Source organism: Electrophorus electricus, chromosome 11 (genome assembly GCF_013358815.1).
Source record: "Electrophorus electricus isolate fEleEle1 chromosome 11, fEleEle1.pri, whole genome shotgun sequence".
Classification (NCBI taxonomy): domain Eukaryota; kingdom Metazoa; phylum Chordata; class Actinopteri; order Gymnotiformes; family Gymnotidae; genus Electrophorus; species Electrophorus electricus.
In genome coordinates this window covers 13,419,241-13,563,419 of record NC_049545.1, presented here as the reverse complement: position 1 = coordinate 13,563,419, position 144,179 = coordinate 13,419,241, and the positions used below count along the sequence as shown (strand labels likewise).

The 144,179-nt window shown below is 45.3% G+C and overlaps 4 protein-coding genes and 1 long non-coding RNA gene across 9 annotated transcripts in view; 2 read left to right on the top strand and 3 right to left on the bottom strand.

The window, feature by feature from the left end:
- meis1b (Meis homeobox 1 b) overlaps positions 1-596 on the bottom strand; it is a 57,620-nt gene extending 57,024 nt beyond the window's left edge. For both annotated transcript variants that reach the window (XM_027002568.2, XM_027002566.2), the window contains exon 1: positions 1-596. This exon is cut by the window's left edge and continues 13 nt beyond it. The gene's annotated coding sequence lies outside the window, so the exon portion shown is untranslated.
- Positions 597-88,721: 88,125 nt separating this feature from the next.
- On the top strand, positions 88,722-91,660 carry LOC113572770. The gene is made up of 3 exons (XR_003410153.2): positions 88,722-89,030; positions 91,203-91,354; positions 91,498-91,660. It is a non-coding gene; the product is annotated as an uncharacterized LOC113572770 (long non-coding RNA).
- A 3,300-nt stretch (positions 91,661-94,960) lies between these two features.
- spred2b (sprouty related EVH1 domain containing 2b) lies at positions 94,961-118,945 on the bottom strand. 2 transcript variants are annotated; one of them, XM_035531892.1, is made up of 7 exons: positions 118,535-118,945; positions 110,450-110,631; positions 102,782-102,959; positions 102,521-102,689; positions 101,768-101,832; positions 96,287-96,442; positions 94,961-95,835 (listed from the first exon to the last, which is right to left on the bottom strand). In XM_035531892.1, exons 2-7 carry the CDS (start codon positions 110,464-110,466, stop codon positions 95,164-95,166), a joined length of 1,257 nt encoding a protein of 418 aa, XP_035387785.1. In that variant the 5' UTR covers positions 110,467-110,631; positions 118,535-118,945; the 3' UTR covers positions 94,961-95,163. The 2 variants fall into 2 exon arrangements, with proteins under 2 accessions (XP_035387785.1, XP_035387784.1); XM_035531891.1 differs by lacking the exon at positions 110,450-110,631.
- Positions 118,946-120,453: 1,508 nt separating this feature from the next.
- actr2b (actin related protein 2b) lies at positions 120,454-131,168 on the bottom strand. Of its 2 annotated transcripts, XM_035531287.1 has the most exons (10): positions 131,041-131,168; positions 129,206-129,316; positions 128,740-128,754; positions 126,657-126,872; positions 124,965-125,037; positions 124,472-124,608; positions 124,072-124,221; positions 122,963-123,108; positions 122,356-122,488; positions 120,454-121,687 (listed from the first exon to the last, which is right to left on the bottom strand). In XM_035531287.1, the coding sequence occupies exons 1-10, from the start codon at positions 131,086-131,088 to the stop codon at positions 121,517-121,519; spliced, it is 1,200 nt and encodes a 399-aa protein (XP_035387180.1). In that variant the 5' UTR covers positions 131,089-131,168; the 3' UTR covers positions 120,454-121,516. The 2 variants fall into 2 exon arrangements, with proteins under 2 accessions (XP_035387180.1, XP_035387181.1); XM_035531288.1 differs by lacking the exon at positions 128,740-128,754.
- A 3,484-nt stretch (positions 131,169-134,652) lies between these two features.
- Positions 134,653-143,063, top strand: phf10 (PHD finger protein 10). Of its 2 annotated transcripts, none has more exons than XM_027002586.2 (12): positions 134,653-134,748; positions 135,178-135,284; positions 135,398-135,528; positions 135,748-135,831; positions 136,078-136,220; positions 137,655-137,804; positions 137,897-138,006; positions 138,331-138,484; positions 138,599-138,742; positions 141,597-141,705; positions 142,400-142,588; positions 142,734-143,063. In XM_027002586.2, exons 1-12 carry the CDS (start codon positions 134,680-134,682, stop codon positions 142,817-142,819), a joined length of 1,476 nt encoding a protein of 491 aa, XP_026858387.1. In that variant the 5' UTR covers positions 134,653-134,679; the 3' UTR covers positions 142,820-143,063. The 2 variants fall into 2 exon arrangements, with proteins under 2 accessions (XP_026858387.1, XP_026858389.1); XM_027002588.2 differs by lacking the exon at positions 134,653-134,748 and adding an exon at positions 134,975-135,032.
- The last annotated feature ends 1,116 nt before the right edge of the window (positions 143,064-144,179 follow it).

The window sequence follows — 144,179 nt, the reverse complement described above, 5'->3', positions numbered from 1 at the left end:
GCCCTCCACACTCCCTCGTATTCGTTCAATGCAAAATATATTCCCTATGAGGCCAGGATGATGAAGAAACAGGCACGCAAATTCCAAAGCGAGGAGGTTCCCCCCCCCCCAAAAAAATCCAAATGCTTCTTTCAATCGATGAAGCCAGTCCTTCACCTCAAGTTTAGCCAAACACGGCAAATAGGTCCTCCGCTTTCCCCCGGACAGCGACAAGGACCGAACAAATCTTCTCTCCCAAACCAGTATGAAAACACCCTTCAAACAAAACTAGCTAGTCCCATGGCTTTTCGCCACTCCGGCTGTCAATCAAAGGCGAGGTTGTCAAAGTGCTGAATGAATGATGGTCCTCGTCGCGCTTCCCCCGGTTAGCACACCTAACGATAACGCACAAATGAGCACGAAAATGAAGCTCTCCCGTCTCTTTGATCACTCGCAGCTCCTGGGTTGATTTTTTATGCAAAAGCTTCTAAATGAGATCAAGAGGAGGTGGGGTGATAATTCTGGCTTAGTTTTTCTTAAAGGAGCCACGATCGATCCTGCGAGCTGCCGTTCCCCGTTTGTGTACACCGAGTGTGTGTGTTGAGCGCGGCGGAGCCCTGAATCTGGACCAGACTGCTGAAACCCGGAAGCAGTGGTGGCCATAACGGGTCGCGGCTTGCACAACGCGGTGGGCTGCATCAAGTCGCGCACAGAGAAGGGGGGGGTGACGGACGCGGGACGAGCCGAAGTACGGTTTACTGCTTGGGTTCTGCGTTAAACAGGAGAGAGATTACATGCGACACGGGTTTATTTGGGACCACGCTATGACTCATTCACATGTGCTTAACCGTCAGCGTCTTTACGGTTCACTGCGATGCAGCAAATAAGAGTATAACATCGGGCGCGCCCTTGTCCATTTGCACTAATATTAGTTCACTGGTTAAAAGCCAAAACAGACAAACGGAGACTAAATAATGACCTCGTCGGTGGCATCATTAGGAGTAAGACTCAACAAGGGCCCTATCGATTAAACGTCACCACTTTAAATCTAAATGTTATGCTAATGCATTGATATTTTTAAACAAATCCATTATGAACCGTCTGTAGCATCTGACATATCTGCGCTTATGACAGTATTTCAGGAGTCCCAATATAAGCACGTAGTCTGCTGACATGTTTATAGCCTCTTACAACACATTACTTCTGTGGATCTGCAGCGCGGTTGTGTGCGACACCGATTTACAATGCTCTCGGAATATAACTCACATAACGTTAAAATGTGAAATACGTAGCATTTAACACAACACCATGCAGCTGTCTTGCCTTAACACACACGCTGCACAGTATTGCCGTGGAATTCTGTGCGCTCTACTCTAGAACACCCCCGCGGTTTGTGAATGGGCTGACCCAGTCATTGCGGAATCTCAGAGTTTGGTAGGGTGTCCAATGAAAGTGAGGTATCGTGATACAAGTCACCTATTGGTCCAAAAAATGATCTATCATTAATTGATCTGTCTATTTGATGGCAAATATAAGAGAAGCAAAAATTGAATGAGAATATAATATTCAGAGAAACACACTCTGTAAAAACATTCTCTCTGCCTCTTTCTCTGACTCTCTCTCTCTCTCTCTCTCTCTCTCTCTCTCTCTCTCTCTCTCTCTCACACACACACACACACACATACGCGCGCGTGCGCGCGTAATCCTACTTTTACAGATCACCACTAACTATGTAAATGTAACAAACATGTCTCGTGCCTTGGATAAAAAGAGGTTTAGAAATTTGAAGGGTAACAAATGCTATTTGAGATATTGGATTGTTTTGTCGCTTAACAACTTTTTACAAAGGTTTTTGCAAATTGCTAAATAAACTATGTATTCTAATGACGTTTCTTTAAAGATAACTGATTGCAGTCAACGTTAAAACAGGATACAAAAGACCGAAAGTCTCCTGAAAAGGCAGAGATTTACAGCATGCTGGTATAACAGCCATGTCTTCACAGTTGCTGCAATCCCAGGGTCGTCTTTTAACTGCGGATGTAGCCAACATGTTTGGATTTCTGCATGTGCGATAATGCACAATTAATGCCATTAACCCGTTTAAAACTTTGGAAAACATATTTCTGGAGAATACTAAATGTTTGAATCTAAAATTGTAGTTCCCAGGCGTTTATGTGGGAAAGGCGACGCAATGACTGGTGACAAGGTGTATGAAGATCGTCTGAGCAGCTGTCATCGATCAGCAACGCTTTGTACCAGGAACAGGTATTCTGAGTTTTCCCAAAGAGATCCCTATGTTGGTCTGGCAAGAACGGAAGCGCAGTCCGTCGTTGAAATTTACAGGCATGAAATTATTATTAATCCCAAAACAGCGCGCCCATGCAATAGGCTATGTGTTGTAGGACGACGCGGAGTTGCGTGCCTATTTGTGGAGCTCACGACTTGTTAGAACGCGGATTTTTCTTACCATTAGCTGAAGACGACTCAAAAGATTACATCAGTAAGTAAACTTCTTTTTATGAAGTGTTTAATGCGTTGTGGTTACTCAAAAAAGGTCGAAATATTACCACTCGCGACGTTTTTTAATCGAGATGCTGAAGTTTCATGAAAGAAGACGAATAGAAGTATGAGGATATTTCCACAAATTGTAAGGTATTTACTTTTCACTGACGCGCAATTTCACCGTTTTTCATCTGTCGAAATTGCGGTGCGAGCCCAACCGCTCTGTGCGTACAGGGAGACTAGTTAAAGATGACGCGAAAGCCGCGTTAGCCAAAAGCTTAACTGCTGTCACAGTATCCGAATGGCATTATAAAGTAATTAAGTTGCTTCAATTAGCGTCTATAAAAGGACGCTAAAGACCACAGCATAGGCACGGACTTTCTCTCTAACTTTTCTTTTACTGTGGGTCAGCAGATTGTAACACGCACCAGTGACTAAATACTCTAATTTACACCGAAATGGTTTTAAGTCTAAGAGCACAACCAATGAGTGCTCGAAAACATTTCTGACTCACAATCAGTTAAGATGAAAGTGATAAATAAATTTAAAAGACTTAGCCTATTTGTGCAATTTTGGGAGAAACCTTTCAAACTAAAATTAGTACATGATTTAAAGTGTAGCTTCCAAAGTATTTTAAGTACTGTTAAATTAATACTTGTTAATTGCTTATTAGTTTAAAAGGCCCCTGGAATTGAGACTGTGCTGGGGTTATACGTGTTAATTTACACCATGCGATTATCAGGGCAAATCGAATTCTCCCGTTGAACACTGAATAGTTTTAATAGGCATTCTTTTCTGCTATTTTGGAGAATGCCGTTTCAGTCGTTTCCCCCGAATATCTACGACGCTTCTTAATTTTTCTCTACCCTTGAGCGACCAGCACTTTTGCAAGCTAATGGCACTGCGGTTCATAAGTCAAACGGAGGTCATTCTTTATAGCCCCAGCAGCAGTGTATGAACAAACTCGTTGAAATACGCAAAGGCCACTCTTAGATGGTCAATTCTACTTTGCTAAAAGAAAACTAAAAAGAAAACAGTTTAAAAAAGTGAAGATTATCAAGACTGTATCAGATGAATTGCACAACTTATGAAGCATTTGTTATATCTGTAATATAGGGACATAGACGTCCACATACGGGCACAATATATTTAGAATTATTTGTGAAATTACTATGAACGGTGCGTCTATCAGTAGCCGAATATTCTCTTAACAATCAGACCCACTTGGCGTAGTGTCTTATGCGTGCGTTGGGGAAAGACACTTGTGAACTAGGATAGAATATTCCAGAATATATCCTTCTTTTGTAATTGGAAATGCTAGTGAACTATGCTTGAATATTAATTAATATAGCCAATAATAACACCAAGAAAAACGTATGCACGAGGCTAAGCAATAGTTAATCTTGAAACTAAGTCGGAAACCAAGGGTTATAAATCCGAAGTGCTGTATAAAACAAAATTTTTGAATTACAATAATCAGTTATGTGAGATTATTTTATTAACCTAATTGTGAATTCTAAGATAAAGATACACTTAGAAAAAGTATTTGTAGGCCTATTTGTCATTTATTTATTTATTTCACTTTTTGCAAAGAATTTTGAAAATAATATTAGTCTATCGGCAGTGAAAATGAAACGGAACAATTTTTAGTTCAATCTTTCAAAATATAAACAATTTAAAAATTCTTACGTTTGCCGTAAAAGTAAATAAGAACCTAAAGATAAACAAACTGTTGCTCTCAAGAGGCCTCAATGCATCGCATATGTAGGCTTGATCATGTGCGCCTTCTACTGGACGTACGAGGAACTTACTTATTATACGGACATGAAACCAAATTTTAAAATGGAATTTGGAAAAAAGAGGACATGTTTAATTACAAAAACTTAACGTGGACAACTGAAATAATTAAATACGCTATATTTAGTATGCGTTAAAGAATTCTAACAAGCGAACATTTTATTATTATGGTTTATTCCGGGGTTTTTTTTGTATTGTTTTGTTTTTTTCAAAATGGCCAAAAGCAATATGAGCTGCGAATAATGCATGTGCGGTAGAGGACAGTGGAGACACCTTTACGGTTCAGTGCAAAGTGTTCAAAATCTTGCATCTCTGCAATAGTGCAGAGTCTTTTAATAGTCCTTTAAAGACTTTTAAAAAATTCTTACTAATTGGTCATTTCCGATCTACTAACATATAAAAATAATTGTCAAATGGGTTTAGAAAAATTACAGATTTAAATCGATCATTTTAGATTTTGAAAATATGGTTCATTCAGAAGGGCAAACACGAACCTGAAATGAGGCCAAATTCGTGTTACACGGAATACTGTTTCTTGGGCCTACTAATACGCCACGTATTAGCGGCGAAATTGCCGATCTTAGGAATGTTTAGCTCAGGCCACGGTTCTGCGTCAGTAACACTGCAAATTAAAGTCTGTCAAATAGCTTGTTATTTCAAAAAAGAAATACGTGTTTCAATAAGTGTGTTCTCTTCGGCAATGCTCTTACGGTAAATTTGTAAATGTATGTAAATAATATTTTAATTTTTACATTTTACCGTCTATGCCTTTGCAGAAACAGAATTTAATTCATTATACCAGTGGAGATGTATATATCTCATCTTTCAGAAAGTGATGTTCTAGTTACGAGAAGAGGCACATTTAGAAAGCAGTAACATACTGCAGACCTACTGTATATATACAAATGTCTTGGTCAATTATTTGAAAAATAATCATGTTGTCAGAAGTATCTAATACAAAATTACTTTTATATAGTAAACACAAAAAATAAACATGTTTTTTTCCAGTGCTTGGAATGTCTTTCTTTCTTCCAACTTAACTAACATTGTGACACAGCAGAAGTGACAGCACTAAATTGAAGGCTTACAGTGTTTGTAAGGTAATTGTGAGTGGAAAATAGCCAAATCTCTGGGTACCTCCTGTGCTCTCTCCTACATTTCTCTCACCCCCTCTGTCTCTCAGCTATAAGCGGCAAAACATTTGTCACTCGAGGTATTATTTCAGGTGTGCTAATGGGATCACAGCCACAAGAGAGGGGAGAGAGTGAGAGAGAGAGGGAGCGAGAGAGAGAGAGAGAGAGAGAGAGAGAGAGAGAGAGAGAGAGCATTGGATTAGTGTGAGTTCATATAACCTGGGGCCTAACTGCATATGTAGTGTCCTAAAAGCAGGCAGGCAGCAGGTGAAAAGAAGAGACCGCTATCCTGGATTAAACTAGAGAAAGAAAGCGCGAGAGAGTGAGAGGGGAATAGAGCACACCAGCACCATAGAGGGCCTGTGACGGCTAGGCCAATCACAAAGTGCAGGGACGAGTCTCACACCTCCCAAGGAGGCTGTGAATTGATCAGCACCTTAGAGAGAGGGAGAGGAGACGAGAAAGAGGAGGGGGAGAGAGAGAGAGAGAGAGAGAGAGAGACAGAGAAGAAGTGAGAGAGAGAACAAGTGAGCGCAAAAAAGTGCTAGTGCAGAGGACGTGCGAAGACCCATATTTTCCTGCAAGGACGGTAGAAGATCCAGGACTGGGCTCATGGTGCCAGCGGCACCGGAGCCTGCACAGACATACTTCCAGCAGGCAGACATCTGGTCCAGACCGAACACACCTCCTGTCAGTTAAAGCCACGGACATTTCCCGCTCCCATCCACAGGCAGCTAGGCAAAGCGCCATCGCGCATTCTGGAATTCGCGGCTGGGTTTAGAACAAACGCATGGCCCCACTGACACCTGCTCGTGGAGCAAATGACCTGGCGGGCTGGATGGGCCACTTCTGTCACCAAAGGCTGGGGGTGCCACCCCAAGCCAAGCAACCCTGCCCCCACCCCCCACCCCCCCAACACAAACACAGAGAAGGAGAGCTAATGAAGCCTTGAGAACGTTGTTTAATTCGCCAGGAGGTGCGATCTAAAGAGGAGACATTACCTAAATGAGACACTGCCTCCTCTATAAGAACAGCCGGGCATGAGGATGTAGTTGTATAGATGGATGAGGGGATGCTATAGTATTCATTTTGCCAGTTCATGTCTATATTCCACAATATTGGCATAATAGGAATGCATGGCTTATTATGATTTAAAAACATATGTTTTTGTCACCCAAAGGGTCCATGTCCAGATGCAGAAAAATAAATGAATAAAAGTAAACCAGCAATAATAATAAATAAAAACCTTCGCCATCAAGAAAACTTCAAATTCAACCAGAATGTCTACAAGCATGTAAGCGAAAGGTAGGTTTCAGGAGTTTATTCAACGAGTGTGATCAAGTTTTAATCTGCATGCCTCTCCAAATAGTCGAGCAGTGGTGCATTGGTGAGGGGGCCACAGGGTTGTCAGAGTCCCCTGGGGGCCATGCTGTTGCCCTGGGGTAGGCCACAATCACAGGGGCTCCTGACCCAAACACTCCACACTTTGATTGCAGCCCCTCACGATTAACAATGGCCTGAAAGGGATCTGACGCCAAGGGTCTCATTCAGTCCCTAAAGGAAACTTAAACCAGAAAGAAAGAGAGAGAGAGAGAGAGAGAGAGAGAGAGAGAGAGAGAGAGAGAGAGAGAGAGAGAGAGAGAGAGAGAGAGAGAGAGAGAGAGACAGACAGATTGAGACAAACAGAGAGAGAGAGAGAGAGAGAGAGACAGACAGATTGAGACAAACAGAGAGAGAGAGAGAGAGAGAGAGAGAGAGAGACACACAAACATACAGAGAGGGAGGATTCCAACAGAGAAGCAGGCCAGTGTGACACAGACAGGTTTGCACTCACTCACCTCTGCCAGTACTGGGGTGGTGAATCTGCAATCAGACTTACTCTCTTCAAACATTCGTAATGTCATTTGAACTTAAAGGGCCAGCTTTCCAGACACGCGTTGAGACTAAGCCTAGCCCAGTGGTAACTCACTGTTAGCACTGCATTAATCCAGTGCTAGGCTCAATCAAATATACAAATATAAAAAAGCTATTTAAATTAAAATGTTATGATAAAAACCAAAGATGCCAATTAAAATTCTGGAGGAAAAATACAACCAAAAAACCCAACAATAACTTTTGTTGCTTTCAGCGTGGGTGTGTTCAAGGAGTCATTACCGACATAGACAATACATGGAGAAGCATTGAGAGCAAACCGATCTTAATGGCAATGGAACTGACACCCTCCTGTAGCTCCGCCCCACGCCACGGGAAAGTGGGATCACTTCAGCAGACAAATGGCACTAAAGGCTGGAGGCAGCGTTTTACACTGAGGCGACGACCGCAAAGAGAGGCGGTCACCACGGCCACTGGCTCAGCCCTGTTCCACCAGTTAACAATGCAATGAAAGGGCCATCAGATCAGGTGATAAAGACGCTGTAACACCGGCCCGCCCCTGAAGCGCACAGGCCAGCTCGCCCGTGATCCTTTTGGATGGCAGGACTGTAATAACGAACGCAGGGCAGCCCTTCGAAATGACGCTCCCCAATCCACATCTTTCGACTGGCATCTGTAGCTTTGTTACTCCGACGGTGTGACATTGCATTAGGACGGAGAGAGTGCGTGATTGCTGGGGGGTGCGGACTCCGCACCAGTTTAGGAGAAGGGCACCGGCGTGAGTATGGCTGAATTTGATTATCGACGTCTTTGAGGAGCGGAGTTGTTGCCCCGGCCTGTCTCCCTGACAGAGTCTGGAAAGAAAGGCTAAGGGCATCTGGAGGTCATTTTGGTTTTATGGGAGACCTTCCATCCGTCTCTCAGCAGTAATAAACAAAGCCCATGACAAACCCCAGGATTATCAGCTTCTCTTAATGCATTCTGGGTTTGCGCTCCTGTTGCGGCTCAGATTTTTATCATTCTGTCCTCGAGGCCGGATGGACGCACAATGCATACGTCACTGACTGAAAAATACGTGTTAGGAATACTTTCATCCTAAGATACACTTACCGTAAATTCCTTCACGGTTTTTTTTTCGGGACCCATTATTCAAATACGCTAATGACTTCAGGTGTGCTGGTAAAAGGCCATTTTTCCCCCCGGCTTACCTCTTCCTTGCTAACACCTGGCCTCGCGATGCACAACGCGCCAATGTCCTTGTGCTCGGCTAATTGAACTGTAAAACCCGCGCGCGCGTTTCTGTCCATTTGGCCGCGGCTCCCGGCGGCTGATTTATCGGCTGCGCGCATCAGCTAAAAGCCATCCTGTAAATCACGGGCCTTCTCGCCCGACGCTTTCATCACTTCATTAATTTAAGATATCACTGCGGCCACTGGTGACATAACTCTGAACAATAGCACACGCTTAAGATATTCATCTGCGCGCTGCGACAAAGAGCGCCTCTGTCCCCGGCCGCTTGGGTTCAGTTCGCTCCTTTCCCGTCGCTGATTGGAGGTCGGCTTGATTTAATGCCTGCCATTCAAAGATAACAGGCTATCTCAGTTTCACATCCCTGTCACGACCATCTGACGTTAGGAAAAGAAGGTTCTGTTTACGTGATGGACTATTTACATCTTACAGCATGGCTCTCGCAGCGAAGGATGCATTTAACACAAACTCCTCCCAAGATTAGATGATGAAAAAGTATGTTTCAGTTGCCATGGCATTTGTCACAGTGTAAGTTCCCTTTAGCCGCAGTAGGACTGTTTGTGTGCTGCTGTGAACAAAGTTGTATGTCAATATCAATTCGTACTCGCAACTCTGAAGGTCAAGTGACTTTACACTCCTCCAAACATATCCATCAAGAGCATATAGGCTTCTATCTCTATAATTCTAGCCATGAAACTATCACGTGTATCACACCACTGTTATTGCTTAAGGGAAAATACAAGCTCCTTTAGCAGAGGGTCTATTTATAAGGGAAAGTCCAGACCATCATTTGCAATGGCAGAATTCATAATCATCTAAAACTGTGAAATGAGCCCTCATTTCTGCCCATATTTGAAGTCATTTTTGGCAAAGTGGCCGAGCGCAGCAGCTGTAGTGGTTGATCTTGACCGTCAGAGACAGTGCTTCATAAACACGGCCCAGCACTGCCTCAGAGTTCAAGCCCTTGTCAGCAAAAATACACATTTGGAGCCATTTTAAAATTCGTGGGCTCACGTCACAGGACGGTGCGCAAACATTTTAGAGATTGACCCCTGAACCCCGGGTGCTGGCGTGGTGCCCGGAGTCAGGCTGTGACCCAGGGGCTCAGTGGGGCTCTGTGTCTCAGCCCCAGACCTGTGTCAGTGCAACCTGAGATTCCTTAATAAAGACTCTTACCTGCATTTACGGCACAGTTAAACTCCAGTTTTGTTGTTCTACCAATTTACTATGCCATAATTGCACTTGAACTACACATGCTTTTCATTTGGTTGCCTGGCAAACATGAAAGAAAAAGGACCCAGGCTGGCCATTTTAAGAGGGGGATGGGTGCAGGTGGGTTCATGCTAGAGATGTGATCAAGTCTCTCTGTGTGTGTGTGCGTGTGTGTGTGTGTGAAGCAATGTGATTCATTCATTATGTTTGTTCATTAGGTTTGAAACACACATAAGTACATGATTATAGCATCTTAGTTAACAGAAGCTTTGGTTTGAGGCAGAGCCACAGATGCAGGCCACAGAAGAGACCGAAGAGCAAGTCAATCCTGAAAAAAAAAAAGTGCATACTTCGCTATTTCTGCATCTTTCCCCAGGACGCTTTAAGTTTACTCCTGTACATTTTGAAAGAGAAGATTGGATATGACTTTTTTTTTTTTTTTTTTTTATGAAAATGACTAATGGTCAGAATAAGAAAACAGTTACAGAAATTTCAGACCACAAATAATGCAAAGAAAACAAGCTCATAATGTAATCTCACTGTATTTTAATTTATGTTAATGTGCATAAATAAGGGCAAAAACATGTTGGGACTTTAGTCTGACATGTACTGTATGTTCCATACTAACATCCTCCATTAAATTTACTTACAATAACATAACTTACACTAAATCAACATGTTTAGAAATTGGTCACTGAATCATAAAATGTATGATAATGATATCTAATTCAATCTATTGTCCATTTGACAAGTTAACCACTTTTAAGCAATGATAGCAATGCGGTCTCTGTAGTGGGAAATCAGTACCAGTGCCTCTAGTAAACTAGTAACTCTAGTAAAAGATTTGAACATTTTCACTGGCTCCACTGGATTCACTCTTAGTGCTCAGCTAACAATCTGTCCACTCCTAGAATCAGTGAGCCCTCCAAATGGCTATAACAATTAGCATCTGCGTCTGCCTCTTTAAGAGAGTTGCGTGGTTCGAGCTGCATCTGTGGTTGAACACACAATAGTCTCTCTATTCTAGTGGAATATCTGTCGCGTGAAATGTGGCTTGGGTCAGTACAGAGTACAGCGGACCGCACGCAAAAAAACCCAAAACGCGCCGCAACGCCGCCGCTCGCGAGGGTCGAGACAGCGCATGGCAGTTTGGACAGAGAGGAGCAGGCCAAGCCCAGGGAGGCAGGAAAGAAAGGGCACATTAATAGCACTTCATTAGCGGTTTGGACAGGACCAGGCCTGATGGAGGAGGAGGAGCAGGGTGCGGCAGGTGGATGTGGACTCGAGGGGAGGACAAGAGGCCCTCTTTTAACCTCTCTTGTCCAAAACTTAGCCTTGCGGACCGGGGACCAACAAAGGCCGTTTTAGGGCAAAGCTGAACTCGGCCTCCGCGACTTCAGATTAGGTAGAGTGATAGGATTAGTCTTTAATGACTTGGACTTTGAAGACAAAGGGAGTCTGAGCAAAGAGGCTTAGATATGGAAGAATTAACTGCACACACATGGACACACACGTGCGCGTACGCGCGCACACACGCGCGCGCACACACACACACACACACACACACACACACACACACACTCCCAGATGCCACCTTTCCCTCTCTGCACCGCTTATCCTCTCTCTTCTGCTCTCTGCTGCCGTGTTGCCGAGCAGCGCAGGTATGGCTGAGAGGAGCCATCACTAAGAACAGAGCGCCGCTAATGTTAACTGTTACTAGCAGGCCTCTGCTTAACCCAACCCACCAATGGCCTCGTTCAAAGAGTAAAAAACGAGTAAGTCGAGTAAGAACACTCGACTTACTGGAATTCCATTGGTCCTGGCCTACACCTAAAACACCTTGAGACAGGCTGAAAAATGCCAGTAAGATTCTAGCTGGAGGACTGAACAGTATTAGGCTATGCAACCACGTTTTACCGGGGAAGCATTAGACTTGTGCCAAACCTCATTTCCACATGCCATCATTTACCACTTTATTTCATCTCATCTGACTATACCCGAGATTAGTTATTGATTAGAGTGGTTATAAATTATTCTAAAGTGAAAGGCCGACAGTGCAGGCGTTTTAGATCGACTGTTGACCAGGGCCTGATATTTCATTCCATTTTCTTGGTCTCATGACGGATCAGGAAAGAGCAACACTCACATAATGAGATGAGGACCGTTTATAACGTCCGTGCTTTGCTGTTTGCCTTTTATCTTAAATATAAAGTGAGCGCGGTGATTTGCAAACCTGCCCAATTTCCGGACCCGTTGTGGAAGCACCGCCGAGAAGATTCTGGTGAAACTCGGCGGGGAACTTTGCTATAACGCCCTGGTGACTAATCCAGCAGCAGTTGCATGTAGATTGTTTGTGACGTTGCGTAGTCTGTGTTAAGATTTAAAAAGGCATGTGAATAAAAGGGCACACATGCGTAAGACAAGGAGACAAGAAGTAGGATGTTACAAAACATGGCTGTCTCTCCTTTCTTCACGGGAAGAGTGGAGAAGTGCATGTATTGCTTTTTTAATAGGGAGCAGCAGGGCTGAGTTAAGGGCTTTAGCAGCTGCAGTGGCAGTGAGCCTCGGGTGAGTTTAGCAAAGTGTAAAATACTTAAACCACCAGGGCAACACAATCCCTGGTGCTTAGCGTATAAATCACCATATATTCTTATACGGGGGTGGGGGTGGGGTATGGCTAAGCCCTTGTTATGAGTAAATACATCCGGCGGCAGTGATTGTATCTGTGTTCATGGCAGACTAAAGAGAGTAGAAAGCATCGAGTGTGTGTGTGTGTGTGTGTGTGTGTGTGTGTGTGTGTGTGTGTGTGTGTGTGTGCGTGTATGTGTGTGTGTGAAACCACTCATAAGAAAGAATCCGAGGACCATACAATGCCTTTTAAGCTTTTGTAAACACAATAAAACATGCCTCACATTGTTATAAAAATTCTCTTTTTTAAAATGCAGCAATGTTCCTAATCTGAGGAACCAGACTGGGCAGTGTGAAACACCAGCATGTTCTGCAGCAGTAGGCCAACACGCCTTTCCTTCACGTTCAGAAAAGGCACCATTTATTAATATCCACTCATTGAAAGATATACTTACTGCAGAAGGATATAACTTTTCACCAAACCAACAATGCCAGATTCAGTTCCTAGGTTGCTTTCATGGATTAGTAGAAAGGGGCAGTTGCACATTTCTTAAAACCTCCAACTTTTGGCAAACAGAGCAAAAGAGAAGTTGGCCTTAATTCCATCTCACGCCGAGGACTTTGCGTCTTAACTTCAGTGAGTTTGGCTGGCTGAGGCCCTTGTGCCTGTAAATTGGATATTAGAGGGTGATATAAAAGGGGCTGTGTATATGCTTCTAGCAGGGAGTTATTGCATCCAATATCCCATTCGCCTGAGCACACCCTCATCTAATAAAGGCAGAACTATATTGGTCCTCAACTTTATGAAGCTCTATATTCACAAGCACACAATGGGCTTTGACTGGTTCTCTCAGGTTATGACAATGCAGATATCACTGAGTTCTTACGCCACCGAGGGTCTGTGCTCCCGATCTGCACACGAGCGTCTGAACAGCAAAGGCGGTTTTCCTTTCCGCGTGACTCCGGGTCTGCGGGGAGTTTCAGACTTTCAGAGCAGCGTGCTCTCTGCCTCTCTCTGTCTGTGTATCTAAAGGACTTCAGTACCCTCCCCCTCTTTATACACACACGCACACACACACACACACACACACACCCATACACACACACGCACACACACCCACACACACACACACCCATACACACACACGCACACACACCCACACACACACAAGCATGTGTGCTCCCAGACACAGCCACACACACACACACACACACACACACACACACACACACACACACACACACACACACAAACCCAGCCAACCCCGGTAATCCTAAAACGGGGCAACACCATCAGAGAGTGTGAAATTAAATACATTACAGCATTAGGGATTAAAGTGTTTTATAGGCAGTTGCTCATCCACATCAAACTTTAGCTTTTTAAACCCTAACATTTGATCTGGGTTAGGAACCAATGACTGAGAAAGGGATTGGGCCATTTGTAGGACCCACTGGGAAGAGAGAGAGGAGGTGTGTGTGTGTGTGGGTGGGTTGGTGGTTCGCATGCACACCCTTGGACAGAGGAGCATATTTACGGCTGATCCCCTTGCTGGTGGAGAAAGTCAAACTGACAGAAGCACTTGCAGGAGGCAGGCCCTGGTTAAGAGCCGCTCTGGGCGGATCAGGCTGAGGATGACGCTGCTTTCTGGAGGGTTAGAAAAATGCTGCAACAGTTCATTAAAAACACTGAACACTAATAACACCAGCCACATACGTGGAGCACTTCCACCTTTATGTTTACACTTCACCTTTGTGCGTAAAAAACTTGTTACTGTAAATGTTTGGGAAACATCAGCAAAGAATCTGGAGAGTGTCAAGTATATATTACGCATTTTTTGAGCGACACCTAAGGCAAATTAATTCGTTACATTCAAAATCTCTACAGTGTTTTTAAACTCATCAGCTGGGACCGATTACGATCATGCTAAATAACAAAAACATTAAAGGTGTCTTTTCCAGCAATGAAACTAGGGTAAGACGATCACTTTCTTTCATGCACGCCCAGGTGCTAACCAGAAGTTCAATTACACAAGATTACTATTACTAACGTCTAGAAACATTTTTGGCTAACAACTGGATCTTCGCATGTTTGTAATGACTACAATAAAGTTAGTCACAGCCCATGCCACGACACTTCCTCCAGCAACCTCTGAGTTTTCTCCACTCCTCCTGTTGCCTGGAAGGACGCCCACCCCGAGAAGATCTGAAATTAGCCAGCATAACCTGCCCTAGTCGCAAACAACCACTGTCAAATTGCCACCAATCACATATCTCCCCCAGGAAACGCTGCATTTGTCTCCTTCTTGGCCTGCCACGGCTATAAACACGAGAGAGCCTTTGGGTTACGTTACCTCCAGCCATTTGGCCGGCCGCTTAACGACTATTAAACGTTTAACATAGCAGGCCACAAACTTTTTGGAACATCCCATCAAAATTCCATTTTAGCGACCATAATCTGACCCGGTTTGTTCCAGATGAGGCAAGCTACATGAAGGAGCAGTGGCGAAAAGAGAGCCAGATATCGGGGTGGGGGGGGTGTTGGGGGAGAGGGCCCAGAGCAGAGGAAAAACCCAGCAGCTGCTGTTGGAGACGGGGCAGTTCTCTAATGAAGCTCCCGAGACTCAGCACTTAGCTCCATTAATTAGGGTCAGCTTTCTCCTCTCTAAACGCTGGTTGCAGAGGCTGGCACGACTAGTCACATTGTTTCCTTTGATCATCGATATCGATTTACATATCGTACAGCAGGGGATCAAGTTACAAACATGCAGAGTGTTTTTTAATAAAATGGAAGGTCTTTTATGTTAGCTCTGTGGACAAACGTTTAAGCATTCTTAGAGTTTAGGACATAAACAAGTTAGCACAGAAACTACAAATGTATCACACACAGCTACATATGTATATATAGAGAGCGATACACACACATGAATATTTTATATATATATATATATATATATATATATATATATATATATATATAACAACTTTATATCAAGGAAAAGATAATAAGAAAATAATAGCCTTAGACTTTCCAAATAAATGGGAAAAATTAATTCTACCTCAATAAAAGAAACTTCATAAAAGTACAGTCAATCTCTGACATGCATATTTTATGAGCACTAGTTTAAGTTCCTGGATAACGTCGCAAAAATGATGGACAGTTACCCTCAGAATCTGGAGGACATGAAGCCAGAATGTGAAAAAAATGCAGCCTACTATGATGACAGCCTAGCAACACTGAAGCCATCAAACTGCAAGGACAAAGACCCTGGGCTACTACAGGTATCCAACCTGTTTAATGTCACTGACTTTGTTTAACCAGTATAACCAGTATAAACCTGACTGCATGTTCTTTTTCATATTGCTCAATTAAAGTGGCTTAAACCGCATATCAAATTACTTTCAGGCAAGGCTGTGTATTATGATAATAACGAAAGCATTTGATTCCATGGAGGAATTCTTATCTGTGGTGGCGGCCACGGAAAAGGAGAATGAGATGGACCTTTTGATCTTTGCTCACTAGACTTCAGTCATTCACTTCTGCTTCCAACAGTGGTATTCGGTTTCACCTCCAGCAGACGAGAGCGGCCCAGGCCGCTCTAAGACCAGGAGCCAGGGTGCGGGGTGGGGAGAGTGGGGAGGGGGTGGGGTGTTGGGCACCCAGTCAAGTAGAAAGGCTTTGGGAACCCGTGCAGCAGGGAAGGGCCTAGATATCTCTGCCCCAGGGGAACAGGCCTGGTCTCAAGGGCTGGGGTTGCTTGGATCCCAGCCCAGTGCTTGTGGTACAGGGTAAAGGATGAATGATCCACCAAGAGTCCATGTCACGTAAATTTAAACCTCTCGCCTCCACCTTCCGCAACTTCGCTCTCATGTTCCGCGCCACGCCAGGCCCTGTTGTCTGTGACAGCGGTGAGGCGGCCGTCGAGGCCGTTCGGAGTACGGCGGGGTGTGGGCGAACCGAACGATACAGTCAATACACGGTAGCGAGCAAGCAAGACGCGATGATCTTCACGCGCACAAGTGGAGCAAAGCCCACCTCCAACACCGAGCGGTGGCAGGTGGAGACCAGTACAAGCATGCCGGATAACGTGCAGGTCGAGAGGGTCTCCTGCCCTGAGGGCTTATGGGAGAAAGTGTAAACAGGGCGAGTGCTTGGGGATTAGCCCCGCTCCCCGGCTGAACCGGATTATGCTGCGGCGGCTCCTGCATCTTTCACCTGACCGATGCAAAACGCCGGCGGCGTGCGAGCGCGCGAGCGTGCGTCTCAGCACACAGGCAGGCTTAAACCTAAAGCAGGTTTCTGCAGGTGATGAGTCAATTATTCTCCTCAACTGTAAACCAAGGAGAGACCAGGGGTGCTGGTGCGCGCTCGTAATTGGACATGTCAAGTATGCTAACGGCAACTCACACACTCACACACGCACAAGCAAAAAAAAACAAACCAGAAGGTAGGTAAATAAAACTTCAGCAAACACGAAGACAAGAGGTGTGCGGGCGAGCATGAGAAAGAGTGTGCGTGATGGAGGCCTTCATGGGCTTCATCACAGCCTTTCCCTTCATGTCCTCCTTCTTCCCGTTCAAATTGAGGGATTATGGGGAGGAAGTGCTTTGATTAAGCACAATAGGCATCTATCCACTGTTGATTTGAGGGATTCGGGAAGCAAATCCCTAACAAAACCCAATACAGACAGCAAAGGCACTATGAATGGTGTGTGTGTATGGGGGGGGGGGGGGGTGTTGAAGTGTATAGGGGGTGAGCTGGGTTAAGATGCTCATTTGGGAAGCGCCCGCTCCTTTGACTGCGCCTCGGCAGACGCCCAGGACACAAGAGGCAGAATCCTATTCATTCATTCCTATGGACTAGAAATAACACACACTTGAGAGCCAAGTGGACTTCATTTGTTAATTTTCACAGATAAACATTAACCTTGGATTCACTTAGCCATCAGCGGTGTAATGGAAATAAAAGAACATGCCGGGCACAAACATGTTGTAGGGAACTAGGGCTCGTTTGATTAGTTGTTCAGAGGGTCAGAGATGCAGATTTTGAAACATAATCCAATCTTTGAAAAAGCCCTTGATTCTTAAGAAGAAAGTGCCAGTTCCTAGCTGGCGTGAGTTTTCCAAAGCATCCAATCACTGAGTCAGATGCCAGAGTATCATTTAAACACCCATGTTAAGAATGTAGGTTTTTAAAGGATGGTTGGGAGAGACGTGCTCCAGAGGTTTGTACTGGTCTCCCTATCTGGCACATAGAACGTGTCATACTTTGAAAATGTTGTTTGCGACTTGCTCAAAAAAAAATGTTTACAAGAATATGAATATTTAGCTTGGAGTGTTCTTGGTATTGGGACATTTTCACCTTATTTATTTCATATCTGTCATCCTCTGGAAGTAACACCGGAAAAAGCACTTCAGCTGACCACCCATCTCTTTCCACCATCTTCCCTCCCTCTCTCTCTCTCTCTCTCTCTCTCTCTCTCTCTCTCTCTCTCTCTCTAGTCAAGGAGGAGGTAAATAGCAGGAATAGAGTCCAATTATTTCATACTGGTTACCTCATGTCCTCATTAAAGCACTCCGAGGTGACTCTTTTTTTTCCAGTTTCCCTCAGGCTTGGGTTACCAACTTTTCAAACAGCGAGCTGAGCCCTGCCTTGTCATGCCCCCTTAGCCCAAATGAATCATGAGGTCTTGTAAACAGCGCTGTGATCCACTTTCTGGAAGGAGCCGAGCGGTAAGGGAAGCAGACGGGGACTACTGGGGATTTGCAGTGGATTTACACATATACGGTTTCACCTCGGCTACCCGAGAGGCCTTCACCCGTCAGTGCCTTAAACGGGGCGTTTGCCACCCAGCGTTGGTGCGGCCCGTGCTGCACCCGCCTGACCGGGGGGAGGGGGGGGGGGGGGTTCAGCCCCGGACATCAAACACGGACTCTAGTTTAAATTCCACCACACGGGCTGTGGGATTTGGTTTAATGAGCTGAGCGGAGGCAGCTGACTCCTGCGTCATCTGCCGTCTCCTACTTTGGAGGCCCTGCTATACTCGGAGACGCACACATGAGCACACTCGCACTCACACACACAGGCGCGCACACGCACGTATGCAAAGGCAGGATGCAGAACACATCAAGACTGTAGCATGTGGTTTCCAGGGTGTAATACAGGAAGGTCTAAATCCAATAGGCAGACAAGTGCAGGGATGCATATGGTAGAGACATTCATTCTCATATTGGTAAATGGAGATGGTCTCCAGTGGACAGTCAGTGTCTGTCTCCCAGCAGGGTTCTGGCTGTGTTTAAGAGGGCTAGCAGGCTAGCGCGATGCTGCCTGTATACTTCAGCAGCTCGGTGTATGGGAAGCTAAGAGGAGGAAAGGAGGAGAGGAGAGGAGAGAGGTAGAAAGGGGGAGGAGGAGGCGAGGAGAGGAGGCAGGCTCTAGGTGGCTAGGTGAGCACAAAGAGGCTCTTCTGTTCCTGTGGATCACAGGCCTCTGCCAAGGCACTTTGGCAGTGTAACGCTTCCCAGGGGCCGAAAACCAGAGACTGCCCAGTCTCACTCTGCCACAGCAGCTGCCAATTCCCGACCTCACACACACACACACACGCACACGCACACACACACACGCACACACACACACACACACACATAGCTCATGGCAGCTCTGGATCTTCCTCCACACATTCAGACGAACCACTCAAATCTGAAAACTCTGTTTCCTGAGTTTGACACCACTAAGCCTCCCTTTGGCGCAGGGCTTTTTTTTTTCCACCAGCGTTCTCTCTTTGCCGTTGATCCTTTTTGTCGCCCCTCTCCGCGGACGTCATCTCTCTGCAGGAAATGCTACACCACATCTTGAGTGTTTGGAGCCAAACACAACGGCGCAACAGAAGGAGGGATGGGGGCCTGAAAAAAAGAGCAACATCTAAAAGAATGTTCCTGCTTTCATTATCTCCACAGGTCTCTCTCTCTTGCTTGCTCTCTCTCTCTCTCTCTCTCTCTCTCTCTCTCTCCCCCCCTCTCATGCACACACATGCACACAAAAAATGACTGAACATGCATGCAGGCACTGTGCGTAAAATGCATTAACCAGTTAAAACCAATCAGTGAAGCATTTGCTAACAACTGCATGGCTACTGGTTTAACAGCGTGCACAAGCCACCTTGCGCCCACCTCACGCCGCACAAGCGCTACGCTACAGTAGCCCGGCGGCTTCGGTTTGGAATATGACACTGGTGTTAATCTCCTCCCCACAGGCATGAAACACATACACAGAAGTTCCATTAGAGACTATTCATTAGATCCCAGAGCTCCACGTCCTGAATGGGGGATTACCGGCCCTCGGATCCCTCTGGTGATCCGTGCTGCATGGCCCCCTGCCCCCAAACCAAGCTCTGCTGACTTCATCCACCGCTGAAGGAAGAGGCGGAGAGATTACAAACCGCAGAGCCTGAAGTTGAAGTTAGGAAGAGCGAACCCTCACGCGTGAAGACTGGTGCTTGGCGGGCCGAGCGGAGGCCCGTATGGGAACATGGGGAGAGAACTGGTAACCGGATGCCGTCCTTCTGAGGTTCTCGTCGCACTGCACGTCTGATATGGGTGACAGAGGGGCGGCTCTATCATTCCATTCCGTCGTGGTATGGGTGATAGTGGGGCGGCTCTATCGGTGCATTCCGTCGTGGTATGGGTGATAGTGGGGCAGCTCTATCGGTCCACTCTGTTGTGTATGGGTGATAGTGGGACGGCTCTACCGGTCCACTCTGTTGTGTATGGGTGATAGTGGGGCGGCTCTACCGGTCCACTCTGTTGTGTATGGGTGATAGTGGGACGGCTCTACCGGTCCACTCTGTTGTGTATGGGTGATAGTGGGGCGGCTCTACCGGTCCACTCTGTTGTGTATGGGTGATAGTGGGGCGGCTCTACCGGTCCACTCTGTTGTGTATGGGTGATAGTGGTGCGGCTCTACCGGTCCACTCTGTTGTGTATGGGTGATAGTGGTGCGGCTCTACCGGTCCACTCTGTTGTGTATGGGTGATAGTGGTGCGGCTCTACCGGTCCACTCTGTTGTGTATGGGTGATAGTGGGACGGCTCTACCGGTCCACTCTGTTGTGTATGGGTGATAGTGGGGCGGCTCTACCGGTCCACTCTGTTGTGTATGGGTGATAGTGGTGCGGCTCTACCGGTCCACTCTGTTGTGTATGGGTGATAGTGGGGCGGCTCTACCGGTCCACTCTGTTGTGTATGGGTGATAGTGGGGCGGCTCTACCGGTCCACTCTGTTGTGTATGGGTGATAGTGGTGCGGCTCTACCGGTCCACTCTGTTGTGTATGGGTGATAGTGGGGCGGCTCTACCGGTCCACTCTGTTGTGTATGGGTGATAGTGGTGCGGCTCTACCGGTCCACTCTGTTGTGTATGGGTGATAGTGGTGCGGCTCTACCGGTCCACTCTGTTGTGTATGGGTGATAGTGGGGCGGCTCTACCGGTCCACTCTGTTGTGTATGGGTGATAGTGGGGCGGCTCTACCGGTCCACTCTGTTGTGTATGGGTGATAGTGGTGCGGCTCTACCGGTCCACTCTGTTGTGTATGGGTGATAGTGGGGCGGCTCTACCGGTCCACTCTGTTGTGTATGCGTGATAGTGGGGCGGCTCTACCGGTCCACTCTGTTGTGTATGCGTGATAGTGGGGCAGCTCTACCGGTCCACTCTGTCGTGCACCTGCTAAACAGCTTTCTGGCAGAGTTGGTGCAGGGATTCCTCAGCGATTACATGCATACAAGGAGCTGTGTGACATCGGGCTGCAATTTAGATTGAAATTAGAGTCAGATGAAAAAAGAGGGAGACTTTTCTTTCTCCATGGCCACACTAGAGCACAGCGCAGGGGAATTTGGTGCAAGTTCTCTTAACTCTCAGTTTTAGCTTGCATAAATATTGACTCGTATGCTTGTCAGGAAATTCAAAAGCAACTATGTGACTCGACTTTCTTATGTCAGTGCTGTTTATTGATTATAGATTCTTGAAACTCAAAACTTAATGACAGGTATATTTACTTCTCTGAGATGTGCAAATCATTGTCAGAGCTGCGCTGCCCTGGCGTGTGGTAGCTGCTCCTCTTTGCATCTGAACAGGGAGAAGTTTCTTTCCAGGCTGCTCATTCGGCCTGGTCCAAAGCTTCCATCCTGGCTCCCCCTGCTGGCTATTCCAGATCAGTCCACAAATCCGCTTTTAAATACACCAAACCACATTTTATTCAAAAGCTCGTTGCTGATCGTATGCAAAAGTTCAGGCATTTGAGGTGAGGACGCACCAAATAAGGCCGAAGCCTAGAATGTTCCGTGGACACAAAGTGATAAACCAGTCGAACATCGCGAAGATGTTACCCAACATTACATCCTGCAATCGCATACAGCACTGCCCCACACTGTAGCTGGCCCCTCCGTCCCTCTTCCTGCATGCCAAGGGGCCAGGGGAGAGGGCCAAGCTCGGTGGGTTCTAAGGGTGCTGGTGGGCTCTGGATGTGTGCGCCTGCCTTCTGCATCAATTTAGGACCCTCCAGATCGTAGTGCCTTGTAACCGGCCCTCTGGACAAGCCACACAGTCAGCCAGGCTGCGGGCGGGCGAATCACAGGGAGGCAACATGTGTTCCCTGTAAGCCCCTGAAAAAAGGCTCCGAAAACTTCATAACCCTCAACACCCCCCAAAACCAACGCACAGCGGCACACCCGGCCAAGCCATGCGGCCCTGGGTTATTCGTGACAAAACACGGTCACATAATCACAAGTGTTGGCACCTGGGACCCTCAGTGTTTTCTAACTACAGTAACACCAATAGTTGCTTGTACATATACTCAGGACATGAGACGGAGTAACCGATGGAGAGGAAGAGGCCTATTAGCTAAAAATAGATCACCCCAACACTTATCATGCAGTCTGTAAGAACAGCTAGAGAGTGGCACATTGTGTTTATGTTGAAGTGAAATAATGACTTTTATGTTAAAGAATAGGATGTGAGCTTTAATTTGAGAGTATTTACATTTATATTGGTCGCACCATATGGCAATCGCACCTTTGTCAGACACATTTCAGGGGACTGTAGGTAATTAAACATCAACATAATCTTATAAGAAACCCTCTACATTTAGTACTTGATTGCAAATCCTTTACAGTTGATGACTGCCTGAAGAGTAAAGTCAGAGACATCAGATGTTGGGAATCCTGGATGCTGCTCTGCCCGGCCAGTAACGTCACCATTTACACATTAACTCTTTGGAGGCTTTTTGCCTTTGATCTTTTGTTCAATAAATAAAAGGCTTTATCAGGTCAGATAATTGATTTGGCCAGTTAGGAACTTTCAGAATTATGAGAAACTAAATCGTTGCTTTTTAGAAATGTGTTTTACAAACACACAGTTTAGGTCATAGTCCCCCTGTAGTCCCATAGTCCCACCGGAGCGCTGCAGTTTTCCACGCACCCTGCGTGCTGGTCCAGATCTTGTTCTGGGTCTGTTAAAACATTTTTTCCTCATGACTGAATATGTTCTTTAGGTCTTTTGCAGCTTCTGTGGACTGTAAGGTTGTTTGCTACTGACACATCAGAGCCCTTCCACTCCTTAACTGTGGGATTTGGACACATTTCTGACTGCTTGGCTACTAAGGCTTTCGGCCTCGCGATCACCTGCTTTGTGGGCACTGCCTTGGTCTTCATGTTGACGGACAACTACAGCAGACTCCAAGATCAAATGCTCTGTCGAGAATGAACACCAGACCTTTTATTAGCTCTCTTGCACATGCACTAAACACGCAACAGCGTGCAACACTCGATACAGCCTTAGTCCTTTTATTTCAAACCCGGTTTTCCAATCTATGAAGGCAAAACCAAAACCAGAAGAATTGTGGCCAAATACTTATGAATTCCACCGTGTATTGCAAGCTGAGACAGTTCTATTGCACATCAGCCCTGAACAGTAACAGATCAAGAACAGCCTGGATCAACCCTGTCTTGCTCACATGTTTAGCGCAGCACAATGCATAACAAAACGTTCAGCTGGCCCGCTCTGATCCAGTCTGATCCATGTTCAGTGTCAGTCACTTTGATTGGCAGGCATATGTCAACACCAGAGTGTCACAGTGTGGGAGGGGCTGGCCTGGTGCAGACGCCCATTTTAATATTTCATCTAGCAAGAGAGAAAAGATTCGCTCACCCCATAGTTTAAATTCTAATCTTGTTATGGCAGAGGTGCATGTAGACCGCAGGCTGCAGTGCCGAGCACCACTAATTCCCTCTGTTTCTCTCCCCGGCTAAACAAATTATTATAAATTCCATTATTTTTCCATTATGCATATATGTTTTGGTGGCCGGACTCTGCCACGGTGCCTTGGACAATAAGTGGTCTGACTTTAGCTCATCAGAAGCCAATCCTCCCGGCCTGGAGCACAGCTGGGTCCTTTAGGGCTGCTATCATTAAGTAATCATTCCTTTGCTTTTCTTTCACTAATGCACAGTCATATGCAATAATGGCATCTTTGCCGGCCTTTCCGCCAGACTGCTGGTGGGCCACGTCGTGGTTTTTTTGATCTGCTGGACTTCTTACATGGCCGATATGTCGCTTCTTTCATCCCCCGTAAGAGATAATATTTGGGATACATAAACAGACCCGGATTTTTTCCGCAGCACATGAGATAAATGGCAAAATGTCCGTTGGCCTAATGGATGGAGCATATTTTGGAGCTGGATAGCAGGCACCACTGCGTCATTCCTGGCAGGGAGAGCTTCTGTTTTCGAATGTTTAATGGGCAGCATATTTAGATGTCATGATTTTATTTTTACTACTTCTTGTTGTCTTCCTTCTCCATAAATCCCAAAGTCACGCCGTAATGAAGATCAGTTCATACCTCCGCATGCGCGTTTGAGTCGAGTCTTCTTTTACTTGGCAAGGCCCTCTGCCTTATCGGCCATGGAGCCCAGTCATCAAGCCCCTTTCAGCGTGGCAACCTGGTCTTAAATAGGCAATGGAGGCAGGAGTCGAAATGGTACAAGTCATACAATAACATCAATCATGCTTTCAGATCATTCATTTAATGGTGTAATTGAGTTTGGCAAAGGGGGAAAGTGCTACCTCATGTCAGTGAGAATGATTCTAACGCTAGGCCAGGTCTCTCGTTCGCTCTCATACACAAATACATACACACTCGACTTGCAGTGGTGTCATGCAACGCCAGGAAAATGGCGTGTCGCTCACTCTCCTCGCTTGCCTGTGCAGTACAATCGCGCTTATACATGCGGTCGCTGACTGCAACGCTCTGTGCAAGCCTACGAAGGCGAACTTCTGTAAATCACCGGCCAGTAAACGAGGCTGCACGGTGAAATCGCGAGCTGTGCTGCCGAGGGAGTGAGGGCTCTTTGTATGTGCGAGCGGACTGGGCTGTGTTAGGCGCGCATACACCGCACACCAATTACCTCATTTTCCGCCAAGAAACACACTCTATGACTCCTGTGTTTGCTAAGCTCACTGTGTGTCCGCTTTTGTTTAACCGGAGGTTCAAGAACATCTGGGTCAATGAGACACAAAACAAAACTGCCTCTCTCAGAGGATAGCATGAGAATAAAAGCCACACACATAAACACACACGCACACACAGTCACTCACAAACTAAGCGAAGGATTCATTTAGTATTAATTACTCTCTCATCCGCTGTCCATTCAGCAGTAGCGTGGCGAAATGTCACCGCTGAAATTAGCCTTCTAGCCGGGCAATTTTCGCAGCTAAATTGCTAAATAAGTATCACTCCGTAATAGGTAGCAATCTGCGGTAATATGATGAGATCATTTGGAAAAAGTCAGAGGGGCTGATCAAACGCGCGTATGATGCGAGCCGCTGTGCTGACCCAGGAACATGTGGACGCAGCTGGAGTTTCACGTGACCCGCGCAGGAGCAGGTGCCAGCTGGCGGCGGCACAAAGCGCACGAGCGGTCGAACAATTACTGGTATTCATAACAGAGCCGGCGCGCGAGCCCCCACGCGCACGCAGGGTCCAGATCCGTGGAACAACTCTGTATTTAGACATATCCAAACAGCAGAAATACTCTTAATCACCTGTCAATCCGCGCCGGTTATAAATACACATACGAAGCGCCTCGGCATATTAAAAAAAAGAAAAAAAAGAAACGCCGTTTTCTCCAGGAAGCTCTCATCACTGATTATTTTACTGGTATTTATTAATATTCATGTGGAGAAGGGTGAAAAAAGTTAGTTCAAGTTAGCATGCAAAACTTCCAGAGTGTTCGGAGTAAGATCTTTGACACAGAAAGGTTGGGTGATCCACATTCTGATTGGGTTTGCTTTGTTTTACTTGCATGCGCGATAAGTATTGGTTTATTCATTTTTCCCTAAACTGCTTTAGTTGGAGTAGCCCTAATTGAAATTACAAAAATGGAAGATTTAATATTGGAGAGAGAAGAATCTAGCTTGTGTAAATTAAATTTTCATAGAACATCACACTAGGCTAGTTTTACAGAGTGGGACGAAAATCTCAGAAATGTGGACAGTGTAGAAAATGGAAAATGGCTATCTTAGCGGGTTTGTTTGTCTTTAAGGTAGGCATATATGTGTAATAATTGTAATGGTAGAGTTATAAAGGTCTTCACTGTTTATTTTCCATCTGAACATGGGAATGTAGCATGAAGGGCCTGCCCATGCTGGATGATATTACCGTGCATGACAGGAAGTTGAGTAACAGCAGTTTGTTTTGAAAATGTGTGACCGTGTACGGATGTGCAAGTGTGGAAAGTACACAGAACGGACAAATGGAGAGAGAGAGAGAGAGAGAGAGAGAGAGAGAGAGAGAGAGAGAGAGAGAGAGAGAGAGAGAGAGAGAGAGAGAGAGAGAGAGAGAGAGAGAGAGAGAGAGAGAGAGAGAGAGAGAGAGAGAGAGAGAGAGAGAGAGAGAGAGAGAGAGAGAGAGAGAGATCTGGTTTCACCAAAATAAACTGCAAGTTCCAACGAATCCCGGACTGCCCCTCTGCTCCAGTAAAGGCAGACAAGCACTCCAGGTTCGCGCGTCCATTAGTAGAAGAACCGCGCGGACGGCTGCAGCAGCACGCGGGGCCTCGGAGGGATCATGATCGCAGGCTGGCGAGCCAGGAAGTGTTGATGGTGGCAGACAGTCAGAGAGCAGGCTCGGGGATATGTGTCAAATTAGGCACGGCGTTCGGGGGGCAACGCTTAGTTTTATATCCGCACTCCCTCCGTAGCCCACCCCCATGCCCACGCACCGGGACTAGAGGGGTGAGAGCGCGCTCATTCCCCTCTGTCTGAGGAGCACGCGACATTACGGCTCAGCGCGTGACAACAGAGCAAGGCTGACAGTGCGGGCGACAGGCAGCGCGGCATTTTTAGGTGCACGCTCCTCGTATAAGCAAAGTCCAAATCTAAAGCGGGCAGTCAAGAGTATTTAAAACAAGCCAAAGCAACGGTATGCTAGTGGAACATACAAGACGTGGGTGGCGAAGGGGCTGTTTCTGTTGTGTTCCGTGCTCTGCAACACGGACTACACCCTGACGTGCAGCAGTTCCCGAGAATAGCATAAACTCAGTTGAGTTGAAGGCCCCGCGTAAATGATTGAGAATAATCCAGCGGAATCGTAACCCCCCTTCTCCGGATGAGCCACGGTGCGTCCTTCGGGGAGAGATTAGCAGGACGGCTCTCACACGTCGGAGCCAGTCATCTGTTTTATTTTGCTCGGCGCTGCGGCCCCTTAACGAGCTGCCGTGGCCATACACGCGCGAGATTTTTCATTATTGCCGCACACAGATGGCCATTAGTTAGACGCTGCCTCCGCCAGACGCGGGCTGTCTCTGTCCTACTGAGAAATATTACTCACGACGCCTGCAGCGCCTCGCCACCTTCCAGCCTGCCAGAACCGCAGGCTCTCCACCACTCTAACGTGACATGAGCTATTGGCAGAAAACGCTGCCTACGTCGTGGCGCAAGGGTGCGTTGGCTGCTCTGCTGAAGGAGCACCTTAGATATGATGCTAGACGTCCTGAACAATAAGTGCAGTTTGCAAGACATGTTTCATGCGATTAAACGGTGTCTGGCGTTTTCAAGGAATTAAAAAACGCGTTGCAGCATCCGTTACTCTCAAGTAACTGCTTTGGTTAAGGAAATATAGTTACTGTTTAAATTTGAAATAAGTATTGTGTCCCCCCCCCCCCCCCCCCCCCCCTTGGTTTTGTGATTTAAAGTGAAATGGTGGAAGTGTTATTAGCATTTGTGTTCGTGGCGTTTCTCTGCTGGTAACTCATATGGAGTTAACAACAGAGTTAAGAGAACAGGGGAACAACGTTCACCTCGTGGAACGTCTACTAATGATTTAATATCCAGTGCACAGGCAGTGAAAATATAAACCAATGCTGTGCAAGTTAATATAGAAAAATATGTGAAGGATCTGTGTTTAAAAATAACATGGACATCAGTACACAGAGAAATCAGTAGAAAGTGTGCTGCTGCTGTGTTTTAAATATCCTTCTCAATGAGTATGATTCTAGATCCACACTGGATCAGTTGCAAATATTCCATGAATATGAATTTAACCAACAGTTTAAGTGTCTAGCTTTGATATAATAATTTACACTGTACTTAAGGATACACACACACACACTGGTGGGCCAAGGTTCTGGTTTCACTGATCATTTATTTACTGCATTGGCTCTTTGATAATGTGTTTATGGGTGCTGACAGGCAGTAGGCAGGCAGTAGGCAGGGTGGGGTTAGGGCAGGAGAGGGCATATGCTACTTATCTTCTCCCCTCTAACACACAAGCTCTCTCTCTCTCTCTCTCTCTCTCTCTCTCTCTCTCATACACACACACACACACACACACACACACACACACACAAAGAGCCTTGCAAAATTCAAATCACCACTAAAATTATTTTATGTGTACGTAAGATTCAGTGAACTCCATTATTTTCTTCCACTGTTTGCTTGAATAATTTAAGAAAGATAGCTGAATTATGGATAAAGTGTACAGTTTGAAGAAAAGGTTCATGCACAGCCTCTGGCTAGAGCCAGACCTTAATGATGTCTGGAGTTGGTTTGAGGAGAACTCATTAGCTCGGGAGTCATTTTCCAAAGGATTAAAAAGCATTTTAAAAGCAGCAGGGCTGGCTGCTGGAATGCCTGCGTCAGGGAAATAATCCAAAAATGAAAGCATGCTGCGTCACATTCTCGAAGATCGAAAATATCACTCTCATTTTGTTTTCATCTTTCAGGCTTTGTGTCACTGAGTTAATTGTTAGTGTGGTGTGGATGTATTATAAAATGATGCCTCAATCATGCTGTTAAATTGTTAGTGGGGTCTTTGAACATACACCTGTCCTCTGAGTGTTTTGTCAGTTTTTGTAATTGAGGCACAAATGTTTTGAAAAAAAGCTGCTTCTTTTTTTCTCAGCTCAACAGTCATTTAGCATGAAAGGTGATTTGAAAAGATTTGATTACAGTATAGCTTCAGGACAATTCAGTGAGCCTTACAGCTCTGCTCATGAGCTCATCGATCTGCTTAAATTGTCATCTAGCAGCATAACTGAAAATGCACATATGGAAATACTTAGTACGCACGCTTGAACTTGAATTCACATTTTACGCAGCAAGAGCAGTCAGCCTTTTGCACAACAAAGGTGAGTGTTATTTAGATCAAGGAAGCTGAGCAGTGTACAAAACCAGGTAGGCATCTGTGTCAAGTCATACTGGAAAGTCTTGCTATGGCTGTAGATGGGAGACTGCTGGTTTGTTCTAACTGTGTGCGATTTACATGCCCAGACTGTGAAAGTGACGTTCCCGTGTACGCGCGCACACACACACACACACACACACACAAACACACACACATGCATGCACATAAACAGCCTTGCACTGCCAGTGGGGAGCCTTCCTGCTCCTCGACCACTAACAACCGCCGCCAAGCCGGGAGAGAAATACCCAATTACGCACATTTGTCTAATTATCCAATCCTAAAGTCATTATCAGTTTTGCACTTTATTAACGTGAGCCCAGCTCCGCCTGGCCCGCGTGTCCCGCACCGAGAGCTGGAGGCGGAGAGCTGATAATAATCACCTCCGTCAGCTCCATCATTAGCCCCGAGCTGAAGGACGCGGGCACAGCTGCCGTTGCCGGAGGGGCTCCGAAACGGCGTGTGGGCTCACCGAGAGCTGGGCCAGGTACCGCGGCGGAACCCTCTGCACAAAACTTTATGACCTTGAGCGCAGTGCACAGAGCGCAGCAGCAGCCCCACCCGCCACCACCCAACCTGCCCCCACCCGCCACCACCCAACCTGCCCCCACCTCCTCACCGGTGAGAGAGGCGATTTGCTATTCGCACGTGCCGACATTTGATCCGGGTGCCGCACTGTATATGTCTGCTTTTCCTAATGGCGTGTTCGGCGATGGCAGAGCAATGACCAAACGACGGTGACCCAGGCAGGTCTAGAAGAGCCTCCTCCCCCCATCCCCCGACCCCACTGTGGAAAAGGCGCTAATGGCGATCTGGCTCAAGAAAAGCCAGTGTGGCCATTTAGTGCTTTAAAGGTACAAAAGACTTGAGTTATTCTGCGTCTCTAGAGGCACATTCAGGTTCCGCTGTAGGTTGACACATTAAGGAATTCCAAGACTCCAAGTGAGGAAAACCAAGAGTGGGGATGGGAGAGGAGTGGAAGATCAGCAGATTTATAATATATATGGCTCCTTGGGGGCGGGGGGGATGCTGCCTCCCAGGGGGGTAGGAGGGTGCAGGAAGGTAACAGAAGCTCCAGATTGTTCCCTCTCGTCTTGCCGGCCGTCAGAAAGGCCGTGCTGGGGGGGGATGTTAGCGCATCTGCGATAGTGCGGGAGACAGGCTAGCCCACCTAACATGCACACACATATACACATGCACACAACACACACCTAAAGCTGGGGCAGAGGACACACTACAGAACCCACCTCACACATACACAGGGTACAGATTGAAAACCACAGAGACGGGGGCAGGGCAGGCTGAAAACAGCAATAACGCTACTGCTGCGGATTTATACGTGGATTTATGGATTTCTACTTGCCTAGTGGAGTGCTCCAAATCTGTGGACACCATCGTGTATTTTCATTTTACAGGGTCACTGAATCAGACGCAGTGTCCAGATTACATGCTAAGAAACCCCCCAAACCCCCAAGGTCAAAGCCAATAACAGCCTAGAACCACATAACAAACAAAAGAGAAGAATCAACTTTTCCGAACCAGAAACAGAAGCCCTTCAAATAATATTTAGACAACTCTTTCACTCCGGCGTGCCGTAGCATTCTCTGTGAAAATGCATTCGTTCAAAGTAATGACTTTTTCTTCTCCCCATTGTGAAAGGCTCATTATGCGTTTGACGCAGACGAAGGTGACTGCGAATAAAAGGCCTTTATCCTCCATGTGTGCAGGAAAGGTATGGCCAGACAATCGGTCCGTCTCCATAAAGACACAGTTGTCCCTCGAAACAATCACAGCCTCGCCACTCAACAGCGGGCAATGAACACTCCTTTTGTTTCCGCTGACAAGAACGGACTGAGTTCCCGCTGTTGTTTCAGCTTCATAAAGATTTGTCTCTTTTGAAATGGGCCTCTCTCTTTATTTTTGTTTGTTTTTGTCCCTCACCCTTTTGTGACTTATTTTCCTGTCGACACAATAGCGGTTTTTTCTTTTGCTGCTCAGAGTTTCCGAAGCACCCACGCTCATGTGTGGCAAGTCAATGGAGAGAAAACGAAGGAACAGACAGCGTGCGCATCTGATTGCTCCGCCGGACTAGGATTACAAATCCGGCGGAAGAGGCTCGCCACAGAGTTAGAGGACTCCGCGTGACACCACGCTGAGAAACACTCGTCACCGACACAAAAGTTTTCTAACACATGCAGACTTCTTTGAAGACAGTATAACACGGTTTATAACACAGTTTCTGTGTTGGAAAACAAAGAACCTCCAAAACTGGCCTGGATGCATCTGAAATAATATTCAGATAGAAGAGACATTCTGTAAGGTGGAGGGGACATGCGCCGCACACACACACACCCAGACACATAACACACACATATATCCACTTGTGTGGGTACATCTATCAGCTTGTATATTAATGTGTGTAAATACATGTCATAATCTTTCTCATCTGAACCGTCCAAATATCTCAATTATCATATCATTATCCTAGTTATTATTATTTTCCCTTTTCCTATCATTATAAGGGCATCATAAAGTGCCTAGAAATACCTATACATGCTTTCTCTCTCCTGTACACACATATACACACATGCATGAATGTATGCACGCACACACACACACACTGTCACACTCATTTTCTGTGGGCCGCCACTGCCTCGCCACGTCAGGTGTTTTATACAGGAGCCATTCCTGCAAGCCTGCCCCCCCCCCCCCCCCCCCCCCCCCGCCGCCTCCCAGACCCTCCGCTTGTCCCAGAGAGCCTCTCATGGGCAACGTTAAACACACACCACCCATCCCTGAGCGCTTACACGCATCCGTGTAAGCCTGTTGGACCCACGGCTCCCACTTCACTCCCCCACTTCCCTCTCCGCTCAGATTCAAACAAACCGGGCCCATCCGGGATGAGCTGGAAGCTTTGCTCCGGGCCTCGTTACCCGCCACACCCTGCCGGACCCGGAGCCCCGTGCACAAGCTGGTGCTCACCACCTGCAGAGGGCTCATCTCAGCCTGGCTTGCTGGATCGGCGAGGCAGTGACTGGAGCTCCACGTTCGCGCGAGCATCAGGAGGGCGGCTAAGGCCAATAAACGCGCTCGCGCCCCAGTCAGAGCATCACACAAATCACCCGCAATAGCCAACTCTGCAGGCAACAGTTAGCAGAGCACGTGTTAAGGAGCAGCCTCTATCATAAACGTCACACCTTGCGATTGGCATAAGCAAGTAGGGCTATTAAATCTACATACTAAAGGGTACACATATGAGCACTTTAGAGTTAGGTTCCCTTTAACTGACACTGTAGTAGCTTCTCCGCTCGGCTGCGAACACTGAATGAGCATGTCTCACGTCCTTCCCGAGCAGAGTTAGATACCACTGAAATGCTAGAAGTCAAATGCACACACCGGTGCATTTTCCTAAAGCAGAACAGCTAAAATGGAACGGAAGGAAAAGAAAACGCCAAGCAGGACACTGACAGTTGATCATGGAGAATAAACAGATGACTAAGCAGGAACGGGTATGACATTTAAAATTCCATCCCCTGACTATGTCTCTAAAACGGCGACAGAACAGACGCGGGATCTGACATAAGTACCGCGTCCAGCCTTGTCCTAGGTTGGAATGGAAATACATGGCTCTCGGGGCTGGATACTTTGCGTTAACTTTTGCTTTATATCTGAGAAATCTATATGGCTGCCAGGCATCCTGGATATCAAAGAAGATCACAGATATGGGACCAAATTGCTATTTCATCAAATTAAAGTTTATTAAGATAAAATAATGCTTTGATAAGACCATAGAGTGAGAGTGAGAGTGAGAGAGAGAGAGAGAGAGAGAGAGAGAGAGAGAGAGAGAGAGAATGAGAGATGATAAGAGAGATGGTGAGAGAGAGAGGGGGAGAGAGAGAGTGCAACAGGAAGTGTGAGGGAAGAGCAAAATGGCAATCTACTGTACCCATCGAAGGAGAAAAATGAACTGCCCTGCAGCTTGATACCCCAAAGGCAGAGAAAGTTCTCCAGGAAAGTATAATATTGATCTGGGGGGGGGGGGGGGGTATTTGTGGTGGTGGGGCTGGAGGAAAATGGAGAGTACAGAATCAGTGTTGCAATAAAACAAGAGTCACCAGTGTAACAGCTCCTGGTCCTTGAAGGTGGCCATTGTGAATTATATCATGGTCATATCTTTAAGATTTGCACATCAGGAAGTACATTGTAAAAGCAGTTTGTGTGTATGTGTGTGTGTGTGTGTGTGTGTGTGTGTGTGTGTGTGTGTGGCTGAGCAGCAACTAAAAATATATTTAGATTTCTTGTTTATGCTGGTGTAATACAAGTAGTACAGTGTCTTTCTGAATGATGGTGCTTTTTTTCTCAAAACGTGTCCTGAAGTTAAGGTCATGTTAGCCATTTCCTCAGTTATTACTATTAGAAGGCATTTATGAGCACTGATGAAGATTATGTCCTAAATTAAAAAACCAAGTGTCTTATAAAGATGAAAAAAGAGATGTGCGTGCGCGATTTTAATTATCTGTTGTGCGTAGGCTAACGTTAGGGTTCCAGTATGAATCCCACACGCCGAGCAGACCATGTGGTGGCAATCGTGTGAAACAGATGCTAGTCTTTGGTTCCTGTGCCCCAGTCACATGGGGCCTGCACAGCTTCACACAAACCAAAACCATCTGAGCTCTGTGCCACCATCTCCCAGGCCACCAAGTCAGCTATGAAAGAAGCTGAACTAGCACCCAGTGCTAAGCACCAAAGGGAAACTTCCAAATTACATTTTCATATTTGACTCTGCATCTGTTATTTGTTGAGAAAAGCGTTTGGAACTCTTCTATAATCATTAAGATTGATACTGCTTTTGCTATTGCCATGTCATTAGAAATGGATCCCCATGCTACTAAAAACAGCAGCCTTATTACTGTTTCATTTTAAAGTCAGAAAATGAGCAGTCCCTGCAGTGTGTTCTAAAGCAACATTCAGAAAAGCTCTCTCTCAGGATGCCGCTGTCGACTGGGCCAAACATGCCAAGAAGATTTTGACATCTCCCCTTCAAACATCCACCCTGTCTTTGTAACCGCGTTAAGGCATTCATGGTTGAGAACACAGTATCACTCTATACCGGCTGGCAGCGTCTGATGCTCCAGTTAGGAAGATTAAGGATCAAACAATACACAGAATCCTTCCCTCTCACCATAGGGCCCTGAACAAACTCACTCGTAACCAACTGAATAAATAAACGCCATTTGGGCGCATTTAACTTGGAAATAACGGAGGATTAAAAGGAAGCGTTTGCGCATTCTTTTAACGGGGCGGCGGATCTTTGGGGCAGACGCGTGGCAGTTGTGTGTTGTGTGAGCTAATTGTGCGCCCCGATGAATAATGAATAAGAGAGTGGGGATGCGCTTCCTGGATGTGCGGCGAGGCGAGGCGAGGCGGGGCCGAGCCGGGCGGCTCCCCGCTGAACCCACAGCTTCCTCTGCCTGCATTTGCCTCCAGGTGAAAAATCTGCCACCCCCCTGCCCCTCTCCACCCTTCCCCCTCCCAAACACCACCTCCACCACCTTCATCACCACCCCCCCTCCTCCACCGCTACCGTGGCTGCTGCTGCTATCAGGAGCACAGACATTTGGGCCTGGCCCATGTGACTGTGCCGTACAGTGCCGGGCTCGCGACTTAAATGGGTTTATGACAAAAGTAGCATGATGTTATTTGTAGAACGGTCAGTCTTATTACAACAGAGAAAAGCACATGACTTCAGTGGTAATCAAGGTTCAATAATATCACAGACGTGCAAAAACGATGCAATACCTACATAGAAACACATAGATTCTAAAAAATAATAATGCGGTGTGGTATTTGGCAAGCGCACGTTTGCGTGAGCAATCTGAGACATTACAGGACATCAGAGAAATCCTACACCTTTAGGACTTTTGACTGACCGTTGACCTGCTTCGCAGAACAAGTAGAAGGATTTCAGCTTGTGAAAGAACAATGACAATTAGAATCCAAACCAAGAACCTTGAACCCTGTCAGAGCAGCGTCTACAACTCTCTAATCCTCTTATGTCAATTCACTACACTACAACTCAGCCATTTATTAGTAAATACCCATATCAGATTTGTTGACTTTCATTGTAATATTGTGCTGAACTTGTCTTCCATTTGACTGGGAAAGTTGAAAGTGCACTTTTTTTGTTTGAATAAACAACAACACAAGCGGCTCATCAGAACAAATGGGGATGGGAGTGTGGCGTGTTCTGGAAACACGCATGTGTTCGTGTTAAATCTCTGTAACCACTCTTACTCCCTTCAACAAACAAATCTGATGGCAAGGGCTTGTTAAAAGCAGCTGGGCTCTCTGGTCTCCACACTTAGAGGATCTAAGCATGCATCTGAACGTGACTATTTCTCGGGCAAAAAAAAAAAAAAAAGAATTAAATAAGTGAATAAATAAGACAGGCCGGTGTTCCTGAGCTCGTGAAAAGCTGCAGGAACTTTCCTTACATTTCGGGCGTAAGATTACGGGCTGCTTTGCAACGCATGTTTTGTTCTCGTTAAGGGCCGAGTTGCGGGGAACGCTGATCGAGCAGATTGCTTTCTAATTGCTAGGCCGATAACTTTATCTCACGGGGCTCTGAGATTTCTCTCATTTTCGGTCTCGATCAAGATAACAGTGCATCTTAGTTAAGTCTATTGATTCGCACCCCATTAATCCAGGAATAATGTACTGAAACAGACTCCTGTCAAACGAAAGCGTTAGAGAGCGAGATAGTGAGGCATGAGAACGGTGCTTCTACGTGCACTATCGGGATTCAGATCTTTTTAATTTGCTGCTGGTGATTAGATTTTCTTGGCATCTCCGATCTCGGAATAGTGAGTCGTGCAGGAGGGATGTCAAACAGCACTTTTTAATGTGACATTTGATTTATTTCAATTTGATGCAGACCGCATCGCACATTTATTAAAGATAAAGCTTCTTCTTTCTCTTTAATATGCGTGCCCCTAAGCCCCGTTTTGGTAAGATCACTCAAACGGGCCTCAGATTGATTATTTCTACAAGCGAGCTATTAACAGCGCGAGCTCCCTACAGAGCGCGCGAGCGAGGAATCGGCGAACGAGCAGCGCGTGCAAGCTTCTTTACCTGACAGGGTCTTCCTTTGTTCCCAGCTGGAGACAGACTTTTACACCAGAAACGTTGGAACAAAAGAAATATTTCAAACTTTCACGACATTCCAGTACTTTTTAAAAAACATTAGTGCCGTAATACATTTGGGGGGTCCAACTTCGATGACATTCTACAATGTATTGTAATAAAAAAAGATTTTATATTTCTAAAAAATGAGACAGATATTCAGTGGGGGTTTTTCTAAAAACGCACATATTTCGTTTGCTACAGATGCAGACTAATGTTTTCCCTATTTTAACTTTCCTACATTATAGTGTGAGATAATGCAGTAGGCGGGGGAGTATCTTAATACTTTTGGTTGGGGCAGATGACTCAAAACATGGCATGTTTCAGCCTTGAAGAGTGAGCAGATCCAAAAACTCCATTAACCAGGTGGTAGTGCATGAATTAAAAATAAAACACGACAAGGCCTCCTCCTGTTTGCCATACTATTCTGCGATACAGAAGCGCTCTCTCTCTCTCTCTCTCTCTCTCTCTCTCTCTCTCTCTCTCTCTCTCTCTCTCTCTCTCTCTCTCTTTACTCTGTTACAGCCTCACTTTTGTGAGTATATGTTTCTGATGTGTGAATTAGACAGCAAATGGGAAATGCAGCAGAGACACCTCTGCCGAGTCTAGTTATCGAGCTGTCAGGCGCTGAAGCTTGGCTGGAGAAGAGGTGGAATTAACATCAGTATCACCCCGCGCACATTCACATGCGCTGAGCGCAACGTGCGAGCGGCAAAATTCCGACGCAACTAATAAACTAACGCGCACACGCTTTTATTTAAACCTGCGATTTCATCCCTCTTTCATTCCGCTTCTCTAAACGGTTTAAAATTAAAAGGGGAAATATAAGCGTTTGTGAAATCGCTCCATGGAAAAGGGAAAAACGAACGAGCTTTTAAAAAAAGAGAGAAAGTAAGCGGACGCTAAATGAAAGAAGAAAAGAAAAAAGGTGAGAGGAAGAGAGAGAGAGAGAGAGAGAGAGAGAGAGAGAGAGAAAGAGAGAGAGAGAGAGAGAGAGAGAACGCTGATGGAGAAGCCCGATCTCCAATCCCGAACAGTAAGGTGTGTCACCACCGCCTGCTTTATTTTTAATAGGCACTCCATCATCCTGCCCGCCGCCCGCTCCCCTACCACCTCCGCTGGGTCGCCCAAACAGATGGGCTTTGTAAGGCTCAATGGCACATTCCGGCACCACAATCTGTCTCCGCGAGCCCCCGATCAAACGTGAAGAAAAGCTGCATCTCGCGCACATTGCATCACATATGTACCGCCTTAGCTTGTGCCTATGTCAGTGAAATTAAAATCACTGGAACATTTCAAAGACTGACGGCATGTCAACAAAAAAGAGAGAGAGAGAGAGAGAGAGAGAGAGAGAGAGAGAGAGAGAGAGAGAGAGAGAGAGAGAGAGAGAGAGAGAAGGCGTGGGGGTGCTTGATATTGGAATCGTCGGAATAATAATAGCCGCTCGGGAACGCTACTTCGCGCCCCCAGATGCATGAACAATAGGAGAGAAGGAGTGAGGGGAAAGACCTCGGCCAGAGCTGGATATTAAATCTATACCATTACAAACTTGTTTATCTCAATCCCTCGCAGGCACCGCTTACGGGTTCATTCTCTGTGACGTAAGTTCAAAGCATTGTAGCATTCACCATGTAACAACCTTATCCGAGAGGATTCCTTTTCATTGTCTGTCGCTATCCCAAACTTAACTGGAAGAAAAGACTTCGAAAATAAAAGTGAAAGTGTGAACCGAAAACAATTTTCCCAGCGCATTCTTATGCGCTGGTGCCTTTTTCGCGTGACCCATTTCCAGATCCACAATCGCCACTTAAAGAATTTGGACTACAGCAGACGCGGTGCCTATTATATTTACAGTTCTTACTTTGTCCTTTATTTCCCTGTGAGGATAACGTTGCACCACCGGCACCTGGCCTCTGTTCTGTGGTGCTTGGCAGAGGACGCAGTCGTGTAATGGAATCGACCCCGCCTGTTCCTGAGCGCGAGAAACGAAATTAACAGCGCCTTTTGCATTTTTCATCCCCCCCCACACACACACACACACTCAAGGTGAAATAAGCGAGGTAGAGCAGGACAGGGATGTGTAAAATGTGTTTGGATCTGGCCGCGAACACGGCAGAGGAAATCATGAAAGATGCATGATGCCACTGGAGATGTATAAAGAATTTAGAGATATAAAGGATATATGACAAATAAATCAGGATGCAAATCTCCCTGGATGCCATTGGGAGTTCTCCAGTGAAAACCACCTGAATTATTAAAGGAGGAGAAGAAGAAGCATGTTATCAATGAGCAGAGGAGGGGAAGAAGTATTTCCTCCTTAAGCTTTGAGGACAAGGGGCAGAAAGTTCCCCACTAAAATGGCTAAACCAGTGCCTATTTTTCACTGTGTGCAATTCTCATTTGCTCTCTCTCTCTCTCTCTCTCTCTCTCTCTCTCTCTCTCTCTCTCTCTCTCTCTCTCTCTTCCTCTGTCTCTGTGCGTGTGAGAGAGAGAGAGAGAGAGAGAGAGAGGGAGAGTGGGAGTGAAGAGAAAGAGAGAGAGATAAATGGGGGGATATTTGAAATATCTGGAATTTTGTTATTTTTAACATGTCAAGACATTTGTACTAAAGACCTGAAAAATGAACTGAAAAGTCCTCAACACTGTGCTTATCAATGATTCAATTCCACTAAAATGCTGACATAATCACAATAAACAGCAAATGTGACATCTGACAAACAATAACCTTCAACATGACAGCTTTCTCAGCCATTCCTGAGATTCATCACCAATCTATTAAACCATGAAATGACCTTTTGACTGGGCAATCAAACTTTTATCCAAACAGCTGAAACTGAAACTATGACAGCACTCTGCTGGTTCAGTTTTACACACACACACACACACACACACACACACACACACACACACACACACACACACACACACACACACACACACACACCGCTTGTCCCAATCCTCACAAGTGGAATCAAAGAAAAAATAATCAAACAAGAACCAGACGGATTTCCCAAAAGCTATTACAAAGTTTACGGAAATATCTCAAGTACTCCGACAGTAAAGACAGTCTCTTTCCTAATATTTTTTCAGATTCACTGTCTTATCACTTTAGCAGATGTGATAGTCAAGCCTGGCCATTCTCTATACTCCCTTTCATAAAAAAGACCTTGGTTGAATAAAGACCCACATTCTGAAAGGACATTTATATAATGGTTGCATACGTCTGAAGCCAGACATTCGGCACTGGGAAAACAGCTCTTCTAAGGGGAGTGCTCACCATGGTGATTCCCAGTAGCCGAACAGGACCGTCTTGGCAACGGGGAGCATGAAGTTGGCTTCCTGATGGTGGAGCTCATTGATTAGCACCGGGATACACCAGCGCTGTTCCAGAATTAAAAAGTGGTGTTCTGGGGGGGTTGCTAACCAGAGAGTATTAGGTCGAGTAGCTTTCTCTTTTCCCAGTTTTATCTCCCTAATGATATGTCCCAATCACGTGTGATGTCATTCTTAAATCCAGTCAGTGTTTTGTGACAGTGACTTTTAAGGACTTTTTTTCACTCCTCAGTGGCACAGTGTGTAGTGAACATATGCTAAATCAGACCTCAAAATGCAGCACTACGGAAGTAAGCTATATGTATGCGCATTCAAAACAACATATTGCTGCTGATAAACGCAATAGTGCAACCTGACAACTGAGATATTTCATTAAAAAAAAACAACTTGCACAAAGACAAAATTAAACTAAGCACACCAGACACATCATGCATCAGTAGACATTGCCGTGCCATTACTCGTGAGTATTCATGGAGCATCTTAAAGGAATCCATCCCTCGAACGTGCAGACATCTGATCATCACATCTAAAGGACAGTGAGAGAAGGCCAGTTGGCAATTGTCCAGGCTGCTCATGTTAAGAGATCTCTGGCTCCTCGCTTTTACTCTTAGCGACATCAGCATTTCTAAGGGAAGCAGTGCAGCCATCCCAGCGGTTGGTAGGACCCTGGCTGGGTGTTGTCCCACTCTCGGGGTGCCCCAGAGCTTTTTCAAGGCGCTGACACGCTGATGTCCTCTGGTGTGGGTGAAAGGGAAGGAGCCGTGAACGGGGCGGTTGCTACGGCCGAGGGTTTCCACCTTGAAAAGGAGATGAAAGGCACTTCCTCCTCTTTGAGGGTGCCCGGGCGCCGTGGCCAGAACGCGGGAGCCGGGGGGCTTTTGTGCCGCCCGCGAGGCCAGCCGGACGCGCGCTCGCTCCCGGCTGCCAGGTTTTGTCCGGTCTTGGAGGGACGCCACGAGCGAGGCAGGCAGGTTGCCGTGACGACGCCGTCGCTGAGGCGACTGTCGCAGAGATGCAGGCCACCTGCACACAGGCCCTGCGCTGCCATTAAACTCAGTCAGATTACAAGACTCCTTCTGGCGTCCAGCACTGCGGAGGCCCATTTTACAATGCCCCATAATCCTATAATCAGATTACAAAGAATGATTCATAATATAAAAATAGCATCTCCAGTCTGTTGGCTAATTGACACATGGTTTTCTTTTGCACAGCAAAGGTCTAGATCTTTGTCTAATCATAATGGATTTTAAATACAGAAACAGGGTGTGGATTCTCTAAGCATGTTTGGCTTTACTGCCATAGTGAATTTCCGAATATACAAAGCGCTTGCTCAGCATGTTCAGTGTCATATCTTTTGTGAAAACAAGTGTGTTTATGCATGTGTATGTGAGTGTGTGTGTGAGTGTTTGTGTGTGTGTGTGTCTGTGTCTGGGTTTGTGCAATTTCTACAGTCTTCTTTATTTCACTTTCCTAGAGCAACAACACCAAAGCAATGTGAGCTGGGCACTTTTCTAAAACCTCGCAGCCTGAATTCATTCACTTGTCAAAGGAAGGCACCGGCTGCTTCTCACTGCTAACGGCATGCCTGGCGTGCCTCCGGCTGGCTCCTCTGGTGCGGCCCATCGGAGCCAGCTGGAGGCTGGCAACAGAGTGGGTCTCCCGTCCGTCCGTCCGTTCCCTCTCCCAGGCCATCCCAGCAGCACCTTCCAGGACCCAGGTGCCTTTCTGAAAAGGCTGAACCTCCGCCGGGTTTCGGCGACCCACCCCCATCCAGGAAAGGAGCTAGCAGAACAGGATCTCGAGACACACACACACACTCACGAGCTTGCAGGCAGACCCACAGCCTCAGGGTCTTGGTTTTCCAATGAAATTATCCTGCGGACAATGCAGAGTCTTGTGCGGGGCCCTCCTCGGCTGACAGTGTGGCGACTTGCATTGTGGGGAGACGGATTTCCATCTCTTCAAAAACAGATTTGCACCGAGGGAGCCACAAAGGGCCAATCCCTCTTCACTAGTTCAAAACGAGGGAAGGATAAGTCGGCCCTGTTTGAAATCATCGCTCTAAAGTAACGAAATGCATTTATATTGTGAAGCAAGTGCATTAAAGGCAGTTGTGGCAATACCCGCTGTATTTTCAAAAAGGTTATCTGTGGCAAATCAAATACTGAATGCTTCGCCACCTCTGTAACAAACACAACGTGAACGAGGAGACATTGTCACTGCTCTGAGTGTTCATGTTTAGGTATATAAAGTTGAAATACATTTTTGAATGAAATTAAATCAGAATGTACCACAGTAGTATGCAACCTAGTACTGTGGAACTTGCTGCACATCGTAGCTATTTTCATTTCTCCATATTTGTCTTTTCTGTGTGATTTTGTTCTGCTAAATATGTCATTTTGACAAGTAACAACAATTTAATATTGTACTGATAGACAACCACACAAAGCAACAAGACAAAGAAAAGCAAAAAGTGAAAAAAATTCTCTTTCTTCCGAGAGAGAGAGAGAGAGAGAGAGAGAGAGAGAGAGGGGGGGGGGGGAGAGGGAGAGAGAGAGAGAGAGAGAGAGAGAGAGAGAGGGGGAGAGAGAGAGGGAGAGAGAGAGAGAGAGAGAGAGAGAGAGAGAGAAAGAGAGAGAGAGAGAGAGAGAGAGAGAGACAGAGAGAGAGAGAGAGAGACAGAGAGAGAGAGAAAGAGAGAGAGAGAGAGAGAGAGAGACAGAGAGAGAGAGAGAGAGAGAGAGAGAGACAGAGAGAGAGAGAGAGAACAAAGAGAACAGACAACAGAGACGCTGAGACATCCAAATATTTGCAGTCCTGGGCTAGAGAATTGAATGAGTGCCAGTGTTGTGACTGGGCGTGAGTGAGATGGGGCTGTCACGCATGTTTTAGGTCGAAACATTTACACTTGTGGAGGTTACCATGGATTGAGTCACTACAACAACAAACCAGGGCAACATGCCACAAATGAGACGAGCATATTATCGTCAGAACTCCCACTTCTACAGACCAGACCAAGGAAGAGGAAGCAAATCTCAATAACATTTAATGGGCTTGGAATTATTATCATCTAATTATCAGCGAAGTAAAGATATCAAACCTACCTACGCAAACACTGATCTCTCTAGGCATATGTACTATATATCAAGCTATCCATTTATACCTGCCTGTATGAAACAAACGCCCTTAATACCCAATTGTTAGGCATCTTAAGTTTTTCTTCAGAAGCGGTGGACGAGGAAGATAAAAAAAAAAAAAAAACTTCTTAAACTTATAATAACAAAAATGTCTTAGACTTGAAAAGTTTATAGTTGCCATTGATGGCAGTGTGAGAGAATAATTACGGCTCATTTCTAGGACTGAATAGTGTGCTGTTATAGTTCTCTCAGTCCAGGAGCCCCAGAAGACCACACACTACTCCAGCTTTCGGGAGGGGGGGGGGGGGGGGAATCTCTGCTAATGACTCCGCTGTGCTATTTCTGGGTCACGGTGTAATTGATTTACTGATTAATAGTCTATCATATCACTAAATGCATTAAAACACCTATTTCATAGAGATTAAAAGGAAGCAGACAAAATGAGTCCACAAGAAAAGGCAAAGAGAGACATGCGAAGAAGGAGATGTGACACAAATAACAAATCTGCTCATTAAACAATAAGGACTGAATTGATAATGACCTTTCCTGACAAAACGGCACGCCGGCGAAGCTAAAAACAGGCACACCTGGCCAGTGGTTATTTGAAGACCAGCTCCGAGAGCGGTTTTCATACGGAGAACCTGACATTTGATTACGGTGAGACTAGAGCCAGAGGGAGGTTTAATCATACCCCATCTACAGCACTTGTGACGACTTGTGAAGCAAAGGTCTGTGAGGACTTCCTCGCGCTAACAGATCTAACCGCTTCCTGGTTATTTGGAATTGGTTTGGGCACATTAACTTCTGCACGGGGGTTTGCATCAGTCACAGTCAAGTTATTTGTGCATTTATACGCAGAAAGATGCAGTTTTGTCATTTAGCCAATATATACTCGTGCAGTAGATCATTTGCTATATTTACATTTTTCGTGTGGAAAAAAAAATCCTTGTTTCTTATGCTAAATGCAAAGAAAGTATTATATCATTAATTACAGTTATCTTCTCCCAAATGACAATATGAGCTTGATTTCACTCAGCTCACAGTTATTCACTCAGGGTACTAATAGGCATGCCCAATCATAGCATCCACTCTGTAACAGGTATCATTATATCAGACACCTGAAACAGGATCAGACATGGCCTTTTCTGGCCTGCACACGGTCACGTGACTGGGCGTGTGTGAGATGGGGCTGTCACGGGTGTCAATCACCACTAGTCTTGGTCAGGATATACTAGAACACATGCTGGAAGACGGTATATACCAAACAAAAATAAATGTCAGTTTATGTCAGTGATAAGAAATCGGGTTGTCTTTTGCCTACTAAGATCCTCCTTGTTATATGGGTTCTGGATCTTTTCTGGTGGGAAACCGGATCATTCTTCAGGAAGAATAAACCTCATATTCCCTGAAGTGTTCTTCACAGGGAATTGCAGAAGTTTTAGGATTAAGGTAAAGCAATAAGCATGTGATATTTGTAACAGGGATATGAATCTCTTCAACATATGGCTTCATTTGCATACTGTCTGCACGTGGACCCAAGAGCCACGTAAGCATTGTAAAGAAGACACAGAAACCTATTACCACAGATCACACATTCAGTCTAGCTGCCTTATCTTCAAAACGTGATGTCAAGATTTAACCATCAAAATGCATTGTTTTGGGAAAGAAACACATTGTGTTGTGTGAGCCGATCCCTACAGACAATTTCGTGTAAATTCATGTACGGGGCAGAGTGTACCCACATCATTACTGTTATCCTGGGACGTTTCTGTGCCACGGTTTGAGGTCGGCTGTTGATCCTGGCAGACCGCTGGCTCAGTGCTGCCTTTATGAGTCACAAGTCACTGCAGGAGTGGATTACTAGCTGTGTTGATCAAGTCAGTATTGAGACACTGGGGGAATTCCCTTAGTTCACCAGAACAGAAAACACGTGAATTCTCTGTTCGAGCTCTATTCAGTAAAATATTCCATATATTCCAGTGGAGTATTATGTGGCTAGAACCAAACAGAGCTTGTACATATCTTACTACCTGGCAAAAATCAGGCAATGGGCACTAAAATATGATATGGAATATAATATTTACTGTTACTGTCTTTAATATTACCTCCTATTTCTTTTAGAAAAAAAAAATTATAGTTGGATATTGCATTTGGTATGAAATACTATTAACAATGCCCACATGATATTAACACACAAGACTAGAGACCAAGCCGTGCATATTTCTGTCCTTCTAAAACAAAAACACAGCTGATTATATCGACAACAGTCTGACTTACATACTCTATGGGAATAGGGGTGTGAAAAATATAAACGGATCAAAACTTGGAGAGAGTGTGGGAGAGAAGGCTTGTTATTCCCATGTGCCCTCTAATGTTTACATACTCCACTCAGCACAGCAACTGCAGGCAATATGGTGACAATTTAGATGCCCCCCCCCCCCCCCTTTAAAAAAAAAAAATTTGTCTTGTGTTTGGTCAAGATTTAGTTCAACACTTTTCACCAATTTGCCCATCATTAAGGAGATATTTTTATACACAGGCTGTAACGTTACACCACTCTGTGCCGTGACTGTGAGCACTCCCAGTAGAAACCTCTACTCCAAGATGAAGCTCAACCGCAATTACTATACTTTAAATAATTCTACAAAAGTAGACACCATTAAATAATTTACAGGCTTTGGTCTTGTCAGGAATTTGCTAAATTTATAACATCACTCAGATTAAATGTTTTTCAGCAGCTAGTCCTAGAAAATCCAATAATTTTTTTTTTTTTAGTGGGCTTTGTTTTCACTCTTTTTCTTTATTGACCTGAATTGTAACTTGACGTTTTCTCAGATGCAGCAAAGTGATACAGCATGAGGAACAGACCCGAAGCTACCAGGATTCCTGCAGAATCATAAGAATCTACAGCTGCTAAGATTCACATCTGAGCCCATTGCACTATTCTCCACCATTTTGTAGTCAGAAAAGAAGGGCATTCCAAAATAAAAGTTTCTACATAATAACATGGTCAAAGTAGATCTCCATAAACACATGTTGAATATTTGATGACTGTTTGCTTTTTTTTTTTTTCTTTTTTTTTTAAAAAACACTCTAAGAGCAGTGCATGTGGCTAATACCTTATTCTGGCCAGACCATAATGGCCCACATCAAATATAAAACATTGTAGAAATGGACCTGAAAGCATGGTTGCTATGCTTAGGCTGTGCATTGTGATGGGTGGAGGCTGTTGCCACACGCAGTTTTCTGATTAACACACAAGGCATCTACACCAGTCATTTCACTCATGTGGGATTTGGTATGGGGCTTTAATCTCCGACAAAGCAAAGCTTCCACTGGGAGAGGACTATTCCAGTACTGGCTGAGGGCAGATGTCGTACTGACGCATGATATAGCTGCACAAAATGATTAAACTAAAGGACAAGTTGAGGTATAGAACACACATCTACAGATTAATAATAATAATAATAATAACGTAAAACAGAGAAATACCAGTCAGTGTTAATAATGAAGGCATATTAGAGGTAGAGCATGGTCAGCTCTTTTCCTCACCTGCGGTAGTAGGAATAATGAATCATGGAGCAGACCAGAGCATCAGCACCGCCCCACTACCCGCGGAATATTCCGTTGAGGCCATGCCCCTGCATTCACTTGCCTGGGCATTTCACATGTCACCAGGAATTCGGATGACCCAGATTCAAAACACATCCATCAATCAAGGCCAGATCGGGCTGCTCCCGGTCGGACAGTATCACGTCATCAGCCTGGGAGACGCCATGCGCTCAGCGAGCGCTGGATAAAATTTGTGACAGTGAATGCATGTGAATGTGTGTGCTCTGTGTGACTGTGGTGGAGGTGAGTAAGGGCCAGGGCAGGGTGACTCAGCAGAGAGAGAGAGAGAGAGAGAGAGAGAGAGAGAGAGAGAGAGAGAGAGAGAGAGAGAGAGAGAGATGACTGGCCTTAGCTAAAGTTGTAAATACAGTGATGGAGAGGATGGAGGCTAACCTGCTATACTGCCTAGGATGTATACTATGAGTAAATGACAAAGCACTTTTTAAAGTCGTTCTGGATAAGAGCATCTGTTAAATGCCGTAAATGTGAATGTAAATGTGGTGTTTGGGTAGACAGTGGAGCTGTAATAAGGACATGCCGGCATCTCACTCTGGAGGGGGGAAGACCGTGCTCCCTAACTTATTTTGGCTCCACCTGGTATAGGGGACACAGATGCCCTTCTGCTTAGCTTCTGGCAGAGTGCATGTACTACATGCGTGTTCACACCCAACACTGCAAAGGAACATGAGAAATGAATCAGATGGGTCTCTGGCGAGGGACTCTGCTGTTCCTTCTCTCTGTGTTAGGTTCAACTCACTTACAATAAAACTGGAATATCAGTTACTATATGTACTTCAGAAGTGCGCAAGGATATAATTATACACTTTGGATCTGCAGTAAATCATAAAGAAAATTAGTCACATCCCTTTAGTTCCATAATACCTGCAGGGAAATGCAAAATGTCTCCTAATGCACAATTAGTATGTATATGCATCCAGTAAACAAACAAACAACCGAATAACTAAATAAATGAAAACCTCTGCAGCCATTTGAATCTGGATTTTCATGTATTGCACCCAAAACCAGAGATTTATAACATGCATATTTGATGAACACATCCATTAATTTGGTTGTTATCGTACTTTATGCATAGCGTGCTTTTTACAACCCCTCGCTAGCCCTGTCATGTTTTACTGCATCTCCTCAGCATGCTGTGAAGTCAGGGCTTGCTCTGAGTGTAATGCGCTCGGACTGAGGTCGGCTTCATCTGCTCCTCAGTTTCGGCCATGCACACATCGGAATACAGCTCTCGTCTTATCTCAGGATTTGTTTTCCATTTCTTCCATTATCTACCAAGACCTTCATTGTTCATTCACAATATTTATTATTATTATTATTATTATCTTTTTAAAGGCTCAGTTAGATTTCAGTTTGATTTCTCATGAGAACAAGCTCATTTCCAATAACAACAACAGTTAACTCATTAAAACTAAGCTTTCTACCTCCAGCCACAATAGCACTGGACATAAGCTGCTGAGTGCTCTTCATTCCTACCCTACCTACACTTGCTGCTCAGCAAGTAACACAAAACAAACAAAAAACAGTGACATGTGACCTTCCGTGGCTGGACGCACAGGAGCAGTGCGGGTATAGACCACGCATTCATATGTGCAGTACAGTGTACGGAGCACTGGAAGAAAGAGCATACTGTTTGTGTGTGTGTGTGTGTGTGTGTGTGTGTTGCATCACTCCCCACACCCCCGGAGCAGCCTGCGTGATACGAGCATGTGAAGTGGATTATCCGGTGGTGTCCGGCTCGATTGGGACGGTGTAGCTGCTTCAGGCTTGCTTCTCACCACTCGGTGGCCGTCCACCAGAGAGCAGGCCAGGCCCAAAGGAGGCGGGCGCACACAGGAGCCCTGCCCTAATACCCACTTTGTCACCCAAACACGGCGGGAAGGATAATCAATACTCTTTGATAGCCACTATTAGGATTTTAACAAGCTTTTCCTCACGCCACACTGCTGCCAAGAAGGGGAAAGAGCACCTGGCTGTCTCACTCCTCCTCCTTCCTTCTCATTCTCTTCTCATCATCTCCTCTCTTCCTACATCCCTGTTTCTACTTTATGTACTTTTAAAAACCCACTAGAAGGCTGCCAGCCAAATATTTATGCCAAAACACTGTACCCGCTTGCTTAGTCAATGTACCATGGTGATGTTTGTAAGGTGTTTATGTTTTCCGCAATTTACTTGCACCCAGCGGTTTTATTGGGCCGTGTGTCTAAGCTCTTCCTCTTCACTAAAACTCTATGTGGTGATATGAGCCCCTTAACAACTTGGTGGAGCAGAGGTGATATGTCTCTGTGGTAACTCAGCCCAACAGTTCTGATTACCCTTTGCCTAGTGCAATTTACCTGAACAATAATATTTCATTCTGGCTAGAGACCTATTATGCCATGGGGTTTTTTCAGAGTTCTGTAGTGCAATTATCATGCTAATATATTCTTGTACATATTGTTCTTGAAACTGGTTTAATTGTTCCTAAATTCTGAAGGTTACTTTTCTTTTTAGAATGAAAAGGCAGACCAGGAATTCACATCATAGGTATTTACAATCACGGAAAGACGAGAATGGTGTCTAAAACCATAACTGTTCTTTTCCCTTTCTAAAAGCTACAGATGTTATGTGCAGCTTACATTAGCGATGTGAGACTTGTATGGATGATTGGAAACAGGTTCTGGTCACAGTGTCTGGAAGCTGCTACCTACAATCATACATCAGCCAAGTCACCTGCTTTACTGATACATCTACAAATACTACAACCTTTTTTGGACATTGAAACGAGTATTGGCTCTCGCACATGCACACACACACATACACACACACACAAACACACACAAACACACACAAACACACACAGAACAACTGTTCTGAAACCTATGTATGTTCAAGTTCCCAATATATTCTGCCCATGCTTCTGTTTCCAGTTCTGGTGCTTCACACACTATCTCTAACAGCTTTCTCACTACTACCAGTGGGCGAGCAGCAACCTAAATCTAATTTACAACATCTGTGTTTGTAAGATCATTAAAATAATTGTTCCCTTTTCAGCTGTTTCCTGGCTGTTTTCTATCAGTTTCCCAAAAACCAAATGTTCTGCTCGTCTTAAACGCTCAGCTGAGGTTTTTTTCCCCACTAAATTATGCGTTCACTTAGAACACATAATGCTAATGACAATAATTAACTAAAAATGGAGTCTAAATAATTACAGGCAGAGATGGGACTGCTCATTCGTAGGTTGATAAATTCAGCTTTCATGTAGAGAGGCATGATCAAGGCGTATTGTGTTTCAGTAGCAACACACCTCGCCAGCTCCAACACGGACTTTCCCGGAGGTTAAGCTTGATAGCTGTGAGGGCACTTCAGAAAGTGAAGCGCACTGTAGTCAAACTTCTTTGCCTTGTTCTTATTTCATGCAACACGGCGCACCTTTTCAACATGGCATTTCACTTTCCAGCGCAAACCGCACAGCGCGAGCCGTGACCTTGACAGCAAGTACAGCGGGCACCTGGGGCGCGGTATCGACATCAGCCGCTCCCCGGCTACGCTACGGGCCGGCTGCGGGGTGGGGCGAAAGGAGCCCGCTGGTCCGTAGCGGTGACCCAAGTGGATTTAATCTCCCCCGCGCCGAGATTCGATAAGGCCTCATTACCCTGCCACAGGTCTGGATCCATTTGAGAATGTCACAGTTAATGATGTTATACAGCGCCCAGATGAAGAGGTTACGTAGCCTCGGCTGATCCTCCCGTCTTCACACCTACGCTCAGATGTGTCGGCGTCTTCCTGTTTTTAATCTGGGTTTGGAGGCAGCTGGGTTTTAATCTGGGTTTGGAGGTAGCTGGGTTCTAGTCTGGGCTTGGAGGCAGCTCATCTTCCTGGTAATTTGTGCGACCTCGCATCTCAGCAGCCGTGCTACCTGGCTGAGGCACCGGGCTCGGACGGCCTCGGCTTCGGACGTCACAATGGGATGTCATCTCGCGCCGAAACAGAGGAAGGAAACCAGACGAGCGTTAATGGAATCTTCTCCCTCCTGCCATCTCCTGCATCTCCTTCGGAAGATCGCTCCCTCCATCTTCCTCTTCCTCCGGCTCCTCCCAGACCTCGGCCTTATCGCACAACGATAAAAAAAAACCTGGTGGCGGAGAGGGTTGCTGGCTAGGATTTTATAGGCTTTACTGTAATGCGCCACGGCTGGAATCATTCCGAGTCAAGTTTAATTACTTCCTCCTATCAATAGAGCCGGCCCACGCAACATCCTTGTTCATCTGATTAGAGAAATATCAAATTCTGTCGAGGCTGAGCAAATTGACTTTAGTGGCAAGGTCTTGACAAGAAGCAGACGCAGGGCTTTCATGTAGCAGCAGGAGCGTAACTGCATTACACGTGCACACTGCTCCCCTTGCAGAGGACCGCGTGCGGGCGCTTTTTAACCGCGGCCATCCTGCAAGGCTACTTGCTGCGCACGAGCCCTCGGCTGATGACAGGGCACGCGAGTCTGGGCGGAGGAAGGAGCACTGGCATGGCGTAAAAACATTGTCGACGATCGCGAGGGAGGGAAAGCGATTCCTCACGGGAGGAAACTCGCTCTCGCGCACGATACGAGCATGTGAAGTGCTTGCGCAAGAACATTAGGACAACACTCAACTGTGCTTATTGTTCGCCTCTGCTCGTGCGACAGTTTAATATATTTGACTTGTGAAACCACATGTCTGGCAGCATTTCGCAACTCTGCCTAAAAAAAAATAAAATTCACCTTGACTTATTTTGTAAAGCTACTGAAGTCAATACAACAGCATAATTGACCTTGCGGTGCAGTTTGGCCTACTGGAAGTTTCCTGCGTAAACCTGTCACGCGCTTGATTTTTCGCTTTGTTTTTTTTGTTTGTTTGTTTGTTTTGTTTTGTTTTGTTTTGTTTTGCAATGCCGAATTTGTCCGTGTACAGCGTTCATATAACAATTTTGTCTCCTTACACTCACACCTCACCACCTACACTCCGATTAAATGAGATTTTATCTTTATAACTCTGACAAAACAAATTAATAACAAATCTGATGGAATTATAGATGTGGTCAATTTGTACGGAAATCTGTATTAGACCAGATTCAAGTTAGGAATTACTGAAGTGTCTAGTGAAATAGATTTGTATGGCAACAGATTTTCATTAATGAAAATAATTATTTTCTTTATACCTTTATTTATTCGTAAGAAACAGCTGAATGCAGAGGAATAAGATTATCTGGCCATATAGACTCTGAAGGCAATTGTTAGTGTTCCTGTAAGTAAGTAAATAAACTGGTTAAAAGTCGATATTTATACGTGTCCTGTCTTTTTTTTTTTTTTGAAAACCAAGATATGGTCAGTCTAACTTTTAGTTTGCTATTTATTCAAACGTCCACATACTTAAGACATAAAAGACATAAAACATCTCCAAGGTGAAAATGAACTGAAAATGAGAAATATACACTGTATATATTCAGCTATTTGCAGCACCAAAACATTTGCACACCTCTTCCATGACTCATTCTGAACTATTTTTCATGCAGCAAGTACTCTGTGACAAGCAGTTACTGACAGCCAATCACAACCAATTTGCAGAAAACAGTATTTACTGATCCTATCTTAGCTTTGAATTTGCATCCCTAGGTCCCGCCTATAACTGTCAAAAATATATTAAACTGTTGCAAGAGCAGGTGCTTAAGAGAGAACAAAAAGAACTGTCGAGCGTTGTCCTAATATTCTTCACGCAAGAGTGACTTTCTTGCATAAGCAGTTCTTCGCTAATGATTCCTCACGAGAGGAAATTCATTCTCACGTGCGGGGAGAACTGCTTGCATGAGAAAAACCACTCTCATGCCTGAGAAGAGCCACATTCGTGTGCAAGGAACCCCCGTGAACACTAACACTGTTTTGATGCCATACAGTGGAGCGAGGTGTGTTGGGGTGGTTAGGGCATGGCAGGGCATGGGTTAGGGAGGCTGAGCGACACGGCCGGGGGTGGGAGGTCAGGGGTGTGTCCTGCCTCATTCAGCTCTGGGGGTTGGACTGTTCACCTGTGCCCAGTTACAGGTGTTTTTCCGCCCTGCCTGCAGCCCTGCAACCCCACTGCGCTTCCGCTCACCACGTCAAAGGGGAGATTATTCGGCTCTGAGCCGGTGCACGACCACAACAGGCAATTAATCACGACCCTCGGAGCACGGCGCTGGTGTATGCCACTGGCTTCCATGTCCCCTCCTCTCACCTCGCCTTCCACCCCAGGTTGGCATTCCAGGTCAGAGTTCAGATGGCTTGAAGTCCATGGAAGGGCATTGCTCCATTATTCCTCACGGAGTAAAATTACACTACCCTGTGTTTTGTGCTGCTTTTTAAACTTGTCGTCGGCGTTTGCGACACTCGAGTCTTTAGCCTATGCCACAAATGAGCATATCTGCAGATGGAAAAGTGAAGGGATGAGGGACCTCTGTGTGAAAGAGCGATGAAATCTCAGCTCCAGAGGGTTAACGATTATTCAGTGGCGTAGAGAGCTGCTGTACGTCTGTGCTGGCGGGGTAGGAGGCTGGAGTATAATGTGTCCACCCATGGTTTAACCTGTTCATACACAGGAAAAAGATGGGAGCAGGAGCAGACACTAATGAGGTCCAGCTGCTTGGGCAGAGGCCTGAAGGAGTCACATGGGCATCGTTTCCAGACACGAACATTTCACAGAGAAACAGGGTAATAGAGCATTCCCACTAAAACACACACACAGACGCATACATGCACACATGTGCGAGCAAACCTGCGCACACACGTACACAGGTTTTGAGTCATGCAAACACCTCTTAGATCTGTGAACCAAAAAGTATGAGGCCAAAAATGAGCATAGCGCAGGGAAATGAGCTCCTGTGGAATGCCATAAGAGAAGTATGATTTACTGCTGCAATTAAGCTTTTTATCTCCTCGAAAATGTTCTCTTTATTGGACGAAGCAACTTTTAGTGCATAACAAAACCTCGGAAAGTCTTCATAAAAGGAGTTGATCCAATGAGATAACCAGCGAGCCTTCCTGAGACAACGAGGGGCTAGGAGTGCTGAGAGACAGAGGGAGACAGAGAGATAGCAGGAGAGAGAGAACGAGACAAACACAAGGCCCATTCTGAGGGAAGAGACGAAACATTGGGGGGGGGGGGGGAAGGGGATAACGCGGATAGAAAGTTGGCACGACCATGTCTCTGAAGATGGCCCGCTATGCTCATGTCTCTGCGCAAACATACACACACACACACACACACACACACACACACCCTTTATTTCCCCTCCAGCTGCAAGCACCACTGCAGCCTAATTAAGAGAACAATTAAGACCAAGGCAATCAGTGGGGGTCCCTTCAGAGTCTCACCGTGCTTAGAGCAAAGCCACACCCCCACCCCACCACTGGATCAAGGCCTGCTCGTTCATTCGAGAAACGAGAAGAGAAAGCGCATGCTCTGGGTCCCAGCAGAACAAAAAAAGGCAGACGGGCTGCGTTTTAATAAACAACTCGCCCAAGAGGGACGGTGAGCTTCTGCCAGAGTCAAACCACTGGACTTGATATGGCTTTCATGAGAAATGGATGTAATCTTACAACTCAATTCGAGTATGCTACAACAACAGCCAAGACCAACCCTTTTTCTTCTTAGGATCAACACTACCATCTAGAATATTGTTTTGTGCATTAACATAGGTGAAACATTGGAGAACCAAAACGTAGGAAGTTTCGATCAAGCACTGGTATTTCCCTTTACCCCAGCGATTTAGCAAAGGTTGTTTACACATACAAAGACAATCACTTCTGGTTTTATATTCACTTTGTTTAGAGCCTCCTGCTAGCAGTGCCAACATTATTTCAGGCCCAGAACAACAGAGGAGTTTTTTTTTTTTTAAAGGCAACGCAGAAGTCGGAAAAATACCTGCTGGCCCAAACCGGGCCCGGCACGGGCTTCCCATCTGCCTTCCTCTTGGAACTGGTGCTCGTGCAGCCTGTGTGTTCCTGCACGGAGAGTCTCCCGGGAATGCTTCATTGGGGATAACCAAGCAAATGTAATTCTGGCCTACTTTCCCTGCCTGGAGCAGGATGTCAACAACAGCACGGCTGAAATAAAGGATGCGGGGGGACGACAGGGAGAGTAAAAAAGCTCTCCGTTTGCCTGATTGCATGAATCTGGGTCTGAGGTTATTAGGATGAAAGGCCATAGCGAACGATTCGGAATGACCACGTAATTACTTTGTGGGTCGGAAAAATAAGGACCCTCCATCAAAATATTTGGAGCGATTCGCCTAATCCCCCTTCAGCGCGGGGCTTATGCGCCAGCTCCAGCCGCTAGCATCTGGCCGTCTGACCGTAGGTCCATGCTGAAGATGCCAAGGCTGCTCTGGAGATGAGGGGGGTTCTAATGGAGACCAGTGGCAGCGCAGCGTCCTGCCAAACCTTTGGGACGCTAAAGAGTGACTACCATCCTCAAAATCGGCGCGATAGTTACTGCCGCTTCCTGTGCAATCAGGCTTCCAGCACCCCTGTGCCAAAAAGCCATAACTTGCGCTGGGGAATATTTTCATGCCACATGCTTTTACTGACAGGATGAAAAATTGCACTAGGAATATGTAAATAAATCTTCAACAATCATACACGAGTGGTTAGGCAGATATTTGTCCATTGGTCTTCCATGTGTCATTTTTCCTCATTTCTCTTTCCATGTGCAGTTACATGCGCATTAACAAAACAGGTCGCTCGTCACCTTCAGATCGCGATTTTTCATTCTGTCTTTAGGATTAATGGTGCAAAAGTCTTTGAAGGCTGAGTCATCGAAGAGTTAAAAAAAAAAAACTGATTCATGTTTGAGCTAATAACAGTCTCCCTCACTGTAATGAGGCCCATCAGAGTGTAAATCACAGAGATGACACTGAGAAGTCTGACCCACGGTCACAAGGAGCCATCTGATTATGATTATTAAAACGTGATGGAGGAAGGGGGTGTCCTTGGTGCACCAACGCCCCCTGGGCTGGTTCTCCTATTAGGAGAGGCCGCGGATTAGCTGAATTGGAGGAAGACGAGGAGGACTGGTGATTCCTCAGGTTGGCTCTTGCTGTCATACATGAAAGGTGTGTCTCCACTCATGGGTCATTTGTCTCGGGCATCTCTCTAGTCGCCTCATTGGAGAGAGCGGGGTCCTTCATCTCTCACCATCACAGGACTTCACTGCAAGGCCCCATAACAGATGACCCATAATTCAGTTCAGCGTCACATTAATGGCCTTGACTTGTCCCTGGTAATGGAACTGTATGGCTCTAAATGATTGCGAGCCAGTAAGTTGCAGGAACAGTATTTGGTAACTCGGAGGGAAGGTGGCAACATCTGGTAAGCAGGATTCTCTATTTCATAACGTCTTAATACTTTATTCACAGAACACATGGGTTATTCCGCATGACACTGCATATTGGGATTTATTTGTTTCCTACTAAAAATCTAATTCTTACAACTCATTTTGATATGCTATGAAGGTAGATGCAAGAGAAAAAAAATGGAGATAGACAACTTTTTTTTCCTTTTACCTCTTACAAAAACATCAGCACATATTCACGAAAGGTAGAAATAGGCCCTGGACAGCACATTAAACATGCGACATTGCTTCATCAGTGGGACCCTAAGAGTGAGTTCCCCATGTTTCCTACGATCCTTTGTAATTAGATCGATGGCCCTGCACACCTGTTTATATTAAGGGTCTGCCCTTTGTTTAGCTCCGGTCTCCTGTAGCAGTACTAATTGAGGTGTCAAGGGGGCCCGACAGTGGCACACAGCTCAAACGCAGGGGGCGTGGCGTCCGTCCCCCCCCGCCAATCAATTTTTCATTATCCCTCTGGACAAACCTCTTGCGCCGGTCAGTCGAGATGGGAAGACCATTGCTAATTGGATGTGTACTTTACGGTGTGGCATTGTGGCTGTGATCTGGGCAACGGGGTCAAAGGATTCCTTTTTCGATACAGCGCTCTGGAGTGGTGAGAGCATAAAACATAGCTGGAGTTATCCGGGGAACGGGGCTCTCCCACAAGCAAACTCGGCAGTGAGGAGAGGGATACGATCATTTCTCATGAAATATTCCAGACGAACCGATGTCCTCTTTAAACTCTTTACTGTTCCCTGAAAAGAAACGGGAACTACCCGCACGCTGCACGCTTTTGATATCCGCAGAATGACGAGACCTGTCTTCATCCTTTCGGCTAGCTGGTTAGCCACGTCGAGGTTTTCACCGTGTGGTTTTAAGTGTTACTTCTTATTAGGAAAAGAGGCATTGATTTCCAAGATGGCGAGTGAAATCCCATAGCTCACCCCAGTCTGCGAAACAGAAGTAATATTAAAGGACAGCCATGTTTTTTAAAGACCCCCCCCCCCCCCCCTTCCATTATACACTCTGAGGAAGAGCCATTTGTTTTATTAGGGCATTTATGACTGTTCTGGCAATGAACGCAGGCGGAAGAGAGACACCGGGAAGATATCCAGCACTTTGATGGAGCACTTTAAATACAGAAAACAGTTCATCTAAATATATAATACTGACCCAATGAAAAGTACTTTTCCTTTCGGATTCCTCAGAGATTCATCTCATACAATGCGAGAGCACATCTGTGTTCTCCTGGATAATAGGCCCTCATGATCACAGAATTACATGAGAGATGTAATTATCTTTTTTTTCTATCTCTGCAATCTCTTTAGGGGTGTGACACAGCAACCTTTCATATGGAGAACGTCTCTTTCATTCACATATTATAAATGTAAGTAAAAAAAACAAAAAAACTCCCGCCATGCATAATAGATTCAATGGGATGTGAAAGGACAGAGTTATGGTGTCTTCCTTGGGCCTGTAAAAATATGAATATTAATAGTTGCTACAACTTGTTAGGGACACAATGAAGCCTCAGAGGGGAATTGCTGGTCTCCTTGGTAGTCTCCCATTTGTGTGCGAGACAAAGGCAGTCACTTTGCGCCATCCACCCCCCACCCCACCCCTTTGTGGGGAAAAAGGAGTTCCAGCATTGCTCCCCAAAGCGTCCTTCAATCTTGCAGACAGGAAACTGTCCAAAAAAAGGGCCTGTCCCCATGGCAACTCCCATGGGCCCCTGCAAAGCCCGCGTACTTTTGGCAAGTTTACATATTCAGCACCAATCAGTCAGATCACGCCAAGACAAACAGAGAAAAGACAGACGGAGGCAGTCATTTCACATATCATTCAGCGCGTGACCTATATAACAGTGCATGTTGACGGAGAGCAAGGGATCCTCCGGTCAAACTTACTGTAAGTGGGGAGGGAGATATATATATATATATATATAGACACACACATACACACACATGAAGAAGGGCCATACAGGGTTAAACACCAGAGATAAGAGCTTCAGTTTTTAAGGAACAAGATAAAATCCATTGCTGCTTTTTCAGCTTTTACGGCCAACCATAAAGAAGGATTTTATGTACACTCAAATAGCTCAAGATCGCAGTACATGCATGCGAATGAGACCAAACCAGCGGGGAGCTGTAGATCATGTCAGCCGGGCAGGGAAGGGAGACCAGGGTACTAATCACTACATCACAGACGGGCCCTAAAAGCCTACAGAAGTCATCGGGAGTGACTCATCTGAAAACTCCATTACCCAGCTGGCTTGCTACAGCGCTCCCACATTGGTGAGATGCTCTTTTAGCCTTGAATAGTGGACGCGGAGACGCGGTTCCAAACGCCGGCTCTGTGACGCAGGCCCCTGATGCCAAAGGTCCAGCATTAGGCCTTTGATCCCCCAGCCAGGGTGAGATCTGAGCACATGCCCGCGGGTGCCGTGCCGGGGTTGGGGGGGGAAAGAGTGGACCCAGAGGAGGGGCCTGGTGCGTGAGCGCTTGCGTGCGTAGAGGAGTGCTCCACAGACCTGAGGGTAGAAAATAAAGAGCAATAGAGCCAGAGGAGAGCTCAGGAGCACTTGCTCCTATCTCCCAGTCCCTGCAGAAACCCTTAAAAGCGGCCCATCACATATTTACAGGCGGGGGGAAGCAGATACCTCACCTGGAGACCACCCTGCAGCAGGCAGGAGTTAAATATTAATTGCAGGTGATTCATCGCCGGCAGGCAGGAGAGGCCTGGAGCACAGCTCCAGCTGTTGGCGGTGGAGGCAGGGGAGGCCCTGGTCTGCGTCCAGGCCCACGAGCCACAAGCTGGCCTGGGCAGAGAAAGATACACATGAGGGTGGCAGGCGGAGCCAGCAGACTGTGTCACCGTGCTGAGAAGGCAATGAGGCACAGCACTGCATGCCACATGCTGAGGAGGTTAGAGGGCAGGTGCTGGGACCACATCCACACCGGACCGCAGAGACCGGCCGCGAGCGCCGTACCACGCCTTCCATAATATTCAGAACGCCTGGGGTTTTCCAGTTTTCCATCATAAAGTTGGGTACTCTCCATTCATTTTCAAAGATCTGCTATTTTCATAACTCTTGGTGTGACCTGTTTTGAAAGCTGCACACTTTCAAAGGCTAAAGGGTATGTTAACAAAGCTCCTCGGGCGCTGTGGGGCCCTCAGGTGCTGGGGGGGGGGGGGGGGGGGGGGGGGCCACACCTGCTCACCTGGACTAGACTCAGGGCTTAATGAAGCCTCACTCTGACGGAACCAGGTGGACTGAGCACGAATCGAATTTGGTGGATCGAACTCAGTAGACAAATGAGATGGGAAAAAATCATATATGTAAAAAAAACCTCAGGATGAACACTACAGTGACAATTTCCTTTCATGGTGGAAAAAATGTAGTTATTTCTGAATAAACTGATACTGAGAGAGACACCACTCCATGACTTGACTGGGAAATCAAAGAGATTTATGCCAGAGAGCAATTTTGCAGCTTTACCTAATGTTCTTTACTTTGAAATAATGTTTGTAATGAGCTGAGATATTTAATCAGAATGCACACTTTATAGTGAACTCACTGCCTCTACTGTACTGCTTGGCACATAGCTAAACATAACTCATGCTGCCCTACTAGTGCAGCTGACTATGGTACAGGGCCTGAGGCAGAGAGATCTTTCCTAGTTTCAATGTCGCATGAGCCATGCTCCACCCGACCCTTCCCAAAGTCTTGCAGCATCTGAATGGGGCGCCGGTTAATCGCCTGCACATCCTCCGTAAAGGGGAAGTTGACCCTGGGTGCCAAACTGACACACTCGCCGAGCATAACAGACAGCAGCTCTGAAAGTAAACTCAGGCACTCTCTGATCTCCCTACCAGCCAGTTCGCACCTGCGTCTCACCAGACTGAGACAGAGAAAGGGAAAGCTAAATGGAGAGTGAGCGAGAGAAAGAGACAGAGAAAGGAAAGAGAGAAGGGAAAATGTAATACAACATCTCACTTTATCTGAAAAAAAAGGGCCCAGTCATGAATAATTGAGTTGACCGCCTTCATCAGGGGCCGGCGTGAGCGTGCTCTCCTCTGCTTGCGCCCATCCTCACAGACTGCAGGCTAATTCACTGGGGAGAGTAATTTATGGACAATTGAAGCTACAGAAACCTCTCTTGGGAGGCGACTGGGGGATCCATAGCAACAATTCTTCTGGGGCATATTAATCCCCTGTTTTATGTAGTGCTAAGTGTACAATAGTAATCAGCACTGGAGCATAGGCTACTGATCATTAAGGGAAAAAGCTATATAAAGAATTCATAATGGGATTAGCCTGCGGCAAACTGGGAGAGACAGACAGACAGAGAGAGAGAGGGAGAGAGAGAGGAAGAGAGAGAGGAAATAAGATGGGGAAAGAGGGAGAATGAGTGTGAGGGACCAAATTAAATCACCCATCAAATTGCACCAAGGAATTTTAATTTACAGGTTAATGCTGGATTGTGTAACTAATCACAGCTAACATTTTCAATGAACCAAAGAAAAAATGTGCAGTTTTTATCAGCTCGCTCTATAAAGCTGCACGTTCTCATTAGCGAAGCCACTCGTTTTTCCAGCCTGCCCTTTTAGAGGGCCATCAGAGATTCTTCTGTACATGTTTAAGCTCAAAAGTGTGCAAAAGTGTGCGAAGGGTCTTTGCTCCCTACCTTAAACCATTTATTGTAAAAGTGCTATAAGGAATGTTGGATAATGAATTGTCATCTAGTAGCCTTGTGACTAATTATCTACATAATCTAAAAAAATAAACTTGATTTCATTTCAGATGCTATACCAGTTGTGCTTTAGTAACCACATTATTAGCTAAAAAGGAGATGCTGAATATTTTCAGATATACTGAATAAACAGATATACTGAACTATAAATACTGAATATGAGGATTTGGGATGAATGATGCGACTCAGCCACCCTGTAATATCGACCCATATAAAACAGTAGCTCATATAACAAAATAATAATAATATTAATAATAACAATAAAACTAAGGTGTGAGATGATGTCATCTCTATTAAAAACTCCCTATGTGTTCTTGCATGGTTACATCGCATGGTTATATCATTACATCACTGTACCATGCAGTCCGCTTCATAAACCCCAACACCCCCACACACCTCATCATGGTTTCAGCAGTTACAAAAATATGGAGAAATCTGAAACACCCCCACACACACAAAAAAAGGCTATCCCCTCCAGCAGCTCTGCAATAACTTCAGTCAAGCATTTCCAATTATGATTATATTTTAGGCCTCCCCTGGCCTAAGGAGCTCTTTATCACTGCAGAGGGCCGAGAATTGCTTTAGCGCAGCTCCTCCTCGTTAGGCTGAGCACTCCTAATGAAGCGGCCCTGTGATCAGACAGAGATCACGCTGGAGGAAGGCTGCATCATTAGGCCGGCCCTTAATTACTGTGATAGATGGCCAGCCACAGCCGTGCTGCCCTGTCCTCTCTGGGGCCGACCCCAGAACAGCGCGAGGCAGTCCCGCAGAGCTGAGGAGGATGAGTAATCGGCCGCGCGGAACCACCCCCACCCCGCGCCTACGGATGATGCCGGACGAAACATCGACGGGCCTGTCCCTGTTAGAAAGGCCTGCCAGATAAACTCATTCGGAGACGTTGTGGGAATGAAAGGTACAGGCTGACGGAAAGACGCGACGTGTTAAAAGACGGCATGCGTGTGGAAAACTGCGCGGCAGACATTCTCCATCTATGTTAATTGATTTTGCTTTGAGAGGTCATCATTTTCTTTCAGGACCATTAACTGAAGATTAGTTCTCACCAAGTAAGTTTGCAGTGTTGCTATTAAATTCAATTTAACAGGGCATCTGTTTTTGCTAATTACAGCACATTTCTTTACACACACACACACGCATATATATATATATATATATATATATATATATATATATATATATATGCGTGTGTGTGTGCATATATATACCCGTGTGTTAGTTTTCCGCAAATGCCACATTTTGGCAAAAATAAAACAAATAAATGCAATTAAACGCTACCTTTTACTTCACTTCCTGGATATGATCACTCTTCTGCTTTGAGATGCAAAAGTAACATTTGCGTGCAGGCAGGTCCGCTCATTATTAAATCAGTGCATTGGGATTCGGGATTGTAACCACTTTCACTTAATGACATCTAAAAGCTCCCATGCAAAAATACCAGCATTCCTGGAACAGTGTGCAGCACCGGAACTCTGGAATACCTGAATTAAACATGAAATATTGAACAGGATGGGGGTGGTTTTCTGAGTTTATTATTTAGGCCAGTGGAGTCTAATTGCTTTAAAGCAACGGATAGCAGGGATCTAGAATTTGGCACCCCTGACCTTGTTTTAGGAGAAAGCTCCTATGAGGCCACTGTACCCGGATGGAGGTTGAAGAGACGGTCTTGTTCCCAGCCCAGCCATGCCAAGACAGGCCCAGACAGTAAAGGTACACATTAATTACTCATTTGTGAAGAGGCCTCTTAGGCTGCTATGTATTTTAGAGCCTGTCTACCTCAGAGCTTGAACCCCAGAGAAAATGAGCTAACTGAACTCCACTAGCAAAAACGAAGCATACAGTACAATTTCAAAATAAGGTGTCTACATTACATTTTGTACATGTGACAGTCACGGAGGCGGGAAAAAGCACCCGGAAAGCCACTGAGACGAACCCGATCACCAACCGTATCAGACTGTCCACAGTAACACCTACGACAACCCCATACAAACAGCAGTATCCTGTCCACTTCAGGCAGCAAGAAGTGAACTTCACACCCCAACTGTGCTCAGAAACAGCGTAGGCACCGATTCCGTCAAGGACTCTGATCCAGATGGTAATCCGTGCGGTCACAGGAGGGTCACCCTCGGGGAGCTCTTTTGACGGCGAAGAAAGGCATCGTCGGAGCCAGGTGTGTTACGTCGCTCTGCTGTAACACTATCCCTGGCCTGAAGGCTGAGTCCGCAACACGAGAAGGAAAAAAGCCCCCTCGATTCCATTGGCCGATCCGGCCCCGTGACAGTAACAGTATCGGAAAAGGGCTCTTCTGACCTGGTGATATAATGGCACTCGAGAGGAGTTGGAGAAGCGCTGAAGGGCAGTGCCTTTAGTGTACGAGCGCGAGATCAGGCACGAATCAGACACGGTAACAATGAGGGGGTTCTTCAGCTGTGGCTCATGTTCATCAAAGGTGAACTAGAATGTATGACTGAAAGGGACGGTGAACCGAGGTAATTACACTAAAACACTTCTCAGCTGTACAGAACAACATCCAGCCTTGATATGATCAGAGGTGACTTGATATGGAAAGCACCTTTTATAATGGAGTGGGGAGATTCCATTAAACTAGACTATTCACTTCAATGCACGCACACACCCACACACACAGACATAGACACACACACAAAATACTTAAACAGAAATGAAAAGGACATCCCTTTGACAATAAGCACACCACACTGCGTTTCAGGCACTTGGCCAGTACTTTTGTCTGTGTGCACACTCAACAGCATCAGACAGCGCAGCTAGTTTCAGAGACACTGCTATCAGTGCAGTCTGCCCATCAACACCTCCACACCGTAACTATGCTTACACTTTTTTTCCGTTTTTGAATTCTGCTTTTCTCCCCAATACCAAATCCACCAATTCCGAAAGGTCTTCGGCGACGTACGTGCGCCTGTGTTACATTTTCCTCACCACCCATGCATGGCGTAATACGATTCTATTATATGTTTGCTTCCTTTCTCATTTTCATTTCAGTGAAGCACTCTGACATAGTTTTGACATTTATTCCCAGCCTGACCCAACGTCGAAGGCCGAGGCAGATCCTGGCAGAGCTCGTTCCCAGGCTCCAAGGCCTGTGACGTGGGCCAGCTCCGCTCATTTGCATGTCGATGGTAGGCAGATTAGGGACATTCCAGTGCACACAAAAAGCCGGGCACAGTGACACACAGAGGGGGGGGAGGGGGGGGGGAAAAAACCTCAACCAATTTCACTCTGGAACCCTCGGCTTCCCCGGTCAATGCATTCCCCGTCCCGGCCCTATTGACAGGGAGGGTCTGGAACAATACCAGGCTGTGACACAGGATCGATCCTGCTGTTTGCTCCCTCCAGCCCTGTGCAGACAAAGGCAGGAAAGAAAGGGCCCGAAGCTTGGTGGTAAGAAAAGCTCCAGAGTCATGGGGCGTCACAGAGAAGGAAGAGCCCGAGTGGGGGGGGTCTGACAGGGGAGGGGCCTCGGTCACTGCCCATTACGAAAAAATGAGCTTGACAGGCAGCTGGAATAAGTAAGCTCATTTAGAAAATCGACATCCCCAGCTGAGATAAAGCCAATGATGATTTGTACTGTATCTTCAGGGGATAAAGGCACATCTATTGGATTTCATAGGGCCCAGCATGAAAGAGACGACATGGAGGGGTCGGTTTTAAGTGGGAACCCTACATATCCCTATGAGGGAAAAACACCCAACTTCTCATAATAAGTGAGACTGAGTTAAATGGTGGCGCAGGGGCGGGTGGCAGCTCTCCAAGGGCGGCCTCTCCAACCCTCCGGACGTGTGTTCATTTTCCCATGTGCATAAGACAGACATGCAGAGTCAGGCAGAAGAGAAAACCCACCATGCGCTTACCGGCAACATAAACCATGCAGTTACAGGTCATTTTTAAAGCAATGCAGTGCGTTACTGGATGTGTTAAAAAACCATGATATTTCAGGACAAGATCAAACAACCGCCTATGTTGTGGCATAAATGGACCTCAACCACAACCGATGATGCAAAATATTCTTAGTAATTCAAACTAAGCATCTGCTTTAAAGAGGTGTGGCCTGCTAGAGCGATATTAAACTATTTCTTTTCACCTCCACACCCAACCCCTCGTCAGCCCGGTATATGGTATGACTTCCATCTTGATTGCTGTCCCCTGACAAATGACACCAAACAGGTGAAAGAGCAGTAAAGCGCTGACCTGCTCGTCAGCCACCCAGGTCCCAACCAAGGGCCCGAGGGTCCTCAGCTGAATGAGGAACACACTTTCTCTCTCTCTCTCCATCTCTCTCTGCTACTGATGTTTATTGATTGCTGAGTTCATAGAGTGCATCTCTTAATGTTTCACTTTCATGTCTTGGCTTTGTTCGGTGGGTGCTGAACAGAATATTGCAAATTGATCCGTCTCCCCAGTGCCTTTTGCTCGATGGAGAACGAAGCACCATTGTGTGCATTCTGTCTTGATTCGTCGTCTCCAGACACTCCTCGCAGTGTGCCTCTCATCCCTGCGCTCCCATTGGCTGAAAACAGCATGGCTAAACACTAGTCAGCGAGGTGATGAATCTCCTAAACGCTCCAGAGGCTCAGCTGATGAGCTCGCCATTTGATGATCTATGCAATAAACAGACCTGTAAAACCGGAACCTGTAAAGGCTGACAGAACAACGCGGCATGCGCCAAGGCGCAGGCTCGGTAAACTTTCCCTTAAAGTAAAGCACAGCAGGCCATGTCTCAAAGTTACTGCCACTGGAGAAATCTTTCTTTTATATTTGCTTATAAAGCAACAGAGTCGAGAAGAGCACCTGAAATTGAAAGCCTCCCGGGTCCCAGGACGGTTCTGGATAGCTGGTGGTGGCGTGCCTGCAGTCTGTCCTACTCTGATTGGGCCTCAATTCTCCTAAGAAAATCAACGAGGCAGCCTTCCAGTCCAGGCATAATTACACCCGGAACAATCTCTTACCTTAGTGGAATTACTGTAATTAAGATGGGATACTCGGACGCCCCGAGTCTCAGCTCTTTTGTCAGGCTATGAAGGCGACTGAAGGATGGCGGTTGGCGGGGGTGGGCGGGGGTGGGCGTGTGAAGGCGAGGGGCCGGCCAGGGATGCCGCAATCATCCTGATTTCTTGTGCTGAACGATTACGCGCCATGCTAATTGCTAGCAGAGGGATCTTTAATAAATATTTCACTCAGCCTAGCATCATTACCACCTAATTCTCTTATTAATCTGCACCGGTAATTTCTGTTCAGGAGGAAATGCTCTTTTGTGCGGAACAGGGAATGGAGAAGTGGAGATGCCAGGCCACAAGTTACTTATCCAGAAAATTACATTTAGTTGTTAACACTCTCGCCCTTGAAGACTTCCATCTCGCAGAGTTATCCTATCAGATGTCCCCATTAAATACAAACTTCATCTCAGTGTTTAAATGTGTCAGGCACGAGACCTGTTCTTATAAGCCAAACGCTTTTCTATTGGCCTATATTTGGGTCTTTGCACTGAGTCTCACGGTGAAAATGACTCATAAACACGCAGCTCTGCGAGGGCCGTTTGAGAAGGCGGGGCTGGGGGTGTGTGAGGCTGTGGAAAGTCTGTGCTGTGGTTGGCTTTCCTACAGCTAAAAAGGCCATTAGAAAAGCATGAAAACGGTAATATTCTAAGCCCAACATGAAAAGGAAGCATTATTGGTTTGGCAGACATCACCTCCTCCACAACCCTGCATCCCGTGGTGCTGATGATCCTCCTGCCCTCTATAAGTGTGTCCTTGATAACATTTGCACAGCTGTAACACTCTTGTGCCACTGTAGAATCTACAACACTGAAACCGACGCTGTACGCAGAAGGTGCAAAAGGAGTCTACCTGCTGGGAACACTCTTCTGCGTTTCATATTTCCGCAACAACGGAACGCCATTGGGGCGACGTTCGGTGTAATATCTGTGCGGTGTCACTAGCTACCCACACCAGAAACATGTCAGGTTTGTTCTCATAGCAAGTGCTCAGGGACAAATGTTTGGAGTCACGTACACTGAGCAACAGCTCTTTCAACTGCCTGCATCTCTGCTTCCCTCGAGAACGATGACATGAACAGGGAAAAGTGTTAACAAGTGAATCCCATATTATACCTCACCCCTTAATAAAATACATCAGGTAAATACTATTTACCTGCTGTTTTCATGGGGTGGAAGGCAATTTATTTGGTATTAGGGGATCTTGTCTGTCTGTTTTTTTGTGCTCTGCAGAGAGCACAAGGTGTTGGCGCAACAGTATTCAAGGTAATTGTCTGGCTCTTAACTAGCCTTAAATAGCCCTCATGAATCTTCTCTATGGTTTCGTTTCTGATGCTTGGTTCGATGACCGTCTTGATTCTTCTGTTTTCCCCGTTTCGGCATCGCTAATCATCGGCTTCGGTGTTCAGCCATCATCTCTTCCATCCGTCACAGAAGCGCTGGCACATTGCTCCCGATGGATACAGTGTGTGCGGTCACATCATTGTGGGAGTCCTCACTTCTGAAGTTGCTCTCCAAGCTCCTGGAGAGAGCATCTGCTATGTAGACTGCTTACCCTGGAGCATCAGTAGACTGACATCTGATGGGAACACTGTTCGGGTCTTCACTATTAAACAGGAACGTGAGGTGTCACAGTTACACGAGCCTTACTTTGCCTGTTTCAAAGGCATTCAACTCTATTGTTACTACTCTACTGTCTTTACTATTGTTACTACTCTACTGTCTTTACTATTGTTACTACTCTACTATCTTTACTATTGTTAATACTCTACTGTCTTTACTATTGTTAATACTCTACTATCTTTACTATTGTTAATACTCTACTGTCTTTACTATTGTTACTACTCTACTGTCTTTACTATTGTTAATACTCTACTATCTTTACTATTGTTAATACTCTACTGTCTTTACTATTGTTACTACTCTACTGTCTTTACTATTGTTAATACTCTACTATCTTTACTATTGTTAATACTCTACTGTCTTTACTATTGTTAATACTCTACTATCTTTACTATTGTTAATACTCTACTGTCTTTACTATTGTTACTACTCTACTGTCTTTACTATTGTTAATACTCTACTATCTTTACTATTGTTAATACTCTACTGTCTTTACTATTGTTACTACTCTACTGTCTTTACTATTGTTAATACTCTACTATCTTTACTATTGTTAATACTCTACTGTCTTTACTATTGTTACTACTCTACTGTCTTTACTACTGTTAATAATCTACTATCTTTACTATTGTTAATACTCTACTGTCTTTACTATTGTTACTACTCTACTGTCTTTACTACTGTTAATACTCTACTATCTTTACTATTGTTAATACTCTACTGTCTTTACTATTGTTACTACTCTACTGTCTTTACTACTGTTAATACTCTACTATCTTTACTATTGTTAATACTCTACTGTCTTTACTACTGTTACTACTCTACTGTCTTTACTATTGTTACTACTCTACTGTCTTTACTATTGTTAATACTCTACTATCTTTACTATTGTTAATACTCTACTGTCTTTACTACTGTTACTACTCTACTGTCTTTACTATTGTTAATACTCTACTGTCTTTACTATTGTTACTACTCTACTGTCTTTACTACTGTTAATACTCTACTGTCTTTACTTCATTAAGGAGGAAATGACATGCAGTTTCATCCCAAAATGGGTTTTATCCCCAAACTCTTTTCAGTCACTGTTATTACCAAGGATGTCAAAAACTCTCAACCAACTCTCATGCTTAAATGCCTTTGGCTTTAAAATAAATACGCTGGTTCATATTAGCTACCAGTGCACTGCATGTGTAAAACTGCAAATTTCCTGTAACATTTTCAAAACGAAACTGAGCCGGATTTGAGGTGGTTTCTATGCAACCGTTTCACGTGAGCGCCTGCGGTGTACTGCACATCTTCAGTTTCATCCCAGCTTTTACCTTAAGCCTCAAAACTTACCTAAGCAGTTCCGCTCCACCCACAGTTCCCCACAGACAATTAAGCCCACAACACTAATGACATTGCCATAAAACATATAGACAAAGAAATCATCTCAAATTTCCATAACGTCCCCTTAATATATCAAAAAGGAGCCCTGTGTGAGAGAAAGCACTTTTTTTTCCGTCTTTCCGATTCACTCAGCCGTGCACTCGTCATATGGCTGCCGGAAAAACATCGGCTGTATCCGCAGTGGCCTCCCAGAGCAGGAGATCCTCTCAACAAAGCACACCACTCCACTCAAATCAAGGCGGAGCACTTCTCTGAAAACAAAGTTGTGTACTCCCAATTACCTGTCAGGGGTGACAGATAGTCTCAATAATATATTCACATTACAGCCGTGGATCAATTTTTAATCAAGCCCAGAACTATAGAGGAAGTGAGCTAAAATGACCCGCGAGGAGCAGCCTTAATTCTCCACCAATCAAATTACTGCCTCTCACAATAAGACATAATCATGCCTGCCGGTGGAGCCTGAGCTAATGGCTGGAGCCAGAGTGTCGTGTAAAAAAACAGATCAAAGGTCACCGGAAAGTCGACCCCGTGAAGGCATTAAGGTCGTATGATGAAGTCATTTGTTACTGCATGTAAAGTCTGATTTCTTTTTGGAAACCATGTCAGGGAGAAGGCTTTCCATTAAGGGTATAATATACTCTTTACCGGTGTGGTGTAATTTGCAGTGAAAGCCTTCCCATTTGTAATAAACTAGCACAGTCATAACTAACACTTTTAGAGGATAAGCACTTCCTCGTTGACTAAGGCCAAAACAAAAACAAAAATATATATATATCATAAAACGAATATGTGTAAAGGTAATTGCACACAACAAAAATAAAACTACCAATAAAAGCAGCCCTGCCCTGTGTTAAACCCAAAGGCCTTGGAATTCTCCGCCATTTAATGGTTTTCACATAACTGCACAAGCTCAATGACTCTTTCCTCCAGTGTAAGCTCATATTACACAGAGCCGGGTGCTGGCTTATCACAAACAAACTCGTTTAGGGATCACAGAGCGAGCCTGCAGTGTTCAGGAAGAGAGGAGGGGATTTGCATTAGAGTTGCATTAGCACCAGTGATGTGTTTAATTCGAAACACAGTGCACGGTGGGTTCCTTGTTCCATACCCGGGTCCGTACACGGTATGGCTGAAGGCTGCATTCCAATGAACGCGGCCAAGACAGACCCTCAAAGGGCTCTGATAGGATCGGTTGCCTTTAACTGATGGTGAACCTATAGCGCTCTGGCCTTTCAAGGGAGGGTTCCCCTGTGTCACTCCTTATCAGACCCCCAAACAAGACATGAATGCCTCGCCTTTCAGAGGGGAGGCTGATAACGGGCTTCAGGCAAAACAGTGCAGGGCCCCTGCAGACCTGGAGCCTGAAATGATTTCAAAGGTTTGCTGTGGTTTAATGGAATTATATGGAAGCAGGAACTTTGGGTTCAGTTATTGGCAAAGAGCTGGTGCAAAGCCACTCTACAAGCCATTAGACTAACGGAGTTGACGGGCAGTCAGGGAGCAGTTCCTGGTTATCAGCGTATGTAGCTGAACAGGTTTATCTGCTATGTTTCGAAATATAGGAGAGAGAGAGAGAGAGAAAAACAGAAAGAGAAAGAGAGAGAGAGAGAGAGAGAGAGAGAGAGAGAGGAATGCTACAGTGGAAGGATTTGAATGCAAAGTGTTTACACCATCTCTGAATGAAGATGTGTTCAGGGTATTCTGCTAGACATTTCTGTTCGCATCCAGCACCACCACCCTCTACCAGGACTGGGATAACACACCCTCATCCAGCACCACCACCCTCTCCAGGACTGGGATAACACACCCTCATCCAGCACTACCACCCTCTACCAGAACTAGGATAACACACCCTCATCCAGCACCACCACCTTCTGCCAGGACTGGGAAAAAACATCTTTTTACATAATGCCTTTACAAAAAAACTGCAGAAAAAATCTTATGGAAAGAATGAAAAACCTGTGCTTCATCAGGGTTATGGTAGAACACAATCGGTGTCTTTCCATTTTTACTATGATACTCGTGTAAATCTGTAAAAAGTCACTTTGATCCCATTAGAGTGCAAGAAAGTTAATTTACTAAGAAAAGAATATCTAGCCATTACTATAAATATTTATAGTATTATAATTACTCTATTTCCTGACATTTGGTAAATGAGGTATACAAACAAGAATATGTACAGCAGAGCAGATACTGAGTAGGTGAAATGCATGTGTGTGTATGTGTGTGTGTGTGTGTGTGTGTGTGTGTGTGTGTGTGTGTGTGTGTGTGTGTGTGTTTCTGTGCTGGGTAGCACTGGGAGCATGTTTCTCTAGACTAATTTCTGTGTGAGGAGCAGGAGAGCCACATGTCCCAGTCTGCTGATGTGTTTTTCATGTAAACACTTGCCACTGTCTCAGGTACATTATCTACTACCAGACCCACAAAGCCCATCTAAAGTGCTTTAGGGGAATGACATGGTTTTATTCTTCAATTAAATTTTCATACCTTTGTATTTCTTGCCCACTGTTGACTTTGCTATTTTCCTTCTCATTTAATGTTCTCTTGCAAACTATTTCTCTGTCCCAACACTCACAAACCAAGCAGAACAAATCCAGATGTCCAATGTGTTTCTGATGTTTAGGGGTATTTGTGGCTAAAAGTAAAACACCGTATTAGCACATATAAACTGGAGAGTACTTCTACTGAGACTAGTTAGTGAAGGTAGAGAAGTTCGCAGTTCGGCGAAGTTGGCAGTTTTATGGGCCTGTTGCGCTGGCACAGAGCCGAAGGGATGGAGCATCCGGCCATTTCTCGCAATCTTCCACGAGAGCAGCACGCGTTCTGGAGGCACCAGGGAACGCAGGGTGGGGTGACTGGGCTGGATGATCCTGTTGTCAGTTCAGGAGTAATTAATGCCTCAGCACGCTGCTCCAGGGGAAGTCAGAGGAGACTGGGCAACGGCGAGTTCCCCCCAAGCCACTCCGCACGCCCCCGCTCTGCCACACGTCCTTGGGTGGGGCCTGCAGCCTTCCGCCGCTTCGCCCATTTAAAGGTGCAGGGCTCGGAAAAACGCCTGGGCGGCTCATAGTGACAGGGAGCGGTTGGGCGCGTTCCCATTTTTTGCGGTGCGCCGACTGACCGCCGTTTGTTCTCATTCAGGATTAGTTCGGTGGGAGTTTCAAAGTGCAGCCCGGCGGTACGTGCTGCTTTGAGGGCACTTTTCTACTTTCGCGGACCCGTATGTGTTCAGAGCACCAGTGCCCAGCATGCCGAGCAGAGACACACATGCCCCAGCTCCGGCTCCACAACAGTTGCAGGCGCTGCGTGGTGCCACTTTCTCAGCGTTTCATTGGCTGCCTTGGGACAGGCGGCGCCATGGTGTGCTTGGAGCTCAGAGCAGATGTCTGAGAGGCACACAGGTGAGAGAGGGAGAGGACTGGCACGCAGCCGACATCCACCGCAACATAATGAAGGTCTTAAACACAGAAAAGCAGGCCTAGCCCCACCAACTCCAACACATGCACCCACCAGGATGGGAAATGTAGGCAAGAGAAAGTCCGATATACTGTAGGAGTCATGCAGCTGCACTTTTGCAGTATGCAAATGTAAATAGGTCTATGTGAATCATTTTTCTTTCATAACTCTTAAAATTTCAAATAAAACAATGGTCACATAAAACAAAACTATGCACACAATGCTACATAACAAGAGGGCAAATAACGACTATACTTCTGTTTTCAGGATGTTTGTGTGTACCGAGAGCAGAACTGAGAGCTTCAATGAATCAGCAAACTGACCTACAATCAACCTCCTACAGTACGCCGCCACACAGTGACACATCGCGTCTGACACCCCAAAGCTCGAGCCATCGATCACCCTATTGATCTCCAGCGGATCTGAACATCGAAGGGGACCAGAAGGATACTAAGCCTTTTTAAATTTTCCTTTTTTCCCTTCATCTTTAAGGATCAATAGCCTCACACCAAGGGCTAATTATCAAAGTCAGGTCACGCAATATGAGCTTTTGTCTGTGTGTGTGTGTGTGTGTGAGAGAGAGTGAGAGAGAGAAAAGAGAGAGAGACATTATATATCCACTGCAGTGTATTTGTGAGTCAATTTGTGGCTTTCCAAGACAATTGCTTTAATGCCATAGACTACAAACAATCTATTCTCACAGCCAAATAATTAAATGCTTTGCATATTGCTATGTGGCCAAGTCTGTTCTGGGCAAGCTGACAGCTCAGAACCTTCTGGGTACATTTCAATAATCCTAAAACCTGAACTCGCTCACACTCAGCACACTCGCTCACACACAAGCACCCAGACTAAGTCTCTTAGTGAAGTTGTTCAAATATATATTGTAAAAAGAAGGGCAGACCTGGGATATTTCTGTTGTGCCCAAACATACTGAGCTCTACAGGTAAAGTGGGTGAATGTCTAGAGCAATGAAATATTTATACTGTCCAATGAATCACCTAAAAGTATTACGAAGGCTCATAAGCCACACACACACACACACACACACACACATATAATATACACTGTATAGGTAGAACAGCACAGCTCTATACAGAACTTAAGGTAGAAGTCTTTATACTGGCAGCTCTGTTAATGTCGAACTCATGTACGGCGCTGCGTTTCAGCAGGTTCTGCACAGATAGCCCTGCACTTGACGTTCTAGATGCCGTGAGGTCGTTGTCACTGCATCTCTGAGCAGTTGCTCTTTCCCAGTTCCCCTGCAAACTGGCGTTCCAATCACTAACAGATGCCACTTCCGTATGACTGAGTCTGCATCTAAATATAGGGCTAGGTAAAAGCCTACCGGCGGAGCACGGCTTGTAAATGGTGTCCATGTGTTGTCACGATGATGTGTGTCCTGCGAGGACGACCTTGTGTCGGGCTCGTGAATGGAGAGGGAGGTGTGAATAGGATCGCATCACAGAGACCTGCAGCAGCCAGGCAGGCCTGTCTTTACCAAAGCCTTCCTCTGACCTGTGAGACCACTACACAAAACACCACCAGAGACCATGAGGGAATGGCTCCGCTGTAAAATCCCACATCAACTCACGTTCACTTACACTGTCTCAAAATGCGGCGACAATCTAACTGTGATGTTCCTCACACTTTAACCTTCTTTGAGTTTTTTTCCTCTTTTTGTGTCAGACTATTTTTCTAGGGTTGCTTTCATGCTTTCAGTAATAAAATAGTCCAATACTGACCATACACCCCTGTTTTGTTTTTTTGTTTTATATATATATATATATATATATATATATATATATATATATATATATATATATATATATATATATATATATATATATATATGTATGATATTTTCATATATTTAACAAATTCTAAACTATATTTAAATATTCCTATAAAAAATATTGCGAAGCATTGTTCCATTTTATAGTTTAAACATTACTCATATCAAGCTGTATGTTAAATTGTTTGGATTCATATTCTCTTAAACTATTATCTGAGTTTGCAGCCAACATGTGTGCTTTGTGGCATTTTAAAATAGGTATATTGTGTTTAAGAGTCTGTCACCATGGTTTCTCTTGTACATCTACACATTCATGCACTCATGAGTTGCTCTTATGTCTTTTGTGTATAAGGTGACTTAAACAATTAGTATGTGGGCAACAATTTATATTACACCACCATTGTAACACTATGCAATGAATTACAGTGTAATATATCATGTGTAACAGTGCATACTCTGAGTATCAATGCGTAAAAAGTAGGCCTACGGATTATCAATACATTGTTATATATTGTTGCTCACTGTTGTATGCATTACTGCATTACTATTAATAGTATAGTTGCCATTAATTAATTACTACACTGTAATTAATAGTATGTTCACACTGTAGCAGTAGCAGTGTAGTGTATTATCCTAGAATAATGTGGGAAAATATGAAGAGCTACACAACAAACTTTTAGGGGTGTGGTGGTTCATGCTAGCAGGCTGAGAATCATATACCTTTATTGATTATATGAGATTAGACTGATATTAAATGTCACAGTATTAATTGCTAAGTTAACTGACATTAGATGCTAGACAGATTACATTAAACATTAAGATATTATTGTATTACTGTTTTAATGTGAAATAAAAGAAGATGCTGGCAACAAGGTAGCATGGACATTTTAACTTTCACTTTATAAAATATAACATTTTAAGCACTGTTCATTTATTCAATGACCACACATTTTCTCCACTTTATAATAATAAATGACTTCAGATAACATTCACTCATGTTCCATAAACAAACAATTATGTTCAAACAACTGCTTTCAGGCAACTAGCTAACAAGCTAACTTATCTAGCTAGGTTATCAATTATTTCATCAAAAGATAAACTAAGATATAGTAAACGTTAACTGTAAAGAAACCACCATTTTTCTCTTAGACTCGTGTTGGTAATATATATAAACTAAACAATCTGATGTACAACTGCTCTACAGGTCTTGGCTTTTCCAAAAAGCTTTGCATCACAACAAATGTAGTTTTATGTTCTACAGTAATGATTTGCATCAAGCAAATGTGTGTTAGGCAAACTTTTACTATATAAACTAATAACTATCCAATTCTATGTTTTACACTGCAGAAAATAGGCTAGCTCTATACTTACTTATTGCTAAGGAAGACATAATTATATGAATACAGATTAAATCATTTTTTATCAAAAAGCAATACTTGAGATGATCACATATTCCTCAGTATTATGTATTAAAAGAATTAGAATCAGAAAAGCAGTAAATGAGACCAAATATTGGGACTGAGTTAATTAGAGGTCTGCCATTATTGTGAAGAGGCCCTGTGTGTGTGTGTGTGTGTGTGTGTGTGTGTGTGTGTGTGTGTGTGTGTGTGTGTGTGTGTTGTGATCTGAAGGCTCTCGCAAAGTCATTCCGAGCATAGGGAAGACAGGCACGGGGCGGGGGCCCTGGCCAAATGTTGCTATGTCTCTTCAAACCGCGGAGCCAGTGGAAAATGAATAAATAAACACACCCTCCAAACACGCGGCCTGTTGGCGTGTTGCTGGCAGGGCAGGGGGAAGCCGGCAGTCCAGTCGCTGTGTGCACATTAGCTACACACACAACTTACCCCACCCCCGCGCGTTTGGCCAAAAGCACACAGACCTAATCTTAATGGTACCCAGTCATCGTCTCGGCTGGTATCAGAGACAGCGAGACAGCCGCCGCCGAAGAGAGCCTTGGCAGAGAGAGAGAGAGAGAGAGAGAGAGAGAGAGAGAGAGAGGCCACGCCAGCAAACGGCAGACGTCTTAAACCCGATGCGCTGTGACGAAGTTAAACGCCGGTGCAGTCTCCGATGACATACGGATACTTTGTTTTGTTTACGAGGTATTAATTTGTCATTACGGGACTCTGCTGGGGCTTGCTTAGTGCCTTCCAGTGCATTTTTGGGCAGTGAAGAAAAAAAGAAAACCTGAAGCGTTAGCAGCAGGACTCTGACAACACGTGGAGGGACTGTGTCTATGAACGCGGCCTATGAATTCCACACGCGCTCTAACGAGGTCGAGAGTCCTATCGCGCGCCATGGGAAACGGGCTCCCGCGCCAGCGATCGCTCTCACGCGCTGCCGGCTGCTTATTGCTCACTGTCAAGCTGAAGATTACATTCTAACCTTGACCTCGCTGCCGCCCGTAAGTCACCGGCTGGGTGCCACCAGTGTATCGTCGCTAGAATGCCATTCGCATTGGGTGGCCGGAGGATATTACAGTGGATATGAGAAGCACTTAATGACAGCGCGGGTATGATTACAGCGCCTTATCCCCTAGATGAGAGATGCAGAATGCACTGAGCACAACGTTGCAAGCAGGAGTTTAATCCGATTGTGCATGCTCTTTAAAATGGTAAAATATCGTGATCACGAGTTGGTTTCTGACGACACACAACAACAATTCATTCCTTGACAAATATCAGATAATAAAGAGTAGTAAAATTAGTTGCTTTGGTTGAGTTAGCTAGTTAAGTACAATCGGCACGTGGTGTTATTTATCAGAATACCCAGATTGAGAGAGAGAACAATGTGACACACATTCTGGCTCCAAAGCGTTCATATTTTATTCATGTATTACTGGCCCTTATTATGCACCTTACCATTATCTCATCTCAGCAACTGTAGCATTCCTTTGTATGGGCCCTTGGTGAGACATGCACCCACACGCATCATGCACACGCGCATGTGCGCGCACTCACGTGTGTACGCACGCACACACACACACAACACACACACACACACACACACACACACACAACACACAACACACACACACACACCTCCAGGGACCCATCTGCTTCCCCTTTATTAATTCATCAGGCTTAACCATACAGCTTTTTATTACATTGTTAGGTCTGAATTGGAATCAAACACTTCTGTGATTCTCCTCTGTCCTTAAATCTTTTTTCCACACTCTTCCCGGTTTTCTCACTCCATAGTGGCTATAGCAATATATACATTAAATACATCTAAATCGAGGTACAATAAAGACAAATCAATATATCCTATAAAACGCACAGTACTGCATTGATTGTACTGTGGAAAAATATTCCATTTGAGAGGGTATTCTTATATCAACATGAAAGGCACCTCTTTAGTGAGGCATTTACTGAACAGACTACTCAGCAAGGATTACACACTCTGATATTCTAAAGAGTGAAGATAATTACAGATTTAACAGTAGATATCAGCTTGACTGTTTTGCCTCATTCAGTAAACCCTCATGTAAAATCGTTCATTGTGTAAAGAGCAGCACTGATCTGAGAATTCCTTTTGCCTCTGGAACAGCTGGCCATACCTGGTTCTCCACACTGGCATATGAGTGGCAGCCCCTCTGCCGCGATGCCCTCTCGCTGGGTCAGCTGACTGTGAGGCTCGCAGAGAGCAGAGATGTAGAGCGAGCTCCCCCTCTTCAGCTTCCTCCAGCTTGGCCAATGGGCTTCGGCAAATCAGGCTCTCATTTCTTCTGCACTCAGAGAGCTATTGTTGTCTGCCTGACCATAAGGGTGATACTGCCCTCCAGTGGCCAGTCAATTACATATGCCTAATGATAAAAATCCCTTCTGCTATGTTGGTTCTTCTGAGATTTTATATAATATAAACAATTAGAAAGTACCTCTGCAGCCATATAAGTTGACCCAATCTACTTTTAATGTTTAATGTGTAAGAATCAATGCACAAGAGTAATGAAAATGCCTGAATGCATATATGGTAAAATAAAGACAACACCACTGATGCATTTCTATGGATACTCTATAGTTTGGGAGTTTGAAATGAGATATAGTGCTCTTCTGATCAACCATGTGTGGACCAGCCAAGTGCAAATAAAGAAAGATGAGAAAATGGAATGTAATCACGGGAAGAAAGTAGGGCAGCTGGAGTGGACCAGACCAAGGGGCCCACAGCCCGTTTCATTAACATATACGCCATACTGAGACACAGTGGCAAACACAAACCGTTTCGAGTGCACACATATCCATTCAGACAGATGTTTGGGCTCCGAGATAGCTGTAAATTTAGGTTTAAATGTGATACTGGAACTTAGATACTGTTCTGCCTGAACACATTAACCCTCTGGCCAAAGACAAGGACATTCCACACAGTCCTGAGCTACGTCCAAATCCTCTGTTTGCACAGAACCACAAAGACCCTAAATAGACAGATAAAACAACCCCAGTCCTCGCAGCGATAACCTAGAACATATTTATTCAAAAAGATTATTCCAGCTGCTTATTCATAGAGGATTTTTTTCCTGTTTTAGCTCAAGTGACTCACCTGGCACACGTTCATAATAAAATGGCTCACCGGCTATGATATTATCCATAAAAATGCAGTTAAACATGTTCTGTGGTAGTTTCATGACAGACAGGGACATAAATAACTACAATGGAAGAACTGCTCTGCAGGTGAGTGAGAGGAGCTTCTTCCTCAACAGCAGGGTCTGCATTCCAACAAACACACACTATACCACACCCTCAAACAGACAGAGAGAAGACAGGCATATATAACTAGGTACAGTTAATTTAAAATCATAACCTCACCTGAATTTACCCAGCACACCGGACATGTCACAGAGGCCAGTCTGGGCGTACAGTCGATGCAGCACACTCCCCACACAGGGCCTCACAGGCATCGCAGACCCACAGGCTCCCGCTGCAGGGACCAGGAACTGAGGTCAGGCAGCACCGTGTTAGCCCTTGCCAGCTGGACCCTTGAAGGCCCACCACCACGACCAGAGGCAGGCTGCAGCAGTGGAAAGCCGTCCACCTCCTCCCGCACGGGGCCGCGTTGCCCCGATCACATGGCAGGAAGACAGACATGTTCCGACACGTCCACCGAAGCGCTGTCAGGGCAGCATGACGCGGACAGGGAAATGGCACAGGACGACAAATCGCGCCAGGCACGGTGTGAGATCATGAGGGTCTCTGATGATAGACTGCACTATAGACTGCACTCACAGAGAAACAGACACAAGAAGAAAATCTTAACGACAGAGTTTCGCGGCTGACGCAGAACATAAAATGCAAGAGTGTCAGCCAGGAGCCAAATGGCAGGTGGAGAATATAATCTTCCCCTTCGAAGCACTCCTTATGAAGACATACTACAGGGATGAAGCAGAAGACTCCTGATAAATCAGAATATACTCCCTACAATACACTGCTAATCAATAAATCACTGGAAATGTAATTTCCCCACACGGTAGTACAATGGTTCTTGAGACACAGGTAAATATGGGGATACAGAGACAAGAAAAAAAAAAAATTAAACAAGTTAACTTTTTTTTGGTTAACATCACTACAACAATTAGGCCATTATTTCTTTTTAAAGAAGAATAAATCTACAAAAAAAGCCAGTTTCACATTTAATTGTGGCACTGGCTTTTTTGTAGATTTATTCTACAAAAAATAACCATATCTCCTTCATATTCTCCCAGTGTCACATTTAATTGTGGCACTGGGAGAATATGAAGGAGATATGGCTATCTCAGACTGAGTCTAACGATCAATACGATAGCAGCTACTTCCAGTAGATGGAACAGACGGAGGTGGGGGGTGTGAGGGGATCTCTGAGTCTCGCTCTCCATAAACAGGGGGGGGGGGGCTAGGGAAGAAAGTGCATGAGAGCCAGGGGAGGGGCATCGCTGGCAGGGGAAAATCTCATTAGTATGTGCTATGCCAATAAACAGAGTGGAGCGTGAACTATTCTGTTGTGCGAATATAATGTGAGCGGCTGTCTGTAAGAAGAAAATCTGTGTGACGTGGATGCGGCCCTACTGAGGCGAGCCCATTGGTTAAGTCCAGGGGTGGGGTGGGGGGGGGGGGTGTCCTAAGCCATTCTGGGGAGAGGAGAACACAAATAGTTGGGCTAAGGACATATAAGGGAGTAAGCAATGAAGTCACTTTAGGGTGAGAATATCATACCGCGAACCCCCCCCCGCCCCCGCCCCCCCACACACACACCTCACATCACGTTTGTTTTTTGGGGTTTTTTGATGTGAAGGATATTGTGAAAGGGGAGTTAAGAGAGGTAAGGTCTCTGGGGTAAAGCTGACTGGCCGACAGCATTACCCAGGCCCTGTCTGAGTCCAGGAGCATGACAGCATCGACCTAAAATCCACGATGGGGTTATAAGGGGCTTTATGGCCATCCTGGTTCTGTTCTTCTGCTGTCTCCATCTCTCTCTCTCTCTCTCTCTCTCTCTCTCTCTCGCTCTCTCTCTCTCTCTCTCAGCTTCCTCATATACCAACACATAAACAAGAAATGGTTTTAAGGAAGGTGATTGCTGTTGTCCACTAATGGGGAAGATGGGTGTATGGAGTGAGATCCTTTCCAAAATGTTGGTGGACTATGTCCTGATTTGTATGTTTTTAGAAAACTGTAAAGACGTCTCTCTCTTGCGTCTCTACCCGGATGAAGTGCTGATATTCTGAATTTCCTGTGCTAATTTGCCCTCTTTGCATACTTCTCAGGGGAAATCTGGCTTTGGCAAACATGGCTGTTTATTTTACTTAAATGGAGCACTAATTCACCCAGTTTGTGTAATTAAAATGACGCATACAACAGAGTGGCATTTTATTTAGCAACTAATTGTGCTGACACCAGGGAACAGGATGTTTTATGTATTCACTTTCCAGGAGCGAGGGGTGGAGGAAAAAAACCCAAAAACAACAACAACAACACAGGATCTCTGTTCCTCCTTAATTTGCAGTTTGAATTTTAAACAGACCAGAGTTAATCAGACTCAGCTCAGTGGGGGAATATCAAGTTACCTTTTAACATCATAGATGCATGTACAATTACACCATGGATTTCCCATTCCATCAGACTTAATCATGCTCTTGTTTACCAACAGGTGCTTCTAATATAAACAAATCAATTAAGTCATTTAAGCTATACCCCAGGACGTAATCTACTGTCTTCATAGTCTAGTTACAGCCCCTTGTCTGATGACAATCCAACAAGTAACACATATAACAAGTATGAATGTCAACAATAACAAACTGTGACTTTGTTTTTAGGGTGAATCCAAAAAGTGAACTGCCAAAAGCATTGGCCTGTTGACTGTGATTTTGCAAAGATCAGTACCCTGTAGAAAAATACAATCTTAACTGAAATAAAATGTATTTGCCTAAGAATCGCTTTAGAAAAGTAGACACTCAGAATCTATAAATGACCTGGAAAACATGCTAACAACTATCAGAATCCCCATCAAATAATCCACCTGGCTTTGAAAGTAGGATCTTAACTTTCACTACCCCTTATAGCCGAGGGAGTGACTGAAACTCCAAAAAACCCCAAAGCAGAGGGCCAGATTTCATTTTATGACTATCAGCGGTCCAGCTGGCGATAGTTGCACATTTATCTTGTGTGAAAGGGAATCTCCTTTGCCCGTGTTTATTGTAAATGGGGTGAGGAGTACTTACACATTAGGGCTGCAAGGCAATCTGGGTCGCACTGCTTGAAATCATAACCAATTATCCCGAGGTCTAGCTTTCCTCGCTGAACCGCTCGCTGTCGGGGATCGGCCAAGCTGCGTGGAGGGAAAATTGGATAGAGAGCTCCGTCAGTGCTAGCGGAACATCTTGCTGACACTTTGGGTAATGCGTCTGAGGTCTCTGTTATTCTAATGACCTCGTGACATTTTGCGTTAACCACCATTACAATTACATTTTACTCTCGGTCACAGACGGGGGGGCTGCCTCAACGGTCCCGGAGAAGGAGAGAACAGCTCGGTTTGAGATGGTTTTTCGAGCCGCATACGAGAAACCGGGCTACCGGCAGCTTCTCTCTGGTGGTTGCAAGTGCCTGCCATGAAGCGGGGAAATTTGCTTAACTTTCATCTGTACAATGAAGTCAGTGTTTGCTCCACTTCTATAAACAGAGATTGTTCTCTGTCGTGAGATGCTGTGGTCCACACCGTATATATTGTTATTTTTTCCCCCCTCAAGGGCAGTGTGAAGAGGAGGCTAGAGCTGTGAAGCAAACAGCGGCTCGGGCGAAACCCTGCCCAAATGACCTTTTCACGCGTTATCAGAGGCTGACAGGTTGTTAAAGCAAAGGTATTTTATCATCCAATTTCAACAGTTTTGTGGTCAAAATGTGAGAAATGAGAGGGACCTGGAAAAAAGGAGACGGTAAGGTATTTCCATTAAAGTAAAATCTCTAATAAAAGAAGTTGGTCAAGAATTCACTCGGATGGAGTACAGCGGTCTTCCTTCCCTATATATCACCTCTGCTGAAGGATGATTCTTTGTCTCGTCGAGCGGTTTGCTCAGCGGACTGAAAGAGTTTCATTTCGGCTGAAGAAACACCTGGGCATTGAAGCCCATTAAAGTTCCATTTAAAAAGCAACTGACAGGAAGGTAAAAACACTCTGCAAAGCGTTTTAAATTGGGCATCAGAGTCTAAAAGTGAACTACCTGAAACATCGCAGTGTCACATACAGAATGTTTTAATCGTTTTGCCTCGTGTGTGTCGTCTCCTGGCACACATTTAACAAGATGCGAGATTGTTTTCCTTAATCTATGGTTTTAATCAAATAAACCTGTAATACAGATTAGTGATATCTATAATGATATTTATACATCAAAGAAGTAGGGGGGAAAATTCTCTCAGTAATCTACCACTTAATTATTTTTTAAATAGGTCATGTCTCAGTTAGGTGCATTTTCGAGGCCATGAAAAATACCAATGCACAATTGCACATCTTGAACATCTGTGCATCACAAACAGCTCAAAAGGAACCATCTCAACTTGAGGTGATTGTTAGATAAAAGCCTGAATGACTGTAGTGTGTTACTCTTAGTGTTATTAGTATTTGGTGTTACTCTTAGTATTAAGATTTCTTTTGTTTACTGAGGTGAGAGTTATGTGGAGGCACAGCAGCTATTAGGTGCAAGAAATACATAGACAGAAAAGCCACAGAAAGGTAACAACACAAGACTGTGTGGTGTGTGTGTGTGTGTGTGTGTGTGTGTGCATGTGTGTGTCTGCCCATTTGTAAGTGAACAGTTGATATACATGAGCCAGAGTTCCAGATTTCCCAGAACTCCACAGGCTTACAGTCCTGGATGTAAAAGCAGGCCGTTTGGCGGCAGAGAGCTGGAGTCTCCTCCCCGGCGAGGGAGCATGCAGACTAAACAAGGCCGACCTTTTCCCTGACCTGGCCAGTCGCCATGGCGCTTGTGCCCCTGTGGCCCCACCAGACCGCACCAGTCAGCCGGCTCCGCCCAGGTAATGAACTCTGAAGACAACCTCCGTCTCCGCAGGCCAGCCCGAAGCAGCCTTTGTGTATATGAGAGCAATTAGCTCAAGAATCCAGAGAGAGGATCGTGCTTCTCCTTTTATGTTTGGTAGAGGGGTCGGCCGAGAAACGAGAGGCCCTCCGACGCTTGGAGAGAACAGAGCACGTTCACTTGGTTACGCAACCAAGAGAATGATCAGTTCCAGTGCGATGGGCAAACCTCTGAATCGCCCCCACAGACACATGTAGCGCCCTGCTCTATAGCACACTACAATTCTTCTCCAGCACAGAGACATCCACTAGCAGATACGTGCACGTTATCGCCATCCAAAGCCTGTGTGTGCAGGGATCATCCTTCCCAGCTCCCCTCACCATACCCATGCAGCCCGCTGCAGATCCGATCCCCGAGGTTCAAACCACAGACGGCCATTAGAAACACCTTTTCCACTCCCACAGGGACGGATTACCAGGGTCTGCTCTTCATCAAACAGATATTCTCACGCTTGCCATGTTGAGCATTAGCCGCTGGGAAACCGAGCTCGCTGCTGCTGGCTCACGAGTTCCGCTTTGCTGCTGGAATTTGTTAAACTCGCAGATTGGCTTTCTTTTTCAAGTCTACACAACATATTGTTCAGTGCCTGAACTCACGTTGCCCTTCTGGTTGAGGTTTACTGACAAACCCTTGCACCACCTCGTTTTAAACACTGTTCTCAAACAAGTCTTCTGTGCCGGATCAGATCTGAAACCAAACCTGAGGGTAACCATAAATCATGTCACATGTATCCTCGAATCAAACTTTCTAATCCTCCACGCCATATCTGTCTTGCACGACAAGTCATCTTTGACAAATTTACAAAAACAAAACCTAAGTCATGTCCTCTCTTCTCATCCTAATCTTCAAAAAAAGAGGCGTACTTCACAGAGCCTTTCATCGCCGTTCTGTTGAAAAACACGCCAAAGCAAAGGGTGAAGGCGAATTTGATCAGATTAGAGGCCGGGCGTGAACTATCAAAGCAAGCAGCCCCTGGGCTTTGCGAGCGGCAGTGCGAGCAGCCCCGCGCGGACCGGAGGCTCGTCGCCGTCCGTCGGCTTCGAGCCGCCGCACTGATGGGGCCGCATCGACGTTTGGATTAGGGCATGCCTCTGTGATCAAGTGCTCAAACACGAGATAAAAACGGGAGAAACACCCTTTAATCCTCCCAGACTCCCCTTTAAACAGGATTGCAGGGCACATCGTCTCAAGCGACTTCTCTGCACATAGTGCTCTGATGTTTTGGGATTAATTCCGGTGGCCTTCGCAGACAGGGACTTGTTAGCTTTCTGAAAGCTATGATGCATGGGAACATGGCTCGCTCGAGCAAATTGTACATAGGTGCAGATTGGCTGGCAGTGTCAAGCGGATGTTTCTCCAATCTCTCTATCGCGCATCCAGAGAGACATAAAAAAAAATCAAACCTGATGCGTTAGATTTAAAGAGGCGCAATCCCATGAAAGCCGGAAAGTGTATAGAATTCCTAACAAAGCCTCTCCTACTGCATATGTTTTCCAAACGAGTTAGAGTAGAGGTCTCTATCTGAAGGAGCCATTATCGCAAATCACCTTTCCTACTTGCAGGGAAATGGCCGTGGTCATCGCCATCATCACCGCAGGCGGCAAAGAAAGCGTTTCCTTTGAACATACCTGTACAGACACAAGGAATCTTAATGTTCTTTATCGTGTTTAGTTTATTTAAACGGGACTTCCGAAATGTAGAGTTTAAGGGGAGTTATCTAAGCCTTCACACTCCGGAAGAGAAGACGCGTGTGCCAAGGTGGCATTGAGCCTCCAAGCATAATTGGGTCACCGCGTTCGTTGTTCGGGGGAATAAGTGCCAATGCTCCTCTGCGTGATGAAAGGCGTATTGATAAACAAGCAGACAAGAGCCTGCGACATCACGCCGAGATCGATAAGGTGCCGTGAAACGAACCGAAAGCTCGCCACGTCTTCAGAACCGTTAGGAGGAAGGGATCGGCTGCGCTTTAACGCCTAATCGCGCAGGGCCTGCTTTGCAGAAGTTGCAAAGTCCTGTCGCGCATCGTCGTGTCACCGAGAGATTAAAGAGGTCCGGGATGAAACGGAGCTCGCTAACTTCTGTCACTCCCATTTGGAGCGCAGGCTTGCCCATCTCCAGCCTCTTTCCAGTCGAGGCTGTAGAACTTTGGGTTGGATTCTTGTGTTAAACAGGTTTAGCATAAAGCCTATTCTTTCTTTATTCTTCCTTTCCGAGTCTGAAAGACGGCATTACCTCTTCGTCATGCAAGTCAGATTCAGTTTTTCAACAGGGACGTGTCTATAATTTTAACAGTTCGATCCAGGGATTAAAGATTTGCTCCTAGGAATTCAGTGTTTGCATTTGTAAACTGCCATAATGTGAGACAGGGGAAGCGTTCGCTCCAGTGTTTGTCTCCCCCTATTGGACAGACTGAGTTCGTCCAGTTTGCGGCCACAACCCACAGAGGACCCGGAGCACTATGAGTTTAAGATACACAAGGCTTCACTTTCAAAACGAACCAGTGTCCCGGATAATTCCATAATACGACTAAAAATATCCTCATTTAGTTGCCCTGCGATATGTTGTTATTAAATAAAAAGAGAGAGAGAAGCTTCCGCCTGTGAACACCTTGGCTTTAGAGTGTAAGCTGGGCCTGAACGTCTGATCACGCCTCTCTCATGCCTGGGGTCATAAATCACCTGGCTGAGCAGCCGTGTGCTGCAGGCAGGGGGTCTCTGATTACAGCCTGATTAGGACCTCGTTTGGGCCTGTGCGTGTGTGTTTACTGTGGTGATTACTCCCCCCACACACACAACCACCACCACGCAGCCACGGAGCAGCTCCACGCCAGCATGGAGATGGGGTCATGGCCCCATGGGAGGTGCAGAAGAGGAGCTAAAAGAACCCGTTCACACTGAGGTTCGCAGGAAGACACACAGCTGCGTCATTACACAATACTCATCCCCAGCGCGCATCATAGAAGTCACTGGTGCTTCCACTAATCACTAAGCTTTGCTAGACAAGTGGACACACTACGTGTACGCACTTTACTCATTACATCTCCAATCATAACACACAAAAGAAGGACTTTCTATAAAATCTATACTAATATTTTTAGTAAACAACATAGTAACTCTAGAAAAAAAAAAAGGACAAATCCTAAATTGTATGCTATTAAGCTTTATATGGTCTCAACAAGCAAATAATTGGAAAATTCCATATACTCGGACACTTTATATCAAACATTTCAAGCTTGTCATGATTTTATCTTTGTGTACAGTAAGACTCTGTTCTAGATTCTTCTCCTAATGGTTCACAGCAGTGATGAGCCAACGCTGGCATGGATCTCGAGTCCATTTTTTTGTTTATTTGTTAACTTTCTGTCAACTGATTTTTTGTTAGGACCATTACACATCATTTGTGGTTTGGCCCATTTTTAGAGAGTAAAGCACGTTTTGTGTCTGCAGCGGCCTGTTAAATCTTTTGCGTGGATGGTGGTAGTCGTCTGTAAACAAGGCCGAGGCTTTTCTTCCGTTCATCCACCAGTTGGGCCTTTCCGGTACATGAACCCTTGCACCGAGGACCAGTTGAATTTCCACACCACCCCAAACAAACACAGAGGAGCATCTGGGGCAATTTACTTGCATTCAAACCGAACCACCCATGCCCAAGAGAGTGGCACCTTGTAATTGTGGAAAGCGTTTCAGCGTGGTCAAGACAACATCCCTGTCTTGATCCCCACTCACACACACTTTGTTTATTTACCAGCAGTTACCACTCTGTTGACAATCTGAAGAGATATATGTGCAACCAAATTTATAATTTCATCACTTAAATGGTATTCTGAGCAAGATGAATTGGCAATCTAGGAGATTAAATACATGCTCTTTATTGACTATGACTTGCTGTGTTGCAGTGAGATATACACCAGTCTATCCCTAATAAATATTTAGCTAAAATCTTGCTTTGGGTTTGCCTGTTCGCTGAAACAGACTTTGTAAACATTGAAAAGCCTCCAGATCACCTCCTTCAGTTGGGCGCTCCTTCCGTCACTTGTTTATTTAACTAACCTTTGAACTCGACAGAGGTTTTTGTACATTCAAAGCTCCTGATTGCGATGGATGAGGTCTGTGCCGATATTGCACAGACACCGAAAAATTGAGAGCTTGCGTCCAAACATGTGTGTTTCAGGCACACACACTCCTAAAAAGCCCATGGAAAACTCACCAGAGCTGTCCAAAAGCCCTCTGCACTGAGCAAAAACAAGTATGCGCAACAGAAACAAGAGAATCGAAAGGTTATACTTAGTTTAAAAGGTTACTGTTACTGCTCGACCCATTCCTCTTGTGTAATGGAGTCCTGCATGTGACATCATGCAGGATGGCTGGCTTCTCCACGCTCAAAGCAGCTTTCTTTGGTGCCATCAAAAGGCCTAAACAAAAAATGTCCTCTCTGACCCGGTTGTTGCCATGGGACCAGTCAAACCACATATTTCCGCCCACTCTGTGCAAGCTGAGGGCAGCGCTCAGTGTAATTATACATCAGGCACATGGCCTGTACCTCGGCACTCACATAACAGCAGGCTGTAGTCCAGCACTCCTCCACACGCTCACTGCATTTAACCCCTTACTGCTACTGAGTTCTTAGTAATCTCTTTTTTTTTAAGGTTTAAACCTCATGCTCTGTGTCTGCCCGTGAGTTTCATCATGGTCTACGTGTGATATTAAAGACATGAGTTTTATACACTTTTCACGGGGCAGTTCACAAAGTAATTATGTGCTGTATTGGGTGTGGAACAAGAAACCCTGTGAGGACAAATCGTGTTGAAAATACTTCAGTACATAGTTAAAATAACAAAAATGAAATTCAGTTGGAGTACCAAAAGAATGCACTATTTTCTTTTTTTAAAGCAGCAATTTGTATGAAAGAGTAAAAATATTGTATAATAATGCAGATTTCATACTGCATTATATGAAAGGGGGATTTTTAATATTCCCCTACAAAATTATATATAGTTGTGATCTCTGGTTTTCTTTACCTTTTCTTTAACACCAAAAATTGTGATGTTTCAGATCCAGTGTGTAATTAGTTTAAAAACAGCTAATGTACTTAAAACTTTGAAACTCTCTTGTGCTACAGAGAAATACTTGGCATCTGCTGCTAGTGCAGAACAGCTCAGATCACGTTATTAGTCTGTATTTTTATTCATGGTTTATAACTTGTTGGGATTTACAGCTCGATTATTATGAATGAAAGAGGCCAAAATGACTTCCCCTGTAGTAATTTCTGCAGTCGACCACTAGATGGCGTCAAACAGAAGGAATTGGAAATATGTAAACTCCATTTTAGGCAGTAGATGGAGTGGAAACGATCTACAAACCAGTCGCTAAAACTCAACGATTTGCACAATACCAGTATGATCTAAACTGTCTTGTGATATCTACGCCTTATTCATAGTTTTACCGGATTTATCTTTGGTAAACGTGCATGAGATCAGCTCGTTATTCGAGCGGTGGGACCCCATGTGCTTTGAAGCGGCGGTCACGGTGGAAGTGCAGCGACTCCCCTCGCAGATGTTGCCGTGGCCTCCCAAGCAATTGCGGGGGAGGAACAAGTTCACCAAGAGCTCCTCCATGTCTTTTGTGTCCCCCGTCTTGCAGAAACATACGGGAGGTGAAGGTTTGTGTTTTTCTTTCTTTTGTTTGTTTTTTTCGACATTTTATGACTCGTCAAACTTTGGAAAAAAATGTGCATATATCCTTTTACTGTCTTTTTTGTTCAAGGATAAGTAAACGGGGTAAGAAGCAGTTTTGTGAAAGCCTGGAGAAGAAGGTTGTAGCAGTTATCTAGATTTAACGATAAGACAGCGGGACAAATCCGGGCAGTTGACGAGGCGAAGGCCCGAGGGGCAGTGGTGCTGGAGGAGGGGGCGGGGCGAGGGCGTAATTACGCGCGCACCTCCCCCAGGCCTCCAGCGGGCTGCCTGGAAAGGGAAGGAAGGAAGTCATTTTTGGAGCGTAAACAGAGAAAGCCTCAGGGGGGTAAAAATAGCGGGAAGAATGAAAGAGGTGGATTCGGGGGAGTCAAATGGACAAAGAATAAGGAAATGTAAATGTGGCGCGGACGAGTGAGACTATCGGAGGAAGAGACACAGTTTCCATGCCCGGAATAGAGGAAGCGCAGCGATGGGGAGGAAGGTTAGCTGACTAACAGTGCCGGCTGAACCCTCAACTGTGACTATAGTCTCTAGAGTAGGCAATAAGGTGTGTGAACCAGTCCAGTCTAGCAGACACGATGCTTCCTGTAGCACAATCAGCCTCAACACCCCCACCTCCTCATCCTCCTTTGTTAGGGATAACAGAAGTGAGTAATATTTCATGCTGTGCCATCACCCTTTCCTGTTTACACCGGTAGACACTTACGTCAATTATGATCTTGCAAGTGGGCTTGCTGGTAGAGCCCGTGCAAGAGTGGGAACACACAGCCCAGGCAAAGCACAGGGGACTGAGGAACGGCTAGTCTGTTTACAGACAGACACATGGACATGGCTGTCCTGCCCGGGCTGTCTAGACAACATAAGATTGTTTTAGAGTTCCAGGCATCTTGTACTGCATATAGTGTGGCGTCAGGCTGAAAGACGGTCAGTGGCTTGTCATATGAAGCTTTGCTGAGGAAGTGTGTGTTGTGGAGTTTGATAGACAAACGGGAACGTGGGCACGCGCGCACGCACACCCACACGGAGGCACCGTGTGAAGCAATACAGGGGACAGAGGGGTATCATATTCACATTTGTTTCAGATTTCAGCCATGTAAACAAAGAGGCAGGCAGACACGCCGGGGCCCGTTCAAATTAGGCCGCAATAAGATCCGTCAAATCCCCCTCACCCCAAAGCCCGAATCCAATCAAAAGCAGCCCTTTGATGGGCTGCAAGTTTGATCTTTCCAACAATTATTTTTGTTTTTATAATTGTTCCCTGGTTTTAGCTGGAAGAAACAAAAGGTGCTTTGCTGGGATTGGAGGGGGGGAAATGGAATGCTACACACACACACGGAAAACACGGAGACGTTGCAGCGCTCCCACATTAGGCCTTCTTATGTCCAAAAATGACCTCATCCATCTTATAGTGGGTGGTAGAGAGCAAAGGGGAGCGGGAGCCCCCTTTTTATTTCACCAGCCACGAAAAACCAAACCTAAAAATAAAAACCCAACAACGCACCCATCTTTCACACATCCATTAACATAAAACAGGGAAACTAGAGGGTAAAAAAGTGCAAGGAGTCCAGCTCTTTTCCCTATGGGCCTACTCTCTGCTGCAGGGCCTTTTTACCCCAGGTCTAGCACCAACTGGCTAGAGCAGGCCTGAGCAAACAAGCCAAGAAAATAAAAAACGCGTGAAACGAAGCCGGTTGTGAGGAAGCGGGCTGGTTTTGGCCGAGCCGTTCCTGCCACTTCACCTCAAAGAGCCAGACTTTGTGACAGTTTCTGGAAGCAGCTTCTGGGGACGGGGGGAGACCAAGCGGCCATTGAGAGGCAGAGGGTCTGAATAGGGGTGGTTTTGTGCAGAGCAGTCAGTCACGTACAGGCAGGCAGACCAGGGAGAGTCCAAGTCTTTCCCCTCCACCCCTGGCTGTTTCCTCTTCTACTCCTCCGAGTGCGTGTTTACCTGAGTGCTTGCCACTGTGCCAGCGTGGGTGGGCCTATGCGAAGGCTAGGGGCACCGCAGGCCTTGAATACACAGACGCGGGCAAACAGTGTGGGAACGTGGAGGCTCCTCCCTGTCCAGGGAGAGGATGTGGGGGCCCGGGGCCGTTATCTGCGCACAATAACATCCTGGAACATGTCCACCACAGCATTCCCTCGCAGAGAAGCAGGAGGCGAGTAAGATGCAGGCATAAGGTCCGCCAAGGCTGGCGGGTCAGGGCCGGGGGTCGCCGGGGGTCAGACGGACATCACACGCCATCAAGGGAACTGCATACTGTAATGAAGGTGTAAGCAAGCCTGCGTAAGTGAATCTCAACTATTGGACAGTAAAATCACTACTAAACACACGTCTTCATTAGTGTGCAAGCAGCAGCCTTAAAAATTGGGCTCTAGGAGGCACACTGGAAGGGTAGAAAATTCAGCAATGTTAATTCTATTTTGCAGAGGGAGATGAGGAAGAAAAGAAAGGATTCGTCGCTCTCGAGTCAAAAAGGGCGGATGAACCCGTGAAACGCAGCTGCTTGAAGATCCGAGTTTGGCGTCTCATGAGCATGCGAGTGAACCCTGACCTCAAGGAGCCAGAGGGTGCACCTGGCAGCAGGGTCTGAATGGAAGTACACCCCCCCTCCCCCCCACACCGCAACAGGACGTAAACAACAGGTGGAGAAGCAGCCAAAACAGGCAAACAGGAAGAGAGCTCAGACAGCTGCAGCAGCCTCCCACCAGACAGGAAATCTGGGGCCAAAGCAGCATATCTTCAGATTTGCCTTGATGTGCCGCTTCCCAAAGCTTTGTAGTCGGGGGGAGGGGGAGGGGGGGCGGGTGCAATGCAGCTGACTGACTTTCCTGTGCATTTTGCATGTTCGTCAATGGGAGCTGCTAGGTGCCGGTCGGTTGAACAAGGACGACCATGGCCACGTATTCTTCAAACATGGAAGCAAAAAAGCCTTCCAGGAGAGGCAAGGAGGAGCTTCCTCTCTTTTAAGAAGGAGCGAATAAAAGGAGGGAAAAAAGGAAGGGGAAAAAAATGCTCATTACGAGAAAATGCATCTTAAATGTTTGCACATGTGGAGTTTGATGCTATTCGCAGTCACCGAGCGACTCGGCAGGCCAAGCCTTTGGGCACGTTCCTCTGCTCCACATTTTTTCCCCCTTTCCTCCTTCATCTCTTATAATCATCCATATGCTTTTTTGGAAGCACCGTGAACAAACCAGCCTAAAGTTCAGCTCTTTTCACATGGCTGGTCTAAGCGCAGGGGGTCGGAGAGCCCGGTCTGGCTGGAGCAGGGGTGCGGTGTTCATGCTTCCAAAGACCCGGCCCCGTCCATGCCGGCATCCCCAGGGAAGTACACGTACGCCCGATACCCCAACTGAACCGGTTCACTGACCAGTAGTTCACTGAAGGCACTAGCCTCTATGCTGAGTGGGGTAGTGGTCATTTCTCTCTCCAGCTGAGCAATAAGGTCATTTTGCATGTAAACAAAGTCACAGTCACACTACAGTAGGAACACAGGCGAGACCTAGTCCTTGGGTTTCTCACTTTTTGTTGTTGTTTTTTTTGTTTTGTTTATTGGGAGCTAGGACACACATGTTGAACTACTTACTGGCCGGGCTGCACTTCTGGTAGCTCTGATATGGTCTACCGGTATTTACAGAGTACTTTTGTTCCAACCCTTTTTCAAAGCAAAGAGCTACATCAATCATACATGTTAGAAACGTTTAAAAAAATAGAAATGGAAATAAGAATGTACATCAGACACTTGATTTTTTGCTTTTTACAGGTAAAAATTATTTTCGTAAAAAAACAAAACTAATCAATACAATAGGGTTTATTTAATCCTTTTTTTAGTATACAAGGAGATTAACAATACGCTTCAGGCACTTTTTTTAACAGGTAAAATGTGTGTAGTAGCCAGACTGTGCACCAGGATGCACATACAGACAGAATGCTTTTGGTTAGCTTGATCTTTTGCCACAGGTAGACCGGACTCTGTGAAGAGAGTAATGACAGTATCACAGAAGCTGATGGACAGCCAGAAAGGCTGTGCCGCTAACGGCGACAGCCGTCACCTCCGTAACACTCCCTCACCTCTCGCGTACTGATCTGACATCTGACGTTTTCATTCAACAAGTCCGCGTTCGCTTTAACCTCTAACGAAGTCGCGCCATACCTCCACGGCCCGTTAGGGAAACCTCCGTCAGCACATTTTCGAAGTGGGCTCGCTTCCAGCAAGCGGACTGAACGTTACGTATTAGGCACAGATGTTATGCCCATGTACTGTACACATTCACCGACAGGGATTCGTGCACATACAGCTCTGCTAGCTAATCCAGGTAGTATTTTGTCACCGGGCGATTTATATACGCCGTCAGAAACGTAGCTCAGTACTGGGGGGGCACGGTTTTGGTTTCGAGGGTGTCTGGATGATTGCGGTGAAACTTATGGGGCGGATGAGACGAGTGTCAGACAGACTACACACGTGTACGCGAGCTGCCTCACAGATTGTACGATGCCGTTTTGCCACTAGCTCCTTCCACATTTTAAACACGCTCTCTTGATTAAAAAAAGACGTATCCAATTGGATTCTCCATTTTGGATAGATTAGAAAAATATTCCTCACTTTCTCTGGATTATTTTAAAGAATTCACGAGGATGTATCTGTTATACGAGAAACGCTATAGTCAAACCCCACGCCACACTTAAAAGTATTTACCGGTCAAATTACCATCATTTATCTTTCACTGAAATTAAGGCTTCGAGTAACATTATAGCGATGAACAAACTGGATATTGGTTTTGGCAAATGTCCCTCTATGAAGCATCCCCTTTTTTTTTTAAGTTTCCAATGTGTCCTGTTCTTTTTTGGCTTCCTTCAGCATATGATCATATTTGAAAAAGGCTCGGGGAGAAAGCTTCTTTCAATCATCGTTTTGGAGTGTTACAAGCCACACTTGGAGCAGAGAACATGTTTATTTCCCCACTGAGCATAATTTGAAGGAACAGCCACTGTTGCAGTACTTGTGGGTTCTTCAGACATCCCTGTGCTCTCTTATATGACTGGGCTCCTACACCAAGAACCAAACGATATTCTTCCTCCCTTCGGCTGGTGATTCAGTTGACTGAGAAAATAAATAAAAACAAAAACAAACAAAATCTTTGGATACTTATAATGGTAATTTAAAAGCGCTTCTCATCCTTCGTTCTAATCAACAGAAAGGAAAATATCCATTTTCGGCAGAACAAATGTGGCTGTGGATATAATCAATTTTAAACATATACATATGAGTATACAGTATTTACATATACTCACAATGCAGCTTATGTAAATTTGGCTTAAATACAATAACAACAATACTATGCTGTGATACAATGTTCTCATTCCTTTACAACGCACATGCAGCTTCAGCAACCGCACTCGCACGCACACACATGCACGCTCGCACTCCACTCATGCGCACTCAAAAACACGCAAGCAAACTAATGCAATGTCCCACTCAAACACACCACCAACCTCGCTACAGGTTTAGTGTCTCGAGCTAAATGTCAGCTGTTATTGTTCCGTACGCTTTGCGAGCTTCCACTGGTTCGTCTAGGGGACGCCACCCACTGTCAGACACGGGCAAATGGACCACTGATTAAATGACCAATTCTCAAAAGCAAGAACACCATGACATTAAAAACAGACAATTCAAGTTCTTGAACCTTAAAATCAGTGTAAAAATATAAAGTACCTGCATAAGTAATGCATGACATGTAGGCCACAAAAAGGCCACCTGAAGAAAGGAAAAAAAAAAAGAGACTTGTACAATGAACTGAAGAGAAACGTTCAGAAGAAAAGAAAAACAAAAACACACACATTTTATATATATATATATATATATATATATATATATATAAAGAAAACATTTTCAAGCCAGTTAAATGCACCATTTTTCTTCGTTTTGTCCATCTGAAATAGGTGAGACTGACAAAAGAAATTGGGGGGGCCAAACATCCCCGAGACCCCTTTATACGTCCTTGCCTTCCCCTACACCAGCGAGGGGTGTATGTACGCATGTACGTCTGCACTTGTGATGTCGTGCAGGGGGCGTGGCCATGGGCGTGGCCGGATCACCCGACGGCCTTGTGCTTGCCGCCGCAGCAGCCGCACGCCACCCCGCAGCGGTGGCAGGCGTGCAGCGGCGGGTAGCAGCAGAGGCACGGTGCCAGCAGCGACAGGCCGAGCAGGGCGAGCCAGCGCAGGCAAAAGCGATCGTCGCCCGTGTCGCACGAGCACGGGTCCGAGTAGTCGCCCTCGGGGTCCGACATGCAGTGGTAGAGCAGGCTGTCGGCACACCACATAAAGCTGACGCGGTGTATGCACGTCCGCACGGGGTCGGGCGCGTCGTGGCAGCGGCCACGCCTGTTCTCCTCGTGGTTGAACACGTCCCGGCAGTAGACGCAGCGCGAGCGCTCTCCCTCGTCTCTGCGCCTCTTGCCCTTGGCCTTGAGGGAGGGCGGCTGCGTGGCAACCACCGCGCTGCTGCCGTCCGCCGCGCCCCGCCCCGACTTGTGGCCCGGCTCGGAACCGGCCGTGTACGGGTAGCTGTATTCGTGCTTGGGCGGCTCGCTCTTGGCCAGGTGCACGTACGAGTCCGCGTCGTCGGCCTGGCGGAAACGGTCGCGGGCGGCCGCGTGCCGGTAGTCCTCGTAGCCCGTCAGCCAGGTGCGCTCGCGCGGGTTGATCCGCACAATCTCTTCCTCCTCGTCCAGGAAGCTGACGTGGCGTGGGAACTTGGGAACCTTGCCAAGAGAGGACAAGCAATGAGGACCAGACTTAGGAGCTGCTTAGGAGCTGCTCAAAACAGGCCTTTCCAATTCCAGATGAGCCCTCCCTCACTTCCTCATGGGATAATCCTCACTGCAACAGTGCACAGCTGGGTGTTTTTTTAAGTAAGCCTTTTTTGATTTACAGCTAATGTTCAGCCTCGACCCATCCGAAGCAGCTTCTTACAAAAACAAATGATAATGCCATTAAGCGCTGCTACTCTCAAAAACAGAAGTCTGGCCATCCCTTAGTCATGGATTTTCCATGCGACAGAAAGTAAGGAAGGGACATGGGTAGGTATTTAACATAGAACTGCGACCGTGCTACGAGGTCGCCACTCTGGGAGAAGGTAAAATTTGTGTCTGTCACACATTACATGTGCAAAGAGCTGGCTCTGATTCAGGCTAAATAACGCAGGTAACCCACCTGGTCCAGGAAGTAGCGCTCGGAGGTCCTGTACTGCTCGTGGAGGTGCTCCAGGATGCAGTGGTGGCGGTGGGGCTCGTACAGGGTGGAGGTGGCCAGTGTCTGCATGGCCAGCTCCTTCTTCTGGGAGGAGTTGGAGGAGCTGTCAGTGGCGGTCTGTGGCAGAGACACCGAAAGGTCCAGTCAAACCCACGAGCCTGCCAGCAGGCTGCACACATACAGCCAAGCGATCAGCTTTGCTTATGGTAGAAGTAGCACTGCCCCAGCTTATGGGTAAAAGCGTGGCGCGAGGGGGTCATCGCCGAGGAGGAGAGGCCAGCGGCACAAGACTTGATAAGACGCCCAACCAGCAGGTGCTGTGCTGAATAAGTGCAGTTTTCCATGATCTCACGGGGCCCTGGCATTGCCCCATCCGCGACCATACACAATACCCTATGCACGCCCACACTCACACACACACACACACACACACGTCAGCCCACATCAGTCTAACTGACGTGACATGGCTCGACTTCAGTGCGCAATTTAAAATAAATAAATAAATACTTTAAAAAAAAAAAAAACACCCTCAGGCCACATGATTTGTGGTTAAAAACAAAAAAAAGTCTGTTATTAAAGAAGCTGTAAATGCATTCATCCTGCTGGAGTTTTGGCCATCGCACACAAAGCTCAAAGTTCTGGTCCATGACATCATCGGGCACAGAGCTACGGAGGACCCCCTCGTCTGAGGGCACCCGCATATGGGCTTCGGCTCTTTCTGAAGGGGGAGACACGGGGCCTCTGGAACCAAACTTCCAAGAACTCAATTAACGTGACCACAAACGTGGCTCGACTACTAAATCGTGACAAAAGGAAAGCGTTACCCGTTAGGCTCACTTTGTCGTGCATCGTCGAGGAGAAGAGCTTGCTGTGCACTGTGGATGCGTTACCGTGAGCACTGAAAGCCTGCGTGCGTGCGTGCGTCAAGTCAGGCGCAGGAGAAACGAGGATGGCTTTGCGCCATGCCGGCCATCCCCGCCGCCAGGCGGGTGCAGAGCGGTCGGCTCGAAACACAGCCCCACTTCAGGCTGTCCGAGAGGCAGCGGAGATGGGCCGTGCCCTGCGGCTCTTTCATTCCCTCTTCTTTCCTGCTCTCTCTCTCCCTTTTTCTCAGCCTGACCACAGATCCAGCAAGTGAACAGAAACACAGACCGCCCCCTCCTCCTCAACCTACCCAGGCTGCACTCCAACGAAAACTCTGGCTCGCTCGCAAGACACAAAACACAAGAGCGGTGCAGACAGCCAGCTCCCTGTGGAGGTGGGCTGAGCGGACAGACCGACGGGCAGACACTCGGACAGGCAGGCAGACGGGCAGGCCGGATGGGGTGCGGCCTTGGTGATTAGTGGCTAGGAGTCTGGATGTGCTGCTTCCTTTCGGCCGCACTGCAGGCCTCAACCACCGCCGGCTCTCCAACCACCACCTGCCAGGTGGAGCGTGCACAAACGCACGCACACGTACCCACGCGCGCGCGCACACACGCACGTACACAACCACACGCCCTCCACAGCAGGCGCCTGCACATTCACACACACAAAACGGCTTACAGAAAAATATTATGCCATGCACTAGGTACTTTTTCCATCAGCTTACACAAACCCCACGCACAAGTAGGCCTGCACATTAAAATACAGCCCACGATACCGGCATCTTTTTAGCGACCTGACAAACACCTAACAGTCGTCCTCCCTTGAATTGGAGACTTAAGTGTGGATTAGGGTTGACCAACCTTAAGGAGTCTTGGTCAAGTAAGACAGACCCCAAAATAGGAGGTTTGCTCAAGCGCCGCTGCTGTGAATGGGAGTCTCTCCACAGTGGCCCAAGCCGGGCTGTCTCTCCCTCACTCTCGCATCCAACACCTGGCCCCAAGAGGTCGGTCCGATCTGTGCATCCCCGTCATGCTCGCACAGAGCCCTCAGAACTGCCGGCCAAAGGCAACACGGGCGTCCCTGGCCACGCCGCCAAGAGCCCGGGGCCTACGTGATTTAAGAATATGTTTAGGAGGACAGTTGGCCTGGGGAGATGATTAAAAACACAGGCCTTTCCGATGGGGTACGCGGCCGGACCAAGCGCGCGGGGGGGGGGGGCGTTGGGCGAGCCGAGTGGGAACAAAACGAAGGGAGTGGGGGACAGAAGCAGCAAGACGGAGAGAAAGCAGACGCAGCAGACTGAAGCAAAACCACCAACCGCCTTCAAAATCTGCCATCTTATCAAAGGGCTCTAAAGTTAGCGGCTTGCTGGAGATAAAGGGGGACTTCAAAAGGCACATGTGGCTTCGTTCGGATTCAAAGGCATACCTTCACTGCAAGGCCAGCAAATCCCACCTCCTTAATGACTCGCAATCAGCGGTGGGGGAGGGGGGGCAGGAAGATGATGGGGGGGGGGGGGGGGGGGAGAGATTTTAGTCTTTTGGGTAATTTCACAAACCGGCCCCTTTCATTAAATCTGAGAGTCAAAATGGCCAACCCCCCACGGCACCAAACCAGGCCTGAATGTCGTGGCGAAGCGGTTCAAACTAGATGGGCGATTGCTTGACCCCACGAGACATGGTGAAAGGGGGCGAGTGGAGGGTGGGTGGGGGCAGCCCATCAGTAACCAAACAGCACAGAAAGAATTTGATCATAAAGTAACTGGCACCCAAAGGGGAATTAGACATCAAACAGTAGGCACAGCTGCCTGAAGCTGGGATATGCATGGAGAAGGCTTTCCAGTTTTGTTTGGAGGACATTTCTTAGAGCATGCGCGACACTGTGTGCATCAAGGCCGACGTGACACCTGGAACGAACCACAAAAGATCTCAGACTAAAATGTTTATCAGCTAGAGGCTTAGGTATGTCTGGTCCTGCCACACGTCAGGCAGAAAGTACGGAAGCTCCATCAAACGCATGTACCCGTTTCTCCATTGCAATTCATCCAGACAGCTGCTACTCAAATAACAGATGAGCAGGAGAGGAAGCTAAGGGCGGAAAGAAGGACCTACTGGTTTAAAGGAGCGATGATTCCCACCCCCAAGGCTCTCCTCAGGGTCGTTAGCCCTTCCTCTCCCACTTCCTCTGAGCGTCCTCTAGGGCCTGAGCCAGGAGCTCCACAGACAGCATGGCCCCTCCCTCCTCTTGGCTGCACCTCAGCATGGGAAGTTGTCAATCAACAGGCACCTCCCCTGTTCGCCGGGAGCAGGTCCAGCCTTTCCCTCAAACGTACTCGAGTGCGTTTACCGGCTCCACCTGAATCACTTGTATGCGTGTGCAGGAGGTAGGCAAGCGCCACTCAACTCGAAGAAGACCCCCCCCCCACCTTTTTCTCGCAGCTCTTGGCTCTCCGGTTCCGTGCCTGCTTGGTGCTCACTTTCATTTGGTTCCAAAGTGCCTCGCGGAGTCGTCAAACAGTTCAGCCCAGCGCCCAAGCGGAGAAGCAGCCTACACCCACAGGCACACCACTGCGACCAAACGCACCCTTGTTGACTTAAACGCCTGGCGTGAGCCTTATCTGGCAAAATAAGGGTGAATGTGTTATACAAGCCAGTGTTCCTGAGCACCCTCGCGGCGATCACGTGACAGGTCTTCGCGCACTTCCAAACAACCCGCACGGCATGGCACGGCTCAGGACAAAGATCGCGTCGGAGCACCGTCCAATCGCCCCCGAGTCTCTGCGACACTTTTTTTTTTTTTTTAAACGGTGTGGGAGGTACTGCACAGTCGCAGACAGCACAAGAGGTGGACAGGCCTGCTCTACCGCTGAGCACCCAGCAAATGACTCATTCATTCTCTCTCACTCTCTTGCTCGCTCGCTCGTTCTCTCGCTCACTCTCTCGCTCGCTCACTCTCTCGCTCGCTGATTGATGTTATGGCTGACGCAACAATGTCTTGAGAGGCATGTGTGTTCAGCCCTGCCCTGGCTTAGTTTAAGGACAAGTTACAGGAGTTTAAAGAACGAAGCCCGTGAACAAGCTGCATCCGGTATTAACTTTAATTTTCAGTTTAATAACTCAAGGATCTCTGCTCTGCAACTTGGCAGGACCGTTGTCTTGCTCACCAACTTCTTTCCAAAGGAAGGCAGCATGTAATGAGTTCTTCCAGACATTCTAGTTCTAGGCCTACTATTACAATGTGTGTGTGTCCGCGCGTGAGCGTATTTAAGTGCCCCACCCTGTTCAATGGAAATGGTTCAGCAGACTCTGAATGACTGCTCTGCCCTGATCTGAATGGACTAAAATAGTGTGGGGTTAAGTATAGGGAGGAATGTACACCCAGCCTCTGGCAAAGGCAACAGCAGCAGCTCACCACCTCTGCCACACACACACACACACGCACAAACACATGCGCACGCACACACACGCGGGCGCAGGTGCACACACACACACACAAACGTGCACAAACACGCACACAAACACACAGGCATGCACACTCTAATAGCTCATAGCTGTAAATTCACAACAGCATTTCTGCTGTCTGTAACCACATGCCTCCTACCAGCAATATCTGGAAAGGTCACAGGGCCGAGCCACCGACCGTGCTCTGTCGGGGGGGGGGGGGGGGGACTGGGGGGACTGGGGGGGGCTTCCCTGCTGACTCAGGGAAGCGCCTTAACCAAAATGGTACAAAATAATCAAATGAACATTCAATATCAGCTCCTGCCCTCAGACCACCAAAACCCCAAACGGACGGTCTAGTTTAAAAGAACACTGTGTAAATTCCAGGATTTTGGAAAAACCCCCATGGATAGAATTTCCGATGGAGCTTAGCCATAGACTCTTTTTGGCTTGAAACCGAGACAGACAGTGAGAGGAAAAGAAGCTGCAAGGTTTCCCTTGTGCCCACCCCAGGCCCCACCCCCCCATGCTTGGCGGCAGTAAATCATGATGGCAGTTAGCTAGGAAGCAGCTGCTAATGATAGTTTTACTGAGGGGAGCAGGAAGTCACCTTCTGACCCCGCCTGCTGCTCCTCATCTCCCATGACTGGAACCAAAAAAAAAAAAGGAGGGGGGCAAGCAAGGAGGTGGGGGGGTTATAGACAAAACACGCACACACACACACACACACACAAACACAAACACAAAGCAAAGCTACAGAAATCCTCCCTATGTTTATCCATCGCCCCCACCATCTCCACCAAAACAAAGGGCCGTCTCTCCTACTGCAACTCTCTGTGGGGTAAAAATATCACAAGGACCCAGCCTTTTCTGGGACGCCTCATACACACCCAGACGGTCTGGAAAAAAGAAGGAGAGGAGATGCGCGCAGGAGCAAACAGATGGTGGGAGGTGGACCTGTGAACCATGTGGGTGAGGATGGCAAAGTTACGGTCCTTCTCAATCTCGGCTCCTCTCAGGGTCCGGTGCACAGCGCGCCAGGGCACGTGAGACGTAGCGGCCGGTCGGGCTGCCCCCTAGGGTGTCGAGGAGAAACGAGGGCGTGCGATCGCTTTCAGAGGTAAAAGGGGCTTACTGTAAATACATCATCGTCGCCCAGCTCTGTCTCATTCTGGAGTGTTGAAGAGGAAGTCGTGGAACCTAAAAAAAAAAAAAAAAAAAAACCCACCCACACACACACACACACACACACACACACACACACACACGAGCCATCAGCGGACAAAACCGCACATATCCTGTCTGTTAGGAGGTGGCGAGATGGTGAGGTGGGGGGAGGGTAAGTGTGGGAAGACCGAGAGAGACAGACGGATGGAAGGAAGAAGAGAAAGAGAGAGAAAGAAAAAGAGGAGAGAGAGTGAAACACACAAGAGGTCACACGTGACGGCTAACTAGAGGATGAAATGCGACCCCAGGCAGCCATTCCAGAGCAGACCGGTGAGGCCCGCGCACGCAACTGCATCGGCAGCATGTGGCACACGGTGAAGTGCTGGCCGCATTTAGCTCGCCCGCGCATCCGGGGCAGGCCACGCTCGCTCGCTCAGGGAGCGGAACGTGTACGTTTCGCCATGGAAACAGTGAGTGTCAGCCCGGAGAGGGTCTAAGCTTTTCTGCCTGTTATCGGCACACGTGACGGATGCAAATTAAAGCCCCGTTTAATGGTTATGGAAAAGTAATGGTCGAGTCTGCCATGTGGGATTCCGGCGATAAAAACTACAAAATAAAGCTTACACTCGCACCGCCCCGGCAGACAGGAGCGTGGCCCCATGCCCCGCCGCGAAGACAAGAAAGACTCGGTCGGTATTCCGGGGAATCTTGGCAGACCCACCTTCAGTGATGTCCTCCAAGGCCTTCCGCACGCCACGGTCGAAGGCGCGGGCGTCAGCGGGACTCTGGAACGTGAGGCCACACTTCTTGTTGTCGACCTTCCAGTGGTGAAATGTGGGCGTGGCCTTGGTATAGATCAGATCCTTTCGCACGAAGCATTCCAAGATGACCTGCCAGTCAAAACAATGCAGCACCATTAAGAGGCACATGCGCCAGCTCCGCAGCGCTAAGGAACAGGTCGCGAGCACCAGTCTGATCCTACCTGTTTGTCCTTGAGGCGCTCCCCGTGGATGAGAAAGTCGCTGTGGCCGCTCAGCTCGGCAGTAGTCACCTTACAGACGCCCACCCTGCTGAGGCCGCCGCCCTCTTGCGCTAGCCAACCACCACTCGAGTCATCCCGGGTCATGACCACCGCTTTGACGCGCACGATGTAACTGTCACTGCGAGAGAGAGAAATATAAGACAGGACTTTAATCTCCCCAAGAGTAAGAGCAGGGCAAAACGTGCAGCCACGCGCATAAGTCATACATCTGGGCCGCGCACAGAACAAAAACAGAGCAACGGAGTTATGTTGCACACGCCGACGAGGCAATCGGGTATGAGCCACTCGAGCTGAACGCAGACAGCAGGCCAGTGGCAGATCCTGAGACACACACTCGAGTGTAAATGTAATGAATGTCAGGAGACAATAACATAGAAGGGGAAAAATCTTTAAAGAAAAGAAGAAAAAAAAAAACCCCACTTGAAGTATCTGCAGAGGAACTGGTCAAAAGCTTGGGCACAGTTTACTTGCACGTTCGCTGGACTTGGCAATGCAAACAGCTCAGTGAGACTTCTCTCTCACTCTTCCTCTGTAATGCTTAGCAAGCCAGGAGTCAGCCTTATATGGTAACCTGAGTCAGTGTGTTCAATAATTAACTAGGGAGGGAGAGAATGAAAGACACAGAGAAAGTGAAGGAGAGAGAGAGGGGGGGGGGGGGGGAGAAGGAGAGGCCATGTCTCAGGGCCCAGAAGCCACTAAATCAATAGACTCCAAGCATTGGGGAATGGCAAAAAGATCTCTCCCTCTCTCTCACACACGCAGGCGCGCACACACATGCATGTTAGGACATCAGTCTTTTGCTTCACAGATGCCATAATAAGTGTAGAGCAGGAGTGAGAGCAGGACTCAAAGAGGAGAGCAGCGAAAAAAGGGGAGGTGCGTGTGTGCGCGCGCGCGTGCACACAGCAAGATTACAGTTAATAACTTGGAGATCCAGAGAGCGAATGCACATCTAAATGTACTATAACGAGGACAGGGGCTCCACACGGCACAGTCATCAAACGTCAATCCGTAATTAAAATGCAAATCAAATACAAAGTCCAATAAAACAGGGTGTCCCTCATAGTGGGCAGGGGAAACGCTGGGAACGGCTGATCTGATGTCCAGCCCTGCCCTGATCCCTCGGGTCTGTGTGCAGGGGACACGTGGGGTTTGGTTTACCCTAGTCCGCCCGAAGCTCACAAGAACGGAGCCTTAGATCTGACTGACCCCCCCCCCCCAACTAGAAGGTACAGTGTGTACACACATCAGGAAAGAGCAGAAAAAGGATGCATCAGTTAGCTAGGAAAAAGTTTTCACGTGAACCATTTATTTAAAATGGTGAATTTTAGAGGTTGATATTAATGCTGCTTCTCCAGAGATACTGAGGCGGCTCAGAGGGACTGGGTGGGCGGGTACCTGGGTAACGTGCCTGGTGCACACCCTGGCGTCGAGTCCCTCTAGCCCCGCCTCCTACCCCCCCCCCCCCTTCCCAAGTTGAAGGAAAGAGCGTTAAGTAACGGCTTCTTATTAACGACGGCTAGACGAGCTCGACGTGGAAGTCACCGCTTTTGAGGAGCGGAGCATGGCAGTCTGACAAAATTAAACCTCACTAAAATAGAGGCGTGATAGAACTCGGTGCACTCGTCACAAACGCTGTCGGGAAAGGGAAAATGTCACCGATATACGTGTGTGTGCGTGTGTCTGTGTGAGTCATTCTATCCATCTGTGATGTGGAAATTAAATTTAAAAAAAAAACGCCCCCCCGGGTCCCCTTCTTTTTCATCTTTTCCAGTTTTGTGTCACCCCTCTCCCTCTGCTCAGGGGGACCCCAGGGAGTGTCGGACGGTTAACGGGGGGAAGGGGGCGGGGCTTGTGCCCTGCCCTGGCGAGCATGTTGGTGTATGTCTGTGACCTAATCAACAAAGAGTCAAATTTTTTGTTTTCATCCCTTCACCAGTCGCTGCAAGCAAGAAATGTTTTGGGATTAGCAGGTTTCCTTTAAGATATTCAGACACGGACCGCGCCTTTAAACAAACACTCCGTTCAATGTTAAATAAACACTGCATTTCAAGAAAATAATCCTGGAAAATAATCTTAATAGGCCTGTGCTTCAAAATCATTTATCCTTCCCACTAATTGGATATTCCTCAAAACAAGCCTTCAACTATGTTCTGGCTCTCTACGCCTGCTACTCCCGCCTTAACTACATTTCCCAACTGCCCCGTGTTCGCGTGTCGGTGTAGTTCTAGGTTCCACTGGATTTAAAAGACCCCCAGATCTCTGGATTGCTCCACACTAGGACCTGCTTTTCTTTATGAAACCAGGTTCAGGAACCAGCTAATCAGTGCACAAGCAACCTCGGCGTTACGAGCTGACAGATCTGATAAGACACGAGAGTATAATGTGAGGCTACGCGATTTTGCGGTGAAGTTTCACTGTCCATGGCCGTGGTTCCGTTTAAATGAGAATTGAGAAAACCATCTCAATTCTGCTCGCGTCATTATATTCTGCACGCCACAAATCCTTGACAACAGGCTGTCAATCAAGTATGCTCACTGGAATATTAGGCCACCGCCCAGACTGTTCTCAGATAGGACCGATTAGCCAGTTTGGTGTTTTTTTTAATCAGTCTTTCATCATGCTTCTGGTCTATTTTTATAAGGGGGAAAAAAGTAAAAGTAAACACTCCAAATAAGCATCATACGCTTTAAAAAAAATAAAATGTTCCCCGTGTCTGTAAGCAGTGCAGGAACCTCAGGGAAATCGTCAAAAAAAAACAACAACCTTGTTACTTGATCTTTGATTTTTTTTTCCAAGATAACCAATTGCATTTCCTCCCGGTACATTGTCACATGAAGCAGATGTAATGGGCAGTCCCTCATGTAATAAGTTCTTTTTAGAAGCACGCACTGCTGTTCTTCGAGCATGTCGCCGGGTACTTTGACGTGGTAGCGAAGCATTTGTTTTTCCCTTTGCTCACAGGTACTGCATATTCATTAACCAAAATTAGTACACCAAGTGCAAAAGACACACGAGTAAGAGTATCATGTAGTTTATAACAAGCAATCTGCGGCTAGCAGCACAAGACAGGTGGGAACCGAGATCGCATCACGATACTTCGGTCCCAATACTAAAATAATGCCTTTTTGAATATGATATTGCAATTTTCTTTAATATCTGGGATTCATTCTTTTCATTCCTCGTTTTAATTAACAGCAGTAAAAAGGGTTATATAAAATAATTACACCGAACAAGCAAATAAACGACTCAATTTATTCATCTCACAAGAACAGTTCTAAAATAGTTCTCTCTGCACCCAGAATTGTCCTTTAGGTGAAGTTGTCATCAAAGTACAGGAAGATATCAGATCTAAAAGACTGTATCTAACATGCAGCTTTCACCGCACTCTCGTTTCTTCTAGTAACCAGCCATGCAAGAATCCTTTATGTAACCTTAAAGTGCTTCATTTCCTTTAAACTGCTTTATTCACTGATGGGTTTTGTGGCCACACCAGAGTAAGTAAACAGCGCAGTGGAAATGGTTGGACGTCCCGAGAGACGTGGCGCGCATAACTAATAAACCCAAAACCAACCAATCACAGAACAGCTCAGCAAGGTTGGAATCGGCTTGAAAATTAGGCTGCTTGGTTTCTTTACGAACGAGAACATTTTTCGTGCAGGTTTACTGATGCCTCTTACAGTGAACTTTCTCTGATTCAAAGCAGAACAGCAGCAGCATTTAAAACACAGACAACTGAATGAACGCAAGTTGTGTACGAAAATGTAGATTTCATATGCCAAGTCTTGTTAACACTTTAGCTGTGAATGGAAAATTCCCAGAAAACAGACGTGAGGAGTTGTATTTCAAGGCAGAAAACAATGAAAATGATCACTAAACTTAAACACACACACACCCCAACGACAACAAATGTATTTTCATATTAAAACAGTTGCTGCTTTCACCACCCTGCTATTCTCTTCCAGCTATTTAATTTTGTCAGCTTTGTTAATGAGTCAGAGGAAGCAGGTCACCGCTAGACAAATCTTAAGGTGATGTTGAAGGTCAGCAAATTAGAGAAGCAAAAAGGATAGCCGGGACAGCACTTCAGACAACACGAGGTCAAGCGCGCGCCAAGCCCAGACCGTGCAAAGAAGCACGGCTGTTCCTGGTGTCCCTCTACCGCGGTGGTAATCTCTGCGGTGGAAATGAGCACGTTTTACATGTCCCACTTAACATTCTGGGACACCTACCATCTGGCACGCAGGGTGAAAAAATAAGGGTTATAGTGTTACAGGCCTTCAACAGACGTGAAGAAGCCACACACACCCCAGTGACAGAATGTATGAAGGCGTCTGAAGCCATGACTCCCTCTGCTTGATGCGGTCCCAGGCTGGAAGGTGTCTCACCGCGTCCTCTCTCCCATCTGCGCTTAAGGTCCGCATGTGCGCGAGCAGGCCGGAGGCGAGCGGCTCGTGACGGCCCGCTGACACTCAGCCTATCCCACGCCCAGCTCGGGTGCGGGGTCGCCATGCGGGCCTTTGTGACACACCGATCTTGCAGGCTGCGACTCGCTGACCAGCCCTGGGTACAGCCCAAATTCTGACCAATCTTGCACGCTGCAGGTGAGAGCTTGATGGTTTTTGTTTATTCACGATGTTCACGGGATCCAAACTGAAACATGAAAACAATGCATTTTTCCCATAACGCGCAATCACAGTCGCAACAGGCGGTGAGATTCACATTTATAACATTCTGTGTGTTAGCAAGCAACGGGAGGGGCCCAGAGCTGACAGAGACAACCCTGGGCCAGTACTACGTCTGTGCAGGGTTACTGGTCGGGAAAGTCCACAGCACAACACAGTTTGGAGACTTCCCTCCTCCGTATGATAGACTGAAATGGACTGCTCTTCTGTCTAGTTTCACGTAATTTAACGAATTCAAGAAGACCGTTAGCCTCCGATTTGTCCCCCACCGATCGCAATGCAGTCACAAAGAAAGATTCCGGTTGGACAGCGTTCTCACAGAACACAGCTGGAAGTTCCATAATTTGTTTTAGCTATCGTTAGCTTAGTGGTCCTGTCAAAGACAGACAGACAGACAGACAGACAGACACAAAAAACAACCTTGGGCTATGATGGAATTTTGACAGAAATACAGATTACAGAACAATTGTATAAAGAACAGTATTGTTGTAAAAAAAAAATAATAATTCACGTTTGCGCCTCATGACTGCTTATGTCACAGGCCAGCGAAATTTCCAACAATAAGTTAAAAACATTCTAAGGATAGGTGTGTGTCAATCTGAGGAGTTACTGCAGATGTAAATGTAGCTCTCCTTTTCATGAGCATTACGAGATGGCAGAACTCATCTTTCAGACCTCCCATTCCACCGGTTTAGCGTACAGCCTGTAGTCACGGCGGCCGTGGCAGAAAATGAGTGATTTCCAAAATATCAGCCCAGATTCAAGCGCTCATGATAAACACACACAGATGCAGCACATCACCACCAGGACACACTCTTACCTCCTTCATAAATCAACAAAGCAGTGTGACTAACGGACAGATTTGCATAAAGGGCACCGACTACCTAGCAATGTAAGCTGCCACACTACTATAACACCCAAGTACCAGCCATCTGCATCACAAACAACCAGCAGTGGCTACCGGAGCCCTTTTGCTGAAGTCAGAAAAGCAGGACCCCCCGCCAGTTGCATCCCTGGAGATTTCTGCCTTAACGCACCAGCCCACGGGGGACCGGACATGAGAGAAGGGTGGTCAGCAGGCGATGGGGTGGATGCGGTTCTGATTTTGCCCCTCCACAGTTCAGTCTGTTGGAGCGGGGACTGTTCCTCATTTACAACACCGAACGACAGCAGACACACGGTACGTGGCTGTGACTCTTTTCACGGCCCTGACCAACGCCTCGAAATAAGAAGCATTTAATACGTATGAAATAAGCCTCTTCTCCAAGCACTGGGGACTCCAGCAACATCGAGCTGGCAAGGCTGCAGGCTAACCCAAGCCCTTTTTACCGATACTCATCTGGAGTCATCATTTTCAGTGTTGACGAAGCCCAAAGAGGAAATAATTAGCCATATGCGCCATGCAGATGAACAAAATGGCACCACCTAAACCACGAAGCAAGCCCACATCTACCGGGGCGGGTCACCACGCTCAGGCGAATTCAGCGATGAGGCGCATCACAATAGGCATCAATCACCTCCACCCAATGCAAATCTAACTTCTAGCGCTCGCTTAGGAACGGCCAGCACGGACCTCCCGCTGTGGAACCTGGGGACTCGAGTACTTTCCCCAAACCTTCCCCGTTTACCGCTGGAACGGAGATCTTGGGGAAGCAGATCTGTTCTAGTCTTTGTCCGCAGTTACGGCTGCCAACCAGTCAACCGCAAAGCGGAAGTAATCTGCTGCGTCAGTCCCATAATCTTATAAACAGATGTGTCCAAGGGTCATCAAAAGTCAACTAAGAATGACGCTATCATAAACAGACATCGCATTTCTGCAGTAGGAACCTACCTGACCGCATTCAGTGCTGTTAACTGTTCAGGTTAATACATGCACCAAGAACAGCAGGGTTGTTGTTGTTGTTGTTTTTTTTTGGTCTGCGACGCTCAGACTGCGTGCAAACAAACCAACTCCAACTCCCCTGATAGGCACATCCAATCTCTCGTGCACCTTCAACATTAGTCGTCTATTCACAGAGAACTTTTACAGGCAGCAAGCGGCACGCGCGGCCCCTTAGCCGAGCGGCCGCTTGCGGTCCCGCAGAGCTGAGAGCAAGCAGGTACACAGACCCGAGAAGGTGGCAGACGGCCACGTGGGAACGCAACGGGCTCGTTCGGCAGAGCTGTCCGCTCTGAAACCGCTCCTCATCAGGATAGCTCAGGATAGGGTGCCGAGCAGGCTTAGACCTTGCCAAGGGAGCATGCAGGGCTGCTGACCGTGGTTTAGGATGAGGAGCCGGGTCGAGGGGCCGAAGACCTCTCGTTACTCCATCTACGTACGGTCGAGGCGTCTCGCGGACCTCCCTCGGGCGGCCGGGAATCTTTGCCGAAGATCCTTTTAGGGGTTAGCGCTTTCCTTATAGTGGAGTTTGCGTGTTCACCGACCCCAGATCGCACGGGGCAGGAGGAAAGGCCAGGACCTCTTCCACTTCCACCGCTCGCAGGGCGTTCGACGCTCGTGGTTGCGGTCGGCCCCGAGCGCAACCTACACTGCCGCTCCTTTTCCCGGCCTGCGACCGAAAGGGAGGCAGCACGGTGTGATCACCCACACATGCATGAGTACAAGCTCCCCCGAGCCACCCCGCCCCCGTGCCCCTGCGCACCAGGACCTTGCACTTCACCACAACGTCCGCTCACACCATCCTCCCCGTCCTCAGAAAACCCGGCGGGCAGACGCCAAGGCTGTGGGTGTGGGGAGGAGGTGGAGGAGGACATGATGGAGGAGGCTGCAAGGAGGAGGGGAGGGCACAAACACACACACACACACACACACACACACAAAAAAAAAAAAAAAAAAAAAAAAAAAAAAAAACACCACACAAAACACGCAAGTGCCACTCGGTCGCTAGAACAATCTGGAAATACCAGCCGTGACTGGGCTTACCCGCTGCTTTCACTCATCTCCGCACGTCCGGCAACGGTGTTCAGGGCATCGGCGGCGTGAGGGACAGAGACCAGGCTCGGCCATGGGCGCCGTCTTGGGCGTGCGGGCAGGGCGCGTGTGCGAGCGCGCGTACACGCGCCAGAGCCTCAGCTATCCCCACATACGACGGATGATTCAGTCTCCTTGACAAACACACGGAGCGGGTGGAGGATGAGTCATCGTCAGGCAGCCATTCTGCCTTCAGCCGCCGGCCTACAGACCAACGCCGCTCTCGCTCCCTCTCCCTCTCTGCTTCTCTCCCTTCGTTCCTCTCTCCCTCTCTTGGAGTGTCAGTAGTGGAGAGAGAGAGGGGGAAGAGGGAGGGAGAGCGAGAGAGAGAGAGAAAGAAAATGTGATCTCTACACAGCATGGCTCCAATGCACCTCCAGCTTAAACTACAGCCAACGACACCCACACATGCTATGGGCGGATGCATGGGTAAGTGTGTGCATGAGAGAGAGATAGAGAGAGTGAGAGAGTGTGTGTGTGTGTGTGTGTGTGTGTGTGTGTGTGTGTGTGTGTGAGTGAGAGAGAGAGAGAGAGAGATCAACCTAGCATGAAACCCAGCAAGTGTAGTTACTCTGCACTTCCACATCAAACAATCCACCTACATGATGTGTATGCAGACCAAAAGGTTCCTGGTGCCTGTACTGGCACACACACACGTTCGCACAACATTCCTTGCTTCCACTAACAAAGGAGAGTTTCAGATGTGCCTATAGGAAAAAAGCCACTGAACTAAAGGATAAATGATGTGCATGGAATTTAAAAACTATACATTACGAAATGTTGATAACCCTCTTACTGGAGGAAGTGCACACGCCATAAAACGGTCACAACCGCACCCCTCCCTGAGGCCCGGCATACTGTGTCCCCAGACGAGGATTCTGGCACAGTGGTTTGGCAGTGTAGCATTGAGCAAAGGAATCCTTCCGCGCTCACCCAAGTCTGGGGCAAAGCCACACGGAACTTTCTCGTTTATCTGCATGCGAATGAAGAATCGGGAGGCACGTTCCAAAAAAAGAGCCAAGGCAAAAACGGTTGGTCCCGAGAGTGGCTGGAGGCAAGAGGTTGCCCTGACAGCTGGAGTCACGGCAACCCAAAGGCCGTCTCTGACAGCCGAACCACCTGCCAGACCACGTCTCGGGCTGTTGCTTTAACACGCAAGTGGGCGGTCGGGTGTAATTAAATTTTATTAAAGATAGTTACACTATTAGAACACATACAACAGCCCAGCGCAGCACTGTGAAAAAGTTAATGACCAAATATCAACTGACCTCTCGGTCGCCACGCACAGACCGCCCTGGCCCATACAACCTCCACGCACGCACACACACACACATACACACCCTCCCCCTCACGTTATGGCTAATGGGCCTCGTTCTCCCCAGTATTTCTGCAGCTGCCTGTCCTGCCCCCATGAAGGCTAATGACGGGACTTGTGTGGTGAAGATCATACTCCTTAGACAAATAATGACTTAGCTGAGTGGGTCACGAGAGGTCAGCTGCAACTTCTGTGCCACAGTGTCATGTCTAAGCCAAAATGGCACACTAACTTCTGGAACGGCCAGTTAAACCGTGACTTCTGCTAACAGCTACACAGTGCAGGAACTGGTTTTTGTGTGTCACACACACCAAATTGGTCATGTAGTAATTTAAGATAATAAGCAATAAGATAAGAAAGGCTTAGCGTGATTTGGCTGTGCTAAAACGTGTGCTCCGCCCGATCAAAGAGGAAACCTGATCTAGATAGTTAAGGTCACTCCACTCAAAAAAAAAAAAAAGCGTACCTGGTTAGTCATGTCTGCGTGGGTCTTTCAGAATCAGGCTATACGTCTCGCTGGGCCCACATGGCATAACCGCACGTAGGAGGGGACAACAAGCGTGTCAACATGGAATTAGACTCAAATACATTTTTTTAACAGTGCCCGAACATCAATTTCAGAAAAGATTTTAGGAGCACAGGAAGTATAATAAAGGCAAAATGTGTCTGCGGCAGGTAAGGAAACAATACTGAAACGAGTCAGTTATAATCGCGCGGCCTCCTTTAAAGAGTCCAGCATTTAATCAAGGTACACAGGTCAACACCACATGAGGTCATCTCCGGCAACTTAATACTCCACAGATAAAGTTTTCACAGTTTGATCTGATCTGCAGGGCTGGGAGTGAGAGACAGAGGAACCAGCTTTGAGGCTAGGACATATAATTTGTGGTCACATGGCACATACAGCGCGGCCAGCACAGCACCGTTTTGTTTTTTTCCTTCACTCCGGTTGCACAGATCAACACAGGCCACGACAGGTCACAAAACAACAACAACAACAACAACAACAACAACAACGCAAGAACCCTGTCCACACACACACAACCTTGTTCAGCGAGCGCGTTTTGGGACGGCTTCGGCTACGTCTCGACGCTCGCCTCGCAGTCACGTCTTGCGGTCACTCGCGTTGCATCCACAGCCCATGAGCTTAGGCGAGAGGACAGCTACTTGCCAATTTCTCACACATTCAGGACCCAGGTCCTGAATTCACACGCTCCGACACCATTTTCGCAGCAGATAGAAGTGGTAAACCTCACGTATCTGCAGACCCTAGTTGCCGTGAACGCAGTCGCAAAACTGAACCGTGGACAGGCTTTGCGACGAGGTGACCAGAACGCCTGAAGCCACACGGGAAAAGGGGATGGAACTGAGATGAAAATACATTCTTCGTTTGTTTTGTTGCGCTTGCCATTCTCCCGGGTTCGCAACTGAATCAGGCAGCTGCAGACTTGATTCAAAGCTCTCTTGTCACCACCACGCTGTACACACACATGAAAAGGAACACTAAAACCACAGCCAAAGGAGGCTCAGGCGCAGTAGCTTCCGCCCTCTTGGCAGGTGGGTCGAACAGTTGTACCAAACCTGATAAGGGCAGACTGTGACTTCCTTAGATAAGACTTCACTAAGCCCGCCGGGCCCACTCAACGCAAGTCCAGCAACAAGGGAGGAGGACTTGCACGCGCACGCAAGCTTGTAAAAGGCCTTCATATCTGCCATTGCTTCCTGTATTTGATAAATGTAATGCTGCACCAGCAAGACCCAAAGTACGCTGGATGTGCTGCGTGTTCCAGCACCATGGTAGAGGCGGATATTAGCAGAACTTTATTCCAGTGTCTAAACGGACTAATTGGATGCAGATACATGAGGGGGTGTTTATAAGCAGGGCTGGTTAAACAGCAGCCATGGGGCTGAATTTGGCCTTTAACCAGAACTACAGCCGATCTGTAACAATGCCTTTTTTTGATGCCAGGGGGTTGTACAAGCAAATAATAAAAAGAATGTAAACGTGGGATTTTCCAGCCATTTAGCATGAGTGGCCAGGTCAGAGATGTGCTCACACGGTGTCCACACTCAGCATAGCAATGCTGTTTATGAAACACAGGAGCCATTAAAAACGTCCATAAAAATGTTTGTTTCGTCATTTTTTTTTACTGAAATACATCAGATCTCATCTCTTGACTAAGCCTTTATGTACCAACAGTATCATAAAAATCAATTCAACCACTGGGAACCAAAAATATATGAATGCTAGTTTTTCCCCCCCTTTTATGAAAACTTGAGTAAATATTGATAAAGACAGCTCAGTATTGACACACACATCTTCATTTCGCTGCATTTCTTTGTGGACATTCAGACTCTCAGCATCATAGCTAGTGTGTTGACACACTAACATGCAACGTACAGGGCACATGAAGTGCCATCGCAACAGTCCTCTGCAATCACATACTGCAATAACATTTCCTCCCCGTTAGAAAACTACTCCGAGCTTTACAGAGTTTTACCATGAAGGCATGCCTGAAAAGACTGTAGAACACGAGCAGCTATTGTAAACTGTCCCTTCACCCAGAGCATTTGATGGTCAACTTCACATCCTGATTTAGAGATTCCAGATATAGGGTAGCCACTGTTTGCCTGCCAACACAAACAAAGGCAAGTTCGCACCCCCTTTTATTGTCTTAGAAAGGGGTTAACGAAACTGTTCTTGCTGGCCTTTGGCTTATTTTTGAATAGACAGTTATAGAACCGTACAGAGCAAGAGGCCCGAACAGTTGATTCGGCTTTCGGAGTGGTCGAAATTAACCTTGCGAGACGGCATGTCCTCGTGCGAGGCCATACTGGGATTCGGCCGTGCTGTGTCCAGGGTCACGGGAGGTTAAAAGGACCTTTATTAAAAAATATAAAATAAAATAAGCAGGCATTTGACAGTGAAAAAGGAACAACAGGTTCAGTAAGGCGCAGATAATGGTTTCCTGGCTGGGATGTGACTGAAGATCCATCAAGGCACCCCCCCCCCCACCCCTGCCCAGCATGGATTGTGGCAAGGAGGTGGGGTAAGGGACACTCCCCCAGGCACTCACTCATTCTCCAATGGCTCAGGGCCCTGTTTGTACAGGCTAGTTTTACAGCAGAAGAATGGCTACACAAACAAACCTTCCCATTTTACTACTAGGCTTGAGCAATAAAATTTTAGGAAACAATCAAATTAAATATTAACAGCCTAGCCGGTTGGGCAAGAAGCATTCGGTCATTTCCGCCGGGTTCTGGTTAGCAGGGACAAAACGTGCACCTACAAAGAACGTGGAACCATGATGGACCCACTATTGAGGAAAAGTAGCTGACAGGCAGGGACATGGGCATCGGTGAGCCCAAACAACAAGCCCGAAGGGTTCTTTCAATGCAAGTCACCGAGTTTCCACATGGATGAAAGAAGTGTTCTGCTTGCTGCAGGTACCAGAAACCGCATCAGGCACCGACTCAAGGGGTCAAGATCCAAACCACACACTCTTTATATAATGTCTTGGTTGGTGGTCAGTCAGCACGGAACAAGCACCACTGCTCTGTAGCATCACAATTTACACACTGACAGTCAAAAGGAAAAATGTACTCACACGTCATCCAACGACTACTACATAGATGAATGCCTTCAGTATTTAATTTTAGAAACAGACCAGAAGGGTGCTGAGATCAGAAAATAAACTAGAAGAAATCAAGGGCATCAAGCCCACATGTGTGAAAAAAAGTTTGTGAAATAACACCACACCATTCTCAACAACTTTAAAAAGGCCTGTATGGTTTATCCTCAGCAGGAGACATTATTTATTTATATATATATATATATAAAAATAAAACACAACACATTTCTTGATTTAGAACAATTTTATATCATGCTATTAACATAAAAAGGTCCTTCACAGTACCGAGCCTTCCCTAAAAAAAAAGTCTTAAAACACTTCTGAGCCCCAACATGACCCTGTTTCTTCAGCACTTGCTCATCACTTTCAACAGAAACCTAAATTAGAAGGGGTTTGTCTATTCAAGAACAGAAGTACCAGCCAATGCCTCTACTGAAGCATCTGAAAGCTATATGCTGTTATTCCTCTCCGTCACCTGCAAGAGTTGAAGTCTTTCCATCAAGCCACACAAACAGCAAATAAAATAGGCAAAACGTACTTTTGGACATAATGTTAAATATTATTCCCTCAAGACCAGTGTCCATTTTTAGGTAATGTCATATTTATTAATTAAACACACACACACAAACACAATGTTCCCATATAAAAGAGAAGCTGATTTATAAGCTAGCATTACTGTTAAATTGGGAGCCAACAAACACAAAAGGGTCTGCATAAAGCTGCATATCCTCTTACAGAAAATTAAAAGGTCACCATTACGGATCTTGGATCAATGAGACTGGCATACTGCTCTAAAATATACAGACTGGGCAACTGTCAGTATGAGATGTGTGGAAGCAGCCAGTTAAATGGAGTGACAGTCTACCAAATAAATTCTTCTCTGAATAGTTGAATAAATTCTATACCGACATTCTTTACCATATTTAATGGGCACCTAGAATACTCCTAGCCCACACAGTAACTGCAAAAGTGCAGCTATGATCCACAGATGTTATATTTGAGATATAAAACACTATTCATTTGATTTGTTGCAACACTGGTGCACATGTGCTCAGACTTTGGATTTTTATGTACAAGTGCAAATTGCATTAAATACAGATATGAACAACATCAAAATATGAAACTAAAAATGTCCAAAAAAGACACCTAAAAAGCCCCAGAAATTAACCCACACCTGTTGTTTCAAATGTTGTGTGGGAAGGTACACAAATTAACTATTCAAATAGATCAACAATGACAAAATGGTAACATACAGTGCAATGCCACTCCAAAGCTAAATTTTAAAGAAAAAAACAAGCCCGTGAACATACAGGTAAATACGACAATTTATATTATTCAGATACACTACAGGTTAATGAAAAATAATGATAATAAAAAATGATGGGTGGCATGTGAGACAGTATTTTTTCCCATACAGTAAACGTAGATACTGTCCCTCTGAGTCATTGAGAATGGGGATCTGAAATCGATTCTCCCTGTCCCGGATTGGGAATGGGAGCAGTGACCTTTGCTGAATGTCATTTTTCATTGTTGTCTTGTGTCATCACAGACACAGTCGGATGTTAGATGGGAATTACTGCTTATGATCAGTACAGCTGACATGGTTGGCCTGAGTATATGTATTTGTTCATGTAGGCCCGTCTAGCTCAAATGTCTGACACCGTGCTGTGGGAATACGTTTGACGTGGTTTCTATTACAAGAGCCTAAAATTGCTAACGTGAACTTCAATGGATAAAAGGGATTCAGCTAATGGCGGCTCCGTTGTCTTTTAAATAATCTTTGAAGCGAAACCTTACCTTCTTCCATGTACTGTGACTACTGAACTAATGAAAATGCAAATGTGATATTTGCTGGTGAATTATAACATTTTACCGCTAAAGTAATTCTTACTTCCAGAAAAGCGGGGGGGAAACAGTCGAAATATTCTACGCAACCCGGATCGATATTTCCTGTCATTATCGGTTCATTGCGTGCGCGTGTCGAGGGCGCGCGAGTGCAGTCATGAATGGAACGGGCTGAGGGTTCCAGCTTTTATGAATGGACCGGCGTCACGCGACCCTACCACAAACAGCTCCTCTGCCCTTGGCCCTTCCGTCTGACGAGCCTTAGCAGAGAGCCTTCATTCAGCCTCGAGGCCGATGTTGTATGTGTTGGATGTTTGAAATGTGATTTAATGTTCTCCGGATACGCAGAAGCGCTCGAGATATGCACGATCGTTTAGAGTAAAACAGTTCAGGACCGACGTAGCTTCGCGAGTGCATAAACCATCTAAGGCCTGATGTAGCATACAAGTATATGCCCCAAATATATAAGAGCAATTTCGAACGCAATGTAGGGCTAGGTAACTCCGAGTTCAAAGGGGAACTGGTTAAAATTGAACGGGTTTTCAAAATATTGTAAGCAAACCTAGCCTACATTCCAGGCCACATGAACATTTTTTTTGGCCTACTCGCACAGGCCTGAATTAAATCCATGCTAAGCAGTCCAAACGGTAATAACCATAAGCCTCATAAATCTTACGTGCAACGCATTCTGTAGCCGAGTCAACAAGGAGTCAAGAAGGCCAAGTGTGTTTTTATGAATGAAGCACTGTATGCAAATGAGTACGATTCAAAGGGGGAAAACAAATGGCGGATAGACTAACACCACTCAGCTCCTGTAGCCTTTTCAGTACGTACATGACAAATATAAGACGACAAATGAATTATACAACGATTCGGCAATAACCGACGATCGTTAGCTCCACATCGCCGGTCAATATTTCCTCACTTCCTACAGTGGGCATAACAGTTCAGGAATATCCTGAAACAGTAAATCCCTTTAGCTGCAAAATGTTTCCGAACAACCCCCCACTCAGTCTTTTCTCCCACAGAAGGGGAGGGCCCGATCCCCCTGGTTTTCATCTCCCACTGTCAATACTTACAGCCAACGCCAAACACAAATTCAACCCAAAATAGTTTCCAAAACTTTTCTCAGTACGACGTAGGAAACATTGATATTCAGACGAAAAAGTAGGTAACCTGCGATCAGATGCGTGCAACGTAATCGTCGTGGAAATTCGCAAAAGAAAAAAAATTCTAAGTACTTACTCGTTTGGGTGTGTTTCTTCAATCATTTTCTCTTTTCACCTAGAAAAAAATCCCACAGCGGGTGCAGTCTTTTCGTTCGTCATTTTCTGGCCACGCTTTTCACATAATCCCTCACATATCGTTCAGATAGTTTTTTTTTCTTTTGCCTTTTTGTATTCGGTTTGTTTTGTTCCCGTCTCCGTCTTGATGGGTTTTCGCTTCTTTTCCTCTGGAGCTAACCAGTTGCTGATGAAAACGTAAAGAAGACCGAATTCCCAAACCCGTGTATAACGTAAGCAAGTACACCCGGGTTATTTCCCCTTAGGATTGTCTCAGAGTGTTTGCATTTATTCCAAATTTCCTGTGGTTCTAAATAAGCGTTGATGTTGCTGAGGGTGGCCCCGTACGAGCCCCATCTCTGATTACTCCATGTTGGATTCTGCAGCAGGCAGCAGCCCAGCGCCGCCAACCGGGGGGGGGGGGGGGAGCAGGGCGGAAGCGATGACGTCAGCGTCGCTCCACATTCGACTGCAGGCAGAGCGACTTTAAAACTACTGTATTTGAAGAAATAACCCTATTGTGCTTTTTAACTATTGCATAGTTAAAAGTAAACAGTAACTCAATCTTATTGCAGTTGATTCATTGATGTATTTGCTGATATTGGTAATAGGACATACTAATTTAAAAATAAATTACCAAATGTTAAAATGTAACTGTTAAACAATATATCTACAATGTCTCGGCACTGAAAAGACTACTGAATTAATTTCATCTATTACACAACAGCAAACGGTTTTGAAGTGCTACTTTAGTGGGCCATTTCCTGCCAGACGTGTAATCGGGACCAAAGGTGGACAGCACTATCTGTCTCCCTGCTAATACTGAGAGAATACTAAAGATAAGTATGGCTTTGATCAGAAATTTGACAGGTATGTCAAATATGGATTGTCCAAATCTTTTGCACATCATCACTTTTAATCAGCACTTTCTCAAAAAGATTAATAATTAAACCGTTGTTCAAGCAATTACACAGGACATGAGTGCTGCTTTTGCCATATTCCCAACCAATAAATACTGCTATAAGCCAGATGGTTTATATTACAATATTCCTATCATGTTAATTAAATCCATCCAAGAGATCATTTAAAAGTTAGTCCATTTAAATATTCTTTTCATATATTCAGCAATGGTTAACTGCTTTAGCTATCACAATAAATGGAGTTAAATTCAGTCTCTGGTTGAGAATGTCATGTGGATGCCACCACCTGGTCAAACCAGTGACATTTTTCCATGGGAATTAATTTGTGCTCTGGAATCCTGAAGATTTTTTACCATCTGAAATATGATTAAATGTGTACTTTCATCAAAATGTGCAAATTTGATGATAATGTGCCTTAATTTAATGTGCATATATGCATATATAAAGGTTTACATAGTGATCAGGTGTGGCCTTTATTCTCATTTAGGTTAAACACGTATAGCAGAAATAAGAAAAACAAATATATTGGGTTTCATTTGAAAAAAAAAAAAAATTAAAAGGACCATGAGTAACACTGAAAGTAACTTTTTTAAAAATAATTTATTAAGTATGATACATTTCCCTATGATTTTTTTTTTTGTAAAAATCAATTATTAATGTAAAAGGAAGCAAATTATTTATATACTTTTATTTAAATCAGCATTAGGCAGTTAAACTATAATCAAAAAACAACAGGAGATCCAGTCGCATCAACTGCCCTTGGCACTGGATAAGCATATATGGAAATGTACATAAAAACAGTTTGAGGTGCCTCCTGTTTACATGAGGCCCTGAGACTCAGACAGGTGAGGGAGGGTGTGTGTAATTTTATTATATATATATATATATATATATATATATATATATATATATATATATATATATATATATATAAAAAAATATAAAACCACCTGCCCATGTCTGCATGTTACCAATCTATTTGCACTGGATTTCCACATTAATCTCAGTTACAGAGTCCTTTATATTATTATCATTGTTTTGTCTTGAAACAAAAGGGAATGACCTTTACATAACAAATGCCTGTATTCAATGTCAGACAGTTTTAATAATGCAATGGAAAGGAGAAAAGTAATGGGGGAACTCAAACAAAAAGTGAAACGATTAAACAAAATATTACAAACAAAAGCAAGATAAAATCCCTCACCTATTTTCTGTTTATTTGGAATAAATTGAAGTTGGAAAGGACTGGCTAATATCCATTTTAAAGGGATCGTTAAGTTGATGCTGAAGTCCAGGGGGAAAAAAAAAAGTGACCAGAATACCATTTTAAGATAAAATATAGAAAAATACAAAACCAACTAGCCCAAACACACAAGAACCCTGAGCACAAGAACTTAAAGACAAGCACGTGACACATGGACTAGGAGAGAAGCAGGAGAGTGAGAGAAATGAAGGACTGGAGAATTGCTCATCATGTAAGCAGCATCCCTTCATCCAGAGACCAATATAAACATAGCAGAGAAAACAAATAACCGTCGCTTTAGTTGCTGAGTTTCAGATGACTTTGTCTTTGCTATAACGCATATTACACAAAGTAAAGCATTTGAGTCGTTCCCCATTAGCCTGCCATCATGATGCTTTCAGAGATGTCATAAGAAACATTTGCAACTCAGTTTATATTATAATGCATACAAGTTGTCATGCCAATAACTATTCTATGGGGAACAGTGCTAACTTTTTTGTTTCCTTTGAGGAAGGCAAACCCTGACTGACAATCTGAAATGACTGCTGGTGACATCTCTGGCAGCAACGTTCCATTATCAGAAAACTCCCAATAAACCCCCCCCCCCCTTCCACTCCTCTACCTATCTCCTTCTGAAATTGATCACCTGACTCAGTGGCACGAGAAGCAGAATGCAGGACGTGAGGAGGGATAATGATTACAGAGATGGACCGAGACTCTGGATGTCCTTCGTACGACATAGTGGTGAGGATGCAGAGGGTTCCGGAGGCTGTAACGGAGCTTATCGGACTGTAACGCCCAGCTTCTCGAGCACCCGGACACCCTTCTCCTGATACTCCTCCCTCGTCAGCCAGAAGTTGTCTTTGTCTTTCATGATGTCAGCGAGTACGGCCCCGCCTAGGAACACCATGTGTTTGCGCCGCGGAGGGTCCTCGATGCGGATCTTGAATTTCTGCGGAGGTGTGAAACAGGTAAGCCACGGTGGGTGGGGGGGTTGCTATACAAATAATTTCTGCTGTTGTGAATTAAGCAGCAATATCTGAAAGGCAAGTCAGTATGTGTAGCATCTGTGGTGAATTACAAAAGCCTATGAGTGGTGTAAAATGAACTCAAGGAAACTGCATGAACAGTTGAGGAACTTTTGGTGTGCCTTGAACACGGCTGCGAGATGCACAGACAGGTATGCTGCTCAACTGTATCGGGTGACCTATCTGTAACTGATCAACCAAAAATAAACAAACATTCTACGTAGGCTGGTCTAAGCCAGCCCAAAACGCTTTTCCAGACCAATAGCCAGGTCCTTAAGGAAACAGAGCCCAGGTAGGTAGAATCTGTATAAGCGGGGCTACTTCAATGGCCAGCCTGGCCACAGTCTACCAGGCTCAATGCAAAAAGGCAGCTCGGAGTCCACCTGCTGGACAACAAGAGCTACTTCACCAGATCTTCCAGCCAAAAATACAATACAGATACAGGAGTGACACCACCGGACACGATGCAAATGGTTGCAGGTGAGAAAACACCAAAGAGAAGTATAGAATAACAAATCTGTTCCTGTTGAAGAGGTGACAGTTTCGCGTTAGTCCCATTTCGAAAGTGTGCATATGGATTGAGCGTACTCACCGAGAGCTTGTCGACATCGCCTTTAAGCACCCGCTCTAGATAGAGCTGCTTCAGTTCTCTCTCCAACCGAGAGGGCAGGCCAGGATACATGGTGGAACCTCCAGAGAGGACAATGTGTTTATAGAACTCAGCCCTGAGGCAGAGAAGGAGAGGCAGAGGATGAAAGAAGAAAGGAAAGAGATGAAAAGAATGAGATCACTCCTGTCACAGGGGTAAAGCTCTATATTTGGAGAGCACAGAGCCCACTGCCCTTATTGCATGATGTTATTACATAACATAACGGTGTCTGATCGTGAACCGTATTTTGTTGCCGTTTTTCTAACTACTCTGAAACCAAAACAGAGGAAATTTACAGATCTGTATTAAGCAAAGTGATACTAAAACACCCACTTAACATGATACAACAAAGAGTGTGGAAATGCCACCCAAGCTGGCCTTTACACAACCATCCGTCTGTGATGGAGCCAGGAGGGAAAAAAAACAAACCCATCACACTGCTGCAGGTATGGAGTGTTTTACACTTGGCTGACTAACTCAGAAGTGCACCAGCAGCCTTCAGGAGGTCAGAAGAAACGCTGTGTGGAGGATGAGTGCAGTCCGCTGTCACCTGGTGTCGATGTCCGCGGCCTGAATGGTGTTAAAGAGCAGCTCAGCCACTCCCACCCCCTCCACGTTAATCAGGTGGGGCTGGAACAGAGCCTCCGGCGCCTCGAACCGCTCTCCTCCCACTTTGATCACTCTACCATCAGGGAGCTAAAGTGACAGACAGCCAGAGAAACAGACAGAGAGAGAAATTAAGAAAGGATCAAGTCTTTAATGCCTCTACTGAACTAATGAACCAGACTAGTCTTAACTTCTGAAATTCCCATCACAAAATATTGCACCTTTCTTTCTCATGTGCACCTCTGCTCATGTGGCTCCACCCTTTCCACTGAGCACAGAGCGTCAGACGTGCATCCGTAATGAAAGGGTCTGTCCTGACTGGTCAGGTGGGACTAAGTGGTGGGTCTGGGCAGTACGCCACCGTCCGCCTGTGAAGAGTAAGGAGATGATGGCGGAGGAGAGCATGGGCGCATAAAGAGTCCATTGAGGGGAGTCCAGTGGAGGAAACACCCAGCCTCCCAGCTGGGGAAGGAGTCCGGCCGCACAGGAAATGATGTTACATGCTAGTTAGGCGGCTCCAACACCACACTGCTCTCCTTGTTTCACTGTTAAAATCCCCCCCCCCATTGCCCTCGTATGGAAAGTGTGCTGGAAAGAAGCTCAAAATCTCCCCTGGAAAATTATACCGTCAAACTTGAACAGTCACAGGGAACACAAGGAACTGTTGGTGAGCAACCTCCTACCCATTAGAGAAACCCACCCCTATCCCCAATGCTGCCCCACTGAGCACGTGTCGCGTGTTCCTCCAGGACAGGAGCCAATCAGAGTACTGTAGTGGAGACCGCACGCAAGCCTGCAGACTGGGGAATTCCACCACAGCGATGTCCAGTACAGGGACGGCATGACTGAGGTAACAAAGTCGATCCACTGGGCAGCCTGTGAGGCTGCACGCTATCCATTCCCACGACGCAATTCCCCCAAACTTGAGACATTCACGTGAACCATCAGAGGTATTGGAGCCTCCAAACATGCCAGGAAGGCAAGCTCACACCGCCCCCCCCACCCCCACGCGTTCGAGGAGGACGTTTGGCAACGCAGGCCGCAAGCACGCACCGTGTAGGACTCCACCAGCACAGTGGTCTCCAGCGCGAGCTTCTGCTCCTGCTCGATGTTGTAGCCCACGTAGCACAGCTTCTCCTTCATCATGCGCACGGTCTCGAAGTCCGCCGAGTGGTTGAAGGCATAGCCTCGTAGCAGCAACAGCTGGGGGGGGGGGGGTTCGGATGGACACAAGACAGGGCACCATAAACCGCCAGCTCACATCTCAACACTGGTGAGGTGGCAAAAACGAATGGCTCTCGATGCATGGAACATTCTAACGGAACTACCAGACAGCTTATAATGTGATTCCCATACAACCAGGCTAGTTCACAGTACGGCTTTACTGTACAAGGTACAGCACAAACAGGCAAAGAAGTGGACAGTCTGAGGAGATCAGATCACATGGGAGTACCTTTATAAGATATCGAGTGATGTCCCTTCCTGCAATGTCCAGCCTGCGCGTCAGATGAGGGAGAGAGAAGCCCTCATATACAGGACAAATATGGGTGACGCCATCACCTGAATCCACCACCACTCCAGTCAAGAGGCCTGGCAGTCGCACAACACACAATGGGGCTTACGTTTGTGTACATGTATGCATTTTGTGTAGTATATATATGTTAGATCAGTGTTTCCTCAGTCCTCATCCGTTTTTGCATTAACATCAATTTTAAACTCATGAAGGGCTCAGTAATTGGCTGATGAGTTGCTCCAGGTGTGCTGTAGGGGACAGAACCTGCAAATGTGCAGGGTAGCAGGACCTGGGGGGTACCCCAGGACCAAGACTAAGAAACAACATGCTAGGTGACACAGAAAGTTATCCAAAATAATGGTTTATAAACTGTAAAGCAAATGTTTGTTTCCCAAAGACTTTATTTTTAACTGGTGAAGTTCCAGAAACATACCTTGTGCATACAATGTGAGCACAGCCTGAATAGCAATATAGACCCCAGAGAACTGGTATGTCTCAAACATCACCTGCAAGAAAACAAAATATAAATGAATAAATAAACAAATAGACAAACAGTGATAGACAAAAGCTAAAGTTAAAAAACAAGACGTTTTAATCCATTACTTTAATCCATTTAGTCCGAAATCACTTCTCATTAGCAAATATTGAGGGGTCGTGGGTTCCAAATTTTTGGTTCACATACTAAACTGTTGCAATGCTTACTATGCCCACAAAATCTTAGGATCTGATTTGGAGCTGAGTTTGTTTGACACACTGACATACATTATGGTAGTGTTATAGAAGACCAATAAAGAAAGTTAAAATAAGGTTTTTTTGTGTTTTTAAAAGTAGCCAATACAGTTAAGCTAATATATGATTGTCAGTCTCCATTGTACTTCTCTACCTGGTGGTCTGTAATCTGTATATTTTCAAGCAATCTGATGAACACCACATTAGAATAGTCTAGGTGATCTTACAGTGGCATTTTTTAGTGTGAACTACTGCAACATTAGGTTAGGCTTTGTGCTCTTATCTAATATGTATCAAACCAATTTAGGGCAGTTACCACACTAACGTGTTTTTTTTTCTTTTCAGACTATTCAAAAGTATAATGGGAACTGTGCTGTCAGTTAAATGTTAAATCCGGAAGTACAAGAATGGAAACATAAGCATAATAAGATCAGACCACTTACTACTTTCATCACTGCTGTTTCCATAGCATGTGCTATGAGTTTCTCAGTAGGTTTTAGCTGACTATGTTTTATTTGAGCCATGGCCTTAAGACACAGCTTTGTGATTACTTTGGAACTCACATGAAGTTGAGTTGATGTGGAAAGAGAGAAAAAGTAAAAACTGGTGAGAGCGAAATATTAATACAAATACTGTAGTCTCTACGAATTCCACTCAAAAGATATGGGACTGAATTTGGGAGCACAATTAAAACACTGCTCAACACAGGCATTTGGAGGATTTTATATAGCTTTACAACTTTGTTTGCATCAAAGCAGCAAATGATAAGAGGAACTCGGTCCATGTATCCTCACTGATGTTTGTGGCATTTTACAACATGCTTTACAATATGATGAATGGTTGGTTCAGTTGTGACAATCAGTGACAAACTTTTCAGGTCAGCACAGTAAGTCATCAGAAGAAATCCAATGAAATTATATGTGATCTGTCAAATTATTTGTGTTGTGTAATTCCATGCACTAAAACTTATAACTAGCAGGCAGTAGAAAATGTTGACTAACTTGTCATGTGACAAATCTTTATGCTCCCAGAATAATTAGGAGGAAATCTGCATCCCTCTCGGATTCAGAAGTGACCTGCCACTCTAGGACACTGTCAGTTATATACTAAAGAGTCACCAGCCTCACTGTCTGCAAAGCACACAAAACTGTGCCTAAGTATAATTCAAATAAACATTTTAACATTTCTCATTCATGCAAGTAATCCCTGCTCAAATGTCTAGAGCAAATGTACTAAATGCTTGCTTTAGCACCCTGCAGCTGTGTCATCCATGCTGTTAAAGACTACTGAAGCTTATCACTATTACGCCCTACAATTTCCTTTCTCGCACCCTACATTCCACACGTTCTGACCAGGACATGGCACGAATCGCATGACAAGAGCCTGAGGAGCTCACCTCGATGATCTTCTCGCGGTTCTTGGTGGGGTTCATGGGTGGCTCCGTGAGGAGGATCTTGCAGTTGCGCGAGTCGATGTTGAGCTTTTCTGGGCCAAACGTGTAGTCCCACAGGTGCTTCATGTCATCCCAGTTGCGCACGATGCCGTTCTCCATGGGGTAGTTCACCTCCAGCATGGAGCGGAGCTCACTCGCCTCGTCGCCCACCATCAGGTCCTAAAAGGTTATGGGTGACAAGGTATTAAATGCTGTTCATAACAAGAGTGCTTAAACCTTTATGCAAAAATGCCCAAAAAAAGAATAGCACTGAAGTCAAGGAGCACCAACTTGATCCCACACTTATAAGATGTTCACGTGATGGCACAGCTGCCATTGTGGAGAGCATATGCTGTGTGTCCATAAAAGATGCACACAGTGCTTGGGTTTGCACATAAACCTGCCTGTCTCCTCCAGGGAGGAGCTCAGAGAGGCTCCACTGAGGCCCATGGTAAGCACAAGTGCATCACATGCGGCGGCTGATATGAGACACCCCTCAGAGCCCCTTATTGTCATTAGCAAGCGCGGCATGCACAGAAGACCAATTTCCCATGCACTATTACTTTGTTAGTCATTTTCACACAACCTTTTCACATGCACAGCCTAAAAAAACAATTCTCTAGGTTATGCAGAAACACCAGCTAATTGTAAATTAGGAATGCACAATATGAACTAAAAATAGTTATTACATTATTTTATATATATATAAATAACAACTGCAATGTGCGTAGCAATATATTAAAATACACAATACTGAACATTCATGTGACAAAAAAGGGCTGAATGATTCTGATCAGTTATTTACATCTGTATAAACACATGAATGCCGTGATTTTTCAAAACAACCCCCTCCTCCCAAACTGGAACATCTGGGATTGGTAAGGTTACTTGCAGCACACTACAAAATGCAATTTGTTAAGGAGCTCATTTGCATATCACAGCTTTCTGCACTATCAGTACTGCAAGAGTCAACACTGCGATAATGACTAACAGATATAATTTGCTGCCCTGCTGTGAATTCTATTACAACCCATTTTAAACACTTTGCTCAGCTGAGGCACACCTATGTAACGTATGATACACTATACTTTACAGATTGTACCAACAGATCCATGAAGTCCATACACTAATACACCCATTTAAAAAAAAAATTTTTAAATCACTGAGCACAAGCACTGTGTGTGCTTTGGCATTAAAGGAGCAGCCGTCTGGCAGCACCATGTGTTTTCAATAACACCCTGCTTAAAATTCATTTGTCGGACTAGCTTCCTGAGTACTGCATAGTCCTATCTTAGCTGCACCAACTTCCTCTTCACTGAATGAGAAGCCCTATAGCAAAGTTATTTAAAACCCATACTGCGGGATTACATCATAACAAACCTAAAATATAATATAGAACCAGTTAACTGTTGCACATGGCACTGTATAAGATCCTTTGACAGCTATTCTGAACATGAATTGCTTGAAGCACAGCACACTAGTCAAGCCTTGATCTGAGGTGTTTCCAATAAAATGGTAGCTGGATGTCACTGATTGCCCACCCAACAGCAGACGTGAGATAAGAAACCCCACAGATGTTTGGTTTTAAAAAAACAAACAAACAAACAAAAAAAACTATTTTGAGGTCTACTTCTACTAAGCCCATTTAAAAGCAGAAGAGGAACTGCATTTGGAGCACAGCCATGTTCTGTGAAAGAGTTTTGCTCTTCTGCAGCTTTGAAACTGCAACTTCTATTTCTTGTTTCCTTTTGTTAATAAGCAGAAAGAAAATACTGTAATAAGAAGAGGAAGGATGTTTAAATGAGACACGGATGACGAAAACTAAATGTTAGTGACTTTTGTCACCAATCCAAAACCAGAGGAAAAGAAAGAAAAACCAAGTCAAATATGACATGGGTGAGAAACTACAACAAGAGACAAGAAGTAAAGTTAAGTTATTTGAAGAAAAACACCAAGGCACAGAGTTGTATTGTTGAGGTATTCCGCATCTAACACAACACTTCTCGTCAGGCGATTGGTGCAAACGCACGCATCGGTCTGCACTTACCATCTTTTTGTTATTCTACCTCAACATGTGAAGAAGAGGGAAGGAAGGGTGAGGAAGAAGGTCAGCGTATGAGACGGAGAAAGGAGTGTGTGTAGAAGAACTAATCTGATCTTCAGCATTAACATCTGATCCTGAAACATTAGCCTACAATAGCACAAAGCTATTGGCTACACTGAACCACCCAAACAAGTCTCTGAAGGAAACATATACTCATTATAGCCCCAAATGTAAAAAAAAAGAAAAAAAAAAAGAAAAGTAACTCAGACAACCTACTTATGTTTGTCTTACTGAAAATAAAATTAATTCCATATCATGTGACCTTATGCTCTAATAACTAAATGTGTCACTTCATAGAGCTTCGTTAAAAAAATCATTCCTTGATAGCCATGATGCACTGGAAAAAATTAATCAGATTATGACAGTGGGGGTTGAATATTTTCTGTGTTGTGAGACATCTGGAGCTTACCTTAATCTCGATGTTGCCAACTTTAGCAGTGGAGCGAATGATGGGCCTGCCCACCAGTGCAGGAAAGATATGCTCCGGAAAGTTGGAACCTGCATAGCCACACTTTACAAACTAGACAAAACAAGAAGGCAGACAACCAGTGGGAGATGGGAAACATGATTGGGGCGGGGGGGAGATCAACATCATGTCTGAAGGAAACTGTGTGGTTATACTAAGTAAACATGTCTAAATGTTTAACTGCGTCTCCTTACTAATCATGCTACTGCAGCAGAAAGATGATTATTTTGTAAAACTGCGTAAGAATCATGAGTTTGCTGTTTCACACAAATGTCAAGCATAAAATCACATTCAGCAGTATAATCTCAATAAATAAATAAGACAATAAATAGGGGGTTTAGAATGTGTCGCTCAGCAGTGATGAACTATATATAGCCTACACAGTAAAATCAGTTCATACTTAAGCTTTTCGCACTGCAACTGTACTGCCTTAGCAGCATGCTAAGCAGTGCAAGCACTCATAAATAAACCTGTGTGTACATATATGTTTCTTTATGATCGCTACACCCACAAGAAATATACGATACCTCACATGGTCATTTAAATTAGTGCATACATTTCTAATCGTTTCTCTACCTCTAGGCTGTGGCTTACAAGGCCGGGCTTACTTCCTCCTGATTCACCAGCTGATAACTGTACTGGTTCCACTGCTGCACATCCTCTTAAGAACGCCGTAATTTACAAAAACAAAATACTGGGACGAACTGCTAACTGCATTGCAGCCATCTGATTTCATCCGTACTGGTTTTGCGATCACCGAAAATAAAAAGCTTGTTTCAGTCATTGCAACGTAACCTGTATAATCAGGTCCTTTAAATGCAGAATCTCAATTCCGGCTACAAAACAGCGAATGATCAATTAGACCGGAAGACGTCCGAAAAAGTTCTGAATTACACTGAACGGACACCCCTAGCTAGCTAACTAGTTTAGGTAAATGACTCCGTTTTTGACTACTCGAAGTAATCTGGCTAACAGTTAGCCGGGGGTAGCTTGCTAGGGAAGTAGCGGCACCGACAAGCTCACACATATGCTGTCATTTAAGTGCAATGGCCTGGTTGTAGGCTGTTGTCCTGTTTAGCAGTAGAAGAAGACGTAGTTAGCTAACTGGCCCGTTATAACAGAACAAATCCGTACATAACCACCACAGATCAATATTTATAGCTGTAACTAGCTAAAAGAGTACCCGAATTAGTCCTATTAGCTTACCGTTATATAGCTAGATATCCGAGCTAGGTTAGTTCGTTAGCCAACTACCTCCCTCAGTACCTGTCAGACCTCTATAGGAGCCCTCAGTTCTGGCTTGACATCTTGTCCAGTTAATTAACAAAACAATTTTTGAGGAAACTGCTTAGCTACCAATCTCTGTTTCGGTCTTGACCAACAGCACCCACTCATAAATAGAGCTAGCTATAGCCGTGGAGTAAGTTATTTATCAGCTTACTAGCTAGAGATAGCTAACGCTAACTAGCTAGGTTAATGAGCGAACACTGCAAAGCTGGGTCGACATTTGAACTGGCATTGGCAAAGATTTATAAGTACACTACATATTAGATACACTTTTAATTCGTGTCTCTGGTGATTTCTAAAGATACAATCATTTTAGCACAGCTTTCACACTCCTCTACCGAACCACTCAGGTAGCTAAACAAGCTTAGTTGAATATCCCGTGCCTTGACAGCAAACGAACTAGCAGGCTACATAACTTACTGTCAAGAAAGCATTATTAAAAATTCCCAAGGATTAAAAATCAGTATGAGATTTGACGTTTGCAGACCTACCCCAGTCCCGTTATCACAAACCACCACTTTCCTTCCTTGGCTGTCCATTTTCAAAATCCAGGAATCGAAAGACCCTGATCAACTTCACCAAAAAGAACCCAGCCTGGGCAGCGGGGTTTACTTCCTGTTGCAAAACATGAAGGGATATATTTGTGAGCTGCATAGAAAATAAATAAAACAACACGACTTGTGAAATGCGCAGTGTCTTATAAATAGTGCAACTTCAAATAAATTGTGTGAGTGTTTTTTATTCAAGACACCCAATGCATTTTGTAGACTGATTGTACATCATAAGCTTACTACGTTTCCGTTAAAGAAACGAGTAATCTCTGCATGCTGCCCCTAATATACATTTACTACCTAAAATCTATATTTACTACATTAACTGTTCTGGGTCTGCATGTACCTTTTGCCTTAATAAAAGCTTTTTAAGTATGCATTGGGTTCACACGTTAACAAAAATGAACAGGTTAACAAAAATAAAATAATAAATAAGTCATCAATTATTCTAAAACACATTTATATTGTTTTATTTAATTAAGCAATATCATTCTTAAATTAATTGCTACATCTTTTCATTTTTAAAATGAGAATTTCATAATAGGAATTTTGCATACAGAACATTTCAAAATTGCTTTTTAGTTAGTTTCCTTTTTTATTTATTTTAATTTCATATTTATTTCATAATGTGTATTTCATAATAGTTCATTTACCTGTCAATCAAAAAATAATTGGATGAACCTCCTCTCCTGATCATTTACCTTTGATTGCTTTAGCCTGAGTCTAGCCATAGTCTACTGTTGAACAAATATTGAAGGTCATGTCTAAAATTGCATACTTCCATAGTATACTTTGACTTTTTTAGTTTGAATGAGTGAGTGCTATCTTTACCCTGCAAAAAACCCTTTGAGGATTACAGTTCTGTCATGGTGAAGGGGTGGCATGCTTCAGTGAACCTCAAGGCTATGTCATCAGAAGTTAAGTACTTCCAGTGGGGTCATCCTTGTTGAACAGACAAAGTCAATCAAAGAGCAATTCAACAGACCCCCACACTCCTGGAGAGTCCTGTGTGAGATGTCTGCAGGCAAGAACTTGGGGGCCAGGCTAGCCATATAACCCCATCAGTATCAGCCTGAAAAAGTGATGTGGATCCATCATTTGGGTTCACCACCTGCAAGAGGAAGGGTGGGTGTTTGTTTCAATGCCAGGGGCAGACATAGGCTAGATGTTTTCAGCCAGGCTAGACCTTGGCAAAGGACAATGACTCAGCTGGTTTCACCAAAAAAGGTTTTAGCCAGATAGACCTGGTAAGCCCAGGAGAGCCTTCAGGGTGGTCTAGTGGATGTCTAGTGGACTGTGAGACATGATTTTAAGTTCCACCTACAACAGGACCTCTATCAAATGCTGAGTGAGGAACAGGCCATTAAGTTTGAGTGGACTTCAGTTGGCCCTCAGTTGTGATTGGAAGGTTGATGGTGCCTCTCATGTCAGCAATCTTTGACCAAGGTAGTGGACATCAGCAATGAGAAAACCAATCAAGTTGAAGGGGGCCTTGCAAGTAATGCTCTCTAAGAGATCTCTTGTTCAGTTAGGAGGTATCAGATTGTCAGAAGGCCTGCAGCTAATGTAGCTGCTGAGGTGAAATCTCAGTTTTATGAGAAGTTTGAAGAGGCCATGGAGAAATACGTTTGGTTGGAACAAAGTTGTTCTGGAAAACTGTTTGATGTCTAAGGAGAGGAAGATGCAAGATCACCCAAGCCGTTCTGAGCAGTGGTGGAGATGTGTTAACGTCCACTGAAGTAATGTTGATCAGTGCAAGTAGCACTTTAAGGAATTCCTCAGTCTGGTGGACATGACCTCATACAGTGCCTGAAACTGATAGCTAGATGAAGTCACCATGGTAGTCAAAAAGCTGTGTGGTGGCTGGGAAGCAGGAGTGGAGGAGATTCAACCAGATATCCTGAAGTCTCTCGACAGGGTCAGGGTTGTGGAAATGGGAATAATGACCGGAATTGGACTGTGGTTGCAAAGCAAGAGCTTACTCCTAGGACTGGCAAGCTGGAGTGGTGGTTTTAATTGTTTAAAAAAGGTACCAAAAAGTGTGCTCCTTACACTCCTCAGCCTCCCAGGAAAAGTCAGTGGTGGTGTACTAAATTGAAGAATCTGCCCGATAGATGAACCTAGGATACAGAAGGAAAAATGCAGTTTCCACCTTGGCCGTGGAACAGTGGACCAGATCTTTTCTCTGGCATGGCTTTGTGAGGAATCATGGGAGAATGCTAATCCAATCTACATTTGAGACATATGACAATTTACCTCAGCATAAATTACATGAGGTGATGCAGGACAACAGAGTAAATGGGTTGCAGCAGTAAGTGCTGTGTCTGCATTTCTGATTTTAAGTCAAAGTCATTCACTGTGGGTGTTGGGCTCCAACAAGGGTAAATCATGTCTCCACTCCTGTTTGTGGTTTCCATGGACAGAATATCAAGTCACAGCTGAGGCTAGAGTGGTGTCAAGTACTGAGCATGTCTGTTATTTGCAGATGATGTTATCCTCTTAGCAGCCTTTGATGTAATACTTCAACATGTACTTGGAGTGCTTTGCGGCCAAATGTGAAGTAACTGGGATGAAAATCAGCACCTTCAAGTCCGAAGTCATGGTACTCTTTAAGAAAAGAACAGAATGCCCCCTTTATGTGAGTATAGAAATCTTGCCAATTATCTATTATTAACTATCTCAGAATTTTATATATGAGTAATGGAAAAAGGGAGCACGAGTCTGAGGCATCAGGCTGGTGGCAGCAGTGTTGTGACCTCTGAATTAGTCTGTGGTAGGGAAGCAGGAGCTTAGTTCTAGGATGAAACTCTCTATGAAGCATTCAACCTACTTCCCCATCTTTAACAAAGGTCATAAGATATAGGATGTGCCTGAATGAACAAGAAATAAGCAACAGAAATAAGGTTTCTCCACAGGGTTGCTGACTCTGGGATGAAGTGTGAAGCTCGTCAATTTGGGAAGGCCTCAGAGTAGAGTAGTATTCTAGTTGAGGATTCGAGCATCTCATAAGGATGCCTCTTGGTAAGATCCTGCATTGTCCCAGAGGAAGGAATGAGGGATTATATCTCCAGGTGGGCTTGGGGTTGTCTGAATGTCCCATAGAAGGAGATATATTTTTGGTGCAGTACAAAGAGAATTTTGAGGTGATCTTCTCCACCTGCTACCCCCACCAAGAAAAGTGGGGGAAAAAATCATGATTCTGCAAAAATGCTATAATCTAGCATATTTTATTTATATGAACCCAGATACTAAATTTGACAAAAAAGGTGCTGGACACTTGTCATACTATTTCAAGCACTCCAAGCAGCACAGAAAAGAAGAGATGATCTTATCAGTGGCCAAAAAATAGCGTACACATGTCCATGAGCCCTGGTTGTGTTTACGAATTACAAATTTTATATAATATTAATCAAACCATCCACAATATGAATCTTATTATAATTCGTGTCATTTATTTGCACCAATCGCATTTAAAATTATTTGGCCAGTGAATGCTATACAAATTGTAGGAACTCTTACTGTGATCCCAGTTTCCAGTCGGACTGTAATTAGTGCAGGTCATGGTGCGTTAAAATTAAAATGGCTACTGTACTGTCTCCGAGGCAATGTGATAGCAATCCTGCAACACCTGGAACACACTCTTTAAGGGTAGGTGCGAATGCACTGGTTGATTTTGCCGTAGAGCCAGCCCTTAACATTATGGTATAAGAAAAGCTTTGATCGATTTAGTGGATATGTCCAGATAAGCAAGCAAATCTTCATTGTATGTATGCTAGCTGGCTAGTTGTATAGTGTAGCTAGCGGTTAGCTAGGATAGCTATCTTATATACCTAAAATTCAACTTAGCTATTTATCTGTGTTGCGCAGTGGAAAAGTGTGGTTCAAGATTAAAATGTGCTAAGAATGGCTGAGATATGTCGATATTGTCAACAGTAAGTGACTTGCTTCTGTCATAATGCAATAGCAACACCGTGTGTAAAAACAGTTGCAAGTTTTACATAGCTTTATATTTGTATTTTACTCCCCTTTGCGAAGTAAAAGAGAACTGTGGACTGACTCTCGTCCATATTCTCTTAGGATGACACTGAAGAGAATTCTAGCGACAGCAGCCAGGCACCCAAGAGACGTAGAATGGGTTCCGGTGACAGCTCGAGGAGTTGTGATACTTCAAGCCACGAACTTGGGTACTGTTTTTACCCTGCCTCGCCACGCTATGCTTTATGACACCACGACCCAACTTGGTGACCAGCTGTAGATTTTAATTAAGGGTGCATTATATTTTCATGTCTTCTTACAGACCAACATATTTCCCTGCTGAAAACCTGACAGAGTACAAATGGCCCCCAGATGATACAGGAGAATACTATATGTTACAGGAGCAAGTTAGCGAGTATTTAGGAGTCACCTCATTCAAGAGAAAATATCCAGGTACTGCTGAAACCTTTTTGACCATTTGTGCACAGTCCTGTTCTGTCCTATTCAATGGCTGAGATTATATGGAGAGGTTCTCCTACACTCTTTGAATTATGTGAATCTTTTTCTTAGATTGGTTGAATGTTTCTTATGGGACTTATTTGATACTCTTCTGAAACTGTAGGGGCTGGATTGTTTCAGCTTGCAGGGTACCTCACCTTTTTTCTTTTCTAGATTTGGAAAGAAGAGACTTATCTCACAAAGAAAAACTTTACTTGAGAGAGCAAAATGTAATCACAGAGACACAATGTACTTTAGGTGAGTTTTAGCTAACCAGTCTATTTCTCTGTTTATCCTACTTCAAAAACATTTTGGTTTCACTGTCTAGGGTTCACGAATGACTTGGTATAAAAGCACTGTTTAGGCAGTAGTTACTGTTTAATCAGGTAATGTACAAAAGTGATTTCAAGTACAATTTTCTAATCCAAGTCCTAGTAAATGGTGTAGAACTGGCCTAATGTCTAGTGCCTGCATCTCACAGTTTCCTTTATTCATCTGTTCTAGGGCTTACTGCTTTGCGCAGTGATGAGGTAATTGATTTGATGATTAAGGAGTACCCAGCCAAACATGCGGAGTACTCAGTTATCTTACAAGAGCGGGAGCGCCAAAGAATCACTAAGGAGTATTCAGTAAGCACTCTGAGTGCTGTAAGTAACACATTCTTTGTCGTGTGAAATGTAATGTATGTCAAATAAGTATTAGTAAGAATAAATTCAGTGGGTAATATGGAAAAATAGGAATATGACATGTTAATTTTAGTTAATATACTGCATTGCCTGGCCAAAAAAAAGGTCACACACACTAATATTTCGTTGGACCGCCTGTAGCTTTGATTACAGCACACATTTGCTGTGGCATTGTTTCCACAAGCTTCTGCAATGTCACAACATTTATTTCTGTCCAGAGTTGCATTAATGTTTCCCCCAAGATCTTGTATTGATGATGAGAGCTTTGGACCACTACAAAGTCTTCTGCAGCACATCCCAAAGATTCTCAATGAGGTTCAGGTCTGGACTCTGTGGTGGCCAATCCATGTGTGAAAATGACGTCTCATGCTCCCTGAACCACTCTTTCACAATTTGAGCCCGATGAATCCTGGCGTTGTCATCTTGGAATATGCCTGTTCCATTAGGGAAGAAAAAATCCATTAATGGAATAACCTGGTTGTTCAGTATATTCAGGTAGTCAGCTGACCTCATTCTTTGGGCACATAACGTTGCTGAACCTAGACCTGACCAACTGCAGCAACCCCAGATCCCCCACAGGCTTGTACAGTAGGCACTAGGCATGATGGGTGCATCACTTCAGCTGCCTCTCTTCTTACCCTGATGCACCCATCACAGTGGAACAGGGTAAATCTGGATTCATCAGACCTTCTTCCAGAGTCCAATCTTTATGCTCCCTAGCAAATCGAAGCCGTTTTTGCCAGTTAGCCTCACTGACAAGTGATTTTCTTAAGGCTACCCAGCTGTTTAGTCCCAATCCTTTGAGTTCCCTTCGCATTGTGTGTGTGGAAATGCTCTTACTTTCACTATTAAACATATTCCTGACTTCTACTGTTGTTTTTCTACGATTTGATTTCACCACACAAGTGATCGCTGATCACGATCATTCAACATTTTTGTCCGACCACATTCCTTCCTCGAAGATGATGTTTCCCCACTGTCCTTCCACTTTTTAATAATGCGTTGGATAGTTCTTAACCCGATTTTAGTAGTTTCAGCAATCTCCTTAGATGTTTTTTCTGCTTGATGCATGCCAATAATTTGACCCTTCTGAAACAGATCAACATCTTTTCCATGACCACAGGATGTGTCTTTTGATGTGTCTTTCAACAAATGAGAAGTTACTCACTGCATCAGTTAGGGTTAAATAACTTGTTGCCAGCTGAAAAATAATCACCCATGCAGTAACTATCCAATGGGAGGCTCTTACCTATTTCCTTAGTTAAATCCAGGTGGTGACCTTTTTTTTTTTTTGGGCCAGGCAGTGTATAATTAATAGATTATGGTAATAGATTATACAACATAGCTCTGCATCATGTGTTGATAGATTTTCAAATTTCTTTCTTTTCACACTAGCAAATGCAGCAGCAAAATCCTCAGAAGGTTGAAGCTAGCAAAGTGCCAGAGTATATCAAAAAGGCTGCTAAAAAGGCAGCTGAATTCAACAGTAATTTCAACAGAGAGCGTATGGAGGAAAGAAGAGCCTATTTTGATCTTCAAACACATGTAAGGCTCTGATTATGAAGATGGGAGAATTGCTCTTTTACATTTTCTTAACTTTACCTTTTGTAACCTTTCCTTCTTGTTTTTGCCTGCAGATAATTCAGGTACCTCAAGGGAAATACAAAGTTCTCCCACAAGAAAGGACCAAGACAGGGCCATATCCTGTGGCCCTCATCCCCGGACAGTTCCAGGAATACTACAAAAGGCATGTTTATTTAGTGGATTAAAGATTCAAAACCTCCTTAATGAATGCTTAAACATGATCAGAGCAATGCCATCCATGGCATCCATTACTGGCAGTGTAGACTCTAAGTCTATATTTCTGCGAGAGCTCTTAACTAGTGCCGCTTAACTGTTTACCTCACGTTCAAATGATCGTCTGTGGTAAGAAGGTGTAGATACAGGTTTGATTAAAACTATTGCACCAGAGAGTTTAACCCATTTTTTTAACCTTAAAGGCCAGTTGAGCTCATGCAGGCCTATCAATGTGCCCCCCCCCCCTCCCACTATTGGTTCTTCATTCTGGCAGGTATTCCCCAAACGAGCTGCGCTATCTGCCCCTGAACACGGCTCTGTACGAGCCCCCACTGGACCCTGAGCTGCCAGCCCTGGACAGCGATGGAGACTCGGACGATGGCGAAGAGAACAAGGGAGCAGACGGAAGGAAAACCAAAGGCTCCTCCGTAAGTCTGCGCTCCTGGCTGCTTGCCTGCTTTTGCTGGCGGTATTGCACCAGCCTCAGGCATGCATCCTCTCTGTGATGAACTGACAGTTGTCGCTTTCCTTTTCCTTAACAGGACAGCTCATCTGGGAACACATCGGATGGAGACAGCCAGGACAGCGGTATCCACTCCAAAGGCAAGAGCAAGGACCGGCTAGGCACCCAGAGCAAAGATGCCACCCCTCGCTCCTTCCAACACAAATCTGTCCCTGGGTACAAGGTAGAAGACAAAAGCCCCTGATATGTTTTTTTTTGTTTTGTTTTTTTTCCTTTGCCCTCTCGGTATTTGTAACATTTTCAACAGAAAAATCTTCTTTTCACCTGACCTAAACGTCTACAATACACACGCATACGTGCACGTACATCCGGAGGGTGCAGCTCTCTGTTGGGATGGCCCTCGTCAGCAGAACTTTCTTTTCTTTTCTGAACGTCGTACTTGTTTGTTCAGTCCCTCTGAGCCCTTTGAGAATTCCCCTTTTCAGCACAGACTTTTGAAGCAATAATATTTTGTCCGGCCCTGCCGTTATTTTAAGTCTCTTGCTGGGTTGCACACTTTTTTTTTTTTTTTTTTCTTCCCCCCCCCCCCCCCCCCCCCCCCCCCCCCCCCCCCCCTCCCCTATTATATGAACATTACTTAGTGTTTTTAAAATACCTCTTGACTACCTGCCTGTCAGTTTAGTAAAAAGTGTGCAGACATGTTTGGCTGCTAATTTCCGAGGGTTTATCCTTATCATCTATAAATCTAAAATATAAAACTGTTGAAAGTAAGTTATGTATTTGAACATTGTTGCCTTTTAAAGGGGATTTCCATCCAAAAATAATTTTGTTCAATTTGAGTCTGTTGATTTGTCTCTGATATTCTGAGAAAATGCTGCATTTTAGGGAAAGAATTATTATTTCCTGATTTTTGGCTCAGAATGACCAATGTGGTCAGTTTTCAGAATTTACAATTCGGTGTATAATGTGTTTGGATAAGACTTGTGAGTCAAAACCAGGAACTAAATGTACATATGGAAATGCAACAGGTAGAAGCACATCTTTAGTTTCCAGAGTATTGGTTACAAACAACTAATAATTAATGTAAAATTATTTTTTTCAGTGGAATTCACCTTTAAAAATTTAGGTTTCTCTATCATTCAAGTGTTACCAAACTATTCTTTGATATGAAACACGTTTGTTAAGCTGGATGCCAGTGATTTTAGATTTAGGGCAGTTTTGGCAGTTCATACTTGTTGCCTCTGTTTTAAATTCTTTGTATTACTCTTCTTCACAAAGCACTTTGATGGATCAACAAAAGGTATACCTTCACAAACAATATTGATGTAGGAAAACACTATTTCGAGAAAGGGGACCTCAACACTGTTTCCTTTAAACCTTTAACAAAAAGAGCCTCTCTCTTTTATATCGCTCATTACCCGTCGCAGTAATAATCAGAAATCAGCCGTTTTATTTTTATAGCTCCATGCCTCAACAAGGATGTCTCTGGCTGTGTTTGGAATGCGTAGACATGTTTTATTTGCAAAGCGTGTAGAGGCCTGTGTTTTTCCAAATCCAGACCAGGGTTGTTTTTTGTTTTTTTGTTTTTTGCACAGCATAGGAATCGCTTTTATTGTATCCATTACTTTGCCATACCTACCTCTAGTAAGAAGCCCTAGTTTAAAGAACTATACTTGAAAATGTGTTGGAAGGTGTGTTTATTTTTCCTGTCCTCTAGATGATTTAGTACCTCACTTTAGCTATTAAATAAATCTACCAAAATGCAGCTTGTTTATTTTCCCCTACCACATTTCTACACGTTCTCCCCTCCTGTAAAGGTGGGTGTGATCCTGAACTTTTCAGTCCCAATCTTTGGGATACTAAGCCTCAAACACTGCAGCTTGCTCTAAGAGCACTGAGGTTTCTTTTGCGTTTGGAGAATTTAGTTTTATGTTCCTCTTGAATATTTAGGCTAGCTTAGTGGAAGAAATATTTGCATTTTAGCATTTAGTCATTGAAAAAAAATGAAACTGTTACCTAGACTGCTTAACTGGTTTTGTTTATAACATAGTAGGTACAGCTTCTGTTGGTCCTTTTCCTGTATAGGATGTTTGACATATTTTTACCCCTTATGCAATTTCTTGTGCTCTGTTATGTGTTACTATAGTGTAACTATAGTGTTCTTTGCAGATATTTTGTTTTCTCCATTTTTAAATGCAACTGTAATGATGATATTAATTTAGTTAGATCTCCTGTTACTGGGACAAAATGAAGGCTTATATCCTGTCGTTGACGTAACTGGGCTTTACTAACATTTGTCTGACCTGCAGCTCGGCCTCCTTTTTCAGTATGCTTTTCATTTCTTAAAATGCCACCACTGCTTTTTCAAGCAGTTTTTATAGTAGAGCCTTTTGACATGTTAGTACTTAGAGCAAATATCACGGTCACGCATTTGAATAAAAAGGTTTCAAAGAAATTAGATTGCAGAGGTTTTTTTCTATGGTGTAAGTACTGAGTGAAGGTATACAGCCTGTTGTCATGAAGAGTGTGTTTCATGTCGTGCTCTTAAAGCTTAGAATATGAAAACCTTTTTTTTTCTGGTACACTTAATCATGTTTTTCCCCACTAATCTTATGAACTTTGCGAAGACAACTCATTGTTAAAGTGATGTTGATTCATGTGTTAAATTATTCTGATTTGGTTTAATAGCTCACATTTTGGGGGGAAAACTTAAGAAATGTGTTTTCATACTTTATTAAAATCAATCATAATGCAAAACTTAAAATATTAAAGTGGAGATAAAAAAACATCATCATAAGTGAATCTTTTCAGGATTTCTTAATCCTGCAGTCTTTCATCTCAAATACTGATCTGCTAGCAAAGTGCTCTAAAACTCTGTTTATGCCAACCCAAACCTTTTTATGTTGTAATTGTTGTTTTCAGATCATGCCATTGTTTAGACCTATTGATTTTGATTAAAAATATCGCAGTTCAGTTTGAAATATCCTAGTTTGTGTGACCCATGAGCACAGAGCCTTATGGGAATTGTAGGACCTTTTGGTTGCCATGGCTTTTATAGCATTGCTCTGCCCTTGCAGCCTAAGGTCATTCCCAATGCTATATGTGGCATATGCCAGAAGGGTAAGGAGTCCAACAAGAAGGGCAAACCAGAGGCACTCATCCACTGCTCCCAGTGTCAGAACAGTGGTAAGTAAACATCTCCAGACTGTTTCTAAAACTGAAGATTTTTCCGTTCCATATGTGAAGTTGTCCAGCAGATGTTCTACTGGTGGTGGTTATAGCTGAAAAAACACATCTTGGTATTTTACAAAAGTTCAGCTGAAGGTGGTGCTTCTTGTCAGCAGGAATTTGCCTGTATGTTCACAATTAATGCCTGTGATTTTAATTGAAAAAAACCTTTTCTTACATGGTTTTCGTGGAAAACTTTTGCGATTTATGTCTCTCTGACAAAAAGCTTTGGCAACTGCAAGTTTCATAGTAAAATAGAAATATGAATAACTTGGCTTTAGTGACAGATTTTCACTTTTGCCAATAGCCATATTACAGACATAAATACAACGTTAACCATTTTAATTTAGCTTTGGCATTCAGCTGCATGACTGACAACCCTACTGTCTGTGAACATTACTCCTAAACATTTAAGTGAATTCTTATTTCTAAACATAAATAGACATTACAGCTGGCAGTTTCTATCATGGATGACTTTACTAACAAAGAAGACATCATGACTTTGTGTTTGCTTGGTATCTGTTATACCTAGCGGTCACTGAAAATAGTCCATAGCATCTTTGCTTTATAGCTCACCCTATTAGCTGTGCTCATTTATGCAGACCTGAGAGCGTCGTCCGTGTTGCTAGGATGCCCGTCTGTCTGCGTGCAGGTCACCCGTCGTGCTTGGATATGAGCACTGAGCTGATGGCGCTGATAAAGACCTACCCGTGGCAGTGCATGGAGTGCAAGACATGCACCGTGTGCGAGCAGCCCCACCACGAGGAGGAAATGATGTTCTGTGACAAGTGCGACCGTGGCTTCCACACCTTCTGCGTGGGCATGGACTCTATTCCCCTGGGTAAGCCTCTCCCTCCATCTTCACCTCCACAAAGCTTTCGTTAAGCTCTAAGGGTTTTGCTGCAGAAGTAGCAGTGTGTCCTGTTGGTGGTGGTGGTTGTCGCGGCGATCGCCTAACGTTAATTGCGATGTTGTCATTTTTGCAGGGTGTTGGGTATGTGATTGCTGCAACAAGGATTTCTTCTCGCCTAAGAAAAAAGGAACAGCAAAAACACCTAAAAAATTGAAGTGACTATAAATGGAGATGATGGTCAGCTGCACTTTTTTAACACACTTTTTTTTTTTTTCTTCATTTGACTGAGAGACCAGTAATCCCATCATGTAGTTTGTGGGTATATCTGTGTGTGTGTGTTTTGTTTTCTCTCTCTAGTTTTGTTTTTGTTTTATACAGCTATTAAGCTATGGCCTATGATGACTGTTTTTACATTTTTACAATTTGTACAATAAAGTGCAAAATGGCAGATTCTCCTTTTAAATCTCAGTATATTTGTTTTGGTAGTCGGAAAAAAGGGAGATGCAACAGTTTAACAACATAAAAATGCAAAAGATAATTATAATAAAAATAAAAAATATATCCATAGCCAAATGTGCTTATGATGCTGTTATGGTAAGTACCTGTAAATGTATAAATTAAAGGGTCGAAGATAACAGTGAAGAATTGTAACGAGGGCTTGTCTTTAAATTGTCTTGTTTAGTTCACATAGATCTCCCCTCATTCAGTAGTCAGTCACACTGTTCAGCTCCCTGAGCATTTTAGAGGTATGTTGCTGTCTCATGAGGTCATGCAGCACAGGCCATGTGGTGGGTGAGAAGAATCCAGAGAATAAAAGAAACTGTAATTTTTTTTCCTTATAGTCATGCGTGCTCTATGATAACCACACCAGTTGTCCACAAGAAAAGCTTATGGGCTCTGTTCAGCAGACGTTATACGTCTGGGCCAAGTCAAGGGTGACGTCTGCGCACACCTGTCACTTTTTTGTTTGTAAGTTGAGAGTACCAGCAGTTTGCTTCTGAAAGGCTGCCTTTGAAAAATATTTTGTCACTCACCTTTGCACAATTAAACATATGTAATGAATAAAATATAGCGGCTATCTCAAACACGACTATATTTTCTGTTGGGTTTTTTTTTTGTTATTGTTTTTTTTTTGGATGATATCATGTGTTTCTGATGAGTGTCCACTAGATGGGGACAAACACTTTTCTCTAATTGTGGCTCTTAGTTTTGCTGCTTCTCAGCAAGCCTGGATTCACCTCCTGTTGCTTGCAACATGTACTCAGTTCTTTGCATGTTTCTAAATGGAATCTGAACTACAATATCGTTTTGGCTAGGCCTGCAGACCTTTTAGGTATTATAGATCAGTCCTGTTGGAGTTGAGATAAAGGTTTTGTTTTTTTAAATTGGATATATGGGTGCAAATTGGCTCCAAAAGAACTAATGTATTATTTTGACAGTTTCAGGACATATTTCTGTCAGTGTTGTATAAACTTTAATTGTTAACGTTATAAACATGAAGCAGCCTTTAGAGTCTAGCAAACTAGATGCATATACTGTTGGAACAGTGTTTTCAGGTTGCTTTGGCACTGGTAGATAT

What these genes read in the sequence shown, in the direction of transcription:
- spred2b (XM_035531891.1), bottom strand. Translation starts at nt 118,560, where the DNA reads ATGATTGAAGAAACACACCCAAACGA. An exon ending in GAAGAAACACACCCAAACGA is followed by an intron (nt 102,960 to 118,534) that starts GTAAGTACTTAG and finishes TCTCTCTCGCAG; the next exon opens with TGACAGTTACATCGTGCGCG. An exon ending in CTTGGAGGACATCACTGAAG is followed by an intron (nt 101,833 to 102,520) that starts GTGGGTCTGCCA and finishes TTTTTTTTTTAG; the next exon opens with GTTCCACGACTTCCTCTTCA.
- actr2b (XM_035531287.1), bottom strand. Translation starts at nt 131,088, where the DNA reads ATGGACAGCCAAGGAAGGAAAGTGGTGGTTTGTGATAACGGGACTGGG. An exon ending in ACCGCGAGAAGATCATCGAG is followed by an intron (nt 125,038 to 126,656) that starts GTGAGCTCCTCA and finishes GTTTTCTTGCAG; the next exon opens with GTGATGTTTGAGACATACCA. An exon ending in TCACTCGATATCTTATAAAG is followed by an intron (nt 124,222 to 124,471) that starts GTACTCCCATGT and finishes CCCCCCCCCCAG; the next exon opens with CTGTTGCTGCTACGAGGCTA.
- phf10 (XM_027002586.2), top strand. Translation starts at nt 134,680, where the DNA reads ATGGCTACTGTACTGTCTCCGAGGCAATGTGATAGCAATCCTGCAACA. An exon ending in CTGGAACACACTCTTTAAGG is followed by an intron (nt 134,749 to 135,177) that starts GTAGGTGCGAAT and finishes ATATTCTCTTAG; the next exon opens with GATGACACTGAAGAGAATTC. An exon ending in AATCTGTCCCTGGGTACAAG is followed by an intron (nt 138,743 to 141,596) that starts GTAGAAGACAAA and finishes CTGCCCTTGCAG; the next exon opens with CCTAAGGTCATTCCCAATGC.